This window comes from Mustela putorius, unplaced genomic scaffold (assembly GCF_011764305.1).
Source record: "Mustela putorius furo isolate JIRA1106 unplaced genomic scaffold, ASM1176430v1.1 tig00000095_pilon_pilon_pilon, whole genome shotgun sequence".
NCBI classification, from domain to species: domain Eukaryota; kingdom Metazoa; phylum Chordata; class Mammalia; order Carnivora; family Mustelidae; genus Mustela; species Mustela putorius.
In genome coordinates, this window is record NW_025421280.1 from 26631090 (window position 1) to 26769652 (window position 138563).

Sequence of the window (138563 nt, forward strand, 5' to 3'; positions counted from 1 at the left end):
ATGGGATGGTATGAGAAGGTGAGGGCTTCAGGAGGTGATGAGGTCATGAGGAAGGGCCCCAAAGTGGGCTTATAAAAGAGCCCCCAGAGGACTCTCTTGCCCTCTTTCTGCCATATGAGTATATAAAGACAGTCCAGAAGAAGGTTGTCACCAGCACCTGACCATGCTGGCACCCTGATCTCAGAATTCCAACCTCCAGAACCGTGAGAAATAAATTCCTGTGTTTTTTTTAATTATTTTTAAAAACATTTTATTTATTTATTTGACAGACAGAGATCACAAGTAGGCAGAGAAGCAGGCAGAGAGAGAGGAGGAAGCAGGCTCCCTGCTGAGTAGAGAGCCCAATGCGGGGCTTGATCCCAAGACCCTAGGATCATGACCTGAGCCAAAGGCAGAGGTTTTAACCCACTGAGCCACCCAGGTGCCCTAAATTCCTGGTTTTTATAAGCCACCTAGTCTCAGCTACTTTGCCACAGCAGCCTGAACAGACTAAGACACTTATCCTGTTCCCGATCTCAGATGACAAGCTTTCTGTGTTAAATCACGATGTATGATGTGACCTGTGAGTTTTGCTTTGTAGCGTTATCATACTGAGGAAGTCCCCTTCTCTTACTGGTTGAGTGGGTTTTTTTTTTTTTTTTTAACCTGAATGGGCGCTGGATCTTGTTGGGCACTTTTTCTGCATCAGTTGGGATGACCATGCCATGTTTATCTTTCCTTCTGTTCAGGTGCTATATGACTGACTGTTGTACATGGATCTGTTTGGTGAGAATTGTTAGAATCTCACATAAGTGGGAGCAGCTTTGCAGCATAATGACTGTGAGGTTCTTCCACGTGACTGTGGGCTGGCTGCCAACTCTTTTCGTAGTCTATAGGATCTCGCAGACGCCTCAAGCACAGGGTCTCCACCTTCCCATGGAGGGCTATTTTGGGGGGTTTTCCATTTGGGGTGACTAGCAGTGGTACTTGGGGCACACTGGTGTTGCATTTCTGGAGGGCACTTCTCAGCAGTGGGGTTGCCGGTGTGGGCGTGGTCTTCTATGGGTGAGGACTCTTTTGATTTCCACTCTCTCCTGGCTGCATCACTGTCATTGACACTCACTTAACCAGGCCCTTTAGACTGGGGCTGTGGGCTGCTCCCAATTGCCCTCAGTCCTAGAAATTTTCCAAGCTGGGCCACCCTGAGCCAGAGCCCCTCAGCTGCCTCTCACAGAAGGACAGCATCTGGGATATTTGATGCCCCCCCCAATCTGGCCTTTCCTGCTTGCTCCGCCCGCCCCCCTCCCCCCCGCCTGTCTCTGCCTACTTGTGATCTCTGTCTGTCAAATAAATAAATAAAATCTTTTTAAAAATTTAAAATTAAAATTAAAATAAATAAAAAATAAAATGAAAGGTAGCTCCAGAAACTGGTGCCACTATGCTCATGTTCATATCTTTTGGTTACAAATTTTATGGATGGCTCCGCTCTGTGCAGGGCGCCAGGGCCCAGTGATTCTGGACCCATGACATACCTCAGTCCTGAAGAGCCCCCCTGCCAGAAGAGCAGACCCAAACCCAGATACTCCCAGGCCCACAGGGTCAGGGCTAGGCTAGAGGGAAGAACTGAGGTTGGGTGACCCCCAGAGTAGGGGGCTGGGCCCTGCCGGGGGGTTGGACAAGACTTCCTTGGAAAAAGATACTGGGTATTGAGAGATGAATAGGAGTTCGGCAGGTGGCAAGGTAGTGGTGTAAACCTGACAGAGGGAATCTGCAAGAACATGAAGACAGGAACATTGAGCAAACATGGGGAACCGTGAACAGGTGCACACACCAAGGTCAGGGACACTGCTCAGGGATCCCTGTTTGCAGAGCAACCTCAGGGAAAAGTGTCTCCTGCAGAAACAGCGGCCATGTCTTCCTCAAGGTCTGCCTCCTCTGCTCTATCCTGAGACCAGCTCCCACTTCAATGTCCTGCAAGAGAGAAACTTGCTCTTACCAGAATCATTATGCTGCCGTGGTAAATGGACATCAGTTCTGTGCCTCTTTTTTTTTTTTTTTTTTTAAACAAATGTGATCTTTTTAAAGATTTTTAAAAAGATTTTATTTATTTATTTGACAGAGAGAAATCACAAGTAGGCAGAGAGGTAGACAGAGAGAGAGGAGGAAGCAGGCTCCCCACCAAGCAGAGAGCCTTATGGGGGACTCCATCCCAGGACTTCGAGATCATGACCCGAGCCGAAGGCAGAGGCTTAACCCACTGAGCCACCCAGATGCCCAGTTCTGAGCCTTTCGAGAGCAATAATATGACACCCACTGCATGCTGGCCTCATGTCAGCTTCTTGTTGTCAGAGGCTAAAACAACCACTCAGGGTTGGATTTGAACCCCAGTCTGCAGGGAGGCGTGACCAGGTGGAGATAGCCCCCTCCTGGATCCTGCATCGCTTCATCCCATCGTCACCCCAACACAGGGAGGGTGTGGCAACAGAGAGAGTCTGAGACCCACGTACTGAGCCTCCAAGAGAGCTTTCCTTCTCCAGGATCCACAATGCAAATTCCAAGGAATTGTAGAACCTGTGACCCCTGCCTGCACCCATAAGCTCTTAGAAGCTCAAACCGGGCAAGGGGCCGAGACCCACCCTCAAGACCGGTCCCTGCAAGGAGGTGTTGCACCCAGGGTAACTAACCCACCCCAGTGACCATTTTCCCCTGATTATAAAAAACGTTGGGCAATTTCCTGATGAAGAATCAAAGAAGCAGAAAAGAAAACAAATGAAAAAAGTCATAACCTCTCCCATAATCGCCCAGCATGGAGATAATCTCTGTTGGTATTTTCAGGCACTGCCTTCCAGCATCTAAAAAATGGTCTCATTATTTTGTTGTCGTTGTTATCCGAGTAATGTGACTCTACTGGAGAAAAAGCAACCAACGAGATAAGCAGAAAGAAATAATAAACAGAAGTTACGTATCATTTTCCAGACAAGAACTGTTAATACTTTAAAGTATTTATTTTTCTTTGCACGCAACCCTTCACGTCTACTGCAGACAATTTGGAAAATTCAGAAGAGCAAAAGCAGAATGGTTGCTTTTTCGTTCCTTCACCCAGAGACATGCCTGGTTTTCTCTGTGCTTTTCCACACTACGAATGCTCATCAGATAAAGGATAGCAAGTGGGTATGAGCAAAGGTTCTGGACCTGGACGCAGAGAGCTCAGGTTCAGATCCCAGCTCCTCCCACTGGCTGTGTGTCTTTGGAGAAGAAACTTCACCTCTCTGAGCCCCAGTTTCCTTGTCTGTACACTGGGAAGGATGATCATCATTCTGACATCCTCCAAGGATGCAGTGAAAATGGAGATCATGCAGTTGCATTACCTAAGACTTTATTTTTTCTTTTAAAGATTTTATTTATTTATTTATTTGACAGAGAGAGAGAGATCACAAGTAGGCAGAGAGGCAGGCAGAGAGAGAGAGAGGAGGAAGCAGGCTCCCTGCTGAGCAGAGAGCCCGATTCGGGACTCGATCCCAGGACCCTGGGATCATGACCTGAGCTGAAGGCAGCGGCTTAACCCACTGAGCCACCCAGGCGCACCCTACCTAAGACATTTTTAAAAGCTTAATTTTTATACTTCTTTCCTCTACTTACAAAAATAAGACATACATACTTCACCCACAATATCCGGTGTAGGAAGGGCAAGGCTGGCCGTCCCCCTCACTGAGCAGGGAGCCCAGTGCAGGACTTGATCCCAGGACCCCAGGATCATGACCTGAGCTGAAGGTAGGTGCTTAACCCACCCAGGCACCCCTAAAGGTAATTCTTTAAGCGAGATTTCCTTTTGTTATTTTATTTTAAATACAAAAGGGGGGGGACAACGTGGGTGAAGGTAGTCAAAAAGTATAAACTTCCTGAGATTATAAATAAATCCTAGATGGAATGTCCAGCGTGGTGGCTAGGGTTAATAATACCATATTGTATACTTGAAAGTTGCTGAGAGAGTAGATCTTCTCATCACAAGAAAAAATACTTTGTAACTGTGTGGTCATGGATGTTAACTGTTAAAGAGTGATCGTTTAGTTATTACACAAATATTAAATTGTGTACATCTGAAACTACTGTAATGTTACATGTCAATTGTATCTCAATAAAAAGGATGTCTGGGTGGTTCAGTCATCAGGGTCTGCTCAGTAGGGAGCCTGCTTCCCCCTCCCCCTCTGCCTGACCCTTTGTCAAATAAATTTTTAAAACTTAAAAAAAAAAAAAGGAGTCTCATGTTCCACGGACTAAGTCAGCCAGGCACCCCTGCAAATCTCCCTCCCCAACTTCATTAAACTTTTTATTTGGAAATAATTCTAGATTCATGTGCAGTTGTCAAAAGTAAGACGGAGAACCGAAAGCATGTATTCATACAAAGCTTATAGTTGAATATTCACAGCAGTGTTATTTAGAGTAGTCAAAAGTAGAAACCAGGGGTGCCTGGGTGGCTCAGTCTTTAAGCATTTGCCTTCCACTCAGGTCATGATCCCAGGATACTGGGATGGAGCCTGGCATCGGGCTCCTTGCTCGGCGTGAAGCCTGCTTCTCCCTCTCCCACTCTCCCTGCTTCTGTTCCCTCTCTTTCAGTGTCTCTCTGTGTCAAATAAATAATAAAACCTTAAAAAAAAAAAAGTAGAAACCATCCAAATGTCCACTGACCGATGAATGGACACATAAAATGTGAAGTAGCTACACAGTGGGATATTACTCAGCCACCAAAAGGAATGAAATACTGAAACGTGCTAATCTTAAAAACCTGATGCCCGGGATGCCTGGGTGGCTCAGTGGGTTAAGCCTCTGCCTTTGGCCAGGGTCATGATCCCAGGGTCCTGGGATCGAGCCCCACATCGGGCTCTCTGCTCAGCGGGGAGCCTGCTTCCTCCTCTCTCTCTGCCTGTCTCTGCCTACTTGTGATCTCTGTCTGTCAAATAAATAAATAAAATCTTTAAAAACAAAAACAAAAACATGATGCTGAGTGAAAGGAGCCAGACATAAAAGACCGCATATTATATGAGTCTATTTCTATGAAAGGTCCAAAATAGACAAGTCCACAGAGACAGAAGAAAGTAGATTAGTGGCTAGCACGAGGTGGGGGAAGAGGAAAATGAGAAGTGACAGCTAATGGGCATGGAGTTTCTGTGGGTGATGAGAATATTCTGGAATTAGAAAGTGATGATGGTTGTATAACTTCGTGAATATACTAAAAACCACTGAATTGAACCCTTTAAACGAGTGAATTTTATGGTATGTGAGTCATATCTCAATGAAGCTGTTGGTTTTTTTTTTTTTTTTTTTTTTTTTTAAAGGAAGAAAGAATACAGAGAGGTCTGGGTTACCTTTCGCATCACTTCCCCTGATGCTGACCTCCTGCGTGATTTATACATTATCACAACCAGGAAGTTGATTTTCAGACAACCAAGAGAGAAAGGGCTTTGCCTAGAGTTGAGATTTTGTATATGGCATGAGGTAAGGATCGGGGTCCGATTTACCCCACATGGATATCTGGTTGCCCCAGAACAGTTATTTGAAAAAGCCATCGTGTCTAAGCTTCACACAGGTAACCAGGGAAGGAACAGGGATTCCAAGCCGGGTCCATCTGACTCCACGCTCAACTCGGGAACAGTCTTCATGTTCCCTGGGGGCCTGTCCTAAGGCCAGCCAGCTAAGCAAGCTTTGTGCTGTCAGCAAAATGCAATGACTTTCTCCGGCATTGCCAAGGGACGCAGGGTGGGGAGGCACAGGCCAGCTCTAACTCGCTTCCTTCCTGCAGGGATGATGAAACATCTCACGCTGCCTCCTGCCTGGTCTGACCCCACCTATTTTTATTTTTTCCCTTTTCCTGCCTTCTTTCAAGGGGAAATGTGGATGTCTTGGCTGTAGGTCCATTCCAGGAGATGCAGCACGTCTTCAGCAAGGGGACATTCAAGATCACGCCCATGTCCAGCACTTCCCTTCGTCCCTTGGGATTTGTGGATGTGAAGCTCCCAGGCCACCCTCAAACCTGCCCAGTGCCCCCCAAGTCTCCCCAGATCAAGGAGAGTCCTCATCAAACATTCCCTACCCTGGCCAACTTCTCAGGATCGCACCCCGATACCCCCTCGGGCAGGCTGTCTCTCCCCAAGAGACTGCTCCAGCTCATCTTTGGTCTGGGGATGATCAGGGAGCCCCGTTAGGTTGGTGCCTAATTAATGCTGAACTTAGTAATAGTTACACTTATGATTCCTTCTCCCTACATCAGCCACAGGGGGCTTTTTCAGAATTTGAAAAATACACCAAGTTACCCTTTAAAAATTGCCTGTGGCTCCCATCATCCTAGAAGGGAACCTCCCTCCTCTGTGCAGCCCTGCCAGAAGGCCCAGCTCCTTTCCTCAAATATGCCCAACTCCTTTCCCACCTCAGGACCTTTGCATGTGCTATGCCCTCCAGCTGGGATGCCCTTCCTCCCCCATCTCAAAGTGCCTGACTCTTTCCCTCTTTCAGATCTCAGCTCAAAGGTCACTTCCTCAGAACAGCCGCCCCCACCCCCACCATGCTCTCCAGGCCATCCCCCATTTCCTGTTTGGTTCCCTTCTCAGTGCATATTGCCATGTGACCTCTCCATGTTTATATATTTGCCTTTTCTGTTGATCATATCCTCCACATCCAGCCCAGAACCTGTGATGTAAAGATGCCTTGATATATATTTGCAGAATGGATAAGAGAATGGTGGGATAGATCCAGTTAAGGGGCTGGAAATGATAAGAACCCCCTTCTGAGGCCCAGCTACAGGGTGGACTGCTTGTAGCTTTCCCAATTTGGAGGTGGGCACCTCTGGAAGCAGCCAGTAGGGGTGGAGGTGAGGGTGCAGCCCAGACTCCCCCTCTCCCCCCAGCCACTGGATTTAGCCCTGGGGCAAAGCCAGCACTCTGAGCCTGTTTCCTTCTTGGAAAAACAGGCAGAGTAATCATTGTGACCTCTCTAGCCCACCTCCCTCCACCTGGTTTGGGCGGGCTCGGGGTCCAGACACAACATCTGCTGGGATGGTGGGGGCGCCAGGAGGCCTGGGAGCCACAGCTGGTGCTTAATCAATGCCTAAGGGAGTCATAGTTACACTCCATGCCTCCTTTTGGGTCTTTTTTTTTTTTTTTTTTTTTAAGATTTTATTTATTTATTTGACAGACAGAGATCACAAGTAGGCAGAGAGGCAGGCAGAGAGAGAGGAGGAGGCAGGTTCCCTGCCGAGCAGAGAGCCCGATGCGGGGCTCGATGCGGGGCTCAATCCCAGGACCCTGGGATCATGACCTGAGCCAAAGGCAGAGGCCTTAACCCACTGAGCCACCCAGGCGCCCCTTCCTTTTGGGTCTTAATGTGGGGAGCTCTTAGTACTTCCCTCTGCCTCTCCTCCCCCAGGGTGGGAATGCTTCATCTCTCTGGATCTCTCTGAACCCCTGGATTTGGAAGAAGATGGGACCTTGGGGCCTTGGGGGTCCCCACCCCCATGTCACCCCAATGAGGGAACATCCCCAGTACCCTGAGTTTCATGGCAGCCAAGATGGGGAAACTGAGGCTCGGAGATGCTTCCCTACCTGTCCAGCCCTTCTCAAGCAACCAGGCTGGCTGTCCATGCTGCAGGATGACAGCAAAAGCAACCAAACACGCCTGCTTCCGAACGCCCATGAGTGCCAGGCATGCACGGAGCCAGGCTGTAGAAGTGTGAGATGATTCCGAGCACCTCCCATCCGACACCCAGGAAACCCCTCCTTCCCTCCCTGTCTGGTTCCCTCCCTCCCTCCCTCTTTCCCTTGAGCATCCACACGAACTCATGGATTTTTAACACTCATGCTTCAACCCCTCGGGTCCTTACTCTAATTCTTGCTTACTCATCCCATAGTTACCTGCAGGCGCCCCTCGGTGTTTGTTCCTTTCACAGGATTTCAAGATCTGTAGAAGCTTCCTTGCTTTCTGGTCTCACGATAGACTCCTGGCTCTTCCGGCCTGTCTCCTGCCCAGATATGGAAACAGTGCTTCCTCCAGGAAGGAGCCCTGGCTTCTTTTGTGGGAAGTGAGACCAGAGGGGTCATGAGGGGGCTCCTAGCTACAGGTCTGGTTACTGTTTCTAGGCCTTTTCAGTGGACTGAGCCAAAGCACGCTTTTTCTTTTTAGAAGATAATACATTCTGTGTTCGGACTGATTTTCCCATTCAGTTATTTAGGATTGCAAAATTTTAACTGTCATGCTTTTATACTGGTCCATCTTTCCTTTAACATTGAAAACCTTGGTTGCTAACATTCACAAAATCACTAATTGACTTTATCAAAAAATATAATAGTTTCAGAATAGCAATATCAACACTAACACTATGATTGTCAAAAACAGTTTAAGATGTCTTAGTGATTCTGTTTGTCCTCGGGGTAAAGCCCACCAGGGAACGTACTGTGTTCAGATGACTGCATCTTAAAGTCATCTGAAGTAATTTCTGTCTGTAGCATTAAACCACCAGCTCAAAAACAGTTAGTTTCATTTGTCTCATTTTGATTTCAAGGTTTTATTTTGTTGGGCTTTTTTTTTTTTGGTCTTTCTCTCATATAATTTTTTTTCAAAGATTTTATTTATTTGACACAGACACAGAGAGAGGGAATGAGTACCCAAGCAGGCAGAGGGAGAAGCAGAATCCCCACTGAGCAGGGAGCCCGATGCAGGGCTCAATCCCAGGACCCTGGGATCATGACCAGAACCGAAGGCAAACGCTGAACTGACTGAGTCACCCAGGCGCCCTTAATTTTATTTTATAACCATACAAAACATTGACATGATCCCAAAATTGCATTTAGAAAACAAGAAACCAGCTTTTATTTATTTTTCTTTAAGATTTTATTTATTTATTTGACAGATAGAGATCACAAGTAGGCAGAGAAGCAGGCAGAGAAGGGGAGGAAGCAGCTCCCTGCTGAGCAGAGAGCTGGATGTGGGGCTCTATCCCAGGACTCTGGGGTCATGACCTGAACTGAACTGAAGGCAGAGGCTTTAACCCACTGAGCCACCCAGGTACCCTAAGAAACCATCTTTTAGATGGTCCCTTTCATCCTGTTTCTTACTCTTAAATTTTGAGGATTATTTTTCCATATATTTTTTAAAGATTTTGTTTATTTATTTATTTGACAGACAGAGATCACAAGTAGGCAGAGAGGCAGGCAGAGAGAGAGAGGAGGAAGCAGACTCCCTGCTGAGCAGAGAGCCCAATGCGGGGCTCCATCCCAGGACCCTGGGATCATGACCTGAGCCCAAGGCAGAGGCTTTAACCCACTGAGCCACCCAGGCGCCCCAAGGATTATTTTTCCATTTCAAATATAAGCAATAAATGATAGCATACTCTGTGTTCTTTTCCCTGCTTTGCTCTTTGTACTTTGTAACATACAGAAAGATTACTCTGGTTGCTTCTTACAGTCGTGTGCATCACTGGGTGGATGTATGGGTCATTCACCTCCACCATCCCCTCTAGGCTGCTTACAGAAGTTCACTCACATCTCTTTGGGAAAGATCCCTAGAAGTAAAAAGGCTAGTTCAAAGGGTAAATGAACATGTAGATTTGTTACATATGTTCTCCTTTCCCCTCTTTCATGCCATTATACTATTTTACATTCCTACGAGCAATGAATACCTGTTTCTCTGCAGCCTCACCAAGGAAGTAGGATCACACTTCTATCTCCATGTATTTTTTTTCCCCAAACAAAATGGAAATTTAATTTTTTTCTTGTAAGAGTTCAGAGGTAGATGGTTCAGGGCAGGCCTGGTGACTCCTCCACAGAGTCCTCTGAGATTCAGGATCCTTCCATCTTGACCTCCATGCCCATTGCCTCTTGGCTCAAGGTGGCTGCTTCAGCTCCAGCCGTCATTTGCATCCCAGGTAGTAGGAAGGAGGAATGGGATAGAGACGGTCCAAAGAGATGCCCTCCATGGAATTTTAATTTGCATTTCTCATTAGAACATGTTTTCAAGGCATCACATTTATTTACTGTCATTTCTTGCCCCCCCCCTTTTTGGACATAGGATAGTTAATTTTCTTATTTGTTTTGGGAAACTATATATTAGGTTAACTCTTCTCAAAATAACTTGCAATATAACTTTTTCCTACTTCATCATCTACCATATTACATTGATAATGTTGTGTGGTGACATACAAAACTTCTGTTCTGTTTTACATATTCACTGACTTACATCCTTTCCCTTCTTCTGGGCTCTGAATTACCATTAGGAAAGCTCTCTTCCTTCCCAAACAGTAAAGGAGTGTGAACACATTGTCTTTTAGGGTTTGTAGGTGTCTGTTTACAAATACATCTCTGATCCATTAGGGATTATCCTACTATACCTGGTGAGGTATAGACCCAATTCTATATGTTTTTGTATTACTCTCCAATTGTCCCAACAACATTTTTCCCTCTCATAAATTTGAAACTGAGGGGAGGGAGCTACTTTGGCCAGGTGGCAGCACTTGAGCTGAGTGACCTGAAGGAACAGCCAATCAGGAGGAAGAGCTGAGGGAAGGAGCTGTAGGCAGAGGGACCAGCATGTGCAAAGGTCCTGAGGTGGGAATGTTGTTGCCCTGAGCGAGGACCAAGAGGAATGCTTGTGGCTGGAGTGAGCAGATGAGGGAGAGTGGAGGGAAGAGAAGGTGGAGAGGAGAGCAGTCTGACTTTATTCTGAAGCCTCCGGAGTGCAGAGAAGTTTCCAGCTCTGGTGTACAAAAGGTCCTGTCTGGCTCACGTAAGGCCTGGCCTGCCATTTGTCAGATGTGTTAACAGACATAGGAAACGGCCGGGTGGAACCGAGCGCAGACAGGGGGTGAGGATCGCGACTTCATTTCCCTGAAGAGGACCTTAGGCCAGCGGCTTCCTCCCCTCGCCTAGTGCGTGGACGGCCGGCAGCCTCGTTTACACCCGCTCCCTGGAGTTGCCAGAGGGGACACCGCAATCTCCAAAAACCCCGCTTGCCTCATCTGGCCGACAGTTTCTTCTCAACCCCGTAAACTTTCTCAGCCCCGCCCAGGCCACGCCCACCAGGTACTACTCCACATAGTCCGCCCCAAGGGGGTAACCCCGCCCCAAGGGGTAACCCCGCCCCCAGCGCTGTGGCTCCGCCCACCCAAGTCGAGTAGCCTTGCACCCCCAGGTGCAACCTTGCCACTCGTCCCCTGGAAATCCAGACTCCAAGCTGCACACGGCCTCAGCATAGAGGTGCCGCGTCCATCCCCACCAGAACCCGCCAGGCACGTCTGGGTTCAAGTTCACTCCTCACTGCCCACAGCTGTGTGGTTCCGGCACCCTGCTGATCTCTGTGCCTCCCCTCCCCTCTATGCAGTGAACACGGGACTAACCTTGCCGCCAATATCTGTCTCTGCGCGTTCTTGCTTGTGACCTCAGGGGTGTCACTTCACCTCTCCGAACCTCAGCTTACCATTCTGTACAATGGGTGTGGGTCGCACTCCCTCTTGAAAACCCTGCCCCTTGTTCCCCAGCCGTGTTCGCTTTGGCAAGCACTTAACTGCGTTTTGCCTGCTTACTCACCTTCAGTGGGGCTGCCGGGAGGGCGAACTTTGGGCCTGCAGGTTGGTCGCTCCGTGTAAAACATGTACTCAATAAACATTTAAGGTTGTTCGCTCAGTTGGTCCAGGAGAGGAGATGCAGAAACAGACTTGGTTGGAGGGGGCTGGCTGAGGGAGAAGCCCGCAGACCAAGGTCCCAGGGCAGCACTGAACCTCAGTTTCTTTATCTGCAAAATGGGCCTGTGAGGTTGTGGTGAGGTCAAAGGGAATTCCCCCGCGGGAGCTTGGTGACAGCACAGAACAGGTGCTTTAGACATGAGGGGTTGCCCTCTGGTGGTGTCAGGAACAGCCATCCCCAGGTGGTCCACCCTTATTCTAGAAATATTTCTCGTCGGCCCCTGCCTCAAGCAGACCTCAGGTGCTCCAAGGGCCTGGAGGCTGGCATGTGCTTGGCACTTTTAAGGACAAGATTTCTGATTCTGGCTGGAGTGGGGAGGAGCGAAGAGGGGCAGGCACTGGGCATCTGAGACCTAGGAGGATCCCTCCCCACCAGGGCTCGAACTGAGAGGTAGGGGAGAGTGTGACTGGCCTGCGGTTCTGTGGGGCCTGTGGCAGAGGGGCTGAGAAGCCAACTCCAGTACTGAGTCCTGGCCTGGAGTCCGCCTGGTTCTGCTCACGTCTGCCCCTGCAAAGACACCTCAACCCCCAACTCATATTCCAAGCCCCACACAACCTGAGGCTTTGGAAGGAGTTGGGAGAACACAGAGAGTCCAGAGTCAGGCCTGTGTCCACCCCCGGTGCTGCCCCCGCTCCTCCTCCCCCATGGCCACCCCCGGGGCCTGTGGCCATGGCTGTGGCCATCACAGTCCTTGGGCTCAGTTTCTGTATCTGTGACGTGGGGATGAAGATGTGAGCCTGGGAGGTAGAAATGCCCTGGAGATGGGGGCGGGGAAGGGTCTGGCCAAGAGTGTGTGTGTGTGTGTGTGTGTGTGTGTGTGCAGGGACTGGGGAGGGGTCCTCTTTAAAGGGTTGTAGAGAAAACAAGCAAACCCAGAACATATGACATTCAATTTGGTCACCGTTGCTTTGGTTGGGACCTGCAGAAGCTGACCCCCGGAAGCTGTGGTCCAGGGTGGGGACATAAGATGGGGAGGGAGGGAGGGTTGCAGGTGATGGGGAGATGGGGAGCCTTGCAGGTGACACTGGGCAACAGGGGCACAGTCCCACTGAGGACCTGGGGGATGTGGCAGAAGGGTCACAGGGATGACTTGGCACTTCCGGCCAGCCCCACAGGTGGGCAAAGTGGGCTGACACCAGAGCAACGGCCGGGCAGGTCCTAGGGGGACAGAAGAAACTGCTCCAGCGCTCGCTCTTTGCTCATCATCCCAGTGAATCCTCCCCTGCCCCTCGAGCCTGGCCTCAGTGTCCTCTTGAGTAGCTAAAGTAACTGAGGCCCAGAGAGGGTGTACACATGCCCCGGTCACACAACCAGGACAGGGCAGACCCAAGATGCCCCCAGGGTCTGTGTGGGACAGGCAAAGCCTGGAGCTCTAGTCCTACCCCCAGACAACAGGTACCTGCCCAAGACCCATGGTGACTGCCGTGATGGTCAGCAGGGAAGAGGCCCCAGGATTCCCAGGCCATGGGTTTCATGGAGCTGACTTTAAAGAAGGGATGACCACCACCTCCTGGGTCATCAGCCTGACCCATGAAGAGTCTGTCCCTCTATACAGCTTATCCCTTCAGCCCCGAAGACATCCTGAGTCTACGAACTTTTACCTGGTGCTGGCCCGGTCTCCTCCCAGAAGCCCTCAGCCCTGCTTCCAACTCTCTCATGCCTCCCTCATTCTGCCAAAGAGGGCTTCTCCAAATCCTTCTAAGGATCTTCCAGCCTGGTGGGAATAGAACTCAAACTCCTCACCAAGGCCTTGCCCCATCTGGACCCTCCCACTACCTCCACCTGCAAGTGAGCTCAGGCTACATTTTGTCTCCCTCTGTTCACCCTGTCACGTACATCATTCTTACTGCTGGGCGTTTGCACATGCAATGCCCTCTACAGGAACTCCTTCTCCTGTATCTGCCCCTTTCACTGAGTTCCTCTGTCCCTTAGGTCTAGCTACCCCCCTCCCTGGGGAGCCTTATCCCAATCCCCCAGTCCAGGTCTGGCTCCTTGGTATAATCTCTCATTGAACAAATTCTTTTCCTTCCAAATAGCTCTGTTCATACTTAGACATTCATTTCTCTGACTATAACTTCTACACCGGATCATTGCTCAATGGGGACAGGCCCAGATCTCTACTTGTTCCCAGTAGCATCCCAGGACCTGCACACAGTAGGACTCAATGAGTGCCCAATAAACCTCTTCCATCACCTCATCCTCCCAGGCTAGGACTTCCCTTTGCTCTTCTTTCCTCCAGCAAACAGTTATTGACTGTGTGCCCCCATGTGATCCCTCAGGATGGCAGGTGGAAAAAGGACCCAGCATCTCAGCCCTGAAGTCCCCTCTATGTCCCTCTTTCAGTGCCACATGTCCCCAAATTATCCCTGGTCTCCTCCATCCTCCTCCCTTACTCCAGGCCCCTGAGCCTAAAACCAGGGGAGCCCCTGATGCCTCTCATGCCCAAACCCACATGCACTTGGGTCCCTGGTCCTCAGCTCTTTGGCTGACCGTTTGCTATCCTCTTGGCTCTCAGGTTCCCACCCAGACCCCACCTGGACTCCTCCCTAGACCCCACGTATGGCTCACCCCAGAGAGTCATGCCTGGCCCACCTCCCTTGTTCATACACCTTCATGGCTCCCCAGCGCTCTGAGGTGCTAGAGGGAGGGCCCCATTGCTGCCCTGCTGGCCTGGAGGCCCTGTCCTGGTGTGCAGGGCCCACTGGAGGCCAGGAAGCCTGGGAGGAAGCCGGAGAAGAGGCTTCAGATCCCGGTACTTAGCCCTTGCCCACTCCATCCAAAGGCTGCTGGGCCATAGGGAGAGCCTGTTTTTGAAGGTCAGAGGCAGCCTGCCACTCACTAGCTCCTCAGCCCGGCAGGGCCCACAACGCCTCTTACTTGTAGCCTTCCAGAAAAGTGCAGCTTCTGCTAATGGCCTGAGGCCACCACCAGCTCTGCTTTAACCAAGCTCTGGCCTGAGACCCCGCCCGACTGTTCCTGAGTCCCGCCTCTCACCTGTGGCCTCCCACAGGCCCAGCCCCCTGGCCTGGCCCCTGGGGGACACACAGCCCCACTGAAGCAGTTGCCAGCCCACAGAGGCCCAGATCGAGGCCATCTCTCACTGCCATTTCACAGGAGGGAACCACTCTCTTAGAAACCCACGATGGGGGGCATCTGGGTGGCTCAGTGGGTTAAAGCCTCTGCCTTCAGCTCAGGTCATGATCCAAGGGTCCTGGAATCGAGTCCTGCATCGGGCTCTCTGCTCAGCAGGGGGCCTGCTTCCTCCTCTCTCTCTGCCTGCCTCTCTGCCTTCTTATGATCTCTGTCTGTCAAATAAATAAATAAAATCTTTAAAAAAGAAAAAAAAGAAACCCACGATGGTAATGATAATTGATGTGTCAATTAGCCTTAAAGCAGGGAACCTCCTGTCTGTTTCAAGAGCAGGTACCGAGTTGCCTTAAAGACTGAGCAGTTTAGCAAGAGGGGAAGGAAAAAGGGCATTCCAAGTCTGGAGGGCACTGCTCGGACAAAGGTGTGGTGGCCGAAGGGGTTGGAGGGGAATTGGAGGTCTGCGCTTGACCTGGTGTCACTGCACTGTGGGGAACAGTGGGAGAGAAGGCTGAGCTGGGTCACAGGGGGCTTGGATGCCTATAAGAACCATAACCGGTTCCAGCATTTATTGAGCACCTACTGTATGCAAGCTGTCCGGCACTAAGTCCTGTTTATTTATGATGACTCCTCACACTGCCATTGGAAGACCGTGCTCACGAGGGTAGGATGGAGACAGAACTAGGCCTTCAGGTGGTTTCCTCCCTGTTTGGGGGCAATTAATTCAGAGCGTCCAACAGGGAAGCATGTCGACTGTTCCCCAGATGTTTAGTAGACACAGAACTGGGAGGCCCCTCTGTTACCTCTATACAGGTTCCCCCAGACACTTAGGTTGGGCTGTTTTGTTTTGTTTTTTTTCCTCTGTCCAGAGAGTGTTTATGCTGACCAGGAACCAGGAACTGCAGCCAATGGGACCCCAGGGCTCGTGTTTTATGTTTGGAGACAATTATAGGTGTCAGCTCAAGCCGGGAGAGGGCAACCCTTCTCTCTGCCATCCCCAACCCCCTAGGTCCAACTCCACAGCCACTCAAGGCCCGGAGGCCCCTCCCTAGGGCCAGAGCCCCTAGCCTGTCACCTCCTGGGACACCTTCTTACCCTTACCTTGGGGAGTCACTCTTTGGAAAAGTTTCTGTTCACCTCCCACGCTCTGTGTGGCTAAAGGCACACCATTCATTTGCCCTCCGGCTGTTCATAAAACTAGACATCAAGGGAAATGCTCACAAGCCAAGAGAGGCCAGGAACTGTGTGACTGTCTCTGCCCCCCACCTCACCTTGCCAGAATGCCTTTTCCAGGGGGTGGATTTTGCTTTTTCTCGCTGGGCCCTGATCCCACTCTCGTGGTATATCGTGCCCAGCCTTTTTGAGGGACATGACAGCGATCCCTGGATTCTGATGGTTGTTTCAGGAACATTCATGTATTCAACAAATTTTTACTGAGGACCTACTGTGCGCCCAGCAAGGTTAGTGGATGAGTGAACCAATACGTGAATGAAACAAAGTCAGGGAGAGATGGGAGTTATGAAGACACTTAGAGGACCCATGAAAAGTGCTAGAAGATGTATGGGGGGAGGTGGTTGGGTGTGGCAAGGGGAAGCTTCTGGAAGAGGTGGCATTTGAGCAGAGTTTTCGGGACTTTCTGGAAACCAGAGATGTCAGGTTGGGGGTCTCTGATTTTAATCCACATCACATCTTGCAAATCAACTGTCTCTAATATTTATTTGCAAATGTCAGATGTCCAAGGAAATGGACACATTCAGCTGCTGGCAACAAATTGAGACATGGGGTACCAATATGGAAAGTAGCGTGGCCCTAGGTACCCATCAAAAGCCTTGAAAATATAATTCCACTTTAAAAAATTTTTTTTAAGATTTTATTCATTTATTCAACAGAGAGAGAAATCACAAGTAGGCAGAGAGGCAGGGAGAAGCAGTTTCCCTGCTGAGCAGAGAGTCCAATGCAGGACTTGATCCCAGGACCCTGAGACTATGACTTGAGCAGAAAGCAGAAGTTCAATCAACTGAGCCACCCAGGTGCCCCTCCACTTTTTTTTTTTAAGATTTTATTTATTTATTTGACAGAGAGAGATCACAAGTAGGCAGAGAAGCAGGCAGAGAGAGAGGGGGAAGCAGCTCTCCCCACTGAGCAGAGAGCCCAATGCAGGGCTCGATCCCAGGACCTGGGATCATGACCTAAGCCGAAGGCAGAGGTTTTAACCCATTGAGCCACCCAGGCGCACCCCCCTTTTTTTAAAAGGATTTTATTTATTTATTTGAGGGGGAGTGTGTGTGTGCACACACCAGTGAGTGGGAAGAGAGGAAGAAGGGGAGGAAGGGGGAGAGATTCCAATGCAGATGCCCCTCTGAGAGCGGAGCCCTACTTGGGGGCTCAATCTCATGACCCCAAGATCCATCATAACCTGAGCTGAAAACAAGAGTTGGGTGCTTCACTGACGGTGCCACCTACATGCCCCAATTCCACTTTTTTTTTTTTTTAAAGATTTTATTTATTTGACAGAGAGAAATCACAAGTAGGCAGAGAGGCAGGCAGAGAGAGAGAGAGGGGAGGAAGCAGGCTCCCCGCGGAGCAGAGAGCCTGACGCGGGGCTCGATCTCAGGACCCTGGAATCATGACCTGAGCTGAAGGCAGAGGCCTTAACCCACTGAGCCACCCAGGCGCCACCCCCCCCCCATTCTACTTTTAAAGCTGTCCTCAAAAGTCATCCCTGCAGGAAACGACCTAGATGCCCAACCATAGGGGATCCATTTAAGAAATCACAAAGAGCCCCAGATGGAGCACAGTAAAGTCCATCAACACAAGAGGGTAGATGGGTGTCCCTCCATGCAGAACGTGGTGCTTGACTGGTATGGTAAATCATGTGTACACAGGACGCCTGGGTGGCTCAGTCCATTAAGCATCTACCTTAGGCTCAGGTCATGATCCCAGGGTCCCGCATGGAGCTGCCTGCATCAGTGGGGGGTCTGCTTCTTCCTCTCCCTCCACCCTGTCCTCTGCTTGTGCTCTTTCTTTTTCTCTCTGACAAATAAATCAATCAAATATTTAAAATTAAATAAATAAATAAATCATGTATAGCAGGAGACAGTTGTGGCTGGAAAATGTAAAAAAGAAAAAAATCTAGAATGAAATTAGCCATTCAGTTCATAACAAGGATTTCTGGGTGTTGATTTTATTGTAAAAATTTCACGTACTAAACGGATATTTTGGGAGCACGTGGTGCGTGCCAGCCCATGCGCAGGTCAGAGACCACGTCTGGGTTGAGTTTCTTTTGCCAGTGGTTTGCAAACTTACCAGTGAGCCCCAAGCACGTCATCAGTGTATCGTAAAGATTCATTCAGGAAATTAAATGCAATGACAAGGGAGCTATTTTGGTTATTTACATTACATTTGTGTTTTCTGAAGCTGTTTTTACACTGAGTCCATATTGCTTTGGCAATCAGAAAAGAAAACATGTAAAGATGCTTCTGCTAGAAGATGTACGTGTGTTACAAGCGGGACGTGTTAGAAAATGTACGATTCCCGTGCCCTCCCTGCCCGCCCCCCAACAGTCCTCTGCCTTCGCAGCCACCCCTCTTTTTCTCTAGCCTGGCTCCTCCTGGCTTCTCATCAAGAGTGGGGGCCTGGGGCAGGTCTGGGCTCCTGGAACAATTAAGGAGCAATTAAGATGAGACGGAGAGATTTCCAGATGGAGGAACTGAGGCTCAGAGAGGTAAAGTAAGCTCTCTAATGTCACACAGTCTCCTCCCAGAACTCCTTACTGTTCCTTAAATTGGACACAGGTCAAGCCCAGTTTCCTTTCTTCCCTGTGGCCTTTTTATTGGGCTTCTATGACAGTGGTTTTATTGCTGAGGGGGGAGATGGCACCCTCCTCCATGGAAGCCTAGCTGATTCTTCCATGAACTTTGGGCAGAGATCACTGGGTTTCTCCTCAGTACCCACCTCCTACTGGCGTTGCTGGGCCCCCGAGGAGCCTCAGCCCCAGGACCTCAAAGAGCCCCCAGTCTGGGGAGGCCAAGTCAGACACCTTCATTCTCAGCTCCCTTGGGTCAGGTTTGAGCCAGGTGCTCTGTCTGAAGAGCCTGGAGGGCTGCGTGGAGGAGGGGACACAGAACTGGGGCTTGAAGAAGGAGAGTGTTAGACTGAGAAGAGCTGCATAGATGCACGGATAGGGAATCATGAATGATGCCTGCATCTGTGGGACGGTGGGCAGATGGGGGGGGTGTTGCTGGGTGAATGGGTGGGTGGTGAATGGGTGAATGGGTGGGTGGGTGGGTGGATAAAGAGGTATGGGAGTGGAGAGGAGGCACTTGGCCTTGGGCCTCTACACTCTGTAAGCACCGCCCCCACCCACCTCCCAGCAACCCCAATGTAGAATGTCACAGTGGTGGCGCCCCACAGCACTGCCTGCCTTGTGGCCCCTTCTCCCACCTGCCCCTGACAGGGGGTTCTTGAAGGGCCAGCTCCTTCACTCATCTGACTCCTGGACACCTGACCTTGAACCTGTCTGATGTTGTTCAATACCACAGAGACCCAGGCTGGGCGCTGTGACTGCCGGCTGGTGGAGAGCGCTGGCTGGTGTCCCCTGCAGGTCCATTGGCCACCCTGTCTTGGACGCAGGCCCCATGATGCAGTTTCTAGCTGGGCTCAGAGGCACCCCTAGGAGATGGGTCAGCCTGCTGGGGAAATCCCTGGGAGTGGCCACTCTCCCAGGTCTGTAGTGCACATTTGCCTTCCTGTCTCTCACCCTCCTCACCTGGATCCTCACAGCAGTGGTGGTGGGGGGTGTCATGTGTGCCCAGGCACCCCAGAACCTTGAGGAAGGGGTGCCTGGGAAGGCTGCCAATTGCAGCCTGGACATAGGGTCTCCCCCGTGTATGTAGTTGGTGCCCAGTGTGTGATCTTTTCTCTTCCCCACAGTGGCCTCCCTCCCCCAGCCCAGGGGACAGCAGGCTCCTCTGTGACCTCCTTTGGGGCTGCTTAGGGAAGCAGGTGCTTCCGTCCAGTCGGAGGCCTGGGATCTCCGCGATAAGTCCAGGGCCAAGATCAGGGCTAATGTGTGGGAGAGAAAGGAAGGCTGGACAAGGCAGAAAGAGGGTTGCTGAGATGGACTTCCTCCCTGAGGCCCTGGGAGGGATATAAACTCACAGCCTGTGGACATCCCCAAAGAAATAATGATAGTGCTCACAACAATGTCATTTGTTTGTCAAGCACAGCCCCAGGATACCTTCTGCATCGTGACAATGGAGGAGGACAGTATTAAAATCAGCCCATCTGTCAAAAGCCTCCCATGGCTCTCCAGTGCTCAGAGTATAAAGCCCATACTCTTTCCTGGAGACTATGGGGCCCCTTGTGACCCAGCCTATGGGTCTGCCCACCCCTAGTCCTTCCCCACAACTGCCCCTGTTCTGGCCACACCCACCTCCTTGATGCTGCTGCTCCAAGGAGCTGAGCACATTCCCACCCCAGGACCTTTGCACATACTGTCCACTGAATCACAACCTCATCAGAGCAGCCTTCACTGAACACCCATCTTTGCTTATTGCTTTGCCTGGTTTTCTTTTCTTGGTAAATTGCTGTCAGAATCATTCTACCTCGTGGTCCACTTGTCTTGCTCACCAGGTAGCTGAAGCGCCCTGAGGTCAGAGCCTTCTGCCGTGCTGACACATAGTAGGTGCTCAATAAACATGCATTAACGGATTAACCCCCACCTTACAGAGAAGGAAGCCTCCTGAAAGGCCCCCACTGCATCCATGGAGACAGGCTGTCAGACCCCTGGAAGCTGAGCCTGGATTGTACCTAATCCGCCCACAGGAAAGTGAATGCTCCCTTCTCCCTCCTATGGGTAAATAAGCCTCCAAAAGCTGCAAAGAACAGGGTCTGGTCTCTCAGACCTGGGTTTAAGGCCAAGCTTTTCCACTTAGCCAGCTTTTAAATTGGGAAATTGGCTTGAGCCTCTGGAGCCTCAGTTTCCTTTTTTATAAAAATGGGAGTTGGGGGCGCCTGGGTGGCTCAACCGGTTAAGTGTTGTCTCTAATTTTGGCTCAGGTCAATCTCAGGGTCCTAAGATTGAGTCCCGCCTCAGGCGCTGCGCTGGGCGTGGAGCCCTATTAAGATTTTCCCTCTCGGCTCGCCCTCTGCCCCTCCCCCATTCTCTCTCTCTTAAGAAGGAAGGAATTAAAGATAGGGCCAAGGAGATTCCTCCTCCTCTAGGGTCCCTTTGCTCCTACCCATGCTGGGCAACAATAGGACCCCTGAGAGGCCTTTCCCTGAGCTGGGACTCCAAGGAGCGCCCTCCTACCCCCTTATACCCCATCTGCAGGGGTTGCGGCGGTGGAGGGAGTCTGAGAAGGCTTCCTGGAGGAGACCAGTGTCAGAGCTGGCATTTCAGGCCATTGGTGGGGCTGAGTACAAAGGCTCAGTGGTGGGGCGAAGGGCAAGCATTCAGAGCTGGGCTTCAGTTGCTAGAACAATAGCAACAAGGAGCCAGATTCTCCCTCTGAAGTCTCCAGCAGAGCCATGGAAGCTACCAGAGCAGGAAAGTGAGCAATGCATCCAGTTACAGGGATCCACGGAGCTGGTTTGGGGGCCACGCAGAGGGGCACATGCTGATTCTCGCCTGTGCCTCGAGACCGGGATTGGCCTCCCCTGGCAGACCGAGGGAGGAGGCTGCAGCATCTGAGTCACCCGGTTCCTGTAAGAACATTCGGCACCCAGCGGCCCCATGTGGGCTGTCACCAAGCGGGAACACGGCCCCCGGAGCCCCTCCGTGTTGCTTTCCCCACGGCTTCCCGCTCTCTGTTCCCACAGCTGTTCCTCAAGGCCACAGAAGGAGAGTAGGAGGAGAGGGCAGGCAGAGAGGAGGCCATGTAGGAATTTGGGAGCGTGGGGGGAAGGGAGCTTCCCTGGCTCAGGGTCCAGTGTGTCCTGGGGCTGTCTGGGCCTCAGGATCTGTCTCAGATGGGAAAATGGAGGCTCGAATAGAGGGAGGGTCTGCCCCCATTCTGCACATGTACAGATACCTGATTCTCTCTCAAGAGCTGCCCCGGAAGTTGCGATGTAAATCTGATGATGTCCCTCTCTGTCTCCAAACTCTCCCATGGCTCCCCAGTACCCTTGGGACAAAACTCATACATTACACCACCACTTATCTCACAGAGATCTCACCTGTGACCTTCTTAGCCCTCAGTGATCTCTACTCTCTTCACATTCACTCCTCTCTGGCTATCCTGGGCCCCCACTGTTCCTCCAACACACTTAGTCCATCCCACCTCAGGGCCTTTGCATATGCAGTGCCCTCTGCCCAGAGTACTCTTTGTGAATTGTTATCCCCATATGATCCCTCAGGAAAGGTGCAAAGAGAGGAGCTCACATGTTCAGTAACATTCATCAAACTGGTGGGAGTCGGGACTTGCACCCAGGCCCATCCAACCAGCTGCCCCAGCCTTCTCCCCACAGTGGTGTCACATTTAAAACAGGCCTCCAGAGCCACGTACCTTAGAGCTGGATGATTCTCATTCCCTCCAGATCTTGCAACCTCCAGCTGGGTGCCAAAGACCCTGAGGCCTGGGGCCCAAACCACCCCCCCCCACCGCTCAGGGAACTTCTGGGCCAACCTGACCCCTAAATTTCCCACTGTCCCTCCTGATGTGGCCGCAATTATCCCGCCCCACTTTCTGCCCTTCATGCAGAAGGATGGTGGAGCCTTCAAGGACGATACAGCCAAAAATAATCGGGCCCCGACCTACCTCCCAAAAGTGGGGCAGCCCCGCCCAGCCACCTGGCACCGCAGAGGTAATTAGTGCATGTGGCAAATGAGGGTAATTAGGTCTGTGGGAATCAAGCCACAGATCCAGGTTCGGAGTTCAGAGGGGGCTCAAGTGCTACTTACCCCCACCCCTCACCCAATCCTGCTCCTGGGAGCTTAAGTCCATAACCCAGTGTCAGATGTCCTCCCCCACGCAAGCCCATTCATGCCTTCCTGGGGGCTAGTTATTTAATGAATTAACCTTGGCCTTGTGCAGAAGTTGAATTGGATTTGAATTTAAGGGGGGGTCTCTTTCTAGTGATGAAGAATCATCAATATCAAGTCACCAAATTCACCTGTGCTAGGACCCCCATTCAACCACTCCATGCTGGGAGATATCAAGCCCAAGAGTGGCCTCAGCTCAGACCTGAGAGGCCTTCAGGCTCAGGAAGTGACAGCTAGTCACAGATGCCCCTAGTACCTAAGATCAGGGTTGGGTTGGAAGGAGGGAGGATGTTGGGGAAGGTCTAGAGGGAGACATAGGAGGGCTTCTCAAAGAAGAGGGCATTGGAGGTGGGACTTTGAGGGATGAATAGGAGCTTCTCAGGATGCTAAGGTCTGGTGAATGGCCCTATTGCCCATGTTCAGGGGAACGTGGAGAAAGAAGAGGAATGTGGCTAGAAGAGCACATAAGGTCCCCCTAGCTAAAGATTTAGAGGTTATCATGCCAAGTTGGACCTATTTCTGCCCTTGAAAGCTCATGCCTAGTTGGGATCCTTCAACCCATAAAAGAAAATCTGAAGACTTTGGCTCAGGATCAAAACTGTATGTCCAGACAGCCAAGAGTAAGTGTAATGCTACGAAAACCAGCATTTATTAAGCTCTCAGGGTCATGCCCTTTTCACACAAGGACTTGTTGGATCCTTAAAGGAAACTTCAGAAATGGGCACCATTATTATGTCCATTTTATAGATGGGGTAACTAAGGCACAGAAAGGGAAAATGGCTTCTTTAAGGTCACACTGCTAGTAAGAGGCAGGGCTGGAAGTCAGTCCCGGAAGTCAGTCCCTGGGCATGTGATTCTGGAGACTACCAAGGACCAAGACCAGGGATTAGAGATCCTCTCCTTCTTGAAGCATTTAAAGAGTTCCCGCTGCAAGTCAGGCTTGTTCTAGGTGCAGACCCATAGAAGAGGTGGACAGTAACCAAATCGTATCATTAACAGATCTAAGTGGCCACTGTCATCCACACCTGGCCATGTGGCTTTGAGAAAAAGTGATAAACTCCCTTTGATCTGGTGTGATAGGAACCCTCTAGGTAAGAGAGACAATTTAGCTCAGTCCACAGGTGGGTCAGCTTTAACTAGGCGGAGGCCAGAGTCTAACCCACAAGAGCTACTCTGCAAATGCAGCATCCCTAGAGCCAGATAAACTGTTCAAGTCTCTGCTTGGTCCCTCCTGTGACAGGAAGTTCATTTTCTTATATCTTCTCTCAGGCCCAAAGGAAAGCTATCACTTCTTATCAGCCACCCTGGGGTGGTGGCCTCTGCCCAGTCTGTAAGGACATCCCCAGGCAGAAGAGGGCTCAGGCTGGGGTGGAGGTGGTAGCTTAGGGCAGCCCCCTCCCTACCTGTCTACCAGAGGAAGGTGAGGAGCTGCTTGTGTTACCTGGATTCTCCTGCCTCCTCCCTGTACCCCCAGGCCTGTAAGCATCAGCCCATTCTCCAGGTGAAAAAAGTGAGGTCCACACTGACAAAGTCACTCCCTCAATTTGTACTTGAGTAACACAACTTCAGGTCAGGGCTGCTCAAGGCAAGCCCCATCCTAACTCCTCCCGGAGGCCTTTGAGTGGGGCCCAGGGAAAGAATTCAACTCCCCACTCTCTCTCATGTTGTTGCCTTCTGCCTGAACAAGGAGTAAAGTCTGCCTGGGCCCCTTTCTTGGCTGCCCCCACAGAATGGCCACCTGGCCCTGGGTCTGCCACCGGCCAGCACTCAGCACACCCTGAGTGGCTTCCAGAAGCCTAAGCCCTGTCGGCACCTTTCCCAGTTAATTTTTTTTTTAATCATTTTTTTGGTAATAAGGAAAAGTCACTCTTTGCACAGAACAGACGGTATTTTCTTTGTTCCCCACAATGTTCAAAGCGTTTTGTGGCTTCAGGCCTGAAAGCCAAGCCAAAACCTTTCCTTGTGCAGATGCCTGGCGCAGTTGAAAGCAGTTGGGGAAACTGAGGCTCAGGCTCAGGCTAGCAGGGGTGAGCAGTTCTTCTCATACTGGGTGAGGCTGGGGCTCCAGGATGGGCTAGCCCTCCAAAGAGTGCCCAGACTTGGCTGCAACGGAAGTGATCACAGATAATACAGATCAAGGATCCTAGAGAAAGTGATGGGGGCCCAGTGCAAAACATGGCAGGATCCCTTCCAAGCCCCAGAGAGTCAGAAAAGCTTCCAAGAGGAGAGGGGCCAGTGGAGCTGAGCCTGGAAGGACAAGGCAGAATATACACCTGCAGGAAAGGCTTTCCAGGTGGAGGGAAGAGCTTGGGCAAAGATAATTCCATCTTGGCCCAGAGATAAGGCTCCAGAAACCACGTGACCTAGAATTCGCCTAAAGGTAACTTGAAGATAGCTACTAGCCCAGATGTATGATTCTTGTCAGCGGGGGGGAAGCGGAAAGAAAAGAACAGGGAAAGGAGACAGGACAGAGAAGACGAAAAGCAAAATCTCCGAGGTCATCAGAAAGTTCAAACATGAAGTTTGGGGGTCTGTGGGCCTTGGTTTGGGGGAACTGCAGCCCCTCTATCCATGATTCCGATGGCCCTGCATGACTTTGGAAGAGCCCAGAGAAAGGGCAGCCACAGGATAGACAAGTGGGTCCCACAGGTAGACTCAGGTCTGGTGAAGATGATCCTGGCGGCTCATCTTGAGAAGGACCCCTCTTGGCAACTGTACAAAAGGCTCCCTCTGATCAGAGATGGCAAACCCAGACCTGAGGACCTCCAGGGGATTCACTCATTTAGTGGGAACGGGGTCTCAACATTCCATCTGCCCTAAGTTCGTGGGGCCCTGCAACACAGCAATACTGATAATTCCACCATGGTTGGTATCCATTCCTTCCTCTCCTGGGAGACACGGTGGGCAGAAGCCCCTCCCCAACCGGGGATCAGAGCTAGGTAGAAGTCAGGCAGGAAGGACTCTGATGGGACATCCCTGATCAAGCCTCATGAAGTGCCTACTGTTTGCCTCTCTAACCTCTCTCCCAGCCTGTCTCTTTTATTTCCTGGTAACACCCACAGAGCACCTACTGTGTGCAGACACCGCCCTCTGTGCTGTAGAGGTGCCCTGCCCCAAATCCCTGTCCCGTGGAGAAGGATTCCCATGAAAAGCAGAAGGTGATGACCTCAGGCAGCTAGAGAATGGGCAGCAGTGACCTGGAGGGTCAGGGCCACCCCTGATAGGACGATGAAGTCACGTTCTCCACCCGTCTGTCTCCAGTGTCTCTCTCTGATATCTCTGCTTCTGGGTCTGGGTCTCTGTCCCCATCCTCACCCCCAGTCCCTCTTCCCTGGGACTCCTTCCCAAGGCCGGTCCTGTCCCGCCTTCCTCCGGGCTTCCGCCCCTCCCTCTCCCCCTCCCCCCCACTGCGGAGGGCCGGCAGGGGGCGCTGCGGGGCGGCCTCGGCAGCCCGGGGAGGCGGGGCGGGCGGCGGCCGCGTCGGGACCGGCCGCGATGGGACCGGAGGCGGCGCGGGCGGCGGCGGAGGCGCAGACAAAGGCGCGGGCGGTGCGGAGGGCGGCGCGGAGGGCGCGGGCCCCGGAGCCAGCAAGCGAGCGGGGCGCCCGGCTGCGGGGAGTCGGCGGCGCGGGGCAGCACCCGACTCGCGCCCGGACACTCGCGGGGCGCCGAGCCCGCAGGGTGAGCCCAGCTGTCCGAGCCTGCGCCGGGGACGCGGGGGGCCCGAGGTTCCAGGACCGGGGGAGGGCGCGGCGGGTCCCTGAAGTTCCGCACAGGGAGGCTGGGGGCGGCTCGGGGAGCCCCGAAATTCCGGGGCTTGAGAGGGCGCGGGGGCCTCGAAGTTCCGGAGTCGGGGTCGGAGAGGGCATAGGGCGAGGGGTTCCCAAAGTTCCGGACCGGTCGTTGGAAGAGGCTGCGGTGTCCCCGACGTTCCCGGCCTGGGGTAGGGAGGCGGCGCGAGGAGATCCCGAAATTCCGGACCCGGGGTTGGAGAGGTGGCAGGGAGTCCCCGAAATTTAGGAGTCGGAGGTGGCGCGAGGGATCCCCGAAGTTCTGGACCTGGGGTTGGAGGAGGCAGAGAATGTGTCCCTGAAGTTCTGGGCCCGGAGTTGGGGGGCGTCGCGCGGATCTCGGAAGTTCCCGGGTCGAGGGTGGCACTTCCCGAAGTCGGGGCGCGTATTGGGCGCCCCGCTTCTGACGCGGATGGGAACTCCTTCCTTACTGAATATCAGGCCCCCCGGACTGGGGCGCATGGGGTGGGGCTTCGCCCCCACACGCAATTGGGGATCCTGGGCACCGGGCGGGGTCGGGGCCTCCTCCGGGAGCCCCGCGGGCCGGCCGCATCCGAGGCACATGACTAGTTGGTGAGTAACTTTCCCCAAAGCTGCAAGTCGCGGCAGGACCTTCAGGGCCGGAAGGGCCTGTGTTTCTGGGACCCCTGCACCCTGGAACCCTGCTTCGCTCCAGGACCTGCTCCCAACCCAGGCCAGAGCTGCCGCCCCTCCCCCACACAGGGACTCCGGTTTCAGACCCTGTGACCGGGGCAGCAGCTGCCCAGGACAGGGTGGGGGGGCATCCCTCCTCTGACCCGAGGAGGCCGCTCCGCGGGGTCCTCCCTTCCCCCACTTTGCCACCTCCCTTCCCCCTGGCCCCTGCTGGTCCTCTACAGATGCCCCAAGTGCAGGTTTTGGGGGCACAGAGGTGAGGGTCAAGAATTCTCTAGGACAGCCATTCCTGGTTTCTGTGGGGTTGTGACTAAAGGCACCAAGAGAGCTGGGGGGCCTCTTCTCCTAATTCTTGATGCCACCCAGCCCAGCCCTATTGGGATTGAGTGGGTATGGGTGACCAGGAACTGGGCACCAAGATAAACTTGTTTGGCTACATCTTATCTTTTTAACTAGGCTGGGAGCTCCCTGGGGATTTGGACTCTGACTCCACAAGGTGTGCTTCTGCCCTACAGTGGAAGTTGAGGGGTCCCCCTGTGGATTCTGGGGGTGGGGGACTAGTCTCCCAGTAGGCGCCTAGTCCTGCCCCACATTTGGATGAAAATCCTAGTTTAGGGAGTGATGAGTGAATGTGGCAGAAAATACCAAGCAGGAGTTCACCTTTGCCTTTCTCTACCTACCCCAAGATTGAGGGGGTGTCACCGGGGGTTCAGTAAACAGCATGCGGAGAAGTTTAGCTGGAATAATGAGGGCCACCTGTCTCCTCTCAGAGAGCCATCTCCTGCTCGGCATATGTGGGGGCTTCCTCGATGGAGAGGGACAGGGTCTTTTTGCTCTGAGTGATCTGCTGATGCCCTTACCTTTTTGACTGACGTTCTATGAATGGTGTACCTTGGCAGTGGATCCTGAGGTTGGACCCGCTTGGTTTCCTTAAGCCTGTCCTGGAGAGACACTCACAAGCCCCCTCTCCCCCCACCCCCGCCAGAGACTGAGCCCGCAGCTCCTGCCATCCCTCTGGCTGCTTCTTGGAGCCCACCCAGCCCAGCCTGACCAATGTCCACAGCCAGGTGAGCCCCCACCTCCCCAGCTTGGCCCCGAGTCCCCTGGGTGCTGCCCAGCCCCTCTGAGAATGCTCTCCCCCTACAGGGAGCAGCCCATCTTCAGCACACGGGCGCATGTGTTCCAGATTGACCCAGCCACCAAGCGGAACTGGATCCCCGCGGGCAAGCACGCACTCACTGTCTCCTACTTCTACGATGCCACCCGCAATGTCTACCGAATCATCAGCATTGGGGGTGCCAAGGTCCTGGCAGGGCCTGGGTGGGGTGGCAGGCTCCTGGAGTTTCAGGCACAGGCCTGGATCTGGTCATTGCCTTGCTGTGTGCCTGGGGGATTGGGGTTGGGAAGAGCCCAGAATCAGTCTCCCTCCTGCAATGGCTCACACCAAGGATCTCCCAGGAGCTAATATAAAATAATACCCTGGGGGGTTTCACGTTCATTATCAGTCTCATCAACCTTGAATTTTGTGTGTCCCCCCCACCCAGGCCATCATCAACAGCACTGTCACCCCCAACATGACCTTTACCAAAACCTCCCAGAAGTTCGGGCAGTGGGCAGACAGTCGCGCCAACACTGTTTATGGCCTTGGCTTTGCTTCTGAGCAGCATCTGACCCAGGTGGGCTTGCAGGGTTCCGTGGTGGGACGGACAGGGCTGGGCCTGGGTCTGCTCCCAGGTACACTGGGGCCCCTGGGCAGGTGTTGCAGGATGGGCCTCCGAGTTAGACAGCCCTTCCTGGTTCCCTGGATCATGTCTCGGCGGGCCACCTACTCCAATTTTGGACACACCCTGACCTTTTCTGGGTGCCTGGGACGGGCTGAGAGTTCCCTCACACACCCTAGCACTCACTCCCTTCATCATCGCCTCCCTCCACCCTCTGCTGTCTCCAGACTTCAGTATTGTCTCATCCCATTTTTTCCCTGGATGGATAGTGCTTTCTGATTCCTAATGAGATCGTGAGGATTCTCTCGCTTCTAGAAGCTTTCATTTTCCTTTCAAATTTAGGTCTCGAATTAATTTCTGTGGGTGGTATAAGGCAGGAGTATTTTTTTTTTCCCACTGAGTATTCAGTGGCTGTTGGACTGTTTTGGGAAATGACTTCCTCCCTCCCCCCCCCACCCGCCCCACCAGTGAATGGCACTGACTCCTTTGCCCCAATCAAGTGACTGTTTTTCTTTAAATTTTTCTTTAAAATTTCTTTTAAAAAATTTCTTAAAAAAATTATTATTCAATGAAAGAAATTTATTTTAAAATGAAAAACAGCGTATCCTACCCACCCTAATTGGAAAACTGGTAGTGTGGTAAAGGTAATACAGTAGGAGAACAGGGCAATTTACATTCTCCCTGGGCACAGGTGCTCTTTCGGAGGCTCTGAGCCCAAGACTTGCTTTTTCTTTGTTATAAAACGATATATTCACAAGTGTCCCGGGCACTAAAGAGAGCACCTACCTGAGGCTCTCCTTGCTGAAATAAGCCAGACTGAGAGAAAAGGGGAGCCCTTTCTCAAGGTGGCTCGGTGTACTCCGCTTCCGTGAACATCCCACCCCCGCCACCATACTCAGTCTGCTCGCTGGGAAATGTCCCAAGTCTTCTTCCAGTTCATGAGATGAGAGGATATGCGCGGCTCCTAAAGTCCCTTCCAGAGTGACAGGGCTGGCGCTGGGTGGGGGTGACCAAGTGGGGCCCTGGGAGAGGGGGCTGGGCTTTCTTTGATTGTTTGTTCTGCTTCTCCGCTACCACCACCACCACCACCCCGCCCCGCCCCAGTTTGCTGAGAAGTTCCAGGAAGTAAAGGAAGCAGCGAGGCTCGCCAGGGAGAAATCTCAGGATGGGGGGGAGCTCACCAGTCCAGCCCTGGGGCTCGCTGCCCACCAGGTCAGTACTCCCTGTCCCATGCCTCCTAGTCACTCAGCTGCTACTGAGCGCCCCGGTGCTGTGCAGGTGCCCAAGACCAGTGCTCACAGATCGGGTCCAACTAGACCTACAGCAGGAGCCTTGGAGGGAAAGTGTCAGGAGCACGAACGACCTGGGGGTCTGGCTAGGCTTGGATCCCTGAAGGCCTGGAAACCAGCTCAGATGGCAGAGTAGAAACCTGGAGGTTGAAATAGCTAAGTAGCAGCAAGGTGGCAGAGTGAAAAACTGTCCTGGGAGCCTTCCCCCATTGATTTATTCAGCAGAATTTACCGACCACCAACTGTGTGCCAGGTCCAGGGCTGGGAAAGAGGGTTACAGAGATGAAAAAGCAGGCTCCTGGTCCAGGCAGTGAATTCAGCCTGGAAAGAGAGCTTCCCGTCTGAATCTTAAACTCCTGCTGAAATTTGGCCCCAGGGAAGGGTAGTGCCATCAGAGGATAGCACGGAGGTTTCACTTCACTCCCCCGACCTTTGCAGATTTTGAATATCTCAGTGGGTTTATTTAGACTAGCCTGCCTCAGGTGTGCTCCTGGGACTTGATGAGAGCCTAGGCAGGCAAGGTGGGGGTACAGCTCGAGGAGCTCTGGCCCAGGGGTCATGGGGAGCCATAGAGGGGGGATGAGGAGAGGAAGGGCTTACTTGCATCCCAGCGCTTCAGAAAGGACTCCTGTCTTCCGTCACAACCCCAGTAACATCAGCCCTGATCCCAGCCATGACCTAACCAACCTGTCCTTTACCGAAGCCGGACCCCAGTGTGACCTCGCTTCTGCCCATACCCTTAGGTGCCCCCAAGTCCCCTCGTCAGCGCCAACGGCCCCGGTGATGAGAAACTGTTCCGTAGCCAGAGCGCGGACGTCCCCGGCCCCGCGGAGCGCGAGCGGCTCAAGAAGATGCTGTCGGAGGGGTGAGGCGGGTGGGGCGGGCATAGTGCGTGGCGGGACGGAAGGCGCGGAGAGGAGCTTCCTTGAAGCCGGGGGGCGCGACCGGCCGCGGGATCTCACTGTGTACCCAAGGCCCGGGGAGGGGAGGGGGCTGACTCCGGTCCTGCGGCTTCTGGAGCGGACCGCGCCCCGCGAACGCGCTCCTCCTTTGACCACGCCTTTTCGGGGCTGACCCTATCCCTACCTCGTCAGCCCCTGGGAACTAACCCTGCCTCAGCCACGCCTCCCCGACCCGCACCCGGTTCTGAGCTCGCTCGGATGGACTGACCCCGCCCCCGACTAGACCGCGCTCCCCCGGGACGTCCCCACCTGTGGCCCCGCCCCCAGCACGGCCCCATCCCTCGCGCCGCCCCGCCCTGTTCCCCCCTCCCCCAGCACCCCCCCCCGCCCCCTACCTGTGCGGCCTGGCCTCGCCCCCGCCAACCCTTGCGTCCCTGCAGCTCGGTGGGCGAGGTGCAGTGGGAGGCCGAGTTCTTCGCGCTGCAGGACAGCAACAACAAGTTGGCGGGCGCCTTGCGAGAAGCCAACGCCGCGGCCGCCCAGTGGAGGCAGCAGCTGGAGGCCCAGCGCGCGGAGGCCGAGAGGCTGCGGCAGCGGGTGAGGGGACCCCTTGGAGAGACCCCAGGTGGCTCAGGTAGCTGGGGAGCCCCTGCCTCCGCATGTCCTATCCGTCCTGGGTTCATTGCCTGGCCGTGTGATCTCTGCAGGTCCTTTCCCTGAGCCTCAGTTTCTTGTTCTGTATTATGGGTCTGAGAGAATGCCAACTTTTGCCAAACCCACTAAAGTCCTCCCTGCTTGGAGGTGGTACCCCCAATCAGAGGGGGCTGAGTGTCTGGGGTGTGATTGAGCAAAGGACAGATTCCCCAGGGGTCAGGAGAATGCAGGCTGGGGTGTCAGGGTCTGACTTTCCTGTCCACACAGGTAGCTGAGCTGGAGGCCCAGGCAGCCACCGAGCAACCCTCAGCCAGCGAGAAGGAAGGGAGCCAGGCACTGGAGCAGCTGGAGGCATTAGTGCAGACAAAGGACCAGGTGAGCAGAGGGAGTGTCCCTGGGCTTCATCTTCCCTGACCTCCTACAGGGGAGCCAGGACCCCCAGAATAGACCCTGGGAACTCTTCTCTAGGAGATCCAGACACTGAAGAACCAGACCGGTGGACCACGTGAGGCCGTGGATGCCACGGAGCGGGAGGAGACGCAGCATAAAGTGCAGGTGTGTGTTGCTATCACGGGACAGGGTGTCCCAGCCCGCCCCCTCTGTGGGACAGATCTGGGGTCTTTCCTTCCTGATGGGTCCTGGGCTGCTGTATGCCTCTCCAAGCCTCAGTTTCTTCACCTGTAAGTGGGGTCAGGAAGAGATTTACCCAAGGTTGTAAAGGATTAGGAGGACCCTACGTTGCAGCCAGTGTTTTGTGATAGTTATTAGTACAATGGTTCATTCTTTGACTAGGCAAGAAATTTTTAAAGAGTTTATTCATTTTTTTGACATAGAGTATGGCAGTGGGGGGAGGAGGGCAGAGGGGGTTGGGAGAAGCATGCTCCCTGCTGAGCAGGGAGCCCAACATGGGGCTTAATCCCAGGACCCTGAGATCACGACCCAAGCGGAAGGCACATGCTTAACCAATTGAGCTACAACAAGCAATTTTTGAGTCCCTGCTGAATTGCCGTGCTTGACCCCATCAAGCCCTCAGGGTCAGCAGCCTGCATTTGAAGCCAGGTCTGACTGGTCTGGCTTTCACTGAAGACTTTTTCTGAGAAATGTTCATGGGGAATGTCCCAAGTCCAGCAGGTGAAGATGTTAAAGGATCTGGGGACCCAGAAGAGACAAGTTGGGGAAATGCTCCCTCTTGTCTTCTGGGCAGAGTACTCAGCCTGTGCAAAGGCCCTGGGGTGGGGAGAAACTCAACATGTTCAAGGAACCACAAGGAAGCCAGAAAGTCTGAGCTGGAATGAGCAAGGAGGGAGGGATGTGGATTTTGTTCCTAGCCTGATGTGTCACAGAAGGGTCTTGAGCAGAAGAGGGATGTGATCAGTTCTATGACCTTTATGAGCCAAGGGCTCAGGGAGTGTCTTGGGAGAAGCTGCAGGGAGGGTAAGAGACGGAGGGGGCATGGCAGTCCAAAGTGGGGTCTGATGGGATAGCACTCAGATGCTGGATGCCCCAAGCACGGCTGGTGACCCTAGACTTGTTGGGCCCTAAATCTTGTCTACCGTGTCCCTGCAGGACCTGGAGACCCGCAATGCTGAGCTGGAACACCAGCTGCGGGCAACTGAGCGCAGCCTGGAGGAGGCACGGGCCGAGCGGGAACGAGCACGGGCTGAGGTGGGCCGGGCCGCACAGCTGCTGGACGTCAGGCTGTTTGAGCTGAGCGAGCTGCGAGAGGGCCTTGCCCGCCTGGCTGAGGGCACCCCCTGAGCCTGGCTGCAGGGTCTGCGTGGGAGCCGTGGGAGCTGGGGGCCTGCGGGAGCTGGTTTCAGAAGCATGATTCCCGCCTGGAGCACGAGGCGGGCCGCGGGCGGCACAGTGGGCCATTCACCCTGGCAGGGACCGGGGGGCCCAACTCGGCCTGGGGAGGACCCGGCCACAGTGCCCCAGCTGGCCCTGGCCACTCACAGCTCAGGGGCTGTTTAGGGGGCTTTTCATTGTGTAGAATTTCTAGAATCCCCAGGGCGTGCGCTGGCACCCAGATTACATTTCTAAGAGCGGCGGTGCGTGTGTGTGTGTTGTGTGGACACCCGGGCATCTAACCGCCGTCACTGCACCCTCTACCTGCTTCCTCTTGGAGGCACCTCAGCTGCTCTGTTGGGCTTAGCAACCCACTTGCCCGTGAGAAGAGTAAGTTTCAGAGTCTGAGAAGCACATCATGCCACAGGGTCAGGAGTCCAGCTCTGCCCAGCACAGCTGTCCCCACTCCCTTGGGCTCAAATCCTCTTGTCTGGACCGGTTTGCCTTTAGGTGTCCCCTGGTTAAGTACCCCTCCCTTTATTCTGGCTACAAACCCCAGATTCTGGTGGGCAGGTTGGGAAGCTTCTAGAACATGGTAGTGTTCACTACACACAGGCGTCATGTCACTGAACCTGATAGCCACATTTGGAGAATGGTGTCCTTGCAGTGCCCATTTTCTAGATGAGGAAACTGAGGTCTACAGGGGGCTTCTCAAACCCAAGGTCACCTGGCCAGAATGGCCAGCACTGTAGTTGAAACCTTTGGCTTGGCCTGATGGGAATGGAGGACTGGGGTGGGGTGGGGGGTGACATGATATTCTGGGGGCCTTGGGAAGCACCAGCAGCTGAACCCTCCTCTCCTGCCCCCACTCCCGCAGAGTTCGATGGGAAAAAGTCAAGAGACCCATTTATTAGGTGACTCCTGCAAGCAACACACCTTTGCTCTGGGGCCCTGCAGCATCCACCCCCCAGGGTCACTGTGTGTGGAGCTGGGCCCAACCTCGTAGCCAGTGCTCCTTCTCATCTGCAGGCAGGGGCTCCAAGAAGGGGCCAGCCAGGGGCGGCAAGGTGGAAAGCTGTGTGAAGCACAACATGGGTGTCCCTGGGTCCCACTGACAGGGACTGAGTAGGTCTGGGGGGAGGGGAGGAGCCGTCTGACCGTTGGTTCCAGGAAGGAATCCCAGGCAGGGCCGGTGGGGGCCACAGTGGTGCTCAGGACGGGCCCTGGCTGGGTGCCGGGGCCGATTGTGCTCCAGGGGGGGCCCTGGGTGGACGCCCCCTGCGGCCAGCCCCCCTGGCCTTCTGCCGCTGGAGCACCTGCTCCACCTTGTCCTTGAAGCGCCGGTTCTTCTGCTTGATCTTGGCCAGCTCAGCCTTGCGCTTGGCCTCCAGGTCGGGATCCTGGCATGGGAGGACCCGCAGGTGACCAAGCTGCCAGTCTGCCTCCTGTAAGCCCTCCCTGCCATCCACGTGCCCCTCACCCCTCACCTTCCCCTCCAGGATCAGCTGCTTCCGCTTATTGATCTCCTTCTTTTCGTCAAAGTTGGCCGCCTCCAGTTTCTGGGGAGGGAAGGAAAGGCTGTCACGGGGGCCCTCATCTCCAAGGGGGCACCGGCGGTCTCACGGCTTCTAATACTCACAATTTCACACTCCCTCCGCACCACGTTGACCTGCGTGAGGATCTGCAGCACACTGGCCTCCTCCACAGAGAACTCCTCCAGCTTCTTCTCTGCAGGGGCAGGGGTCCCAGTGGGTGGGAGAGAGCAGACAAGGGAGAGATTCTGGCTTGGGAATGAGCTTCCCATGCAGTAGGGCATGCAAGACTGGCGTCAGAGCAGATTAGGGTCAGATAAGCAAGATCTGGGATCGCAGACCTGAAGAGGCTGTCCTTTTATTTGTCACTGTTAGCAATACTATGAATTTGACAGGAAATATTTTTTTTAAACACTGTCCTTTAGGGGTGCCTGGATGGCTCCGTCAGAACAGGGTGCGACTCTTGATCTTGGGATCATGAGTTTGAGCCTCACGCTGGGTGTAAGGATTACTCAAACACTGCCCTTTGCAGTCCAGAGATTTCTGAATTTTAGGGCAATCTGTGCAGTGATTACAGATTTTCCAATGCTGGTTGGTCTGGGCTGCACATTAAAACACCCAAGGGGGTTGTTAAACACACCCAGACACTGGCCCTGGGGCTCTGACTCATCCACAGGGACCACCGATACATCCCAGGCTGAGAAACTGAAGTCTCTTCCCACCGGATGTAGCTTTCAGCGGCTGAGGGCCACTGTGGGAAGCTGGTTTTGATAACCGGGCTAAAAGCCATCACTTGGGGTTGCACAGAGCGGGAAGTGCAGTCCAAGCTCTGCTCCGCGAGCAGCCTGGCAGGTATCTCACCCAGATGCACCCGTCTCCCCCCGGCCCCTCTCCTGTCCCTCCACTCACTGATCTGCTCCTCGATGGCATGGACAAGGTGGATGTCGTACTGCGTCACCAGTGTGATGGCCTGTCCTTGCCGCCCTGCGAGGACATGCCACAGTTACCTGCTGTGAGCTAGGGGCCAACAGAGACAGGCTGCGACCACCAGGCAGCTCTCTTGGTGGGAACGGAGTGAGGGCAGGTCCCTCCCAGAGGAGACACAGGGCCCTGGGAGAGGCGGCTCTCCTGGCAGGCCAGCCGTCCACAGGGGCTGGGGACGTGGCTGATTTCCCTCCAGGGCACGGCTGTCAGGGAGTTTTGTCAGTGAGAAGCCTTGACATGCCTCAGTGCAGAGCTGTGCCCACTAGTCTCTCTGTCCCCCATTTCTGTGAGGGTGACGGTGTCTCCCTCAGCACTCAAAGCTGGTGAGGTTCACAACCCTTGGAGCAGCACAAACATGCATCATTCCTGCTACCTGTCCTTTGATGACGAGACGGACCTAGAGAGCTGATATGCCCTGCCCCAGGACTACAGGACAGGGGAGAAGCACCAGGCCTCGGCTGGCCACCCCAGAAACCCTGTCTCTGCCCACCCCGGGCTGAGAATCTCAGAAACCAAAACATTCCCTGCCTTTGCTTTCGAAAGGATGATTCCCCCAACTTTTGACCCTGCTTCTTGCCTGCGGGCTCCACCCCGTTTTCTCCCACTGGCTCCTGACTTGGGCTCCTCGAGGGGTGGGCAGGGTGGAGGGAAACAGGTCCGAAGGCCACCCGGCCCTGTCTGCTTACCTGCCCGAGCTGTCCGGCCGACTCGGTGTATGTAGATCTTGGGGAGCCCGGGGGTGTTGTGGTTGATGACCACCTGCACTGTGGGAATGTCCAGGCCCCTGGAGGCAGAGGCCAGTCAATGGTGCCATCCACATGCAGAAACCAAGGCGGGGACCCACCCCAGGTCACTCAGCCAGAAGTTGGGGCAGCCCCACCCCTCTCCAGGGTGAGCCCTTTGATCCCTCTGTGGGGGTGCCACTGGCCAGCCCACAGGAGGGAGTACGGTGGGGCTGCTCACCGGGAAGCTACATCTGTGGCAATCAGGATCCTGTAGATGCTGGACTTGAATTTGGCCAGGGCAGCAAAGCGTTCTTTCTGTTGCCAGGTCAGGAAGAGAATTGGGAAGACTGGGGGTCAGGGTTAGCAAATGTTTGAGCATTTACCGTGTGAGGCCTGGGAACATGGGAGTCCAGGCTTCCCACCCTCACGGGCGCCCCCATGAGGACAGACCAAGGTTAACGCATGGAGGAAGTGTTTCAGGCAGAGGGAAGAGGAGTGGGCAAAGGCCCTGAGGCTGGGAGGAGCAGAGAGGCCAAGGCTAGGGATGGGGAGGGGTGTCTCTCTGGGGCAGCCTGACCCCACACCTGTTTCATCATGGAATGCAGAGCCACAGTGGGGAAGTTGAATTTCCGCAGCATCATGCACAGAATCTGGCAGGTCCTGGGGGGGAAGGACACGCTGGCAGCCTCTCCAGGGCCCCGGTCAGGGAAGGCACTCCCACCCCGGCACACCCCAAGATGGCAAGTAGGGAGCTCTGCACAGCTGGTGAAGGAGAAGCAGGGGTGCAGGGTATCCTGCCTGCCGACCCTGGCCTAAGCCAATGAAAGTCAGCCCTAAACCCAGACTTTCCTCTTCTGGTAGCTGATACATTCTTAGGGGGCAGCAGCCACTCAGGAGGTCTCCTCCATGTGACGTAGGCTGCGTTTCCACTCCAGATCATGCTACAGCTTCCTAAGGACCTCCCCAAGAGCTTCAAAGGATTCTGAAGGCCTCCAGGACTGCAGAGAGGAGGGCCTGGCTGTGGGAGCCAATGTGCTGGGCCTTAGCGACAGCCCGAGACACAGTAAAAAGCTGCTGCTTCGAGGCCTTCCTGGCTGCAGCAGGGCATTTCTGGGGGACACCCAGAGGCCCCCATGCCTTCTGGTTAAGAGCGGGTCTTGGGGAGCCTGGGTGGTTGAGTCGGTTAAGTGTCTGTCTGCCTTCGGCTCAGGTCATGGTAGCAGGGTCCTGGGATCGAGCCCTACATCAGGCTCCCTGCTCAGTGAGAAGCCTGCTTCTTCCTCTGCCTGCTGCCCCCCTACCCCCGGCTTGTATGCACACACATGGGCCGCATGCTCTCTCTCTCTGACAAATAAAGAAAAATCTTAAAAAAGAAAAAAGAAAGAAAAAGAAAAAAAAGGGGAGTCTGAGGAACCCCAAGTCCTGGCTCCCTCTTCAGGAGGTGTGGCCTCAGCAAACTGCTTGATCTGAGCTTCCCTGAGTGAATCCTCTGAAATCTCTGGTCTCAGCAGAGGCCCCAGAGTGCCAACACTGGCCATGTGCCTCGCACCTCAGGCCTCATAAAGGCTACGGGAAGGGGTCTGAGGAGAAGAGAGGCAGCCCGTGCTCACTTGCACGTGTTGGTAAAGATGATGATGGACCAGTCCTCATGCTCGTCCTGGAAGTTCTGAATCAGATGGACCAGATAGGCATCTTTGACCTTCTCAGGCACCAACAGGTAGCGCTGGTCCAGCTGTTCCACTGTACGTACCCTGGGGATAGGGAGGTGGGGGACCGGACTCAGTTTCCCCTACTGCTGAAGGGAGCCAATGCCCTGCACGGTCCATGGGCAAGAACCTCTGTTGGGTGTGGCCCCCCCACCCGACCCCTTGCCTGCCCTGCCCTGCCCCTCGGGACCTGGCTATGGACTCACGGGGCCTGAGCCTCCCAGAAGAAGGGCTGGTTCGTGGCTAGGCCCTGAAGCTCTCTGAGTGTGTCAGTCAGTGTGGCGCTGAAGAGGAGGGTCTGCCGGCGAGCAGGCACGGCCGCCAGGATGGCCTCCAGGTCCACGGTGAAGTCGGTGCAGCCCTGCTCCAACAGCCGGTCTGCCTCGTCCATCACCTGAGAACCAGTAGCCAGGGGTAGGGGATCTGGAGTGATAGCGCTGTCCAGGGCCCGCTCACGTGCCCAGCCTGCTTCTCCCCCACCCATGCCTCCTTCCCAGCCCTGGAGATGGGCCCTGGAGTGTTCTCCCTCAAGGTCTCAGACATCTTCTCCCTCAACTATCTCAGCGCTTCAGAGAGGCCCTGCCCCCGACCACCCTGGCTAGTCTGGGCTACCTCATATTGCTTCTCTGCTGTCCTTGTCACCCCTCCTACAGCTCTACTGGATGGCCTATGGGACACGTGTCCCAAATGGATGAATCCGGGCCTTGGGCCGACTCACCAGGAAACGGATCTTCTTTATGCTAAAAGTGTTGGAGCTACGTAGGTGGTCAGCCAGGCGCCCTGGTGTGGCGATGACCACGTGTGGTTTCCGGGAGAGCTCCAGGGCCTGGGCCACCATATCTGCAGGTGGAGAGCGAGAAGTGGGTCTGGGTAGGTGGCCTGAGGCCGAGGGGGTTCCCTACCCAGAGCCTCCCCAGGCCCCTTGTACCCATGCCGCCAACAATGATGCAGTCTTTCAGGCCCAGAGGCTTCCCCAGCACCCGGAATTGCTCTGCAATCTGGTAGGCCAGCTCCCTGTGGGTGTAAAGGGGTCAGGCTGGGTTAGATAGGGGTTCTGTGCCTGCCTCCCATTCCCATATCCAACCCTCAGACTTCCTGACTGTCCCTCTCCTACTTACACACGCATCACAGCTCCCAGTTCCCTCTGGATAAAGGCTCTGATATGGAGCGCTGGAGCCCCTCTGACCACATCCCATGGCCCCTTTCCCACCAGTTCCACCCAACCTGGCCTCTCTTCCTCGGCAGTGGCCTTGACACCACAGTCACCAAAGCCCGAAACCTAAGCATCAGTCCCCTCTCCCCTGAGGCTGGTCAGTGTCCAAGTCCCTTCTTCCCTACCCCTCAGCCCCAGCTCTGCCCAGGCCTGCCCTTGGCTCATGTGCCCACTTACTGTCCTCTGTCTTGCCCTCCCCTGCTCAGATGCCCACAGAATTGGTTCTAATTCTCTTCCTGGCATTCTAGGCTTTTCTCCAGTTGGCTCTAACCCCAAGTACCTAATCTGTTCCCTGCATTTCTCCCACCTCTACTCGAATGCACTAGCAGCTTCCTCTGCCTAGCGTATCCTTCTCCAAACTTGTCCCTTTGAGACATACTTGTCACCCTTTAAGGAATATCTGGAATGACGTGTTCCTCGACTTCCCCTCCCCAGGCCACACTCTTACAACATACAGTGCCTACCTCTCCTACTGCTGTTAGAGGACTTACCACGTCAACTGCCATATTTATATCTGCCCAAGAACAAGAAATGTGTCTCTGTCTTGGGCTACAAGACAATTGACAGCTTACCACGAGACAAGACCTATGCTCAGCACTTCTCACACACTATCCCGGTAAATTCTGTGCTTCCCTTAAGAGGCAGGAATGACTTCCATCCCCGTTTTAAACATAGGGAAAGGGCACTCAGAGAGGTAAAGGTGCTTGCCCAAGAAAACACAGATGGTTAACTCACCCAGAAGGCCTATGGGGGGCTCACCTGGTGGGTGTCAGGACGAGGCAGAAGATGCCATAGGGATCCTCAGACAGCTTCTGCAAGATGGGCAGGACAAATGCTGCTGTCTTGCCACTGCCTGTCTTGGCACAGCCCAAGCAGTCCCGACCTGGGCAGAGGGCAAAGAGGCATCAACACACACCAGGTGCAGACAAGGTTCTACTGGGCAGTTCACAATAGCTAACGTTTGATGAGCGGTTACCATGTGTCCAATGTGTCCTATGTCATTTGTGTTCTGGGCATATGGACAAATTCTAGGAGAGTGTGACCATTATTATCTCCATTGAACAGAAAGGGAAACAGAGTCTCAGAGACGTGCTCAGCACACACAGCCAGTGAGTAGCAGGCTGGACTGGAACCCACATCCATCTGACCCAAGATGCCACTACTATCTTTTTTCTTTTTTCAAGACTTTATTTATTCATTTGACAGAGAGAGAGAGAGAGCAAGCTTGTGTGCGAGAGAGCACAAGCAGGTCGAGTGGCAGAGGGAGAGGATGGAGAAGCAGGCTCCCTGCTTGAGCCAGACACGGGGCTCGATCCCAGGACCCTGGCTGGAATCATGACCTAAGCTGAAGGCAGATGCTTAACCAACTGAGCTACCCAGGTGCCCCACTACAACTCACTATCTCATCTGACTCCCTCACAGAGCATCCCAGCTTGGGGAAACCTGAAAACCTTCCCCCAATCTTATATTCTAGGCTGGCTATCAATTTTTCCATCTTTGTCTATTTAATACCTCAACTCTCAGCTTATTATATCCTAGGCTGGCTTTCTTTCTCTCTTTCTACAGAGAAAGAAAGAGAAAACGTGGGGAAGGGAGAGAAGCGCGGGAGAGAGGGAGAGAGAGAATCCCAAGCAGGCTCTACGTCCAGCATGGAGCCAGCCTTGATCTCCACCCTGAAATCATGACCTGAGTGGAAATCAAGAGTGGGACGCTCAATCAACTAAGCCACCCAGGTGCCCCTAACAGCATCTCTTTAATGGCAAACGGGATTGCACTACCAGAGTGGGGAGTGGGGAGTATTCACGGGACCAGAGTCCTGCATTTACTAGTAATCTCGACAAACTCAGTTTCCGTTTGTAAAATTAAGATGGTAGTGCAAACTACCAAAGTTTCTCAGTAGTGGCCATTAGTCATTCATCCCTGTGCTCTGAGGTCCCAAGTTTCCGGGATTACATCACTTGTGTGCGGACACACAGGAAATCAACTGTGCGTTGCAAACGCCAACAATGCCCAGTCTACCTCTGGGACCCAGGCTCGCCAATAACGCCCAAGCATATTCCCTCGCCTCGCAGAAGTGGGGTGCGCAAAAGCTGCGGAAGGAAAGGGAGCCGATAAGAGGACGCAAAAGCTGCGGAAGGAAAGGGAGCCGATAAGAGGAGGTAGGCTTCCTGGGGAAGAGGCCGAGACACACTTACCCTCTAGGATGGCAGGGATGCAGCCGAGCTGTACAGGCGTAGGCTGCTTCAAACCCAGCTGCCGACATTGTTCCACAAGCCACGATGACAGTCCGAGCTCCGCGAAACCGGCCATCCCCCTCACCAGCTTCGTGCGAGCACTCGTGTGAGCCGTGCTTTCCGGCGCGTACAGATGACGTCACGAACCGCTCCCGTTTACTGGATCGCTAGCTGCGTGGTCCCACCCACCTCTAGCTCACTCGACCATTCCCAGCCTCGACCACATGCTTACCATCTTTTCCCGATTTCCATTGGCTCGCGCGATAAAATCAAACTACAGTTCCCGAATGCCCTGCGGAGTCGTCCTTGCGACTCCCGTCCTTTAACTCCCTTTGGTTCATCATCAGGTAGAAACGAGTAAACTACAATTCCCAGCGTGCCTTGCGGTGACTCTCTGCTTCCGGTCGACGTGTCCCTCCGGAAGAGGAGCGACGGGGACCACAGCGGTATGGCGCCTCCGGCTCCCAGCCCGGCCAGTGGCGGCTCCGGAGAAGTGGACGAGCTGTTCGACGTGAAGAATGCCTTCTACATTGGCAGCTACCAGCAGTGCATTAACGAGGCGCAGCGGGTGAAGGTGCGGCCGTTCGGGGGCGAGGGGATGGTGGTGGAGAAAGACGCTTCCAGGCGGCCACGGGTCGCTCTCTTATTTTTAAAATCTTCTTCTTCTCGCGGCGTCTGCCCACCAGTGTACCTTTTCAGAGCACTGTGAGGAGTTAGTTACCCTGACCTTTGACAAAACTCAAAGCTGTGACATATTTTGATATTTCTCACTCAGAGCTCGTTCTGCCCCGTGGAAGGTATTTGAGTAAGGAAGGTGTTTATACCTCTGTAGTAATAATAGTAGTATTTGTCACTTGGGGAGAGCCCGCTTATGCCACCATACCCTCAATCCCCGTGAAGTAGGAACTGTTGTTCGTTCTCATTTTATGATGCTGACACTGCTGTTTGGGAGAGAAATGGCTTCCTCGACATTACCCTGCGCCACGAGCCAGGTTGTTTCTCCTCGAATTTTCCCATTCGTTTCTTTCTTTCTTTCCTTCCTTCATTCGTTCATTGAGCTTCTTTGTGGACCAGGCAGTGTATTTGTGCTGGGTCAAAGCAGTGATAAAATAGATAAAACTCTGAGGTCTCTTGGAAACCTTAAGCTCCTCAGGGAGACAGTAAACAAGTACATAAACAAGAAGTCAGGGGGGTGGTGTGATGGACAGTGATGGGAATGAGGTTGGTCATTTGAGAGCTAGAAAATAGCCCTGCTAGGCAGGACCCAGCTAATGGATGACAAGAGGGGACAGCAGGTCCTTCTGCAGGAACTTTTAGGGAGGGACATGGGTGTTACTGACACTTTGAGAGTGAACTACTGGCCGTGCATTAGAGCTGTGAAATTGACAGGATCTTGCTCGCCCTCCTTGTTAACCTTAAAAAGAAAAGTCAGTTATTTTATTAGGAAAATGGGTTCATTGGGGATTAACGGATAATTGCATCTTGGGATGTGTAACCTATGGCAAAACCATGGGCAAGTCCAGAGAACAGAGAGGACTCCTCTTTCACAGGGGAAAGGAAATCGAGAGGAGTTGTTATAGACAAAAACCCATTGGAGTAAACTGGGAGCTCAGAGTCCGGTGGCTTCTCATTGCCTGAGTTGTGACAGTCTCCTTGGCTAGCCAGTTGCCAGGCAAGGAGAAAATCTCATCCTCCTGTGGGGAATTCATGGTACCCCTCTTCTGTTGGGGTCTGTCATGGACTTGGAGTGTGTCGTGGCTTGAGAGCTCCCCCTTCTGGCCGCCTGATTCTATTTTCAACGAGTTTTTTGTTTTGTTTGGGTTTTGGTTTTTTTGGTTCTTTTTTTTTAAGATTTTTATTGATTTATTTGACAGACAGAGATTACAAGTAGGCGGAGAAGCAGGCAGAGAGAGAGGTAGGGAAGTAGGTTCCCTGATGAGCAGAGAGCCTGATGCGGGGCTCCATCCCAGGACCCTGGGATCATGACCTGAGCCAAAGGCAGAGGCCTCAATCCACTGAGCCACCCAGGTGCCCAAACGAGTTTTGTTTTTATTAATTTTCACATAGCCTTGTGTTCTGGGGATATCAGATGAGAAAAGAAGTGAGTGAATGTGTAATAGCTTGAGTGCTTAAGGGAGCAAGTCTTCTGTCGTATTTTTCAGACTTTCCGTCACTGCTGAAAGGGAGAACCAGTGTGCCCTGCTGTACTCAGGGACTGGAAGCAGTCACAGAAACCAGATTGGCAGTTGCCGTGGGTGGAGGCACACTGCAACCCAGCCTCTGAGCTGGGGAACTGCTCCCTCTTTGGTGATGTAGGAAACATGCACTGCTGCAAAACCATGTCATTGACCCTGATGCATCCAGAATGAGCATACTGTCCCCACTGAGCCATTCAGTGTGATTTAATTTTGGTCCATGGTCCACAAACCCTCTTGGGCAGCCTGTACTGGGTTTAACGGTGTCCCCTGAAAGATATGTTCACTGGGAACCTGGGAACATGACTTATTTGGCAAGAGGATGATTGCAGATAGAATTCAGTAAAGGCTATTTGGATGCAATCAGCCAGGATTTCAGATAGGCCCTAAATCCAATGAGAAATGCCTTCTAAGTGGGGCGCCTGGCTGGCTCAATGGGTTAAGCCTCTGGGTTCGGTTCAGGTCATGATCTCAGGGTCCTGGGATTGAGCCCTGCATCGTGCTCTCTGCTCAGGGGGGAGCCTGCTTCCCCCTCTCTGCCTGCTGCTCTGCCTAGTTGTGATCTCTCACTCTTTCTGACAAATAAATAAATAAAATCTTTAAAAAGAAAAATGCCTTCTAAGAGAAAGGCAAAGAGAGGTTTGAGGCAGACAGAGAAGATGGAGGTAGAGATTGGGGGGAGGGGACTACAACCCAATGAATACTTGGAGCCCCCAGAAGCTGGAAGAGGCCAGAAAGGATCCTCCATGGAGCCTTTGGTGGGAGTGTGGTCCTGCTGACACCTTGATTCGAACTGCTAGCTTCCGGGACTGTGAGAGGATAATTTTCTGTTCTTTCCCACCACCCAGTTGATGGTAGTTGATTACGGTGGCCCCAGCAATCTCTGACAGACTCGAGCTGAGGTGACCCCACGTGGGACACCTGGGGAGTCATTGCCCTTGATCGGATGTAGTGCTGTGTCACCATCGTGACATATCCTCATTTGTCAGACATTTCTTAAGTGCCCACAAGATCGTAGGTGCTGCCTGGCGTTGGGGACGAAGCAGTGCAGGAAGCCTCAAGGCGCTGCAGGTCTAGTGGGGCCATCCTGACGGCGGTCCTCATCCCATCACTACCCAACCCCACCATGGTACTTACTGTCCTCAGGACTGGCTGCACCTTGGAGCCGTCTGAGGTCAGTCGGGGGCCACTCAGGGGTCTGCCGGCTTTGGTGGGTGTGGGCCTCCTGGCTTTGTTCTCAGGTAATTCTGGTGAGCTCTCCTCCCCAAGCCACACATGGCAGGAAAACGTTTGCTCAGAAAGATGCCATCCCTGTTTTCTCGGATCTGGAGATCAGCCCAGCACTCACCACGCAACTTCTGCCCAAGTTTTTACGAGCCTTCCTCTTTTCCTGGCTCTGGTCCGTATCCCCCATAGCCTCATGGCCTGGCCAAGGCTCAGGGGGCTTCTTCCCCCAGGCCCCGAGTGAGAGGATAATTTTCTCTTCTTTCCCCAAGTGAAATCCCCTCTGCAGGGCTTCCCGGCTTCAAGGCACCGGGGCTGAGCAGTGTGGCCTAGGCTGGATGCAGATGTCATTGTTCCCGGGCAGCCCCGCTGAGCTCTCCTCTGAGTGAGGCAGACCTTTGTCTCTTCTGTTTTCCATGATTAAAACGTGTTTTGGAACAAAACCAGGACAATAACAGGTTACATGGAAGTATTTGTTACCACAAGTAAAGTCCCTTTTGCAGGTCTCCCGGGTCCCATCGGTTCTTCAGAATCAACCATTGGCCTCTGGATGGGAATCCTCCCAGCCTCTTTTTTCTACCTTTTTTCTTGAAGATTTTGTTCATTTCGGCTGGGGGGAGCATGAGCCAAGGGGAGGGGCAGAGGGAGATTGGGGCTACCCACTGAGCAGGGACTGCCAATGCAGGGCTCAATCCCAGGTCCCTGGGATCACAACCTGAGCTGAAGGCAGACACTTAACTGATTGAGCCACCCAGGTGCCCCAGTTTTCTCTACTTTTACAAACTCAGGCACTGAGGCATTTCCCCACCAACCTCCTGGACCACCCACATCATTAAGCAGCTTCTGTTTTGACCCATCGCACTCTGGGGGCACCTGTCAGTACTTGTGGCCACATGTCCAGTGGTTAAAGGCATGGGCTCCAGCCTGGCCCGTGGCCATGCAGCGGGAGTGGGTGCCCCACTTTCTTCACTTGGGTGGATGCGGGTAAGGATCGAACCCCCTTCCTGGGGTGGTGATGGTCTGGGACAAGATCAGGGCTGTGATGTAGGCCCGGCAGCCACTAGGGAAGCTACCTGGCCTCCCCTGAGGACAGGTCTGACACACAGCTCGAGGCATCCTGACCGGTCTCCCTGTCTCTCTGCAGCCCTCAAGCCCAGAGAGAGATATAGAAAGGGACGTCTTCCTCTACAGAGCATACCTTGCACAGGTGAGTGTGGGCCTGTGACCTCCAAGGCCCCGGGGACAGGAGAGTAAAGAACAGAGTGCTGGGCGGCGACTGGGGTGGGGACAACAGACAAAGGAGGCCAGAGTCCAGGACCTTGAGCAGCGAGTGTGGCCTCCACAAGTAGGTGGCTGTGTTCCCGAGGTTGTGGACTCATGAGGCCCAATGACCATTATAGGGATTTCTTCCCCCTTTTTTTCTTTATTTATGTAATCAGTAGGTTCTCTTTGCTTAGTATAGCTTTAGGTTTTTGGAATAAGCAAGTAGATAGTAAAGAGAATCCTGTGTAACCCCCTGTAGTCCACAGGCAGCTTTTCTTCTTGCACTGGCCATGCAGGCAGTCCAGATGGTGTAGACCGAGCTGTGCCCTGCCCTGGCCTCCCCCGCCAAGGCCCACTGGCAGCTGGCCTCCCACCTGCCTCTCCTCCCCAGCTTCAGCCTTGGACCGTGATCTGTCCTGGGCACATGGCTCCGCGGCTGCCTCCACCTCACATCAGGCCCTGGGTGGCTTCCTGGATTCTGTTCACATCTTTCCCTCTGTGGAGTGTTCTGAAGCCTGCTGGGACCCCAGCCCTCCCATTGACCCATCCTCCTCACCCTGCCCTTACCTGAACAGTATATGCGGCCCCCAGCAGAGGGGATGCTCTGGTGTACCTGGCGGATGTATGCGTGTGAATGTATACATACAAAAGGACACCTGCTGGTGGCAGCAAAAACATCAAAACCACCTGAGAAGGAATGTGGTGAAAGTGGGCCCCTGACTCCAGTTCCCCTCCCAGCAGTGAGCACCACCACTGGTTCTGAGCATCAGCGGGAGGGGGTGTGTGTCCTGATGCCTAGACCCCCGGCCCCTGGGAGATGCCTTCCACCCGGAGCTGGCAGGGCCCTCGCCCTTCACTTCAGCCCTGGGGTCTCCTGCTAGAGTGGTGGGCATTGTGGCCTGACAGGTGGCAGGTGATGCCGTGCTGGCTCACAGCAGGTCCTGTGGCAGGGCTGGCCCTGGCAGGCCGAGGGACCCCTGCAGGCAGTGGGTTCTGGGGGAAGCCACTGGTTCCAGGCGTCAGGGCTCTGCCAGAGTGCTCCTAGAGCCCCCAAAAGCTCTCGTGTTCCTGAGGGCTGAGGTGTGAGCCCCACAGGGGAGAGCAGGTCCAGCTGACAGCATGCTTCTCTTGACTGCAGAGGAAGTATGGTGTGGTCCTGGATGAGATCAAGCCCTCCTCCGCCCCTGAGCTCCAGGCTGTCCGTATGTTTGCTGAGTACCTGGCCAACGACAGCCAGAGGTGAGGATGAGAGGGCGGGGTTTGCATCTCTCCCCACCTTCTTGGCTCCCTGAGCCTCAGGGCATTCCTACCCTGCCGGGGCAGTTGTGTGAGCCGTTCATTGTGTTGCTGGCTGGGATACTTGCCCGGTGCTTATGGGCTCTGCCTCTGCCCAGGCCTGGAGCACCAGCATGACCCAGCAGGCTCGGTGGTCCTCTGTGCTGCCTCCCCAGCCCAGGAATGGCTGGTCCTGAGGCCCCCTGGGGTTAGGAAGTTTTACATTCAAATATCCTCCCCAGGGTGCCTGGGGTAGGGCAACAGCCTAGCCCAGGACAGGAAGACGCTCCACCCTGTGGGTCTTCCCCCGCCCACCTGCCCACCCCCACCTGCCCAGCCCTGAGACCCCACCACCACCCTGAAGCATCCCTCTTAGTAGCAAGGAGCCTCACAGAAAGGCCGAGTGGAACTTCTTAGATACCAGGACTTGATCATGACCTTGTTGACACTATGCTACTCTCATGGGCCACCGAGGCTGCCGTTGGGTCCCAGGTGTGGGTGAGACCGCCTGCTGTGACCCCTGGCCGCTGCCCTAATGAAGGGCAGCATTCTGTGCCCTGTCTCCTGATTGGGGTCCTTGGCCCTCGAAGCTTGAGGTTGGGGGGAGTTTACTTGTCAGCAGTGACAGCTGAATGGGGGCCCCCAGGTTCTGATCCCCAGAACCCATAAACGCAGCATCATTGGAGATAAGGTCTTTGCAAATATAATTAGGTAAGGATCTTGAGATCATCTTGGATGTAGGGTGGACCCTGAATCCGGGACTGGTGTCCTGACTAGAGACAGATGAGAAGACAGAGAAGGTGCAGAGGGGAGGCATGCGTGAAGACGGAGGCATCATCGGGATGACACAGAAGCCAATGCGTGCCAAGGACTGTGGGCGGCTGGTTGAAGCCAGGAGAGAGGCTTGGGATGGATTCATCTTCGGGGGCCTCAGAAGGAACCTTCCCTGCCCACACTTGGATATCGGACTTCTACCTTCTAGAATTCTCTGTGAGAGAGTCTGTCCCCGTTGTTTGCATCTTCCAGGGCTGCGGGGCTTTGTGACAGCAGCCCCAGGACGCCAAGGCAGGCAGGCTCCTGAGGCTGTCCTTTCTCCCTCACCACACTTCATGAGCCAAGAAGACAAGCCCTGTTCTCCCTTTGGAAGAGGAGGGGACCCAGGGACCTTGTAGGAGCAGGGGCTGCCGTGGGGCAGGAGCTCAGGAAGGCGGAGGGATTCAGGGTGCGTCTGTCCTGGCATCCCCACAGCCAGCGCAGCAAGCAGGCTGTGGAGAAAGTCCCAGAACCTGCAGGTGACCCGTGTCATGTTAAAGTAACACCGTATGATGCTCCCATCACATCAACAACAGCAGGTGGCGTGTCTAGTCCTGGTGCCACAAACCAGGCAGGGAACGTCGTGGGGTGGCCGCAAGGGCTCCTGTGCCAACCCTGTGTCACACCCTGCACGCGCTCCGGGTGTGCGGAGTGGGAGATAGTCTCGGGTTTGAAGTCATTTGTCCTTCCAGCACCTTGGTGGTCACAAGGACAGTGACAGGCGTGTCTCCATCCTCCAGGGCCTTAGATGCAGATTCTGGCCAGTGGCCCCCGAGCAGCCCACGTGACATTCACACCTTTCTGGGGATCCTGTGGACCCTGAACAGCAGTTTTGGTCCGGTGGCGTCTTGGGGCCGGGCTCTTCCCTTCTGTCAACTGCTCAGAAGCCTTTTGAAATAAGGGGTTTGGGCTCTGTTTTCTAGTTAAGCAGATCATGGTTCGGGTATCCTATGGTCTGTGGGGGACCCGGCTGATTGTTGGGGGAGACCTGGCTCCAGCCCGGTCACCAGCCCGCACGCGGCCCGCCTGCCCAGAGCAGCTGGCCATCGCAGCTGCCCACTGCAGAAGGCGGCGATGTCACCAGAGTGAGAGTTATCTGTGTGGCTTCCTGTCCCCAGAGAGGCGACCCTGGCAAGTCAGTCTGTCCCTCCACATCTAGGGTGATGTGGACACTACAGCCTCCTGTCTCTGAGGGCCAGGAGGTCTGTAGGCCTAGCAGTCGTCTGTGCTGCTCTGTGGACATGTCCCCTCCTGCCCCCCACCTCCCATGGGGCCTGAAAGCACCCAGCCTCAGTGTCTCTGTGGAAGGGCAAGAAGTACCATGTGGAAGGGCGGTGAAGTTGGTGCCCAGGGGGCTCGATGGCAACAGCTGGGCCTGTTCTTTTTTTTTTTTTTTTAAGATTTTATTTATTCATTTGAGAGAGAGAAGACAAGCAGGGGGAGAAGCAGACTCCTGCTGAGCTGGGAGCACAACACGGGGCTCAATCCCAGGACCTGGAGATCATGACCAGAGCCGAAGGCATATACTTAACCAACTGAGCCACCCAGGCATCCCACGAGGGGCCCGTTCTGCCTGCAGCTGCTGTGTTCCCCTGGGGGCCTGGCCTACCCTCTCTGGACCTGTCTGCTCCCACAGGGGCAAGGCTGCCGCCCACCTCTGGCTGCAGGCTTTCAGCAGCCTTGTCTCGCAGGGACTCCATTGTGGCCGAGCTGGACCGAGAGATGAGTCGGAGTGTGGACGTGACCAACACCACCTTCCTGCTGATGGCTGCCTCCATCTACTTCCACGACCAGAACCCAGATGCGGCCCTGCGTGCCCTGCACCAGGGGGACAGCCTGGAGTGGTGAGTGTCCTCCCTGTTCTGGCGGGAAGGCCTGGAGGCCTGAGCGGCCCCTCTGGTCTCCAGGCTGCTCAAGGCCTCATTGGCCGTTGTCATGGGAACAGTGGGGGGCTGTAGGGAGAGACCGGTGGGGCCCAGGCTTCCCATTCAGGCTGCAGCTCCCATTCTTGGTCCAGGAGACACTCCTTTCTGCACGGCTGGGCTGCTGTTCCCAAGGACACGGCTCCCAGGGCTGGAAACCCTCTGTTCCCGATGGCAGAGGAGAAAGCACCTTTGTTCTGCCCGTGGTTTCTGTACCCCCGCCCCCACTATGGAGCCTTGTGTTCCTGGGCCCTGGCCTTTCTGTGTCCTCCCCGCGTCCCCCCAGGCCCTCCCCTGATGCCAGCCCCCATTCAGCGCACTCCAGACCTGGCAGCGTGCCACGGGTGCCACCCCCGCCCTAGGAGGTGACTCTGGGCCAGTGCTTCATCTAGGGCGCCGTGTCCAGGCTCCGGCCTGGAGGGTGCGACTGCCCTCCCCTATGAACTCTCTGGGTACCTGTTGTCCCTTGGTTAGTTGGTCCCCACAGGTTCATTTTTGTATCTGTTTCTGGCCCCCCCCATCCAGAAAGGGATTTGTGGCAGCTTAGAAATAGGTCTCGTGGGGTGCCTGGGTGGCTCAGTGGGTTAAGCCGCTGCCTTCGGCTCAGGTCATGATCTCAGGGTCCTGGGATCGAGTCCCGCATTGGGCTCTCTGCTCAGCAGGGAGTCTGCTTCCTCCTCTCTCTCTCTCTGCCTGCCTCTCTGCCTACTTGTGATCTCTCTCTGTCAAATAAATAAATAAAATCTTTAAAAAAAAAAAAAAAGAAATAGGTCTCGCACGCAGCTTACAAAGCAGCAGACTCTGTAACTGTTTCTCAGACTCCTACCCCGTTGCTCTGGGCGGGGAGACAAGGGAGCGAGTGACTCATACATGAGCAGTGGCCACAGCTCTCAGGCAGAGAGGGAAGCCATAGGTATGGGCCCTGGAGGGCGTGAGCACGTGCCCCTCGCAGCCACGCTGTGACTGGACCCACAGCATTCCCTGGGGGCTGACCCTGGGTCTGGCTGCTCAGCTCACTTCCTGGGCTCCTGCCACTGGGTGGTGGCCAGTGTCCCCCTCGCACCAGGATTGGGGCACAGATATGGTGTCCAGTCTCAGGGTAGTCAGAGTGGGACGACATGGGACTTGGTGAAAACTCTGGCCCCACGCGTGCTCAGTGGTGAAATGGGGAAGCCAGGGCCCCAGGAAGCTGTGGGAGGCTTGGCCCAGCCTGTAGAGCCGGGGTCAGTCCAGTGTGGCTCAGCATCGCCCCCGGCCAGGCAGGGCTGGCAGCCGAGGGACCCCTAGGAATGTTCCGGAGGTGGTGCCCACACAGAGTGAACCCTGATGAGCCGCAGAGTGGTGAGGCTGACTGCCTGTCTGTCCCACAGCATGGCCATGACCGTGCAGATCCTGCTGAAGTTGGACCGCCTGGACCTTGCCCGGTACGTCTCTCCCACGCGTCCCCAGCTGCAGCTCCCAGGCTGGGGCCCCCCAGCGTCAGGACTGTCAGAGCAGCGGCTGTCAGTGCAGCAGGACGCCATGCTCCCCAGAAGCCAGGCCTCTGGCCGCTAGGGGGCACTCAGCTTGGGGGCCCTCCCTGGGCCCTTTCTGAAGGCCCAGAGCATCAGGAGTGCAATTGCTTGTCCATTCACTTCATTCAAGCCCATGGGGGTGACACACTGTTGGTTTGCCTGCCCCTCCCTGCAGGGTGTTGCCTGGGGCAGGGTGTTGCCTGGGATGAGGGATGGTGCTGTCCTTGTCTCCCTGCAGAGTTGGGGTGGGCTTCCCAAGTGTGCAGTGGGGGCAGCTGGGTCAGGGCCCAGCTGGGTCAGAGCCGGCACCAGTATGTGTCCCATGAGCAGAATGCGGGGGGCTCCCTCCTACCCTTCTCCTCTGTCTCCAGGAAGGAGCTGAAGAAAATGCAGGACCAGGATGAGGACGCTACCCTCACCCAGCTGGCCACCGCCTGGGTCAATCTGGCTGTGGTGAGCCCCTGGGCCTTGCTGGGGGAATGAGGGAACATCAGAGGCCTGGGAGGTGCCCCCTGGATCCAGCGCTGGCCGCTGTCTGGGGGAGAGTGCTGATACAGGCTTCTATGGACGCACTGGACCTGCTCCTTCGTTTGGGTCAAGGGCCCGTCCCCTAGGGGAACCCCCAGCGCAGTGCGCCCTGGCACATTTCGCACCTTGATCAGCTGCAGCCCCATTCCCGGCTCCTCATAGCCGAGCATCTTGACCAGAGCCAGAGCAGATGAGCTGGGGGGCTCTGGGACCAGACTTGATGGACCGAGTGAGCCTGCCTGGTGGGGCAGCCTCCCAGGCCTGACCCTGGGCTTGGCTCCCACTCAGCTCACTGCCTGGGCTCCTGACACTGGGTAGTGGCCAGTGTCTCCCGTGCACCTTCCCTTGCGCCCAGCCCCTATCTCCTCCATGCCTTGCCCCTCCTGCCCGCCGGCAGTGGCCCCTTTTCTGGCTTCTGGCACTGGGTTTTCTCTAAGCTTTTCTTTTTCTTGTCTTTTTTTTTTTTTTTTTTTTTTTCATGGCTGCTTAAAATGTGTGCCCCATCCGCATGCGCCTGCACTGGCCTTTGGGGCTGAGGCCTCACCCAAACTGTTTTCTAGTCCCTGCAACTTAGGGGGGGAGCCCTGCCCACTGTTCACCAGCTCTGTGTTTTTTCCCAAGCCCATCTTGGTCTCAGGCTCCCCTGTAAGTGATGCTGCATCTCTAGCACGCAGACAGAGCCTTTCATTCTGAACCCGGACTTTCGGCGACAGAAGAGAGGGGTCCAGGGACGGCCTGCCGCAGCGCTGGCCACGCTGGCATCACTTCCGCGGAGTGCCAGCTGGCGTCACCCTGCCGTGTGCGGGAGCAGGCGGTGGCAGGGCTGGGGAGTAGGGTGACAAACCGGTGATGTTGAAACTCTGCCCGCAGGGTGGTGAGAAGCTGCAGGATGCCTACTACATCTTTCAGGAGATGGCTGACAAGTGCTCGTCCACCCTGCTGCTGCTCAATGGGCAGGCGGCCTGCCACATGGCCCAGGGCCGATGGGAGGCTGCTGAAGGCGTGCTGCAGGAGGCTCTGGACAAGGTACGGCAGGCCCAGCCCACACGGCGGCTCCCGGTGGGGGCGGCAGGGGACGCAGGGCTTGCTGCAGAGGCATACCGACCGGGCAGAGGGAGACCCCACGGGCCTGGCACGTGATGTGGGAATTTATTTTGATAGCAAATCAGCTAAGATTCGGACTGTAAATAGAAGTGTTGATTGTGGCCTTTCTCGGAAATGGGAGGCTCCTATCGGCTTGGACTTCAGCAGGGCTGAGCTGAGCAAAAAGGTCTTGGCTGCCTGGTCTGGCGGCCTCTTGATGATGTGACTTCTCCCCTGAGCCAGTACTTGGAAGAGATGCCTGCCGTTCGTTACCAAGGGGAGAGCAGGCTGCCGATGGGAGGCGTTGCCTGGGCCTTTCGGGTCTAGGAGAGGAACCGCTAGTGAGGCCCTGGCAGGGCACCCCCGCTGCCTTCTCCCAAATGACGCATGAGGTCTTGTGTGTTACTTTTATAATCAGAGGAAATGTCAAAGTTTTTTCCGTTTTTGGAAAACGTTTTTTGATGTAACGAGAAAAGGACACCAGTAGGAAGCTTTCTCCCCCATACCTGTGCAGGGGGTTGAGTTACCATCAGGAGATTGTTTGCAGATCACGAACAGGCCAGGGGCCATCCGTCGGGTGCTCCTTGGGCTGCCTGCGTGGAGCTGCTTTGGCCTGCCAGGGCGCCTGTGTCTGTGCTGGCTGCTGTGCCTCCCTGACAGGCTTGGACCTTAACTGGACTGCTGGGTGCAGTCAGGAACGTCTGGCCTGGTGGGATGTTTGTGCCCCGGAAGGAGAAGGCAGTGGGGTCCCCAGTGAAATGACACCCATCTGTCCTCATTCTCTGAGATCCCACCTGGGGCAGGGTGCTGCCAGTGGCCCTGACCCCCTCCTCTCCCTGCCATGCCACGGCCTCTCTTGTCCCGGTGCCTTGGGCCACCCCCTGCTTTCCACTGTCCTTTCCATTCCTCTGGCGTTCCCCTCGTTTTGCTTCCATGGGCACGTGCCATTGTCCCTCTTGACAACCTCCGCGAGGAGACTAAGGTGGGGGGGAGTTGAGTCGCCCTGGAGAGGGGCAGCAGTGGAGCAGAGCCGGGTCCATGCAGGAGGCTGGGGTCTATGCAGTCCCTCGAACCTATGACACCTCGCATCCAGGTTGCTGTGTCTTTGTTCGAGTGCGCGGTCAGGGCCCCCTGCAGCGGTCTTGCCTTCCTGCTCCAGGGGGTCTGGGGCCAGTTCCCTGCATTCCCTGTGCCTCAACGCCTCATGTGGGTGGGCGGGGTGAGGTCACCCGCTTGGATGTTCTGGTAGTTTCCCAGCAGCTTCTTGCTAAGGCCCCTAGAGAGCCGGAAGGGTGGGTAGGGTCTGCCCTGTGGTCTCAGATCTCATTTTTGCAGGGAGGGGGACCCCTTGTCTGTGATGGTGTTCAGGCCACCTGGGGCTGGGCTCTATTCCTTTGCCATTGGTGTGATAAATTACTCCTCAAAGACTGCCACCAGCAAGGAGGCTTGGTCTCATCCTGGCCCACAGATGAGACATCGGGCTGAGGGGAAGCTGCTGCTGTGAGGAGGCGGGAAGACGGGTGAGGGCCGGGGCTCCCCCCTTGCCACCACGCTGCCTCCCAGGCAGAAGGGGGGCCCTGAGGTCATGGCCTTGTGGAGTGGCCAGTGGACATGCTTTGGGTCCCCTAGCCCTGCCCCCTGCCCCAGCTCTGAGGGTATGACTTTGAGTGGGTCCTGTCTTTACCCTGGGTCAACAGGAGCCGGTTTCCCACCAGAGATGGGGGTGGACAGGCCAAGTTGGGGGCCTGGGGGAGCTGACCCTGCTCGCCTGGTGTCTCCTGTGTTTCCAGGACAGTGGCCACCCGGAGACACTGATCAACCTCGTCGTCCTGTCGCAGCACCTGGGCAAGCCCCCCGAGGTAGGGCCCCCTGGCTCAGGGAGGTTTTCTGGCCTTCTTGCTTTGGGCAGGTCTCTGCGGTGTGGCCCCAGCCCTGGACGAAGCTCAGGGTCTCAAAGAAAGCCACTTCTTTGGCAGGGAGGCAGGTGCGGTTGCCATCAGCACAAGGGTCGCTATGAAGTTGGTGTTGCGGGCGCTGAGGCTGTAGGTCGGCTGCTCCCGTGGGCTGTGTGAACTAGTGGGCCGTGTCTCAGAGCGTGCCCAAGCCAGGGCCAGCTGAGCCAGGTCCCCCACCTGTGCCACCTCTGGGAGGTCACTGGGCAGAAGAACAGAGGAGAGGGGCCCAGGGGAGCCATCCCTGTGAGCCCCTGTTGTGTGAGGGCAGGGAGGGAGGGAGAACTCTGGGGCCCGGCTGTTTAGGTGGCTGACTGGCCCACTTGACCAGGGACCCACCCTAGGGCTTCCTGGCCGTCTGGTACCCATCCCTATAGCAGGACCCCCGGGTGGCCTCAGGGCTAGCGTAGTATAGCAGATAGAGCAACTCTCCCACTCACCCCAGAGATGGCACTGGACCCTTGGGCTTGGGGAGACAGCTGCCCCCGCCCCATATAGTCAGTGTGGGCCTGAGGAGGAGGGGCGAGGCTGGCAGCAAGGGCTCTGTCTGGGGTCCAGGTTCTAGCACCAGGATCCCTGGGGATTCTCTGCACAGTGTGCCCAGAACAAACCCCCCTCCCCTCCCAGCCCTGTTCCCCCTGACCTGCGCTCCGCCCTCTCCTTGGGCCTGGGTCCTTCCCAACCCACTCACTGAGCCCCTCGGCACATCCTTCCACTGTGCGCTGAGCAGAGGTTCTGTGCCACCTGTCCCCTCTTTCTGCCCCAACCCTGAGGGTCCCACCCAGCATCAGCCAGATTTCCGGATGGAGTAATGGAGGTGATGGGAGATGGAAGCTCTTGCTTGGGGTCAGTGGGAAGCTGGGAAGCTACCCCATCCCCCCACCCCTCCCCTTGCCCTGTATGTGAGCAGCACCTGGCTCCCCTCGCCCCCTTTCAGCTCACCTGGCCTCCTGTCCCCTGCAGGTGACAAACCGCTACCTGTCCCAGCTGAAGGATGCACATCGGTCCCACCCTTTCATCAAGGAGTACCAGGCCAAGGTGAGCCCAGGCGGACTGTCTGTCCCTGGTCCCAAGACACCCCGGGCAGGGCCAGGGAAGGAGGGTGACTGGGGTCCTGACTCATGTTCTCTCTGTGTCTCCCCCTTCCCCCACCACGTTGAAGGAGAACGACTTTGACCGGCTGGTGCTACAGTACGCTCCCAGTGCATAAGACCGGTTCCCGAGCCAGGGGACAGCAAGGTGTGCCGCCTTCCCTGCTGGGCACCCCTCCTCAAGCTCTCTCACCTGTTCTGGCCAGAGGCAGAGGCTGGAAGCCCAGCCCAGCCCCACTCTTGTCAATAAATGTATCCACCATGGGAGCCACCTCCCCCCGCATCTGTGTCTGCTGTGGCCACTTTGGGAGGGACATGTGGGAACCAAGGCTCAGAAGGGAGGGTTCTAGGCACTGTCCTCCCAGGGCTTTTGCTGGGAGGGGGTCCCCTGGAGACCAGGGCCTGTGAGCAGCAGAGGTGCAGACTCCCGCCCCTCAGACACCACCATACGGTGGTCTGGGCAGCACAGCCGTGTCTCCCAAGCCCCCATGGCACCCAGGGAAACTGAGGTGGCAGCCTTCACCAGGGCATCAGAGCTCAAAGGCAGTATCCCAGGGAGGCCTGTAGGGGGCCAGGGAGGTAGGAAGTACTCAGGCTTCAGTTTAGTCGCATGCGCAGTGTATGTGCGCTGGGTGCAAATGCTCTCCATCCCCCATCCCTCCAGATTGTCCCCGCTCCTCGCTGCTGTCCTGTGGGCGGTCCATGGCCCAGATGGAGACCTGCTGCTGTCGGGCTGTGGGCGCAGGAGGGCCACAGTGCTGTGCTGTCTACCTGGAGGGAGAAACCCATGGCGAGCACCCTTCCATAAGAGAAAGCCAGGGTTGGGGCGCATGTGTGGCTCAGTGGGTTAAGCCTCTGCCTTCAGCTCGGGTCATGATCTCAGGGTCCCGGGATTGAGCCTCGTATCGGACTTTGTGCTCAGCAGGGAGACTGCTTCCCCTTCTCTGCCTGCTTGGGATCTCTCTCTCTGTCAAATAAATAAATAAAATCTTAAAAAAAGAGAGAGAAAGAGAAAGCCAGGGCACCAGCTGGCGTCTCTTGTCAAGAGATGGTGGTAGGCGAGCAAGGGAGAGCTGTTGGTTGGGCCTCTTAGATGAGGTCACCACCCAAACAACTAGAAGGATCTGCGAAGGCCAGGTTCAAGGGATGGGGGTGACCAGCATTCATTCAAAGCAGCATGAACAGCCCATGCAAAGCCCCTGTGGCTGTGCTGGGCTCCGCGAGTGGGATAGCGCTTTGTGCCCTTTGTCCCTAGGTCAGTGTCTGCCTGATACCTGGTGCTTGGTGGCCAGGACAGGATGCAGAGCTCAGGATTCCCAGGGGCAGGACCCACCCAGCCCTCCCTGCCTGTTGAGGAGCTCAGGGAGAGAGAGGAGAGAGGTGACAGAGGCATCCGGCAGGGGTGGGGATGGGGGGCCTGGAGATGAGCTTTCCGGAGAGAAGAGGCCTGCCCTCAGGTGGAACAGGGAAGGGGCGCCAGCCTTGGGACCTTAGCAGCCCCTTGTCAGGTCCCAGCTGCCGGCATGGGGAGCCACCTTCCATTTCTGCTCTGCACCCACGGGCTGGTGGCCTCCCAGCTGGCCGCCCCAGGATGAAACTCAAGGCGCTGGGGCTGGGCTGGTGGGTGGGAGCTCCTCTCGAATTACTGATGGCTGCCATGGTGACCAGATAGGGACAGATAGTGCTGGGTGGGAGGGCGGGGGAGGTGGGGGAGCTGGAAGGCCCAGGTCTGCACCACAGGCCCAGTCAGACCTCTGGGGGTGCAGGTAGTTAGCTAATTGAGGATTCCCGAGGCCCCTTCTGCCTGCTGGGCAAGCTGCAGCTTTAGTGAGGTCTCTGGCCTCTGGCTGAGCCTTAATGCTTGACCAGGTCAGGCAGGCCTCATACCGCAATATGCTGGGCTTCTCACTTCCTGGTCTGATGGGCCAGATGGACCCCAGCCCACACAGAGTGCACATTCAAGGAGGAGGGGGAGGTACCATGCGCAGATGGTGAAAATGGTCAAGAAGACTGATGGGAGGGGCGCCTGGGTGGCTCAGTGGGTTAGGCCGCTGCCTTTGGCTCAGGTCATGATCTCAGGGTCCTGGGATCGAGTTCCGCATCGGGCTCTCTGCTCGGCAGGGAGCCTGCTTCCCCCCTCTCTCTGCCTGTTTCTCTGCCTACTTGTAATCTCTCTCTCTCTCTGTCAAATAAATAAATAAAATCTTAAAAAAAAAAAAAAGAAGACTGATGGGAAAGTCGGGTGCACTGAGCAGCTGACATTCGTACGTAAAGTGTGAAGGAAGTGAGGGAGGGTCCCTACTTGTACCTGGGGGACCTGCATTCCAGGCAGAGGGAACAGCCAGTGCAAAGGCCCTGAGGCAGGACTGTGCCAGAGAACAGTGAGGTGGCCAGTGTGGCATGTGGGGAGCAAGGTGGAGAGAAGAGCATCACAGTAGGTCATGAGTTAGTGAGGAGTTGGCCTTTCACTATGCACAATGGGAGCCGTGGGTGCTGTGAACAGCGGAAGGGTCGCAAGCAGTCTCCCTCCAGCCTCTGCACAGGCTGAGGAGGAAGCCAGGATACCAGGCAAGAGGCACTAGGGGAGCCCAGGGCCACAGGAGGCTGTGCAGGTGCAGAGAAGTGGAGGAATTCGTGAACTTTTGAAGTAGGGCCAACACTGTGTTGCCGGACTGGATGAAGGTTGAGGGGGAAGAGGAGAGATGATGCCTCCTCCATCCTCTTGGCTGTTTTCCTCCATGTACCTGAAAGTTAGGTCAAGACTCCTGCGGGGCCCATACTGATTTTTACTCTGCATCTTAAAGGCTTTAGGATGAGGACCTTGTTGGGAGGGGAGGAGGAACACAGGAATGTGGGAGTCCTGGGGGGCTGTCTGTGAGGGAAGGTGATATTCCCAACAGGTGACTGGTGTCCTCGGTCATGGCAGTTGAGGGCTTCAGGCACAGGGCCTGGTTGCTGTTTAGTTGAGTATCACCAGGGGTGGTCCCAATGGAGCCAGGGGTCTTGATCCAGCCTCTAAGTCCCATCGGGTGGGTGTCCACTCCCTCTGCCTCTCCCGCAGGCCTGTGTTAACCTGCTGCCGGGGAGGGAGGCCTCCCAGGTCCTCAGGGTCACGGAGAGCAGCAGGTGGTCCTGAGGGCAGGGAGAGGTGGAGGGCCAGAGACGGAGTTACCGCTGGAGGGCACTGCCTGTTGGTGCTCACCGTGTCCCAGAGCGGTGGCGTGGGGGAGCCCCGGGTGGGCAAGGGAGCGGGGACGGAGGCTGTGGACACGGTGTCCAGGCCAGGCGTGCACCTGGCAGACCCCCTCCCCCGCCGCTCCGCGCCTTGGTTTTCTCCTGGAAAATGGGCAGGAACGCGGGCCCGTCTCCAGGACACGTCGCGATAGCGCCACGTCTTAATCGCCCGTGCTCGCCGCTACTGCCTCCCGGAAACCAAGCGCCCACGCGCCCTCAGGGTCTCAGACGTCGCACCCAGGCCCCAAGTCCCCGCCGCCCGCGCCCCCACAGGGGCGGAGCTTGTGCCGGCTCCGCCCCTCCCCGTCCCCAGCTCAGGCCGGCGCGCCCCCGGCCCAGCCGCGGCGCGTGACGCGGGGCGCGCGGCTCCGGCGGCCACCGCAGGCGGGCGCAAGCGGCGGCGGCGGCGGCGGCGGCCAGCGAGCGGGAGGCATGGCGGCGGCGGGGACAGCGGCGGGGCCGGCGGGGCCCGAGCCCATGCCGAGCTACGCGCAGCTGGTGCAGCGCAGCTGGGGCAGCGCGCTGGCGGCGGCGCGGGGCTGCGCGGACTGCGGCTGGGGGCTGGCGCGCCGCGGCCTGGCCGAGCACGCGCACCTGGCGCCGCCCGAGCTGCTGCTGCTGGCGCTCGGCGCACTCGGCTGGACGGCGCTGCGCTCCGCGGCCACCGCGCGCCTCTTTCGGGTCAGTGCCGCCGGGGGCCGGGCAGCGGGGTCGCGGGCTGGGGGGCCGGGCTGTTATGTGGGGCGTGGGACGCGGATCCCGGGCCCTCGCGGACCCCTTTCTGCCTCTCCAGGCGGGGTCACTGGAACGCGGGGGGCCTCGGGCTGGAGCTTTCGGGCTGAGGGCGGTGGGGGTGGGGTGGATGCGGGGGTGTGGCCGAGCTGGAGGAGGGCCGGAACGTGGGGACCCCTGCACGGATGGGGCTTTCGAGATGTGGGGGAACCGGGGCCGACTTACGCCGGGCGGTGCGGGACAAGGGGGCCCCGGCCGGTGGGAGGGCCCGGGCCGCCGCGCGCCCTTTCGGGCAGGGCCGAACCGAGGGCGGAGGAGCGGAGGACGCGGGGCGGGGTGGTCTCGGGGCACAGAAGCCGCCGGCGCCTAGCGCCTTGGGGCCATGCGGGGCGCGTCCGGAACCGGAGCGGGGCACGAGGTCCACGGGGCCGCAGAGCGGACTTGTCCGCTGCTCCCGGGAAGAGGCAGGAGCTACCCGGTTGCTGTCTCGCGCATGTCTGGAGTCAGCGCCACCCTCCGACCTGGGGAGGCAGAGGCCTGGACTCCCCAGCCACGCGGGTGGTCGCAATCTTAGGAGGTGGTGCGGCCCGGGTCTTCAGAGCTGGACCCAGCTGCCTTTAAGGAGCTGCGTCCGAATTGCCCAGTTTCTAGCAAGTCTGGGGAGGCTACGGCCCCAACTGGAGTGACCCTGTGGGTGACATTGGCGCCTGGCCTCCCTCCCATCCTTAGGGAGGCGTCACTGCTATGGTAGCTGGTGGGAAGGCGTTTGGGTCCCTAGCTTGGCTGCGACTCCCTCCTGGAATGACTGGGGTCACCCCGCCCCAATCTGGCTGGAGGTGGCAGGGGCTGCGGGGACAGAGAGCCCGGCGCCAACAAAGGGGCCTTTCTCTGCTGGCTGGGAAGAGGCTAGCCCTTGTTAAGTCAAGGATAGGGTGTTGTCCGGCCGCCACTGTCCCCACCATCATCCCCATCACCCGCATGGGGAGGGGACCCCGGCCACCACCCTTCTTCAGGTAGGAGGAGGCAGGCACGAGGGCCCCTGCACAGGTCAGCCTTCGTTCCCACCTGGCGTTGTTGGTCCCCTTGCTTTCCCAGTTTCCAGCTGGTAAGTGGGAGGTCCAGGAGGTTGAGGGTCAGAGCCTCTAGGAGGGGGATGTGGTCGCTCTGGGACAACCAGAGTGGAGTGGGCTCTCCCCCTGAGGAGGAGGCTTCACAATGAGGGAGCCTGGTGGAGGGTGTGGGGGACAGCAACAGCGCGTGCACCCTCCCTTTTGGAGTCCCCACAGCTGTGGCCAGTCCCGCCAGTCCGGGTGGGGCAGAGCAGTTCGAGGCTCGCCCTTCCCAAGAAAGGGGTGGAGGGGCTGCCCTTTCCTCCAAAGCTCATCTTCTTGGCAGCCGCCTGGTTGCCAGGGGTGACTGGAACCGGCTCTGCCTGTCTCCATGGCAACTGTTGGTGCTCCGGCCCCCTCGAGCCTCTCCTCCGGGGAAGGGGGCGGGGAAGGGGGCGGGCTTGACCCAGCAGCTCTGGAGCCCCGCCCCTAGGGAGCGGGAGGCGGGGCGGGGGGCGGGGGGCTCCTGGACTCGGTGTGGGGGGGGAGTTGCGCCCCTCAGACTCCTCCATACCTCACTGCTGCATGACCTTTCTTCCTTCCAGGCCTCCCTGGTTGTCCTTAGGTGGCTCAGTTCATGTCCCCTGTCTCATTGTACATCCTTTCCCTGCCTGCCCTCTCTTTCTCTGCCCCATTCTCTCCTCTTTGCCCCCCCACTTCTCTCTCCCCCAACTACCCACCCCATCTTCCCCAACCTCTTTCGTTCTCTAGCCTACCCCCAGATTCTCCCTCCGAGGTACCCCTTCCCTCAGGTTTCTCTCCCATGGGAGTCCCTTGAGGTTCCATCCTCCCCACTTTCTCCCAGATGCCCCCATACTCACCTCCATGCTCTCTTCACAGCTTCACCCCTACAGGCCCCTCCATATCTTCTCTTTAATCTCCCCTCCTCCCTGGCGTAGCTCCAGCTCCCTCTGGGACCCCCAGGTCCCCCAGCTCCCCTGGGCTGGCCCCATTGGTCTTCCTTGCACCATACTCACGTGTCCCCCTTCTCCCCGCCACAGCCTTCCCTACGTTTCCTCAGCCCCCCCCACTCCCCTCCCCACACTGTGTCGGACAGCTGGGCACTAAGTTTAGCCTTTGGCTGGCACATGTGGGCTCTGGTTACGCTCCCGGCCCTCCCCAACACTGCCCAGCCTGGAGAGCCCCTGAGCCTGGCTTTCTCCGCCCTGGAGGTGTGGTCCCCGGCCCTTGGCCCCCAGCACTGATGGCCACCCACCTTCTCACCCGTAGCCCCTGGCCAAGCGGTGTCGCCTCCAGCCTAGAGATGCCGCCAAGATGCCTGAGAGCGCCTGGAAGTTTCTCTTCTATCTGGGCGCCTGGAGCTACAGCGCCTACCTGCTCTTCGGCACCGACTACCCCTTCTTTCACGACCCACCCTCTGTCTTCTACGGTAGGGGCCCTGCCGGACAGAGCAGGGTGGGGGAAGGTTCTCCACATGGGGGAGCTGGACACTCATCATATGTCTCATGCTGGATGTCTGCCTTAAGACAATCCCCGCCTCCGCAAGGTAGCTCAAAGACAAGGGTGCCTGAAAGGCTCCAGGGACAGGAAAGGGTCCTGTTTAGGACCTGGTACTGTTAGGGCTCAGGGAGGTGTCCTGAATGAGGTGACCCCTTGTATGGACCCAGGTGGGCATTCCAGGTGTCTGGAACCACGTGTGCAAAGGCCCTGGGGCCAGCACGAGCTTGGTGTGTGAGGATGAGAGGAGGATAGGAGGAGTTTGAACTTCATTCTAAATGGGATGGGTTTGTGGCTCATAAAAAGCTTCCTCTGGCTGCCATGTGGAGGCAGGAGAGTCTTGGATAAGGAAGAAAGTGGCCCAGTGGGGAGGTGAGGGACTACTGTGGCTTGGACCGGCTTGGTGAAGAGATAAAGATGACGAGAAATGGCCGCATCCATCAATTGGATTAGGTGTGGGGGTGGTCAAGGCCTGAGCTTGGTGGGATAGGCAGGAAGGTGACTGCATTGTCCTTTATCACCGTCAGGCAGGCCTTTCTAGAAAACCCGATCTGTGATGGGGGCGTCCAGATTTCTCTATTCCTATGTTGACCACGTGGATGTGTTTCCTGCCATGGGACGTAAACAGTTTCTGAAGCCGCCTGGTGGCACCAAGCCCCACGCCCCCATCTGAGGGCTTGGCACACAACTTTGGTGTTTCAGTATCCTAGTGGCGAGCACCGCATTTGCTGGGCACCTGTCTGTCTCAGTGGGACTGCGTCACCCACATGGCCACTCGCCCACATGTATTGCCCTTGTTATAAATCCCTGGAGGCAGGTTTTAGCTGTCATTCAATTTCCCTTTGTGTGAATGAACCATCGTGGGTCCTTGTCAGTTTCAGGCATGGCGTTGCCTCTGGCTTTTTCTTTTAAATTATGCAGTGATAACATGCTTGCAAGTGAGCTGCTGCTTTGCATGTGCACTTACTGTGTACCAGGCACCATGCAGACACAGCTTTGAGTGCTCCAAAGAAAGCCCCCCACCTTGATGGCTTGTGGTGACAGTGAAGTACGAAATCTGTTAACAGCTGATGAGAAAATTCCAGGCAAGGCCCGGGAATATTCTAGAGATGGGGATGGCCCCACCAAAAGTGACCTTTCCGTGGGGGACCTGGAGGAGCCCGAAGCAGAGAGGATATGCAAAGGCCACTATGGGACAGGCCCACTCCTGGCAGATGCTCAGAGGCAGAGAGCAACCCCCCAGGACGGGGTGTCTCCCGGAGGACTGTGAGGTAGGGGGGCAGATACTGACAGGCCCAGTTGAATAGGACGCTGAGGGCGCAAGCGGGCGCTGCCCAGGATGGGGCCCAGAATGGGAGAGAAGTGGTTGGTTTGAGAAATGTTTTGAAGGCAGGCTGGGGTTCCGTGGCCCATGAGTGCAGGGAGGCACAGACAGAGTCTAGATGGGGGATCCCCTGGGGGCTGCACTCTCCCTACCCCGCCCCACATCCGGGGCTCGAGGCTGGAAGGGGGCGCTGGCCCAGTGGTGAAAGTCTTGCCACTGCGATGGGTGGAAAATTCGGTGTCCTGTTTCCACAGCAGGCTGGCTCTGTACGCTGAGGCGCCTCTGTGTCCCTTCCTTCTCAAGGGGGACAGAAGTGCACGGCAGGTGTGTGTGTGTAGGAGCCTCCCCCGGCCGCGGCCAGTCCCGCAGAGCTCAGAGGGAGGGCCCTCCCGGAAGTGTGCATTTTGTTGTCAAACTTGGAGGAGCCCCTGGACCTGATAAAGTGGTAGGAGGAGAGCTAGAGCTAATCCATTGGTCGGGGGGGGGGTAGCATTTTTTTAAATTAGGTGGAATATACCTGCCGTAAAGTCAACCATAATTTGCCAGTCGTCAGTTCTGCCTGCTTGTCTGAGGTCCTTGGAGTAGGCAGCTGCGTGGATCTGGGAGACAGGTCTGGGGTGCACCCAGGTAGCTGGTGTTTCATGGGCGCAGAGGTTCGAGTGTGCACCTTGAGGAGTGTTCTGGAGATCGCCGTGCCACGGTACAAGCACAGTGGTGCCGCCAAACATAAACATGGCTGGGGGTCAGCGTATCATAGTTTTTAACTATTCGCCATGTTCAAGTGGACGGTTCAGGGGCACGTAGCCCATTCCCCGTGTTGTGCCTCCATCCTCCCAGAAGGAGACCCTGTCTCCCTCCCCCTGGCCACCACGGATCTGCTTTCTGTCTCTGGATTTGCCAGTTCTGGACATTTCCTAGACATGGGATCAGGCAGCATGTGACCTTTTGTGTCTGGCTTCTCTCACTCAGCATCTGGTTTTTGAGGCTCATAGTGGGAGTCAGTGCCTCGCCACTTTGCACGGCCGGGCAGCCTTCCATTGTGTGGGGGCCCGCGTTCTGCTCACCCAACTCACGCATTGGCGGGCGCTTGGGTTGCTGCCACCATTTGGTGGCGGCCAGCAGTGCTGCTGTGCACGCATGTGTGCAAGGAGCCCTGGCTTCAGCTCCCTCGGGCACCTCGCTAGGAGTGGACTTGCCAGAGCTTGGGGCTTGTGTGTTCATGGCGGCCACAGGGAAGGTGGACAGTCGGGGACAGGCTCTGGAAGGCTGGCAGGGCAGGGGGAGCTGGGGCCGAGCTGAGCAGGAGACAGTGGTGTCGGGAACAGGGGCAGGGTGGCGAGGGCAGGGGAAGCAAGCAGAGGCCTGGACCCACATGGGGTCAAGGCATGAGGTCAAGGCACAGATGAAGAACTGTTGCTGAGATGAGGCACTGGTGGGCGGGGGGCGTGGTTTAGGGCATGGCCAGCCTCCAGGGGGCTCCCAGTCTCTGAGGCTGGAGGTGGGAGGCCCCAGAGGGAGCCCAGGGTGGCTGTTTTTGGGGAGTGGCCAGGGAAGTCTGGGTGGATGTAGCCAGAGTCCTCTTGGTAATGGTCCTGAGACAGGAAATGGGGAGAGCTGGAAGTCAGGGTCACCAGAAGGGGGTGAAGCCTGAGTAGGTGGGGACAGGTGCCAGGAGAAGCCAGGGGCAGGAGCAGCGGCGGTGGGGGCGGGGGAGCAGCCACACCCCACGAGGTGGGCCAGCCCATCCCAAACGGCACTGGCCGGGGAAACCAAGCCAGAGTTGGAAATCCTGCAAAGGACAGATTTCAGGGGTAGGAGCACCTTTTCCTATAAATCTAGAACCATTCCCCCCAAAAGAACACTCATTTGTTAAAAAATCATGGGTAGAGGGTCGCCTGGGTTAAAGCCTCTGTCTTTGGCTCAGGTCATGATCTCAGGGTCCTGGGATCGAGGCCCACATCAGGCTCTCTGCTCAGCGGGGAAGCCTGCTCTCTCCTTTCTCTCTGCCTGCCTCTCTGCCTACTTGTGATCTCTGTCTGTCAAATAAATAAATAAAATCTTAAAAAAAAAAAATCAGGGGTAGAGACTGGGAGCAGAAAAGCAGTAGCCAGGGCGCCTGTGGAAGGGGGTGGCACACCCCAGCCGGAGGGGGTCCTGGAGGCCCCTAACCACATACGCCTGCTCTCCCCAGACTGGACGCCAGGCATGGCGGTGCCCCGGGACATCGCAGCTGCCTACCTGCTGCAAGGAAGCTTTTACGGCCACTCCATCTATGCCACACTGTACATGGACGCCTGGCGCAAGGACTCGGTGGTCATGCTTATCCACCACGTGGTCACCCTGGTCCTCATCGTCTCCTCCTATGCTTTCCGGTGAGTCCGGCAGCGGGCAGGAGGGCAAAGGGCCCAGCATGAGCAGAGAGGGGAGGCTGGTGGGGGCCAGTGGGTATCCACAGGGCTAGGTTCTGGAAAGAGACTGCTAGAGGGATGGTGCGGGGGGTGGGGTATCAGGTGCAGGAAACCCCCAGCCCGTTCGTACACTGCCCATCTCCCTCCGGCCCCTCCAACCTGTGGCAACCTCGGGCGGGACACTTAGAAGTGTTTCCTGGGGGGGCGCCTGGGTGGCTCAGTGGGTTAAAGCCTCTGCTTTTGGCTCAGGTCATGATCCCAGGGTCCTGGGATCGAGCCCCGAATCGGGCTCTCTGCTCGGCAGGGAGCCTGCTTCCTCCTCTCTCTCTACCTGTCTCTCTGCCTACTTGTGATTCCTGTCTGTCAAATGAATAAATAAAATCTTAAAAACAAAACAAAAACAAAAACGAAGTGTTTCCTGGGCCGCCTGCTGTGCCTGGCTGCCGCGGGGGGTGTGGCTAGGAGCGCAGCAGACCCACCTTGGCGGCATTCTGGGGCCCGCTGCAGCCACCACGTGTGGTCCCTGAGGGCCTCCGGCACAGCCCATCTGCACCTCAACCTGTCCTACATGTAAGATCTCCCCTTTGTTTCAAAGGCAGTGGAGAGTGAATCTCTCTTGCCAATCCTTTCGTTGTATCAGTTGCACTTGCACGTGAAGATGACAATGTTCCGGACTTATTGAGTTAGTTAGAATGTAGCATTAGGATTAATTGTACCTCTTCTTTACGTCTTGTTTTAAATGAGGCTAATAGGGGCCTGGATGGCTTGGTTGCTTTCGGCTTGGGTAGTGGTCTCAGGGTCCTGGAATCGAGCCCCACATCAGGCTCTCCACTCGGCGGGGAGCCTGCTTCCCCCTCTATTTCTGCCTACCTCTCTGTCTACTTGTGATCTCTGTCAAATAAATAAATAAAATCTTAAAAAAAAATGTGGCTGATAGGGAATCTGAAATAACATTCATGGCTCATGTGCTGACCCTCTTAGACGGGCTGCCCCATGAGTCTGGTGCGGCAGCTGCTGACCACCCATGCCCATGTCAGCTGGAATTAAACTGAAATAAAGTTGCATACTTCATTCTGTAAGCCACACTAGCTACATGGCAGCTGCTCAGTGGACCCATGTGGCTGCTGGCTCTCATACAGGATAATGCAGGTTTAGAACATTCCTATCATTCTAGAAAGTTCTATGAGATAGCATTGCTCTAGAGTAGAATCAGGTGATAAAACCCAAACAAACAAACAGACAAGAAGAGAACTAACAGTTTGTTTGAAGGTGATAACTATGGGGGAAAATCGGAGATGAAGACCTGGGGGTGGTGAGGTGTGGGTGGTTGGGTGACAGGTGAGCAAAGTCTGAAAGGTGAAGAAAGACTCCATGAACACTGGGAGGTGCGTGTTAGGTGTTGGGATCAGCATGTGCAAAGGGTCTGTGGCACATGAGCTGTCGGAAGGGTGGAGTGAGAGATGATGCCCAGCCATGTCCAGGCTGAATTCAGGTCCAGTGGCCCAAGCAGCTGTCAGGTGGAATGCTGAGGTGGGACTGGGGGGACGGCCTTCAGGCTTCTTTAGAGCCTGCTGGGGACTCAGTCTTCCCTAGACAGGTCTCCAGATTGCAGCAATGTTCAGGTTAAATGAACAGATCTAGGAGGGTCAGCGTGGCAATGATGTTGGAGGTGAGGGACAAACTTGCGGAGGATCTGGATGCAAAATGGCCCTGGCCACCAAGGGTCAGGGGTCACAGAGGCGAGATGGGGCAGACAAGGAGCCTCCAGGGAGGATGAGGGTGCGGGTGGGGCCAGCAAGGGGCAGGCACAGCTTGGGTGCTGCCCCTGATCTGGCCCTGTGGGGAAATGGGCGGGTCACGTGGTCACAGCTTTGAACGGCCCTCCAGGAGGCTTGGGGTGCAGACTTGGTGCAGGGTAACGGTCCCCGTGTGACCTACCCTCTCTCCTCTCCTATCCCACCTCCTCCCCAGGTTCCACAACGTGGGCATCCTCGTGCTCTTCCTGCATGACATTAGTGACGTGCAGCTGGAATTCACCAAGCTTAATGTCTACTTCAAGTCCCGGGGAGGCTCCCACCACCGGCTCCACGCCCTGGCGGCTGACCTGGGCTGCCTCAGCTTCAGCCTCAGCTGGTGAGGGGGCTGGTGAGAAGGAGTGGGACCAAGCCGGAAGTGGGTGGGGCCTGGTGAAGTGGGCAGGGTAGGGGGTGGGGCTGGTGAGAAGGGGCGGAGCATTCAGGGAGGGAGGAAGGGCTTGAGGGAATGGGTGGGGCCAGGCAGGAAGCGGGTGGGGCCTGATGAAGTGGGCAGGGCCTGGCAGACAGGCTCGCAAGAGGTGGGGCAGAAGGCAGGCAGAAAGCAGGATTAGGCGGGAAAGGATAGAGCTGGGATGGAGACAGATGGGCAGGGGTGGGCAAGGAAGGGGACAGAGGGACTGGGATGGGTGAGGCTATGCAGGGACAGATGGATGAGTCCAGATGGAATAGCATAGGGCCTGGGTGGGGGGCAAGCCACCCCGCCAACAGCTTCCCCAAGCCCCCCTCCCCTCTGCAGGTTCTGGTTCCGCCTCTACTGGTTCCCGCTCAAGGTTCTGTACGCCACGTGCCACAGCAGCCTGCGCTCGGTGCCTGACATCCCCTTTTACTTCTTCTTCAACGCACTCCTTCTGTTGCTCACTCTCATGAACCTCTACTGGTTCCTGGTGAGTTGGCAGCCCACAGCTCCTTGCCCACCCAGCAGGCAGTCCCCAGGCAGTGGTCTAGGCGCAGGCCCTTCTCAGTCACGCCCAGGAGGGGCATATTTGGTCCCCAGGACAGCACATGCAAAGGGCCAGTGGCAGAAGCACAAGGCCGGCCATTGGGAGGGTAGCAGAGGGAGGGAAGTGCCTTTTTCTCACCCGTGCTCCCTCCCCCCACCCAGTACATCGTGGCCTTTGCTGCCAAGGTGCTGACGGGCCAGGTACGTGAACTGAAGGACGTGCGGGAATACGACGCGGCAGAGGCCCAGAGCCCCAAGCCCAGCAAAGCTGAGTGAGTGTGGAGGGGCTGCCGCCCCGGTTCATTCCTTTAGCCACGTCTGTCCGGCCGCGTGTGCTCTGGGGGCCTGCCCTGGAGACGAGGCAGTGAATGATGCCACCATGGACGCTGCCCCCGGAGCCTACGTCCCACAGAGACTGCAATAAAGGCATGGAAGCTTAGCGACAGTTAGACGCCATCAGGCCAGACAGGAAGTGGGTAGAGTAGCCTGGGGCTGGGGCAGGTTGGCAGGAGCAGAGAATTGGGGTGTTGGTGGTAGGAGCATGAGGGCCAGACTGGGTCGCTGGCCCAGTGGGTGAGCAGCCGTGATCCAGGCCACAGGGGAGCCTCTAAGCAGGTGGCAGTGGAGGTGGGGAAGAAGGGGGGCTAGTTGTGGCCCGGAGACCCCATGCTCGGTCCATGCTGACGCTCCCTGGCCTTGAGGTCCGGCGGGGCAGCCCGCTGGTGAGTCAGGCAGGAGAGGGGGCTTGGGACTCAGACCCAGTCCGACCCAGGTGGGAGTCCTAGGGAAGGAGGGGAAACAGGCCTCATCGAGCATCACAGAGGTAGGACCCCCAGGACTCGCCAGCCCCGGGGTGTAAGCCAGATAGTGTCCAATGCTCTCAGCCTAGAGGGGGCGCCAAGAGTGACTGGAGACAGGTTTGGGTGACCAGCAGAGTCTAGGGAGTATGACACCCAGAGGGAAAACGGGGAGCGAGCCGCAGCAAGGTAGGGGGGCTGCTTACCGCTCACAACGTACTGAGTCAGTCGACCCTGTGATTTGACCTCTGGGGGTGCTCATCAGTGACCATCTGGGAGAGGGGATTTCAAGGAAGCAGGTGGGTCAGAATGGGCCAGGAGGAGGATGAGAGAAGCAGAGATCTTAAAAATCTTATTGGGATACATAAGAAGGGGAGGAGAGAACTGGGGGTTCCAGAGTGGAGAGCTCTGTGGCCAATTCACATATATGAAAGCACTTTGCACCCCCCAAGCGTGGCACTACAGGTGGGGGGTGCTAAGGCCAAGAAGCCAGCGCCCAAGCCAGAGAGGGACCAGACAGGATGAGCAGGGATCAGAGACACGAGAGGGCTGGGCAACAGGTGAGGTCTCCCCAGGGGGCTGATGTGCAGGGCCCTGTCAGCCCAGGTGACTGATCACCATGAGGCCATCTCTGTCATCGGGGCATGTGGGCACAGGGGCCGTAGCCAGGATGGGCGTGGTCAGATCCCAACTCTGCTGTAGAACCCACCAGACTTGTTTCAGGTGAAAGAGAAATAAAAGAAACAAGGACAATCCACGGCTTCCTGCTCGAGCTGCCATTTCCCGAGATGGAAGTTGGGGCTGAGCTGGGGGAGGGCTGTGTGCACCGGGCTGAGAGGGGGGAAGGGGGAGGGCTGTGTGCACATGCCAGGAGTGGGGAGGGGCAATCAGGCATCTAGTCTGGGGGCTGTTCGATTGTCCGATGTCCAGTGAGCGTGAGTTGAGAATTCCACGAAGACATTGGTGAGGTGTCACCAAGGGGTCTGACCAGCCCTCAGAAGTTTCCAGAAAGAGCAACGGCTAAAGCAGTGGGTGGGAGAAGGGGGCACCTGCTTGTCCCAAACTGAACACTGGAAAGATATCTCTGTTGGAGACCCGTGAGCTCCCGGTGGAGATGTCCAGACCAAACAGTCCCGCCGGGTGCGGCTCCCTAATCTCTCTGCCCTGAGAAGGCACGTCCAGAACGTGGGGTGGGGGCTGGCGCAGGGGGACTGGCACCTAGCCAGCATGTCCAGTAGGGTGACAGCGTGAACTCTGCCCAGAAAGGACAGGGCAGACCAAGGAATGCACTGCCGTGGTCCCCCCAACCCTGGCAGTCACCTGCAGAACTCAGTTCCCTGAGGCTGGCCAGGGTTCGCACAGTCAGGTGTAACGTGTAACGTGGGGTAAGAAGCAAGGAGAGTGTGGAGCGTGTTGCCGGAGTGGTCAGGACCGCCCCCCCAGACCTTCAGGTCATGGAAAGCAAGGCCACTGAGGCACGTCCCCAGTCGGAGGAGACGAGGACACAGTGACTAAATGCGGCATGGGCTGGCAGGCCAAAACAAAAGGATGTCCGCAGAAAAACTCGTGAAATCAAATAAGGTCTACGTTTCGTTCATAGCTGGCCTCAGTGCCCTAGTTGTGACGGATACACGGTGGAGGTGTGAGACGGTGACATTCAGGGAAACCAGGCGAGGGCTACCCCATGGCTATCCGGCCTGCCTTCACGACATCTCTGCCCACTGACGATTACCCTAGAATAAACGTTTTATTAAAAAAACAAACAAAAGCACGAAAGACCGTCAGAGATGACATCAGGTGTCATAGAGCGTTGCCGGTTCTGTCCTAACAAAGTACCAGGAGTTGGAGGGGGCTTTAGAACACCAGAAATGTGTCTCTCACAGTTCTGGAGACTGGAAGTCTAACATTGTCAGCGGGGCCGTGCGCGCTCTGACGTCTCCAGCAGAGAGCACGTCCTCGTCTCTTTCAGCGTCCAGGGGCCCCACGTGTCCCTTAGCTTCTGGCCGTGACGCTCCAGTGCCCATTCTGTCTTTACATGACCTTCTCTCAGAGCTCTTCTCTCTTACAAGGACCCTTGTCTTCTGATTTTGGGCCCACCCTAAGTCCAGTCTGATCCCAGCCCATATTCCTACACTTAATCACATCTGCAGAGAGCCTTTTTTCCTCATCAAGTCACCTGCCCAGGTTCCAGAGATGAGGATGTGGGATAGACCATTTTGGGGACCGCCCTTCAACCCACTGCGGATGTTAAGGCTCATACAATTAGATGCTGCTAGAGAGAGAGTCAGGAAGTTGAAAGCTGCAAAGTGACCCAGATTGCAGTGGCCGTAGTGGAAGCGATGACGGCTGGAATTGTGAGAATAACCCGGCCTCACCGAGTTTGATAGGAAGCGGAGACAACACAAGAAGATGCAGGGCTGAGAATTTTCCAACGTAAAAGACACAAATCAGAAAGAGGATGAATAAGAAGGCATCTGTGCCCCAAACATGTCGCAGCAAGAAGTGCAAAACAGCCACAGGAAAGGGGCTACGTGACAATGACACAGCAGCGAGGGACACTGGTCAAGTGTGGAGGGAACTATCCTGTCCAGTGTCAAAAAGAAGGAACCAGCAACTGGGAATCTCATACACAATTTTGAAAACATTTACCTGAGGGCTCCTGGCTGTCTCTGTAAGTGGAACACAGGCCTCTTGAGCTTAGGGTCCTATGTTCAAGCCCCATGTTGGGTGTAGACAAAATCTTTAAAAATAAACAAACAAGGGCGCCTGGGTGGCTCAGTGGGTTAAGCTGCTGCCTTCGGCTCAGGTCATGATCTCAGGGTCCTGGGATTGAGTCCCGCATCGGGCTCTCTGCTCGGCAGGGAGCCTGCTTCCTCCTCTCTCTCTCTGCCTGCCTCTCTGCCTACTTGTAATCTCTCTCTGTCAAATAAATAAATAAAATCTTTAAAAAAATAAAAAAATAAACAAAAACAATGAAGAGACAGGACACCCACAGGAACAAAAACTAGGAAAGTTTACCGCCCGCAGATCTCATTGGGTATGTTTCAGAACACAGGAAAGCTATCCCAAGAGGGAGACCAGCAGGAGAAATGACACATGTCTGGGTAAAAAAAATTTAAATGCCTGATTGGAGCTTTTAAAAAATGAGAACTGAAGTAGTAAATGCTGAAATGGGATTGGGGCCTTTGCCCTTTGCAAGTGGGCGGGGATTACCTTTAGGCTATATTAAGGACTTCCGGGAATGCTAGTAGGGTGTAGAGAGGAACTCAGGACAGGCACCCCCCCAAAAGAATAAATAAATAAATGCAAAAAGGGAAGGTTAGTAAACGTAGGATAAGAAATGCACAACAAAGAGGGTAGACTCTCGAACATTACACAACCAAACAAGGAGACATGGAATAATCGTGACAGTACAGGACTGGTTTTTTTCTTTTTTAAGATTTTATTTATTCACTTGACAGAGATCACACGTAGGCAGAGAGGCAGGCAGAGAGAGCGGAGGAAGCAGGCTCCCTGCCGAGCAGAGAGCCCGATGTGGGACTTGATCCCAGGACCTTGAGATCATGACCTGAGCCAAAGGCAGAGGCTTAACCCACTGAGCCACCCAGGCGCCCCAAATTGTTTTTTTTTTTTTTTTTAAGATTTTTTTTTTTTTAAATTCTATTTATTTATCAGAGAGAGAGAGGGGGAGAGAGCAAGCACAGGCAGACAGAATGGCAGCAGAAGCAGAGGGAGAAGCAGGCTCCCTGCTGAGCAAGGAGCCTGATGTGGGACTTTTTGGGATCATGACCTTTTTTTTTAACCAACTGAGCCACCCAGGCGTCCCAAGATTTTTTATTTATTTGTTAGAGATACAGAGCGCAAGCACAGGCAGACAGAGTGGCAGGCTAGAGGCAGAGGGAGAAGCAGGCTCCCTGCCGAGCAAGGAGCCCGATGTGGGACTCGATCCCAGGATGCTGGGATCATGACCTGAGCCGAAGGCAGCCGCTTAACCAACTGAGCCAGCCAGGCGTCCCCCAAATTGGGTTTTTATTTATTTTGTTTTAAAGAAATTTTTTTTTATTTATTTATTTATTTATTTAGAGAGCATGCAAGGGGGAGGGGCAGAGGGAGAGAAACTCATGTAGACTCCCTGCTGTGGACTGCCCCCCCCACACACACGGGACGGGGCTCAATCCCACAACCCTGAGATCATGACCTGAGCCAAAACCAAGAGTCAGATGCTCAACCCACTGAGCCACCAGGCACCCCACAAGATTTTTTTTTTTTTTTTTAATTCACCTCTCCACTGGTTAAAAGACTTCAAGTCCAGGGTGTGTGAACATTGCAAGTAAAAGGACAGGACAAGAAATTCAGATGCAATCCTTGATCTGGAACATTCCACGGGATACAGTCCTAAATCTCTGCGTGACAGGACCACGGGAGGTAGTCCTCACTCGTCATCGAGCAGCTCAGAAGCAGGGCGAACAGACGTTCCTTTCGAGCACAGGCTGTCTCAGACTTGACCACACCCAGCCACAGAAGACATCTCCCGGACCTAGAACCAGGATCCTGCAGGCTGTGAGGACGAAAATTCAACAAGGTTTGAGAACAGTAAGGAGATGACAATGGAGAGCGCAGTGGAGTAACTCAGGACCTGGCCAGTGAGTAGAACTGCCCCCTTCCTTGGGGCACCCAGCTCCATTCATTCCAGCTGCTTCTTTCTTCTCACTCCCTCTGCCTCCCAGAGCGCCTGCTCCTCTGGCTGACCACCCTCAGGGACCATCACCACCCCCCACGCCCCCCACCTCCGCCATCAGCCCTCTGGAGGGGGCCCTGTGCCCAGCTCCTGACCCAGGTACTGACCCAGCTCCTTGGTCTGAAGTCCACACTGTCGCCTCAGGGGCTGCTGGTCTCCACAGCCATCAAGGGCTGTCACCTGGCTCTGCCCTGCGGCCCCCACCACTTCCCCGTGGCCTCCCGCTCCTGCAGTCCCTTCATTTAATTCACCTGACTTCCAGGGTGCTCCCCTAGCTCTCGGTGCTCCTCTACTCGCCATTCTCTATCTCCTGGTCTGCTTGACGTTCCCAGCATCTGTGGAACTATCTGGAATCAGCCCCCCCCTTCCCTCCCCAAACCACCCGTCCGGAACACTGGCCCATTGCAGTGGAGAGAAATCATGCCAAACCACTGGCAGTAGCCAGTGCCATGACCAGTCCCCTCACTCCCTGTCCTCCTTAGCTCTGAGGAAATAGCCAGAGTCCTCCCAAGATGCTGCCTGCCTTCATCTCCGTCTGGTCTCCGCCCTTGTTCTGATTCTCTTGCCCCCACAATGGTGCGATGAAACCAAAAAGCGCAAATCTGACATCATAGAGAAGCCACACACACCCCCACCCCGCGCCAAATGCTAACACGAACACTGGTTTTGAGCAGGGAGAGGTGCTTGGAAGCTTGTACAGGAAAATAAACCAGCATCATCGGGAAAGTTCTGATAGAATGTCACATGGTGTGGTGCAGATCCTTGAATGTATTAAACCTACTATGAAAGTATAGGAACGAAAACAGTGCGGAACAGAGCTGAGTCCATGAATAGAAATAGGCTCCAGTCCTAAATATCAGTGGGAGGGAAGAGCCGTCAGAATAACCATCTGGAGAAAAGCGCAGACTCGTGTATCTCGAATCAGCCTGAGGCAGGAGCAGAAGCTGCGAAATGAAACCAGAGCTGTAAAGGGAGATTGTGGCATCTAGCGATGGAACTAGGAGACGAGCCCCCACCTCTGCTCCATCTGGAGAACCAGCAAGCAGAAACAGACAACACAGGACAGACCTGAGCGCTTATCTCTAGGGGCTTATCTCAAACCTCACAGATCAACGGCTCCTGCCAGGGGCAGCAGCAAGAGAAAGGGCAGCAAGGCCGCGGGAAAGTGGGCAGAGGACGGGATGCATGCTCCCAGGAAGGGACACCCAGTGGCTCCAGACCAAGGGAAGAATGAATTAAAGTGACTGGGGTCATCTAGTTTCTTATACGGAAGGGTCTCCGAGTTAGAGTGCTCTTCGGGATGAGGGGATGCAGGGGACGGTAACAACCTCGTGTGCTAGGATCGGTGTGAGATACCAGCGAGATGTGTGTGAAATGCTACACACAGCCAGGAAGACCTGGTTGATTTCCAGGAGCGGTCCAGGCAAACTGTGAGTTCTCTGTGCTTTCTGATTCTAGATCGTGAGAATATAGTACCAGCTCAGAAAACTTAATACATATGTACGTCATAAGCCGGACCGTAGAACCCACTTCTGCAAAGACACAGACCAATGTGCAAAGGCATGAGGGGCTCCCCAAAGTGGGAACAGCAGTAGCCAGTGCCATGACCAGTAAGCCGCAGCAAGATGCTGTTTCAGCATCAGCAGATGCTGACAAAGGCACCAAGGAGCAGGGGCGGAAACCCTCGTTGAATCTGGTAAGGTGGTCCTGGGCAGACCCCGAGTTGGAACCCAGACCTGCCACTAATTCAGGTAGGGAAAATGGATTTGATGGAGAACAGTGGTGCGCACAGCAGCAATCTCAGTGTCGACTTTTTGGAACATTGGGGTGAAGAAGACTTTTTTTTTTTTTTTTTTTTAATTTGAGAGGGATGGGGGAGGGAGAAGCAGACTCCCTGCTGAGCAGGGAGCCCAATGTGGGACTCCATCCCAGGACCCTCAGATCATGACCTGCGCGGAAGGCAGACGCTTAACCGACTGGGCTACCCAGGCGCCCCCAGAGGACATCTTTATAGTTTGAAATATGCAAGCTATATGTGATTTAGAAATTAGGGGCCTTTCTCTGGTGAACACTTACCATATTGATTGAGTTTTTTTTTAAACGCTGCATAATCTTTTCAGAATGTGGAAGGAAGGTAGGGGCTGTGGCAGATGTAGACAGAGGCCAGTGGATGGAGAATCATAGGGGCTGTGAAGACTTGCTTTTGTCCTACTCTGGGTGGATGTGAAAGGGGATGAGTATAAAGTGTAGGGTTTATCCAGACCCAAGTGGTGGGGTTAAATCGGGGCAAAAGCCATCCGGCGGGCGGCGGTGGGTAGCTCAGGAGGGAGGAGAGAGGAGGGTTTAATTGGGAGGATCTGGGACGCCCTGGCCACTAGGCGGAAGGGGCCGTGTGGGCAGGGAGGAGGGACCCCGGTGGGCTGCAGCCTGGCCGGAAGAAGGGATGTGGAGGGCGATGCAGGCGAGACAGGGCAGTATGCGGGGACATGGGTCCCGGGGCTAACCTGGGCCCGGTTCTGGCCCCCCCAGGAAGCCGCTGAGGAACGGCCTGGTGAAAGACAAGCGCTTCTGAATTCCTTGATCACCGTCCCTCCCCTTAGGACCCAGCCCCGCCCGACGACGCTCCACAGGGACCGACCACGCCCCTCCCCGGGACTCTGGCTGGGTCCAGCTCCGCCCCACCTGGGCCCTGGCCACTCCGGGTCACCTCCCTCTGGACCCCTGCCCCTCATCCCCCGAGACCCCGCCCCCGGGGTCTATCCCCGTCCGGCTTCAGGACCGCGGCCACTTCCCTCGGGACCCTGACCCCGCCCAGTCCCAGACCTCCGTCCGGGCCCCTCCGGGGACCTCGGCCCCGCCCCCAGCCTGCAAGTCGAGGGTGCCCGGCGGCTCCTGAGCACTCGTCCGGCTGCTGCCAGCGAGGAAAATGTCACCGCCGCGCTACCGTCCTGGCCGCCGCGTCCTTTTCCTCCTCCTGGCCATGCTGCTCCCCTCACTGCCCCCAACCCGCGCCCCAGCGCCCCCGGGCCCCGCCGCCGCCCTGCTCCAGGCTCTCGGGCTGCCGGACGTGCATCGGGGCGCCCCCACGCCTCGGCCCGTACCCCCCGTCATGTGGCGCCTCTTCCGCCACCGGGACCCCCAGGAGGCCAGGGTGGGCCCGCGGCGGATGCCCCAGGAGACCACCCTGAGACCGTGCCACGTGGAGGAGCTGGGGGTCGCCGGAAACATCGTGCGCCACATCCCGGACCGCGGTGAGTAGGGCCCGTGCTGGCGGGGCGTGTGCCGGGGAGGCGGAGACCCCGCTGTGCGCCCCGCCACGAGCCTCCAGCGCCGCGTGGGGGAATCCAGAGCACCTCCGAATGTCCGCACCCACCCCGTCCAGCCCATGAGAAATCTGGACCCGCCCGCACTCCATGGCCTCTTCCCCGTGGGCATCTGCGGGGACCGGTTGGAATGGTCCCAAGGCCAGGCTCCCTTGCACTGGGCAAGGCTCCTAGCTTGCAGCTGAAGCCCTGCCCCCACTCTCCTCTCCTTCCCCCCGCTGTTTCACACCATTTGATGCCTTTCCTGCAGATACCACCTCTCCAGCATCGCTTCCCCAGGGGCCCCAGGCATCCGTTCATCTCTTGCCCTGCCTGGGTTCCGCGGGCAGGCCGCCCTGCACCCGGGCCGGGCCTCCTCTTGCTTGCAATGGATGCCCTGCCCCCCACTCCCCGCCCCCTCACCCGCGCGCCACTTCACACCATTTGACGCCTTCTAACAGTTGGCGCCCCCAGCCCCGGGGGCTCACCTTTTCCCGGGTCCGCAGCAGAAACCCCCTCGCGGGCAGGCAAGGCAGGGCGCGGGGGCGCAGCGCGAGCCCAGCCCTCTCCCTGCCTCCCCAGGTGCGCCCACCCGGCTCCCGGAGCCCACCTGGGCCGCGGGGCAGTGCCCTGAGTGGACCGTCGTCTTCGATCTGTCCGCCGTGGAACCTGCAGAGCGCCCGAGCCGAGCCCGCCTGGAGCTGCGCTTTGTGGCGGCTGAGGCGCCGGCCAGCTGGGAGCTGAGTATAAGGCAGGCGGCGGAGGGCCAGGGCGCGGGCGCCGGGCCGGTGCTGCTCCGTCAGGCGGTGCCCACCCTGAGAACGCCCGTGCGCGCCGAGCTGCTGGGCGCCGCCTGGCCCCGCAACACGTCGGCGCCGCGCAGCGTTCGCCTGGCGCTGGCGCTGCGTCCCCGGGCCCCCCCGCCGCTGCGCGCACCTGGCCGAGGCCTCGCTGCTGCTGGTGACCCTCGACCCGCGCCTGTGCCACCCACTGGCCCGGCCGCGGCGCCAAGCTGAGCCCGCAGTGGGCGGCAGCCCCGGGGGCGCGTGTCGCACGAGGCGGCTCTATGTGAGCTTCCGCGAGGTGGGCTGGCACCGCTGGGTCATTGCGCCGCGCGGCTTCCTGGCCAACTACTGCCAGGGCCATTGCGCACTGCCCGCCACGCTGACGGGCCCCGGCGGGTCGCCCCCGCTCAACCACGCCGTGCTGCGCGCACTCATGCACGCGGCTGCCCCCAGCGCCGGCGGTCTGCCCTGCTGCGTGCCTGCGCGCCTGTCGCCCATCTCCGTGCTCTTCTTCGACAACAGCGACAACGTGGTACTGCGGCACTACGAGGACATGGTGGTGGATGAGTGTGGCTGCCGCTGACGGAGCCAGAGGGGGGCCCAAACAATAAATACTGCGTGGTCCGCTCCCCAGTCTCGTCTGGTCACGTAAGGGTGGGAGAGGAAGCAGCCACCTCCACCATCACCCATTGCCAAGGTGGTGGGACAGTGACCCCAGTGACCCCACCTGCCCATCTTTGCCAGGGCTGGGGTCCCAGATCCCCATCCCCAGGCAGCCCATCAACTAACCCACCCAAGAGCCCAGGAGCTGCCCACTGCAGGCCCAGCTGCTGCCAGTTGCAGGGGCCAAGGTCACCCCCGCCCAACAGCCTTGCCGCACAGATCTGGTCATTCTCAGCTTTGCTGTCCAGGTGACCCCAAGGCTCCCAACCAGCCAGGTCCCCAGGCCAAGTGCTCTGCTATCTCCCTGCAGTTCATCTGCCCCGGTGTGAACACAAGAGCTGTTTATTAAGATTTTATTGGTGACAATAGAGCTTAAAACAAATCGACCAGAAATCAAAAGTTACATTGCCTTGGTACAGATGCTCCTCAATCTGGAAAACGGAACTGCTGCTATGAAGGTGGAGAACAAAGCAAACAGCACAAAGCGGAGGCAAAGCATGCCAAGGACAGACAGGGCAGGTGGGCGGGCGCAGGTGTTGCCCACGGGGTGTGTCGCACAAGGGGTCATAGCGGAAACCTATCCAAACTCTATGCCTCTATGTGGCCTATCAAAAGAAGGGGGAAACCGAAAGCCCTACAGCAATGGTAATAAATAAGAGGCCTTGCCAGAAGGAAGGTGGCTTGTGTGTCCCCGTCTCCCAAGTACAAGCTGGAATCTGGAGGCTTCGATAAGGGCCAGTGTCGGCCTCACAGGGATGGGGAAGCTGGAAGGGGGGCGGTGTAGGGTCACCAGGGCCTAGGTAGGCAGGGGATGGTCCCCAAAGAGGTGGTTGTCAGGGAGACTACTATCCCACCACGGGGTGCAAGGAGCTGGGGGTGGCTCTCCCCGCTACAGCAGTTCCTTGAGTCCTGGCCCAGACCCCACAGAGGCCCCCTCTACCAGCTAAGGTGACAAACTGCTCCAAGCCCCTTCGGCATAGAACCCATTTTTTTCTGAAACTCCTTTTCCCAAAAAAAGCAGAAATCACCCCACCCCATCACAGCTGTACCCACAGGCAGAAGATCTCCCAACTTGGAGGGTGGGGTAGAGAACAAGGTAGGTGGGGCGCTCAGCGTGTCCGACCAGCCACAGGGACTGTGGGTGCCTCCTGGGGGGACGGGTCCTCTTGGCTGCTGTCTTCCACCAAATCCTCAGGAAGGACCCCGGGGAAGAAGCCTCTGGTCAGGGAACCGCCACCTCCCCACCCTCTGGCCTCCCGGCCAGTCCTGCCCAAGGCCCGGCCCAGGGTGGGTGGGGCACGAGTCCGCGGCGTGTGGGAAGCACGTTGCTTCTCAGAGTCCAGCGGAGACTGGGGCTGCCTGGCCCGGGACGAGACTGTGCTCTCTCACCGCCCTGACGTGCAGGGAGAAGCCGCTGGAAGCTAAATCTGAAAACAAAAATTCTCCTCGCGATCCCGTCAAAGGTGTTGATCCTAATCTTGAGATGTGTTGCCTTGTTTAAACTTCGTTTCTGGAAGCTTCTCGAATCTCCCAGGTCCACCACTAAGATTTGAGAGACAAACTCAGGAAAGTATATTTTTCAGTACTCCTTTGAAAGAATCTTTAAAAAACAAACAGAAAAACCCCAAAACACCGTGTTTTCTTTAAATGAAACCCTCTTAGAACACAGGCAGCGTGACCAGGGCAGTTTCAGAGCTGGCGGGGACAGAACCCACACCTCCGCGGGGATCTCCCGGCACGGCCGCCCCGGCAAGGAGCCTGCTCGGCACAGAAATGCGAAGTTTTTCCTGCTAAAACGTAGTCCCCTTTCAATAAAAGAGAAACAGAAAGAAAAGAACAGAGGAAAGGGCTACTCTGAGATGAGGGTCTTCCTCCCTCCGCCCTGGTCGCAGACCCAGGTGTGGACGCGGCGAGCGCTGGGCCTCCTTGGCGAGCGGGGCTGGCAGGGCTCGCTGGCGGGCGGTCCTCCGCGGCCGCCTGCCTCCCGTTCTCCCTTCTCCTTCTCCTCGCCGCCGCGGGCCAGCAGTGGGCGCTCGCTCTGTCTCGGGCTCCTCTCTCCCTCGGGTGCTCCTCTCCCTCTCCTGTTGCTCACAGTGGTGCTTCAGTTTTAGCAGTGGAAAACAGGTATCCATTTATTTTTATTTTTTATTACCCAGAATAAGATGCTGATGGACTAAGCCACATAGCTTAGCTCTTCCGCTGCCACCTGCAGAGAGGGAGGAGGGCAAGGGGCCATCAGAGCAGCTCAGGGTGGGGGGGCCCCGCAGGTGCAGGGCTCCTCCCCCCACTCCACTGTGTGCCTGTGAAACGGGACCTCGGAGGCTGGCTGGGCACCCAGACTAGTGACTCCCCACCCAAAGAGAAGGAAGCCAACCACCCCACTCACCCGGCACACACACGGGTAGAGGACCCGGGCCCAGGTTTACCCAGCTCTGGTCACACCACATTCAGGGGAATCCTATGTCAAGGTCTTAATGGCACCGTGAAGCCCCTCGTGCAGAGGTGCCCCATGTAGCTGCGGCCAGGACTCCCACATCCACCCCTTCCTCACGGAGCTCCAGGACTCAGCAAAGGACTACCATGTAGGGAGCTGGGATGAAGCCCCTATTCCCCGGCCACCACAAGCAGATGCACAGGACAAGCTGGCCTCCTGGGGACCTGAGACCCCTACCACACATTTCCCTGATTTCCCATCATGTCCAGATCCCGATAAAGACCTCCTGCAGGGGTCAGCTTGCCTTCTAGTACTGGGACAGCCCTGTCACTCCGCCGTGCTGGTATGCCCGCTCCCCTTGGTAGGTGGAGTCTTGCGACAGTGCCACATCAATCTGTGACTTAAACTCATCACCAAGGTAACTGTCCTGGAAAACAAAATTGGGGAGATAAGCATCCCCTTGGAGGATGTGCTGACATCCTTCCAGCCTCAAGAACCTACCCCAGAGAAGGATCTGAAAACCCGGTTCCGAAATCTAAGTGGCAGGAAACCCATATGGGTCACATCACCATCCGACACAGGTCATCCAGCTCCGCTAAGACCCTGTCGTCCCCCTGCCGAGGGCGGCCAGACAGAGCGGTGCTCAGGTCTGCAGGGGTGAATGTGTGGGCTCAGTCCCAGCAGCCCTGCCCTCCCTGCTCACCTGGGACAGCTCGGGCTGGGAGAGGCCGGGCTGGCTCATCTGGGAGGGCTGGCTCATGGAGATGTAGCCCTGGGTCAGGGCGCCCTGGGAGAATGGCTGCGACGCCACGTCTTGGCTGGCCTGGCTGTTGGGGAGATTCGTCTGGCTGGGTCCAGGGAGCCCAAAGCGGTTCTTCTGACGCCCCCCACGACCAGTCTTGCCTTTTGGGGTACCCCGGCCTGAAAGACAGCAGTCCAGGTTCCTTGAAGGAGGTCTGCACCCAGCCGACAAGCCCGGCTGCCCGAAGCCCAGACGTGAAAAAATTTTGGTGCCAGCGTGCTTTTCACGACGAACAGCCACCCGGCGGCTCACCTGCGGCCGGCCCGTTTGCTTGTCCGAAGTACCCTGGCGGTGGCATGGGGGGCATGACCAGATTGAAGGGGATGGGAATGTTCATGGCAGCCACGTGGCTGGGGCCCGCGCTGATCATGCCAATCTGGTCGTGGGTCTGGAAGTACATGTTTGAGGGCCGGCCTGCAAGACACAAGGTAGACGGCGGGTGTCACCGCCACATCCCACTGCGCCCACGCCTGGGCCACGAATGAATGCTGAGGAGCTGGAATGTCACTCTCATTCTGCCGCTGCTGTCACAGGGTTTCTTGGTGCAGCCTGACAGCAAAGCCACTGCAGTGATACAGAATCTCACGACTCGACCCCCACTCTGGACAGCCTCCCAGGGGTGGCTCCTGGGAACAGGACTTTTCTCCCAGGGGACTGGAGAATCCCTGGCCTGTAAGCATCCAAAAGACTGAAGCTGTGATGCATTTCCAACTGAAAAAAAAAGTTCTTTAAGCTCACATTACCTGCACACACACACCCACCATAACCACCAAAAGCAAGAAAACACCTAAGTGGACAGACCAGTGGATCCCACTGAAAATGCAGGCCCCCAGGCACCCCCGGGCTAGGCTAGACTTGGTCTTTGTCAGTGTCTAGAGCTGCCCAAGGGCTGGGAAGTCAAAGGGAGCCAAGGCAGGACAGCATAGCCTTCTGGTCCGCCCCCCGGGGCCGAGAACCTTAGCTGGATCCACAGGGAGCTCAAGGATGAAAGACGGGCCCAGTGTTCCTACACGGCAACTCCCTGGATGTGGCAACATCTGTCACTTGAGCCCAGCAACCAGAATACAAGGGAAGCAGGGAAAGGTGGCTTGCCTACTTCACAAGTGAGAGGAACTGCTGGGCTGCCCTGGCCCCAGGATGGCCACTGAACCCACAAGACGACAAAGCTCAGTGTAAAATGCAGGCTTGTGGCACCAAGCACCCAGGTGAGCAAGTCACCCTCTGTAGAGGCTGGTGCAAGGAAGGGTCCCAGGGGACAGGGACCTGGGGGATGAATGGGAACCATCTAGACACCGGCTCAGGCAAGAGGAGGTGCTGCACACAGCAGGGGTAAGGCTCAGCCCCAGGACAGAGACCCCATACAGGAGAGCAAGCGGAAATGGGAAGGCCGGTGAAACGGGAACCGAGTCTGTGGGCGGCCTGGAGAGCTACAGGGGGGCCCCCCTAACTGAGTAGGTGAACCAAGTGTAGGGTGGGTAGGGAGCACTGCGCCCTGGGGCCCGGGAGCAAACAGACAGAACTACAGTATTTGCTTGCAAACCTCCACAAGCAAAGCTCTGATAGTTAAGAAACAAAAACAAAATACAAAAAACCACAACGTATGTAGACACTGACAAAGACCAAGTCTTTGATTTCAGACAAGAGAAGGTGAGAAGGTGCTCTGTCAGGCAGTTTCTGTGGACGGAGGCTTGGGAGGTCACCCCAGGAGTGACAGGGCCAAAAGCTGCAGGCGTGGGAACAATCAACACCCACAGGGCCAGTGCACTCCCCCGGAGAGCAGACTCACCCTGGCTGCTGCGATCGTAGACCGATCCGGGGATGATGGCCTCCCGAGCATCATACATGGCTGTTGTCATGAAGCGGGCTCCCTGCAAGGGTTCGCACAGGTGAGGAATTTACCACCTTGACACAAGAACTCTCTCAAGCTCTGGGGGCCAGGCCACGCCAAGGCCGAACTCCAGGCCGACCCCAGGCTTGCTGACTGCTGGGCTCTGGGCCTCGCCCACCCCTCCTCCACTGGCCTAGCCTTTGACACTGAACGGATCTGTCTTCGGGCTTCACCTCAAACAGCACCAGCTCCTAGGTCCCCCAGAGCACCCTGGGTTCACAGGGTTTCTCACTGCCCAGTCCACCTCCTAACTGCCACCCAGGACTTTACAACCCAAAAGGCCAAGTTGGAAAGCTTCGGAGACACGGGACGAGAGAGATCCGTGACAACAGGCCACACGGACACGTGTGACTGCCCTCAGCTCACACTTGCGGGGAACAGCAGCCCGGCTGGGCCCCCGACCCCGCCCGCGGCCGCTCACCGGATTGATGGTGTTGACGAGCTTCCTGGGCTTGCTGAACTGCATGAGGCTCTCGCGCAGGTTGTTCAGCGGCCCCTCCACCAGCACCTTCTGCTCCTTGTAGTAGTTCAGCAGGTGGTTCCAGAGCGGCTGCTTGGACAGGGCCTTCGGGTTGCCCACGATAATGACCCCGTACCTGCAAGGTGTGGCCACAAAAACAAGGCATCTGAGGCTCTGCATGGTATGCAGACCACCACCTAACACAGTGAAGCAAGACAAAACAAAAGCCCAAAATCCATACCCAAGGTCACAGGATGCGCTCCTCGCGCCCCATCTGCCTCCCTGCCCGGGCGCCCAGCCTGCCTCCGACAGCGCCATGAGCGCTGGGCCCAGACGAGCACACTGCTGTCACAGTGACCTGGTGCTGGAGCCCACCAGGCAAGCTGTCCCTAGCGCACCGGGCGTATCTGCAGACAACTTGGGAGGTGCCCAGACATCAAAACCCCTCCATGAGCAGAGGAGCTCAGACGAGCCTCCTTGTTTGAGCCACGGGTTGGCCTTCTGGGAAGTCAGCCGCAGCCCCCAGCAGGCTCTGTGGCCTCGGGAAGCCCGACAGGCCAGGGCACAGACCTCAGTGACCAAGCCGGGGACTGGCTTCTCTGGTGGACGCTCACCCCACCCAGCTGTTTCAGGACCCCCATACCCCAGGGCTGGCCACCAAACAAGACAGCAGCCTAGAAGGGGGAGGCGGTGACAAATAACCACCAATGTGCCCTGACAGGGAAAGGAACCAATGGAAGAAGCGAGCCTGACTTCAGGCTGGTGTGGTGGTAGCTGTGGTCTGGTTTTACTCAAAGGTGACGAAGAGCCACCTTATTCTCTCTAGGCCCCCTCTGCTATCATCATCATTTCAAAACATATTACATTCTAGGGCTAAAAACATAGACAAGACCAAAAGATAAGATTCAGGGATTAACTGTCTTCACAGAGATACAAACTGCACTAGTGGGTTTTGAGCTTAGGACAAAAGGGCCTAGATGACCCTGCCCACAAAACTGAGGCCACACAAGCCCACCAGGACAGGAAACAAAGGCACCTCATCGGGACGACTTCTCCCTAAACTACCTCTTGGGAGCACTCTGAGCTCTGGCACTGGCAAAGCCCAGTGACACCCACGTGGGGCCTGAAGTTCAGCTGTGGTGGGAGGAGAACTGGAGGAGGCAGCGAACCAGGCCAGCAGCAGCCCTTGGGCAGACCCTCCCAGCTTCAGGGAAGTCAATCTGGAACTCCCGTGGCAGGAGGGAGGCACCTGCCACCAGCAAGGCCCAACAGGACACAGTCCTCCATACCTCGCTCTGGTCAGGGCCACATTAAGCCGCCTGGGGTCATTTAAAAACCCGATGCCTTGGTGCTCGTTGGCTCGCACACAGGAAAGGATGATGAAGTCCTTCTCTCGCCCCTGGAATGCGTCCACACTGGCGATCTCCACCTCCTACAAGGGACCCATGGTCGCAGTCAGCCAGCTGGCTGCCTTTAAGAACCCTCAGACTGTGGGAATGTTGTTGGGATGAACTGTCCAGTCCCATCAAGGAGCCTGGGACCTGAAGCCTACAGAGACCCCAGCGCCAGCCTCCGGCAGCAAGGAGGGAGCCCCTCTGACTGGACCTACTCCCCCTGGGCTTTCCCGGTCCCCAGCCCCTCTCTCCTGGCCTTCCCATGCTCTGGTTGTTTTCTTAACTGTGGCAATTTGTTTCCCAATAATAAAAGCACACATCCTTGCCGCAAAAGCCCTTAGACGGCACCCAAGTTAAAAAACAGAGACCACCTGACATGGTCGCTTGGGCACTACTTCGTGTTTTGGTTCATCTCTGCAGAGAAAGAGAATCCTGTGGTCCCGCACCCTTCCAGCACACAAACCCTGGATGCTTCACCCAGACAATGGTGCAAGAGGGAACGGCATTTCATGACCACGTAACATCCACCATAAGGCCAGAGGGTAATCATACTATACGGTTCAACTTGGAAGTATTTTCAGTTTTGCTCTGAAAACCATCCTGAGAAAAATCCAAAGGGAACACATGCCCTCCCAGGACGGCGGCAAGGGCCGCAGGCACAGCTGGGCGTGCGCACCTGGTAGAGCTTGGTGTGCAGGGAGCCGCTGAACTGCATGTACTGCACCAGGTAGGAGCGCTGGCCCTCGTACGGGGTGATAATGCCGATCTGGTCGGGCTTGGCCCCTGCCTTCAGCAACTTCGTGGTGATCTTCTCCACGTTGGCAGCTTCCGTCCTAGGAAAACCCACCTTTCGGTTCCTCGGCTGCCCCCGCGGGCCTGGAGACCGAGGCTGGAAGCCACGGGAGGTGTAGGGCAGTTCCATGTCCAGGGCAGCCCTGAGAAGGCTTTGCCCGCTGCGCCCAGAGCCGGGCTCCCCACCATTTACCAAGGGAGTCAAAGGGGATGGGGGAGGCTCACACGTGGGCTTAGCAGTATCTGCTCAATAGAACACACATTGAAGATGCAAAGTGGAAACAGCTGCTGGTTTAAGTGTCTACACACAGCAGGGACAAGGAGGGCTAGGAGAAGCTTCAGAACCATGGCAGAAAACGAACACATGGGCAGCGGCCAGCGGCTACTCGCCAAGCTCGCCAAGCTGCCACTGAAGCCGGCAGACACCAAGGGCGAGTCTCCGCTTACCTGTTCAGGTAGGAGGTGCCTGAGCTGGCGATCTCCTCTTGGCCCTGGGTCACGTAGAAGAACATTGGCTTATCAGGCTGGGGCCACTGGAAGTCAAACCCCTTCTTCACTCGGTCCGCTATCACCAGGGAGGGAAAAGAGGCAACACTTCTCATTAGAGAAGAAAGCCACTGCCCATTCTGACTGCATACAAAGGGAACAGTGCAGAAACCCGTGCTACAGCAGTCAGCAGCAGGCTTCAGGCAAGAGACCCTGGTCAGTGGGGCCCTGAGGGGGCCACCCAAGCTGGTCCAACTGGCCCGAAATGCCCCGGAGGGAGTGAAGCTGTGCATACCAACACCCAGCTGCGTACTGCACAAAGCCGGCTCACTCCCTGAACGTTACCTCCCCGTCTGGTGCTTTCTGTGGCCTGTTTAAGAAATCTCCACCTACCCCAGGGTCATGAATACATTTTTTCTTCTAGAAGCTTTACTGCGGTGCCTTAAAGGACCCATAAATCCCTCCAACTGGCTTTTGTGGATGACACTGCTGAGTCCATCTCTTCCTGTCACAGACCAAAGTCTTCGAACAGGTGGTTCTGCCCCTGGATTCTACCTTGGGCACTGTGCCCACACTACCTGAGCAACGGCAGCTCTGTAGTAACTCGGGACATCTGGACGTGTAAGCCACCACCTCCACAGAGCTCTTCATGTGCACCCTGGCTATTCTGGGCCCTGTGTATTTCCTTATAATTTCAAAAATTAGCTTGTCCATTCACTTGCCCCACTGACCTCTTTGGGAATTGTGGAGCTGCATCTAATCTATAGATCAGCATGAGAAAAATGGCGTTTTTGCATCAAAACAGCCTAACACCAATGATCCACTTTATGTCAAGCTGAGAAAGAGTCCACATCCATCTCTATCCTTCTAGCGAGGGCAGTAGCCAACAGGCTAGCTCAGTGGCACATTAGCCGAGGGGTTGCTGGAGAATGTTTGACCACTGGGGGTAGTGGGGACAGGGCTGGTCTATTACAGCCTTCAATTTCTTTCCTTTTTTTTTTTTTTTTAAAGATTTTATCCATTTATTTGACAGAGAGAGACACAGTGAGAGAGGGAACAGAAGCAGGGGGAGAGTGGGAGAGGGAGAAGCAGGCTTCTCACTGAGCAGGGAGCCTGATGTGGGGCTTGATCCCAGGACCCTGGAATCATGACCCGAGCCGAAGGCAGACGCCTAGTGACTGAGTCACCCAGGTGCCCCATGGCCTCCAATTTCTGTAGTGCAAATCCTCCCGCCACAGCTGATGTCACGCTACCCCAAGAAGGGGTCTGGGTGGGTGCCAGCACTGCCTTGGGCAGGGGCCACCTTGGACCTCAAGGGTACTTCTGGGAATTAGGCTGTACTCTGGGTTCAGATTCTAGTTATTCAGATGTGTTCACTTAGAGAAGACTCACTAAGCTGAACACTTAGGACTTGGGCACTTCTTTATACTTTAATGAAGAATTTAAAAATGTGTACTCAGGGTGCCTAGGCAACACAGTCAATTAAGCTTCCAACTCCTGGTGTCCGCTCAGGTTATGATCTCAGGATCGTGAGATCAAGCCCCGAGTTGGGCTCTGAGCTCAGCATGGGATCTGCTTCAGATTCTCTCTCCCCTCTCCCTGTCCCTCCTGCTCATGCTCAGTCACTCTAAAATAAAAAAACTTCGTTATTGTTTTTTTTATTTTTTTAATTTCTTTTCGTTTTTAAAAAATTTTTATTTATTTATTTGACAGAAAAATAGCACAAGTAAGCAGATCAACAGGCAGAGGGAGAGAAAGAAGTGGGCTCTCTGCTGAGCAGGGAGCCTGATGCGGAACTCGATCCCAGGACCCCGGAATCATGACCTGAACCGAAGGCAGCAGCTTAACCAACTGAGCCACCCAGGTGCCCCTGTTATTGTTTTTTGAGGATTTTATTTATGTATTTGGCAAAAAGAGAGTGAGAGAGGGAACACAAGAAGGAGAAGCAGGAGAGGGAAAGCAGGCTTCCCGCCAAGCAGAAAGCCTGATGTGGAGCTTGATTCCAGGACCCTGGGATCATGATCTGAGTTGAGTAAGACACTTAACAACTGAGCCATCCAGGTGCCCCTGAAATAAATAAATCTTAAAAAAAAATATATATACATGTATGTACTTAGCAGGTGCTGACCATGTGCTGGGCACAGAGGACACCACAGGGAGAAGCCACCACCACCCCTGCTCCCTGCCCCTCAGATCTGCCACCATGGAGGCAGGCAGAGCAGGGCCAGCAAGGGTCAGAATCCGTGCTGAGCGTGGCTTTCCCAACTTGTGTCAAATTGCAAACAAGTTCCTTGTAGCCTGGCCTTTCCTAGCACCACCACCATGGACCAGCAATGCTGTAAGCGTCATCGTGATGGGAACACTCATAGTGCCATCAACTCCCAGGACCGCATGGCACCATGGCTGCACAGCTTGGCCAGGCGCACACGCTCAGCCTCCATCTCACCTAGGTGGTAGGCCAGAGAAGGCCAACATGGCAGGCTACTGGCATTAACCAGACATTAAGAACGCCAGTCTCGGGGCGGCTGGGTGGCTAGGTGGGTTAAAACCTCTGCCTTTGGCTCAGGTCATGATCCCAGGGCCCTGGGATCCAGACCTACATGGGGCTCTCTACTTGGTGGGGTGCCTGCTTTCTCCTCTCCCTCTCTGCCTACTTGTGATCTCTGTCAAATAAATAAATAAATAATCTTTTTTAAAAAATGAAGAAAAAAAGCAAGCCAGTCTCGGGGCACCTGGATGGCTCAGTTAAATGTCTGCCTTCGATTCAGGTCACGATCCCAGGGTCCTGTGATCAACCCCCGAATCAGGCTCCCTGCTCGGCAGTGCCCCCTCCCTACTCCCATTCCTCCTGCTTCTATTCCCGCTCTCTGTCAAATAAATAAATAAAAATCTTAAAAAAAAAAAATAAATAAAAAATAAAAAGGAATGCCAGTCTCAGGATCCCTTATATGCCCTAAAAAGTTGAGGAATCCAAGCAGCTACCATTTCCATAGTTTACATCTAGTGACATTTACTACATTTTAAACCCAGAAACATAAAATACTTATGAATTCCTTTAAAAATAAACATATCAGCAAAAATTTTTAATGAAAAGTAGTATTTCCCATGAAAATATACATCTCGAGTTTCTACAACTCAGCTGTGGCTGACTGCTTCTGTGCACAGTCTCGCATCAGCCCCCGCAGTAGGACAATCGGACCTCACAGATGGGACGGAATTGGAAAAGGGAAGAATGTTTTCTAACTTTCTCCACAATCGTGGGATTCTGCCTGAATCCACACCAAAGCTGCATAGGAGGTCACCCTGCAGGTTGGTGATGGCTTTTCTCCTCTGCCTGCCCTTGGGATGGCCTCTGACTTAGTAACATCCTTGTGGGCCATCAGAATGGAAAGTACTTGTTCACCAAGTCAGAGCTCCCAAAGACTCACACACTTCATAGACACTTGTCACTACCACAGATCTCATCAGAAAAGCCACTCGACATTGGAGAGACTTGGTTGGCCCAGATCAGGAACATGAGTTTTCCAAAATTCTGCTTTTCATTTTGAGTCCTTAGGTTTTATCACTGGAGATAAGTATTGTCAATTGTTTTCCTTGAAGCCACAGGCTGACTCACTTTGATCATTTCTGGGAAAGAACCTGCTGAACACCTCAGTTTGAATGACTGACCATACTGTGTCCCTGAGTCCTTTTAAAAACACCTACCATACTTGCCAAGTGTCTTAGAAGAGCTCCCTACCTCAACACGCACAGGGTCATATGGATGTGCACAAAGTGAGTACGCGTCACTGAGGCATTCAGGGTCTTGCCTGCTGCAAGCATGTGGCGGTGACGACACATGGCAGTCTGGCAGCACTGTCCCCACTGATGCCAAGGCACCAGCCAGCAGCCCTCCAGGGTTGCCTCTGCACCCTCAGCACGAGCGTCCTCATGGCAAAAGGGCATACAATGCCTCAGTATTATCACGAGGGTAGTTCTAACCTCCGTCCTGTGAAGCCCCAGGGCCCGGGTTTCAAGAACAACAGGGTAAGGAGTGGGAGGAACAGTCGGCTCTGCCACCTCCCGTTCTGTCCGCTGTGTGATAAGCCCAAGGTGTGAGTTCTCAGGTAGTGACTCTGCATTTCACCAGGTCAAGCTCCCCCACGGCCACATGCCAAGGATGTTCCACACTCCAGGGGGGACACGCCATCCCGCAGACCACTGTACCTCTCTGAGGTGCCCCTTACACATGAGATCACCACATAAGACAACTTAGGCAGTGACAACAGGTGTCATCTCGCCAGGCTCAGTTCCCTCTGGCCCCCCACTGCGGGTTGAGCGCTACCTGCAGTGACGCCGTTCTGGAGGGAGCCCTCGTAGAAGATGTTGGAAGGGAAGGCGCTGAGTGCGGGATGCATCCGGTACTGGACCTGCAGGCGGATGGGGCGGATGCCCAGCACCACCAGGCGCTCGAAGAGCGACTGAGACAGTCCCGCTTTGGCCGCTTTCTTGCACATCACCACAGGGCCCAGCTGGCAGTGATCCCCCACGAGGATGAGCTGTGGTGAGAGGCCCACACAGGTGAGGATCTCAAGTATGAAACAGGAGACGTCTGCGTAGGGGGGCACGAAAGGGCCCTGGTGTTCTACGACCACCCAGTCATGTAGGACTCAAGCAGTAAGAGCCAACCAGCACGGGAAACCGCCCCCACATCCAGGTATCCAGCTTTCCCAAACAAGCTTGGTCACATCACTTCTCTTTTATGAAAGACCTCCGTTAGCATGGCAACAGCGTTTGTCGTAAAAGCAAAAATCTTATCATTTCTTTTGGTTGTCAGAAACAGATACTACCGGAGGTCTTCTGTAAAAGCAAAGCAGTGTAATATGAATTTTCAGAAAGCAGGGATATTCTTCACTTTATCCCATTTTGGCTTGTGAGAGGTTTCAAGGCAGAGCTTTACTGTTGGATAGCAGGGGAAACCTAAACATGGAACAACAGACTTGCACTCAGGACCCACAAGAGGTGGGGAAACCCATCCTTCCAAGAACCCTCAGTAAGCCCACTGGGCACCCCTCTGCTCTGCCAAGACATCACACAGCACTACAAAGCATTACAAAAAACAACCCCCCAGCGCTGAGAATGACACGGAACTGGAAAGAGAGAACACACACTGGTTTTCAAACAGGACGACGGTGAATGGCCCACCTGCTTGGCGCCAAGGACCACAGGGACCATGCACTCTGGTTCAGTGGCCTGGGTGCTCTCGTCAATTAAAATGGAGCGGAACTGCATCTTGGCAAGCCTCGGGTCCCCTGCACCCACACACGTGCAGCAGATGACATCTGCGTTCTGAAGACGAGAGCAGGCAAAACATCAGGGAACCTGCATGGTAAATGCTATCAGGTCCCCAAGGGCAGGTGGCGCAGGGCACTGGTTTGCGCCCTCCCTGACACCTATGGAAACAGGCCGCTGTCCCACCTGGACAATATCTACATCCAGACTGTAGTGGCACTACCTTCTGAGATCCTAACTGATCTAGCTTCATCAAGAAAACCTCTCAGCACAGATGTGGTTCTGTGCCTCAAGAGAGCCTCCGAGAGGCAGTGCAGAGCTGGGGAAACCTTGCTTGGTTTGCTATAGAAGAGCAGAGAGTGTTCCAGACCCACCTACAGGCCAAGATGTGCAACCACTGAGAAGGCAAACGTGGGAGGTATCAACGTTTTCTCAAACGCAAAATAAACTGCCCGGCACACTGAAACAGGTCCCACAGCCAAACAGAACCGAGCAGCCCAGTGGTTAAGAGCTCACCATGAGCAGCTCCCTCTCGGCGGTGCGCTTCAGGGCCCGGTACCGCTTCTCGTCAGCAGAGGACAGCTCCCCCGTCTCGTCCTTCAGCTGCTGCAGCTTCTGCAGCTCTGGCATGCTGGAAGCACCGTGACACGTCAGCAGGCAGGGGAGCCAGGTGTTGCCAGGGACCGCGCCCAGGACACGTGCCACGCTCGAGGCAGGCTACCCCACACCCACCTATCCATGTTCCTGATCTGGTTGTGCAGGGCCAGGAAGGACACTGGGGAGTCAATGGCCTCACGGCTCTTGGCACAGAGCCGCACGACCTTCAGCCCAGTCTGGTGGATCTTCTCAGTCAGCTGGTCCACAGCTATGTTACTTGGAGCACAGACGAGCACAGGCCTTCAACACAAGGTGAACAAATGTCTCAGAGCTCAGCCAGAGGAAATTCAGGAAATGCTAACTGTTAAGACTGTTTTTCTGACTCCCAGAGAGTGGAGTCCCCCAACTTGTGACCTAAGACTAAAGCCAGGAGTGAACAAAGCTGGAGAAGCAAAAAACCCCACTGGTCTGGAGCTTCCAGCTCCCACCTGGTTGACACGCTTCTCATGTGCAGCTACGCTACTAACGGAATCCTGCATCTCTATCCCTGTCAGCACCGTAAAGACTCTCAAAGTCCGTGATGCGTACGGGCCCGACACCTGCTGCCCCACCACGGCCCTTACTGGAGCAGCAGGCTTGCTTGGGAAGAGCAACCACAGAGGCCAGATCTCATACAAATAATGTTCTCATACAAATAATGTAAAACCCAGCGTGCCAGGTAACAGGGGCCCCCAGACGTCCTGGCAGACAGGTCTCTCTCTTCCCACCTTGGGCTACCCCGAGTCCTACCCATTGCCCTGCCGCGCGAGATGGTAGACGATGGTGGCAGAGGTCACTGTCTTCCCTGTGCCTGGTGGTCCCTGGATCAAACTCAGCGGTCTCTGCAGCACAGTCTTGACAGCATAAACCTTCAGATAACAGGTAGTCGTGAGGTGGCAGCCAGACCCGGGGAGTGGTGGGAACGCCCGCCCCAGCAGGCCCTGCCAGCTGGGCCCACACTGCGCCGCGCCCCGCCCCGGGGCAGGTGGGCACCTGGGAGTGGTTGAGGTCGGGGAGCCCCTGTGCCGTGAAGCGTTTGGGCAGCTGGCACTTGATGATCACGTCCTCCACCTCATGCCCGAGCAGCTTATGGTAGATGTAGCCCGAGACAGACGTCTCATCCACAGCGAACGTTTTCAATGCACTCTGCATCCTGGAAGGAGAACTCGAGGTCGGCGATGCGCACAACACAGCCCCCGCAGACGAGGATGATCACTGAGACGCTGGAGGCAGAAGCCGCGCCCTGGGCCAGGCACGGAAGCAGAGCCAGCAGAGCCTGCAGGGCCAAGGCACACGTACCTATCAAATGAGGTGGACTTCCACACGAAATCCACCTGGAAGTTATGCGTCACCTCCACAGGCGCACCCACACTGCTCCGAAGCTCAATGGCGATCTCATCACCATAATCTGTGCCGCTGAGTTAAGTTTCGTCGTTGTCAAAAGCTGGGTTTACCTTTCTGAGGAGCCTTCACTGGGTTACCGGGGAGAAAGAGCCTCCTCTGTGCCAAACATTAGCAGACACCGCCCACCTGGCCCACCCTCATCAGCAGATGCCGCCGTGGGGTCCAGGCCCCCCACTGCCAGCTCCCACATCCTCCCTGTGAGCGCGAGGGCAGCGCCCAGCATGAAGCAGTCGCATCCCGGCCGGGATTCCAACTGAGCCTCCAGAGCCCTGGGGCGCAGAGCTGGACACATCCGCACAGCACAACTGAAGCAAGGACTCAGTGGCAAATGCCAGTCAGAGGGGCCCCCTGAGCCAAGGCCGCCTACGATGCCCTTTCCTCCACCTGCGGTGACCCCATGCAGGCCACCTGTGCTCAGGACAAGCTCACCCATCTGTACGCAAAGGATACTATCAGGGACCTTGATGACGTGGCCGATCCCTTTCCACAGGGGTGCCAGATCCCCTTTGTACCTCAGACATATCTCATCCCCCTGCATGAGCCGCATATCTTACAGAGAAAACACAGCAAGAAAGTTAGCGTTTTCAACACGTGCCGAGGCTGCCATCATGAAGAGTTCAAATTAAGGGAGACTTTACAAGGGAGAAACTAGGAATTTTATGCTACTTATGGTCACAAATATTTTAAAACTTAAAATCACCTCTTAACCAAATTATGACTAAATCCTCATTACCAGAGTCAGTCTTGGGCAAAGTGAAGTAGGCGATTCTCTTCTTGTTAAGGCCCAGGTCCCACCTGACCGTGATGTTATCTTGAGTCTGAGCACATGAAAAATAAGAGCCCTGTTAGCCTGAGACACAGACACGGGCCTGGACTCCTCGTGTCTGGGTTTCCACAGCTGCGCGCCCTATGGCGCCCTCACGAGCCACGATGTCAGTGTGCTGCGTGCAGCAGCCAACCGCCTGCAACACCAGCAAGGGCACATCCAGGACAGAAGCCATGAGGACCCCCAGAACCCGCTCCAGACGACCAGGAGACCCCCACTCGACGGCTGCTCTCGGAGGCGGCTTCTCTGTGAACTGCGGAGGGAGAAGCAGCTGGCGGCCGATCCTCGGAGCTCCCGCTTCCTACATGTGCTCTTCATGAGACCGGTGCCAGAAGTGCCCTCGGTGTGCCACAGGCTCCTCGGCCCGGGCTCTCACAGCCGTGGGCAAAGGACGCAACCCTGACTGTGAGAGATTTTGGCTGGATTTTAAATCAGAAAACACTCAGGCCGGTGTTTAGCTCTGAGCAACCAGGCATCAGCCCAAGGGTCGCTCCCTCGCCTGCCCTCAATCCACCGTCCGTCTCCGGGCACTGCGCCTCGGCCCACGTCAGCATCCGCCGTTTGCAGAGGAAACCGCCCTCCCCAGACCTTAGGAGAGATGCTGTGTTAAATGACCGAAACCCTCCTGCACACACCACATCACCTGGGACTCTTTCAGTTTCTTATCGTAGTCAGCCTCCAGCTTGACCAGAGGCCCGAATATGTTCTGGTACTGGTAGGCGTCCTCATACCGCAGGAGCACGTGCTGCGGCTCCTCGTCCACACCTGGCTTCTCCAGGTCCTCCAAGGTGGCAGAAGGATTTTCCTAGAAGACAAGCACCGCGCCTGTTCTTCCCCATTTTCGCCTATATACGAAAGGAACTACAAGCAGGCTCACTAGTCCCTAGAAGAGCAAGGCCTATCCGTCACCTGTCAGAACAAGCATCGTACAGAGGGCACCGCTGCCGGTGGCATCCACCCCAGGAGGAGAGTCCTCGTATGGGGAAGTGTACGGGGCACAGGGACACAGACACTGGCTGGGTCTCTGCACACCCTTCAGTCCTTGCCATTGCCGTTACCCCTGCCCCTGCCCAGGGCTACACCAGCAGGGTAAATACTGGTGATGTCACGCCAGGGACATAGCCTGACATGCCTAGACCATCAAATTGGCTACGTTCCCCAACAAATGCCTAGCCCCTGAACCAGGAGAGAGAATACCGCTTTGGGGCTGCCAGAAGACCACCAGTTCTCTGTGTAAACAAAAGGGAAGGCCCTTCTTCTTCCCCCAGCCCCCCAGTTTCCTCCTCACCCTGTACTGCACCAATAGGGGTGACACACTCTTCTCTGGCAGGGACAGAACAGTATTTGGTATTAGCTATAAACAGGAAAAGTCAAAGAGTTCTGGGGAGCCTGGGTGGCTCAGTCAGTTAAGCATCTGCCTTCGACTCGGGTCATGATCCTGGGGTCCTGGGATTGAGTCCCGCATCAGGCTCGCCGCTTAGCAGGGAGTGTACTTCTCCCTCTTCCCCTCCCCTCTGCTTGTGATCTCTCTAATAAAATATTTTAAAAGAGGGGGCGCCTGGGTGGCTCAGTGGTTAAAGCCTCTGCCTTCAGCTTGGGTCATGATCTTGGGGTCCTGGGATCGAGCTCCGCATCGGGCTCTCTGCTCAGCAGGGAGCCTGCTTCCCCCACCCCCACCGCCTGCCTCTTTGCCTACTTGTGATCTCTGCCTGTCAAATAAATAAATAAAATCTTAAAAAAAAAAAAGTTCTGGCCATCCAAAAATCGAAGCAGAAAGGTACCTTGCTAGAGACACTTGAGAAATATTTTGACTTGCACTCAAAGTGAAAATAAATTTACATTTAAGATTTTGGATTATGGGGGGGCACCTGGGTGGCTCAGTGGGTTAAGCCTCTGCCTTCGGCTCAGGTCATGATCCCAGGGTCCCGGGACTGAGCCCCGCATCGGGCTCTCTGCTCAGCGGCAAGCCCGCTTCCCCTTCTCTCTCTGCCTGCCTCTCTGCCTACTTGTGATCTCTCTCTCTGTCAAATAAATGAATAAAATCTTAAAAAAAGGGAAAAAAAAGATTTTGGATTACACAGGCAATTAAAATTTATAGCCCAATTACTAAAACTTTATCATAAAAGCTGAACAGCCAGAACCAGAGAAGGGCTTCCCTAGAGAACTGGGTCTGTTGGGCAGGGCAGACACCCCACCACCCAACCAGGAAGCCCCTCCCCTCTGCTCATCCAGCCGTTGTGGGCCCTGCCTCTCTGACTTTTGTGACCCGGACTCCTTTTCCCCTGAACATTCACCCCTGGCCTGGAGTCACCCTGGCTCAGACACGTTACAGGCCCAACAAGGTCTCCCAGCACCCTCACAGTCCTGTCTCCCCAGGCCCGGCTCCCCCTGACATATGCACCCACAGCCACCCAGGGCCAGTTCTGCTCTCCCTCCTCCTCTGCAATAAGAGAAAAAATTCCAACAACCAGAGCTGTCCTTTCCCAGAGGCCCAGCAGAAGGTGCCTGTGGGATTCCACCAAAGGGCCATTCCAGGTAGAGACTGCAGTCTCTCCCTCAAGTTGCTTCTGGAATCTCCTGTTCCAGAAACACTCTCAGCAGCTCTCCCTGGACAAGAACCACGCTGAGGCAATTTTGCATTCTCGGCAGGCCCTCACCTTCCAGAGCTCCTCCAGCTTGTTGATCTGCTGGGCAGTGATCTGCCGGGCCCGCAGCTGCTCCTGCTCAGAAGGGATCTTGACCAGCCAAGAGAGGAAGCAGCGGTCCTGGATCAGGGGCTGCCACTGGGAGCTGTCCCAGTTGATGTCCTTGAGGCTGCTCTGACTGGCGCAGGGCTGCCTACAGAGACACCGAGGGCGGGAAGAGCCCAGGTGAGGATAACCTCCACCCACAAGGCTTACCTTTCATCCCAAAGTGACGTTCCCTACATCTTACTATGTGATCGTATTACCTTTAAATTGTTAGTAATACGTTGCCTCTCCCCATGCACTTGAGCTCTGAACTCTCAAAACTCTTAACACTGTTGTTACAGAATTCTTTTTATGATTTAACCAGAACACACCCCAGAAGAGTTACTCAGCATTCCCAGTTCTCTAACTAGTCCCAGCCCCCAAATATCCTCACACCTCTCCGCCCACTGGGGCTGAATGCACCCGCCCCTCACCTGCACAGCAGCACCACTACTGAGTCGGCCTTGGCAGGGATGAAGCCGAGGAGGAAGACATTGCGGCAGCCGCAGTTGTAACACTCCAGAACTGTCTCCCCCAGGGGCCCATCCTTGTGCAGAGTCACCTCTTTGCATTTTGCCCTCACGAGGTGATTTACAATGTGGCTGAAACCAGGAAATGATAAATAGTTAACACCCAAAGTTTGGCTTTTCACCACTTCCAATTTTCGAGCCCCCCGTTAAAAGTTCCGGTACCGTTCACAGTCCATTAGCAGGGGCGGTCACACCTCATCCATCTGGCGTCCCAGGGGACCAGCCCGCCCCTGAACTGGTTCCCCACTGAGCGCAAAAATCAATCTGACTTGAACAGCCTTTAAGGAAAACTTTCCTAACATGTTTCACATAGTTCCTGCTCCTTTTTTTTAGTTCCTGCTTTCTGAAATCCTCCATACAGGGCGTGAATGAACTTATGGCTAAGGCCAAAGCTGCTGTCCCAGAGAGGCAAGAGGCCTGCCCCTTCCATGGCTCCTCTCGGCTTGCTGAGGCTTCTCGGCTGCTGCTGCTTTCCATTGCTTCTCCGGGTCCCTGTGCCTGCTTCCAGGAGCAACAGCCCCTCCTACCTTGCTGCAGGCCAGGAAACTTGAGGGCAGTAAAAAATATAGAGCAGCGGGGCTCAGGGCTACTCTCAGGAAGCACAGGGCCGGCTCTAAACCTTCTGAAACCACGCTGTCCCGGCTCCTTCCTTGCTGCCGCGTGGCCAGGATTCTGCTGTCCCTCCCATTTCCGGGACACAGCTCACCGACACCCAGGGCTTATGAACTCCACCTAAGACAAGCTGGCCTCGCCTGGGGTCCACGCATGGTGCATGGCTCTGCCTTAGTCTCCCCCAGCTACCTACAGCCATGCTGCGGGTCTGTCAGATACCGCCTGGCCGTACCTCGGGGAAACCCCTGCTGTTGCAAGCTTCGGCTCAGGCTCCACATTCCAACCCTCTCTGGCCTGTTCTAGCCCAGGAAGCCAGTCAGATTATCTAACCAGCTGTCACCACTCTCTGTACCCACAGAGCACCCTCTCTTCTGAAACTGTCACAACTGGGCATTTTACCAGACTGACTTCCTCCCGTCTTTTCTACACCCACCTCACCCCATTATACTGGAAGCTCCCTGAAGGCAAGTGGCTGTCCCATCATTTCTACCATCTGGCCTCATGCAAACACTCAGTGCTGGCTGATGGAGTCTATTTTCTCTTAGAGGCCTTTCACTAACTTCCCTGATCTTGGCTCTGCTGACCGGAAGATGGGGTTGCCAGCTAAGAAGTTTTATTTAATTGCTTTTCCTGAAGGAGAGGAACTAATGCAACCACAGTAATGATGAAATTACCCAGAACATTCTGAAAATGGGACATGAATCTGGTTACCCTGAAGACACTTTTTCTTTCAAATCTGTAGAATTAAACATCAGCCCATTTTGCCTCATCTAGAATCCCACAGTTTGCATTGCTAACTCTAAGATGACTCGAGATCTGACCACTGTGTCCTCAGGCAGCACAAGATGGTGAGCCCTGGCATGCAGCTGTGGAAGACACAGGAAGGGTGGGGACTCTGTGCAAATAAACCTGCCTATGGGCTTTTGTCACTGTATGTCTCCAAAACACGAACCCCAGAAGATGCTGCTTTCTTGTTAGCAGCCTGGAGCCCTACAAGACTCTGCTCTGCTTCTCTGTGACAGTAGTGTGAGCTGTCACACAACACGGCAGCTCTGGAGGGACACAGGACTGGATTCTGTGCTGAAATCCAAGCACCAGCACAAAACTGGTCTCACCCCAAACACAAAACACAAAACAAGAGACCTAGTCACAGCTGCTGCTGATCAACAGCAGGAAGGGAAGCCCAGAGACGATAGTCAAGTGAACTTAATTTAATCCGATGATTCAGGATCTGGCCCGTATTAGCCTCAGGACTGCTCCGATGAGCTAAGGCCAGAGGGAGCCTTCTCAGGAAGCGGCTCCCATGGATGCCCATTACTGTCCTGGGAACATCCTCCCCAGGCACCCAGTAATGAAGATGAATGGGTGTGCCAGGAGCTCATCTTGCAGAAAAATATAAATAAAAACTGGGAATGAGAATTAAGCCAACCCTACTTGCATAATAAAAGAACCACAGAGAATAAATCAAGGGTAAATACATTAAGGCATTCACACACCACCATCTGTTTCAAGTTAAACCAGTCACAGAGGAGGGAAAAAACCAGGTTTGTTAGCGTGATTTTATATTGTGCTTTTGCTTCAACATTTCCATAATTTACACACAAATCTGAGCACAGCACTGATTAAAGACACATGCGCGGTCTGATTATCTACCTGCCAGAAGTATTTCCACGCCCGTTACAGAACCACTTCTTGCTGGTGTTACAGTAAACCACGCAAGCAGGATCGTGTATTCCGCAGTAACTAAAAAAGTCAAAACATCAACAGTTAAAGCTGGAAGATCTCTCTCTGGTTTTAATTTGGCAGGATGTAAAATTCTTTCCTCTTACAACATTTTAAAATTTTTCATTAAACACATACTCAAACCCAACGATCCCACTAGCAAAATCCAATCAGTTAACTGCAGAGGCGTCCTGATCTTGCAAATGCAGGGAAGGGGTACAGGGTGCTGTGAGGCTTCCCGAGAGAATGGCCCTAGGAAACAGCAAAGCCTCTGCCAGGTGGGGGATGAGAGCTGTGGAAGGTGCCAGGGGAACCCAACAGCAGAAGTCTGACACCCCAAAGCAATTCCTAGCTACCCCACCTTGGACTTAAGTTTCAGGAGCCCTGATTTAAGCAGGGAAATCAGCATCCTTGGCTTGGGGCACACAGAGTTAAGCTGGGACCACGCTGTGTTCAAAAGACGCTCCACTTCCCGGCAGAGGGCGCCATGCTCCTGGGAACGCTCAGCTCAGACCCAGCAGCAAAGGGTCGCCCGGTGCGGGTTGCAGCCTGAGCTCAAGCTTGCAAGGAGCCCCCAGCCTCATTCTTCTGAAAACCAACAAACACATCAAAAACAAAAACCAGCTCACCACAGAATTCTGTATGTGTATGAAGCCAAGCCTCAGTCTCAAACTATAATGTGCTCCAGCCAAGAACCTTCCCTCCAACCCCCCACATCATGGGGACAGCCGGGTGGGTAAGGGCATATGCAAACTAAGCACCTGCAGCTTTACCAGAACCACTTCTTCGGCAAATGTGTAGATAACAGGAACACGAAAACATCATTAACACATACGTAAAAACATTTGTAAACAAGTAAGAAAAGAGCCAAAATAAAGTTAAAAACAAAAACCCAAAATAAAGTTAAAAAAAAAAAAAAAGTCTCCCGACAAAGCAGGGAACAGAGCAGCACTCTGTCCTGTGGTGGGTACAACCTTCCAAGGAGCAGTGGCCTGGGAGGTCGGCAAGACAGTGACATGGCTCAGGCCCAGAGTGGCCTGACTGGCCAAGTGCCCTGAACAAGATCAATTCATCTCTTTTGGTTTCAATTTCCTTGTGTATGTGTAACAAAAAACTAAACACAAGTCTCATCTTATGGGTCCAGATACAAGGGATGGGTCCTGCTCTAGGTGAGAATTCCAAATTTGGTCAACAAGCAGTTCTAGCCACTGGCTATTTAATACCAACTTTTGGGGAATTTTGAACTCATCAGAGAGGCAGATATTTTAAAGTATCCTACAATCATCTATTTGTAAAAGAAATCTTAGCTGTTGTTTTTACTCTCTAAACCCAAGTCCTCACCAAATGTAATTCATTTCAAATGAGTGAGTGGGACAGGTACTGGGACCCACCAGGACCTGAGAGAAGGCCTCTGGGTGAATCGGGTATGAGAGGGCTGATTCCACCCTCCTGCCCAGTAACAAGGACTATGTATACACTGGCCTGAAGAACCTTCTTATTTTGGACTAACAAATGTCACAATCCATCAACTTACATGGGCTTCCAAAGCCAGCAAACCCACTCAGAATGCAAGAGCTCTAGGACATAAGTCCATGCCTCTGCCATCAGTACTTACCTGCAGGCATGTACAGGGAGATCCTTAGTGTAATAGGTATCCTCCTCATCTTCTTCGAAGTTCAACTCAGCCAACAACTGGCTGGTCTTGGCCACGCTGTCATCCACAGCCCCATTCTGCAGAATGCCCTCTGGTCCACCGACCTACAGCAGAACAGCAGCATCACCATGCAAGGCTGCAGCTCTCCGCCCCTTAGACCAGACCCACAGCTTCCCCCCGAATGAGCAGCCATGACGACCTTCCCATGAAGCGCTGGCCTGCTCTCCACCTTGAGAGAGTTCAGCTTCTTCTGAATGGACTTTTCACACTCTCCCACCTCCCTATTAAACCTACCTGGCCAAAAACAGGGTGCTGGTGGCCTAGGTCATCCACCCTGCCTCCTGCATATCCAGGTCCAACCCCACCTGGTCACAGAGCCATGACCAAACTGGGATGCTGAAGATGATGCTTTGTTCCCATGACGGGGAGCCGCAAGGAGCAAGATGACTTTATACAAAGCAGCTGCAATCCCCTCTGGGGACAGTTGCACAATGTCAGGCCACAAGGCCTGGAATCCCACCAGAGTGAAGGTTCCCGCCAAAGCCTAAGCCAGAAGAAAAGGCTGTGTCCACTGAAGATGTGAGAGAGCAGGTACCCCGTTAGTCAACATACTTCCTCTGCTGCCAGTTTCCCTTTCCAGAGAGCAGACCATCTTCATTATGAATTAGAAGTTCAATGTTTAGGATTACCTTCTGAACTCAGGCTATATCCTTACTACACATATTACCTTTTATATGTTACAATAGCAAAAACGTACTGAACAGGCAACTTTAACAACAAGCCATGAATCTCACAGGCACTTCTGCTGAGCTCACATGTCCATTCAGAGGCACACAGACTCAGTTCGCCAGAGTAACAGGCATCCTAAAGCCATCTCCAGGAACCCTGGGTGGCAGTCAACAGTCCTTGTTATCTTCCCCCTCCTGTGGGGATGACACATCTCCCACATGAGGCTGGGTCAGGCGGCAAGGGTGTGGAGTGGTGACAAGGACAGGGAGGAATAACAGGAGCCCCAGGGCAGGTGCCAGGTTTCTCTGAACTGTGGGAGAGGATCAGACACCAGCCCCCCTCCCTCCAAGAGCCCCTGCCACCTAGAGCCATGCCGTGTGGGGCCAGCTCAGGCCAGTGCAGCTCAGTCCAGCAGTGCCCACAGGGCCTTTCCCTCTCCACTGCTCCAGCCAAGTCACCTCTAAGATTCTAAAGACAGCAGTCGGGGACACCTAAGGGGCTCAGTCAGTTGAGCCTTGGATTCTTGAGCCTTGGATTCTTGGATTCAGATCATGATCTCAAGGTCATGGGATCAAGCCTGTGCTTCTGGGCTCCATGCTGCTAAGTCTTCTTGGGATTCCTTCCCTCCTCCTCTCCCTCCCCCTTTGCCCCCTGCCACTCACAAACTTGCACTCTAATAAATAAGAAAATAAAATCTTAACAACAACAACAAAAAAGACAGCAGTTCATTTAGGGATGGAGGGGGACAGGTGGGAATGGAGAATGCCCTAGGGGGCATTCTGGAAATTGCAGTGGTGAATTTGGGTTAAGTAGGGGGTCAACATCTTTGTCTATTATGGTCTCAGCCCAGACCCGAACCCCATTTCACAGCTTCTGCCACTACTTTAACATGCTTTTTTCATGTAGGCAACAACTAGGTTAAATGGAAGAAAACTAGACTTTGTTTGAAAAAAGAAAAATCAAAATCAACTTTTGAATTTTAATGCAAAGATGGTGCTGTAACATAATTACAAGCACTTCTTTGGGAATCCCTGATCTCTTTTTAAAACTGTGTACAAACCACTGTAACCACTTTTTTTTTTTTTAAGATTTTATTTATTTATTTCTCAGAGTGAGCACAGGCAGACAGAGTGGCAGGGAGAAGCAGAGGGAGAAGCAGGCTCCCCGCTGAGCAAGGAACCTGATGCAGGACTCGATCCCAGGACCCTGGGATCACGACCTGAGCCAAAAGGCAGCCGCTTAACCAACTGAGCCACCCAGGCATCCCAACTGTAACCACTTTTAAGTGCACAGCTCAGTGGCATTAAGTACATTCATATTATTCTGCAACCATCATCACCATCCTTCTCCAGCACTTTTCCATCTGCCCAATTTTCATCTGTCCCCATTAAACACCAGCTCCTCATTCCCCTCCCCTAGCCCCCAGAGCTCACCATTCTAACTTCTGTCTCTGTGAATGTGACTACCCTAGAGACACCATATAAATGTCTCATAGTTTGTCTTTTGTGACTGGCTTGTTTCAAATAGCACAATGTCCTCAACACTCATCCATGTTTTATGTAGCAGGTGTCAGAATTTCCTTTTTTAAGGCTGGGGCACCTGGGTGGCTCTGTCAGTTAAGCATCTGACTCTTGATTTCAGCTCAGGTCATGATCTTAGGGGTGTGAGATCAAGCCCCATGTCAGGCTCCAAGCTGGGTGTGCAGCCTGCTTGAGATTCTCTCTCTCTACCTTTCCATCTTCTCCCCCCACTGCTGCACATATGTGCTCTCTCTCAAAAAAAAAATAAATTAAATTTAAAAATTTTTTTTTCCTTTTTTAAGGCTGAGTAACATTTCACTAAATAGACACACATTTTGTTTATCCATTTATTCTTCAGTGGGCTCTTGGGTTTCTTCCACCTTTTGGCTGCTCTGAACATGGTATACAAAGACCAAGTCCCCACTTTCAATTTTGGGGATATGCCCAGAAGTGGGCTTGCCAGATCTTATGGTAATTCTCTGTGTAACTTTTTAAAAGAAACTGCCATAGTATTTTCCACAGAAGCTACATTATTCTCCATTCCCACCCACGGTGCACAAGGATTACAAATTTCTCCACAGCCTCTTCAATACCCATTATCATTTTTGTTTGTTCTTAAATAGCCATCCTAGTGAATGCGAGGTGATGTCTCTCAGCGGTTTTGATCTGCATTTCTCTGATAAAGAATGAAACTGAGCATCTCTTCATCTGTTTGTTGGCCACCTGTGTATCTCCTTTGGAAAAAAGAAGTCCTTTGCCCATTTTTAATCGACTGTTTGATTTTTTGAGTTGTGCTCTGAAATTCTGATAGTTGGCCATCACTTCAAAAAAAGTCACCTCTCTGTTTCACAACACTTCTCCTGACACATGCAGTGGAAACGCTAGTGTGAGGCCACCCGCAGGGGTCACTCCTGGTGTGACTGTGCCCAGGCACACTCACTGGTTGGTTTTCCGAAACTCTGTAGCCAAGTTATGGCAGCTGGATTTCACCTTAACAGCAGTGAAGGAAGTACACATATCACAATACAGAAGGCAGCAATTAGAAACCGACATTTGTGACCCCTTAAACCCAATAAACTGGTTTATCAAGTATTTGAGGTAACAGAGTTTTTAAGAATATTATGAAACTTGAACTTCTTTTTACTTGATCTGAAACTATTCTTTCCATAGCTCTGGTAACCTGAGCTTGGATAAATGGGTATTGACACCTTCTATGACTTAACTTTGATCAGCTTTCACCTTTCCAAAGAGAAATGTGCTACTTTTCCAATCTAATCTCAGCAGAAAAACTCCGTAAAACCTAGGATCAACAGAGGGCTAAGGTAGTCCAGTAAGGAATTAGCATGCAGGACCCCCCCCCCCCTCTCAAGCTCAAAATGGTACTTACATTTTTAAATGGTTGGATTAAATAACTAATAATATCCTCAATTTTGCCTCTTGTCCCACAAAGTCTAGAATATTTACTATTTAGTCCTTTAAGAAAATGTTAACAGATTCCTTGTCTAAAACAACTCATAAAATTTTTTACCAGGCTGCATAAGCTTTTACATATAAATAAATGCCCTTGGTGATATCTGAATACTTACCTCCCTGAAATAACAGAATTAGTACCTAGAGTAATATAGAAAAGTGCACACCACCCAGGGGCCCTTTTTCAATCCACTCCTGCCCCATTTGGGCCTCAGCTCCTAGTTCACCTCCCCTCCTCAGGGGGAAGCATGAACCAGCAGAGAACACATCCTGACCAGCCACGTGAGGGGGCTCCCTGTACAACACCACACCCCTTCCGATTAATAAGGGGCAGGAAATTTGGGTCTGCTCTCAGAACTCTTGGGAGACAACATGATACAGATATAAGGTCAGGTAGACTTTCCACACCTCTCTAAAGCTGGAGAGGCTGGAGAGAAGAGTCCAGATTTCCCAAGGCCCAGTAGCCCTGTAGCCTCCTGGTTGGGAAACGTGTACATGCGCCCCCCCCCCCACACACACCCCCACTTCCAGCTCCCACTCAGCCCCACTCCTCCCCAGCTATGATCTGGCCACAATACAAACTGACTTCTACAGCTGGCTTGTTAGTTTCTCCCTCTACTCTTTGGAAAGTTTTAAGATAAACATTAACTTCTAAAATACATTTGACCTTAGAAACTATAATTAAATTAGTTAAAACAAAGCACTAGAGAGTGCCCAGCACAGAGAAGGTCCACAACCCATGCCAGGTGACATGATGGGAGGACAGAAGGGACCTTGTCCTCTGAGGTTATCAACCTTGCACTTCTAGCCAGGACCCCAGTGCCTGCTAAACTGAAGGACAGGACCGTCCCCATCCCACCAAAGGCAAAGCCTGCCTCCAGGCACCACATCACTGGGAAAAGGAGTCCCTCTTCACCTCTGCTCTGCGTACTATTTGAAGTAATGAGCTGATCAAGGCCTGCAGACACTCTCTGCCAGGGACTGTTTCATACAACTGACTACAGAACTCAGACTGTGCACAGCAGAGTAATAGGAAGAGAAGTCACATCAGACCCACAGAGGAAAAGCATGTAAATTCAAAAATTACTCCTAAATGTGCTGGTAAGAACTTTTAGGCTACAGATTTTTACGCCAAAAGTACTGTACCACTCAGAAATAAATGGATCTTTCATAGTCCCTCAGTCCCAGAGTCTGCCAGTGCCACAGGGTCTTTGCACTCACTGTCCCTTGACTTCTGCATGGCTGGCTCTCAGTTCTTTGGATCTCAGTGCACAAGGCATCTCCTAGGGAGGCCTCCCCTGACCCATGTGGGGCCCCATAGCAAGTGTCCCTGCTATCACCCCAGCACCCACACCCCAGGAGGCCCTCATAGTGTAGGCTGTATCTTCACATCCAAAAGCCTAAAGGCTGGAATATAAAATAATTAATCAAGTATTCTTTTATCCCAAGGTTTAAATAAAGAATGGGAAATCACCTTTCCCTCAGCGTGGCCCAAGGTAGGGGGGCAGTGGCAGAACCCCTGAGCCTCCCCTCAGGAAAAGGCTAATAACAGAAGTTTTGGCCTCCCCCTAGCTTCTGAGAAAGTTTCAAAACTACAGAGAATGAACACCTCACACACCTATCACCTGGATCCACCAGTCACTCATATTTTGCCATACTTGCTTTACACACACACGTTTATCTTCCCAATGCATTTCAGAGTCACAGGCCCCAAGACAAGCACTTTCTCCACACAATCACAAGCCTCCCACTCAGGAATAATACTGATGAAACCGACAGAATACTGCTATCTAATAAGCATAGTCACAATTCCCCGATGTCCACAAGTCCTAATGTCCTTTATAGTTTTTTACATTCAAGACCTGTTATGTCTCTTTAGCCTTCAATTCATTAGTTTTAACCACACGTAATGGCTGAGAGTCAACCATTTCTGACCCACAAAGATGACGTCACATGGTCCCACTTGAGAGAGTGGTCCCCAGGTTCTAGATGAAAAGGATCTTCAGGGACACCTGGGTGGCTCAGTCAGTTAAGCGTTTGCCTTCGGCTCAGGTCATCACCCAGCATGGGCGGGGGGGAGTTCCCTGCTTGGGCAGGGGGAGCCTGCTTCTCTCTCCCCCTTTGCCACCCCCCCAGCTTGTGCTCAGTCGCTGACAAATAAATAAAATCTTAAGAAAGAAAGAAGGTGGGCACCTGGGTGGCTCAGTGGGTTAAAGCCACTGCTTTCGGCCAGGTCATGTGGGATGGAGCCGCATCAGGCTCTGCTCAGCAGGGAACCTGCTTCCCTTCCTCTCTCTCTGCCTGCCTCTCTGCCTACTTGTGATCTCTGTCAAATAAATAAATAAAATCTTTAAAAAAAAAAAAAAAAGAAAAGAAACAAAGAGGAAAGGAAAGGGAAAAGGATCTTCACTGGCCTCTCCCTTTATAGTGGACCCTTTCTCTGGTCAGCATGCTGAGTTCAGTCCTATAGCTCATTTCAATGCTCCAAGTATCCTTGACATGTCCAAAGTATCTCTAGCTCATCCTGGGCTGCCCCTGCCTGCCCAGCCCTGGGGATCACCACTCTCAAAGGAGCCCACTCCACACCTGCAGGGAGCAGCCAGGGTTTGATGGGGGTTCAGTCCAAAAACCAGGATACTTCACAGGACAATGACCCAGACTGAACCCCACCTCAGGGGTGTTAAAGGAAGAGGAAGGGGCTGCCCTGGAGAGCGGGACCAGGAGACAAGACAATCACATTAATACTGGACCTCACAAAGAACCAGACCAAGCCAAGCCATTTTCTGACTAGTGAGAATGTGACTGTGGAGTCAGGGAAACCCCATGTATTAGATGATCCCAGAAAAACTACTGTCGTGCTGTTCCTCTGACAACAGCAGTGCTGTGAGAGAAAGATGCTTTTTTTTTTTTTAATTTTTAAGATTTTATTTATTTATTTAACATAGACACAGTGAGAGAGGGAGGGGGAGTGGGAGAGGCAGAAGCAGGCTCCCTGCTGAGCAGAGAGCCCAACAGGGTGCTCAAATCCCAGGACCCTGGGATCATGACCTGAGCTGAAGGCAGACACTTAACCGACTGAACCACACAGGTGCTCTGAAAGATGCCTTTCGTTTCTAGAATTGCATGCTAAATACAATAGGTCACAGTGACTGGATATCACTAACTCATACGGCTCAACCTCAGAAGGAAGGGTGAAATGGCGAGATGGATTTGCTTTAGAAGAGAAATGGGGAGAGGCAAATCTTCACAACCGCTGAACTGAGGAAATGGGTATCAGGGTTTGTTTTACTTACGGAGAATTCATAATCAACATTTTTACACAATACGGCTGGGCAAGGTGGCCTCCTAGAATCCAGGTTAACTCCATGGAGCCACACACTCAAAAAAAGAGTAACGGAAAACAAGCACAGCTCTGACGAAACACCTTCCAGTCTAGGATACGGAAAGCCACCTCCACAGATTCACTGTCATCCCGGCAGCTGAGCTCTGCAAAGAGCTAAGCAGAGGGGAAGGTGCCGTCCTCAGTTGTGACAAAGGGCTGCGCACAGAGCTCAACAAGCCTCCTATGTCTAGAAGCCATCCTGGCAACAGTCTGCAGGGATCCTTAGAAGCCTGGCTTGCCTCGGTAGTCCAGCTCACAAGCTGCTACCAGAATGACACATATCAATGGCACAATGACCCTTTCCCAGCCATGGGGTCCCAGGACTTAGGACCTCGGTATTTATCAGAGGTAGCAGGGGTTCTCAACAACAGCTCCTCTGGCAAGAAGAGTTCAAAGCACCCCCCTCCAAGAGGGGGACTCTGAGACCTGGAAAGGAACACCAAAGACTCAGCCAGACTCGCTGCCCTTCTGCACCTTCTAGGCTACATTCTGTTCTGGGTCCCACTGAGCAGAGCTGGGTGTCAGGACCCTTCTCTGTAGTCAGGACTACTGCCCACCACCAAAAGACCACCCTGCCACGGTGACCACCCCAACTGCCCCCCCAGCTGAGAGCCACAGCCCAGAATCTGCCCCCTCCAGCCTCTGTACGTGCTGCCCTTGGTGGGGTCTCTTGCCCTTCCTCTCAGGGCAGTGCCTCCAAAGCCTCCGCTAACCAGAAGCACCGCTCCACACCTCCCATCAGAGGAGAGCCCTGCCTCACCCTTAGGGGGGCCTGATGAAAACCACACACAGAAACTCATGTCTGCTCTAGCTATAATTCCTTCTGAGGACTCAGGGCCAACAGGGTATCCAGTATAGTGAACCCGTCCCAGGAGGAGTGGCCACTCTGGCCACCTGGCAGAGTGGTAGCTCATGCACACACACTAGCGCACATGGGCAAACATCTGAGCACCATGCCACTCTGCCTGCACTCCCCTCTGGCCTTACCCACACTCTGCTGTGACAACCCACCATCTAAGGGCCCTTTCTCCAGAAGTGAGGTCCCAGCACTTCCACAGCTCCATGAGGCCCCACGATTCAGCCCAAACCCCTTGGCATGGCATCCCTGCCTGTGTCTGCACCCACTCTCCCTCTACACCAAGCCAAGTGTAGGGCCCCATGCTCACCCCTCTTCCTAGGAGGCATGCCTTCCTGAACAACTCAAGGACCACTACTTATAAAAGCTTTCCCTGTGCAGTGCAAACCACTCTCTTTTCTGGGTCCTCATGATCCCTAAGGTCAACTGCAGTCTGGCCAGCACCTGTCATCTCTAACAAAATAACTACAGATGGCAAAGGATTCACTTTGACCTCCAGCCCTCACAGAGCTCAGCAAGGCAAGGAGGTAAGAACTGCTGAGAGTGGCAAGAGCCAAGGACCATGCCAAAGAGGCTGACCTGACAGCCTGTACAGTGGGGACAAGAGTAAACATGAACAGGTATATGAGGGCACCCAGGTTCACCCTGAAAGTAGTGTGGCCAGGCTCAAGTGGAGGGCCCAGCACACAGGGCGGTGAATCTCCCCAACATCTGGCTGGGAATGGCAGAGCACAGGATCACTCCATTTCCCTACCTTAGAGCCACTGAGAATACACTACAAAGATTAACAGGAGCAAAAATGAAGGAGAAGGAAAGAAAAAGAGAAGTGAAGGAGAATCAAAGACAATGAACAACTGTGGGATGATCAAACTCCCCAAATTTACTAGGAAACACTGAGCTGCACACATACAAACAAGAGACTCTACAGTATGTGATCATGCCTCAATAAAGCTATTAGAAAGATGTCTCCTTTTTGTTGTTGTTGTTGTGGGAGCCAGAAAGAGAACGTTTTTGGTTAATACTGATATTGTAGGGATGCCTAGGTGGCTCAGTGGGTTAAGCCTCTGCCTTCAATTCATGCCATAATCCCAGGGTCCTGGGACTGAGTCCCATATCAGGCTCTCTGCTCAGCAGGGAGCCTGCTCCCCACCCCCGCCACCTACTTGTGACCTCTCTGTCATAAACAAATAAAATCTTTAAAAAATATATTGATATTGTACTAGTGTTAATTTTGCCTTCCATCATACTGAATCTGGGTTAAGAAATTGGGGTAAATAAAGAAAGAAGTCATTTTGCTTATGTGACTGACACAGAAGCCCTTCCTCTCCCCTAATCGCCCATAGAGTTCTAACCATCTGGAAACAAACCCAGGAAATCCAATAAGGGGAAAGTGCCGGACGAACACTTGCCAGAGCTCCTGCAAGGTTATCAGCCTTTTATCTCCAATTTTCTCAAGGTGTGCTTATATCACAGCTGAACTGAGTGTTCATGAAACCTGATGGAAAAAGTCACTCAAATTTTTAACTCACCACTTTCAGGAACCCCTGGACTGTATCAAACTCATTCCTCCTCTTCATAAGCTACATGCCAGTAAGCAGAAGATGATCTGTTTACCTAGCCGGTCATGAATATGTTAGCACAGTACCTTCCACGATGAATTCTGAAGGCAGTCACAACTATGGTTCTGAAGACCAAGTAGCAACTCTTTAGCCAAGTATCTCACTGCTTAAATAGGAAAAAGAAGCCCAAGTGTATGTACTCAAGACTACAACCGATAGGGACTGGCTCAGTTCGTAGAGCGAGCAATGCTTCACCTCAGGGTCATGAGTTCAAGCCCCAAGCTGGGCACGGAGTCTACTTAGAAAAGACTACAAATAATGAGGAGCCTCTGCTGATCTGTTTACCTGCGGATGGCCGCTGAGGCTGTCTCCCATCTGGGGCTCTCACGAACCAAGCAGCTATAAACACTCAGAGCAGCTCCACGTGTGGACAACTGCCTTTGCTTCTCTGTTGGACCACAGAGGTGGGTATGAACCATTCTACCAGCAAGGTATGAAAGTTCCAAGTGGTTTTCCATCCAGCCTTTTAAAAAATTTGAGCCACTCTTATGAGTGGGTAGTGGTATCTCTGGGTGGTCTTCAAGTTTCACTGGGGTATAACTGACATACAATAAACAGCGCAGGCTTAAAGTGTACATTTTATAAACTGACATACATCAATGTATGTAAACACCCACAATCGAGATAATGAACACATCTACCACCAAGTCTCCTTATGCCCTTTGTCATCCCTTCCTCCCACCCCCCCACCACTGATCTGCTTTCTATTACTACTAGTTAGCTAGCACTTTCTAGAGCTTTTTATGAACAGAATCACAGAGTATACACTTTTTTGGTCACAATACTTTTACTCCGTGTAATTATTCTGAGATGCAGCCACATTACTGTGTGTATCAATAGTTTGTTCGTTCTTTCTTTTTCTTTCTTTCTTTTAAAGTCAGGTAGTATTCCCAACTCAGATTTTTACTGTAATTTCCATATTTGAAAAAAACATGACAGTAGTGACCATCAAAAGGAGATATAACAACTAGACACGGCAAAAGGTTTGTAATACCAGCTATTACGCAAAGCACTTCTGAAATTACCTTTCCTGCCCTTTGAGGGGTAGGGAAATGGCCCAGGAGAGACTTAGATAAGCAAAAGAAAATGGTCCCTGTATCTTAAGACACTTGGCAGGATTATGTCATCCCAGGATCTCAAGGGCTTTAAGAAATACCAGTTTTACTTCCTAAACAAGAATACAAATGTTCCCTGAAACAAATAATACATATATTAATAAAAAAAAAAAAAAAAGAAAGAAAAGAAAAGAAAACAAGTGTTATTTGAATGGACTAAGAGCTAAGAGCTCAGCAGGAGTCACCCAGGCCTGCCATTCTCCTACTCTGGCAGGGACACACATTCCGCCTCTAAACAAACTTTCAGGTAAAACCAACTAAGCAAAACTGGTATCAAATGTGGCTGCATGCTGGGAAATAGTCTGGCAGCTCCTGGAAGGGTAACACACAGAGGTACCACACAACCCAGCAAACTCACCTACCGCCGCACTGAAACTTGCACATGAATGTCCACGGCAGCATTACCTATAACAACTAAAGGCAGAAACAACCCAAATGTTCACCATCAGGTAAGCGGATCAACAGAATGTAGTCTGTCTGTACTATGAAATACTATTCAGTCCCAGCAAGAAATGGGAGTAGATTCGTGTTACACCACAGATGAACCTTGAAACATGTTCAGTGAAAAGAAGCCAGACACAGAAGACCACACATTATCATTTATAGCAAATGTCCACAGTAGGTAAACCCGAGACATTAAGATTAGTGCTTGCTTCGCATTGGAGAAGGCAGGACGAACAGGCTAAGAAGTGTGGGTTTCTTTTCAGGGTGATGAAAATGTCCAAAAATTGATTATGGAGATGGCTGCACACCTGTGAAGTACTAAAAGGTACTGAACTGTACACTCTAAATGGGCAATTACTCCCATGGTCTATGAATTCTATCTCAAGAAAGCTGTGAAACAAAAGGGGATGCACAGCATTTGATAAGTCACAGCCACTCACCCAGTAAGATAAAATCAAAAGGCATTCAGAATGGGTTTTTTGAGTCTTTCTGAAAGCCCCACCATACCATTAGCTACACAGCCAACTCCTGAGGACAAATAAGGAAAATCCCAGATGTTGTAGGCAGCCAATGCCACCAACTGGCACAGGAGATACTCAACTTTTTTCCATTTTCCAATTCTATTCAGACTTTTCTGTCCCCAAATTCAGGGCCTTCTCTTGTGATTACAAATGTAATTACTCCCATTTCCCAAAGACAAGAGGTAGGCTATAGGTGAGTGGGTCATCAGAGTTAACTAAAGGTAAGGAAGGATAAAGCCTTCTAATGTCATCAGAACTCAAGTGAGCTCAACTCAACATCTACCTACAGTGGAGAGTTTTAAGGTCTTACTTTACACAGCTCAGTGTCCAGGTGCAGAAAAACAGATCATTTCAACTTAAAGAGAAGGACACACCCTGCAATTAATGCACACAGAATGCAAGGAACAAAACTTGAAGTCAGAGCTGCTGTATTACATTAGTTACAGTTTAAAAAGAATTTCCAATAGAACAATTACCTTTCCCATTCCTGAGCTGCTATGAATCATGGCACACTGCTCAACTGAGAGCTCTTTCTCTTCAGCCTTCTAGACAAGTTATAGACAGCGCTATCTGGTCCACCTAAACATGAGTCCAGATTTCGTGTATGTTTAAAAACAACAAAAATGAAACTCCTATACCCCCTTTTCACAGCTGTGGAAACAAGAGAGGTCTACAGAGTAAGAAACTACAGGTGTTGTTATGAGCCTCCAACAGCTCATTGATTTCTCCAGGCAAACTCTCCCGACTCTACCTTCCTCTACCATATGTAAACCAAACTGAAAAAACATACATACTTGCACACCTGTCTCCCTGATGCTCCGCCCATCAGGCATCTATTTTTAAGGAATCTGGGGTTAGAATGAGTCAAATGTTTTCTGCTTCTATTAGGGGCTAAAAGAAAATCTAAGTGGGTGGTCTACCCACGGGAGTGACTCAATCAACTAGAATGCAAGCCCTCCCAGAGTCTGAGCTCACTGTGGCTGAGATGGGGTGGCTCCCCCAGCCGTGACAGTGGGTCCTCCTGCCAAGGGACTCCTGTGACAAGGGATCCCAGCCGAAGACACCAGTCAGTTCCCTCTGCATCTTCAGGGCAGGGGCCTAGGTTCAAGAAGACTGAGCGTGATACTTCCCATAACACATACCCAAACTTAAAATACTTAAGTAGCTTTCCCTAAACATTCACATCACTGAAAACAAACTGTCCAACGTGGCAGTACCATTTATGTAAAACCCACTATCACTGCCCCACTGGAGGAAAAAACTCAAGCCTAACTTTTCCAAGGCAGGGCTGTAGAGTTACATAACAGGTCGGTTTCAGCAACAGGCAATGCAAGGAGGAAAAACAAAACGCAACCTGTCTCTCGAATAATCTCAGTAGTTATCGCGTATGAGCTTCTCCACTGGAGGAAAAAATTCCGTTTCTGCTCTGGGAGCTTCGACCCTCCCCTCTCCAGCGTCCCCGAGCCCGGGTAAATTTGAACCCGTGGCTCAACCGGCATGATTAGGGGGGTGGGGGAACCACAGGTGGGGGGTGGGGCAGGGAGGACGAATCCGCCACAAGGGGAACGGGGCAGATCACCACCCCGGGAGCCGGCATGAGCAAGGCACGAACCCAGCAGGAGGGAAACCCGGAGAGAGATCACCTCCGACCTGGCCAGGGACAGACCGAGGGCAGGTCACCTCGGACACGCCCGGAAGGGACTTCGGGCTGGTGACCTAAGACGCGGCCTGAGATAGTCTTGAGCAAATCACCCGGACCGAACCAGAGCCGGACTCTAAACAGATCTACCTGGGCCCGGCTGAAGACCGAGAACCTAGGCAGGTTACTCCGGACCCGGCTGGAATGGGGGGACCCGGGGAAGGTCAGCCCGGGCCTGAGTGGAAGACCAGGGATAGGTTACTCCGGACCCAGCCAGAGTGTGGGACCCGGGGAAAGTTCCCGGGCGCCGAGGCCCGGCCCGGGCTTCCGGCGCCGCCATGTGCAGCTCACCTGCGCGTCCAGCTGTCCGGCCGCAGCTCCCGCGCCCGCGCCAACCGGGCCGCCCGCGCCACCTCCTCCGGGGCCGCCGGGGCCACCCGGGGGCGTCTGCGTCTGGCTAGGGAGAGTGAAGTCGGTGAACTCGAACTCTGAGCCCTGTGTGTCGGCGCCAAGCAGCTCGGCTTCCTCGGTGTCCAGGAAGGTGAGCGTCTGAGAACTGGGCCCGTACGCCTCCACGCTCATGGTGCCGCCGAGTAGGGCCCTCAGACCGGCTCCCCGCCGCACTCGAGCCCGCCGCCGCGCTGAGGCCTAGGCCGCAGGCTTCGAGCTGCTGCCGCCGCCGCGCCCACGCTCCTAAACCGGACTGAAACGCCTGCCGCGGCGCGAGCCGGGACAAAAGCCACGCGTGCCAAGGCGCCGCTGCCGCCGAGCCCCTCAGAGCCGCTTCTCCCCTCGGAGCCGCCCGCCGCTCGCAGCCCCCGGCAGGAAACCGCCGCCGCCGCCGCCGCCGCCGCCGCCACCGTCGTGCGCGTGCGCGAGCCCGACGCCGGCGAAGGTGCGCGTGTGCGAGCCCGACGCCGGCGCAGGCGCGCGCGCTCCTCGCGGACGCCTCCAACCGCGCCCGTACGCCCGCAGCCGAGTAGGCCGGCGGAACACCTAGCACGCACGCGCGGGGGGCGGGGCTTTTAACCGCCGTCTCGCCGGCCGCACGAGGACGTGGTCCCGCCCCAACCGCTGCTCAGTGGCGCCCGGCGGCGTGGCTGCGGTGGTTGCTTCCGTAGGGGCGGTGACTGTGCCTCGGCGTAATTGAGCACTATCTGGTTGATTTACAAAGGTGGTGTCGGAACACCCAGTTGAGGAGGCTTGGCAGGGACAATGTACCTCCATCTCTGAGAGAAGCTCCCTGCCTCAATTTCCCCATCTGTAAAATGGGGTTGCCTGGCACAGAACCAGTGCTCAGTATTTATTGCTTGAATAAAAGGAATGGGGATAGTCCTTAGTACGGAGCCTGGCTCAGGGTAATGGTGATTGCTGCTGCTTCCAACAATAATCATAATAATAATGTTAACTATTAATATAATAATTATATTAGCTATAATAACATGACATATTGTAATTATTAATTATAACTACATAACTTTTAATCTTACTATTCAGAGGCAGTATATAACAAAGTGATTGGGAGCACTTGTGCGGTGAAATTCAGACCTGGACACTTGCCAGCTGTGTGACTTTGTACACGTGACTTGTCCTCTCTGGCCTAGAATTTCCTTTAAGGAAATACTGTCCATTAAGATGGGATGAAGGGGGCATCTGGGTGGCTCAGTCGGTTAGGCAGTATGATTTCCACCCCAGGTCCTGATCCCTGGGACCTGGGATCCAGCCCAGTCTCCGGCTCTCTATTCAGTGGGGAGTCTGCTTCTCCCTCTCCATCTGCCATTCCTGGCTCCTGGTGTTCTTTCCCACTCACTCACTCTCTCAAATGGGTAAAATCTTTAAAAAAAAAAAAAAAAAAAGTGGGATGAAGAGGGGCACCTGACTGGCTCAGTGAATGTCGCTTGTCACTCCATCTCCAGACTGTGAGTTCGAGCCCCATGTTGGGTGTAGAGATTGCTTAAAAATAGAATCTTAAAAAAATAATATTTTAAAAAATGGGATGTAGAATACATGAATTTATTCACTACCTTAAGTATTTATAAAGGAAAATTCCACATGGACAGAGGTTGGCTTTGTTCACATCACACACAGTCTTCCCCAAGGAGAGAATAATGCCACTGCACAGTAAGTGTTCAGTAAAAGTTTGTCCAAGTTCAGCTACTGATTTATGAACTTAACTCGAGGACTCAACTTCCTTTTTTATATAGCGACTCAGAGAACCTCCCCACCTCCGCTTCCCTTTTTGTAGCAAGATTCTGGGGCCCTCTAAATGCTTGAAGTCAGTTCACAGGGCTCCTGGGTTTGCACAGCTACACTAAAATTTCCTGACCCTATTTGGTTCCTCATTTTCCAATATTCCTGTCACTACATGATAAGCGGTTCCTTTTTCTTTCTTTACATCTTCTTCTGGCCTCTTACCATGCATTAAAATGTGGTAATATAGTAATTGAATAATTAGGTCCCCAGGAAGTCACAGTTTAAGAAGAAATTCCAACAAACCAATGGATGGTTTCAATAAAACACAAAGCCCTCTTTGGAAAATATTCAATTAGATTGATAGAAGCATTTAAACCCCACCTACTAACACCTATCAGTTTAAATGCCTCCTCCTCCCGTCCTTTGACCTAGCAATTCCACTTCTAGGAATTTCCTCCTTAATTTCTACATACAGTCACATTTGCAAAATGAAATTTTGGATAATACACTGAAACATTATTTAACATTTAAAAAGTTGATAATGGAGAAATTGTTGGCGGGGAAGACATAGACATATAAAAAACAAATAGCAACAGGACAGCAATAAGCTCTTATCAGTAATTTCTTAAATGTAAATGGATTAAACTCTTCACATCAAAGGCAGTGATTGTCAGACGGCTTTTAAAAAAATGATCCAGGGGTGCCTGGGTGGCTCAGTGGGTTTAGCCTCTGCCTTCGGCTCAGGTCATGGTCTCAGGCCCGGATCGAGCCCCATGTTGGGCTCTCTGCTCTGCAGGGAGCCTGCTTCCCCTTCTCTCTCTGCCTACTTCTGATCTCTCTCTCTCTCTCAAATAAATAAATAAAATCTTAAAAAAAATGATCCAACTAGGGGTGCCTAGGTAGTTCAGTCAGTTAAGTGTTTGCCTTTGGCTTAGGTCATGATCTCAGGGTCCCTGCTTCTCCCTCTCCCTTTGCCCCTCCCCCTGCTCATGCTCTCTCTCTCAAATAAATAAAGTCTTTTTTTTTTTAAGATTTTATTATTTATTTATCAGAGAGAGAGAGAGAGAGCGCACAGGCAGACAGAATGGCAGGCAGAGGCAGAGGGAGAAGCAGGTCTCCCTGCTGAGCAACAAGCCCGATGCGGGACTCGATCCCAGGACGCTGGTATCATGACCCGAGCCGAAGTCAGCTGCTTAACCAACTGAGCCACCCAGGCGTCCCAATAAGGTCTTTTAAAAAAATGGTCCAACTAGATGCTGTCTACAAGAGAGTCACTTTAGACTCAAAAACACAAATAGCTTGGGGCACCTGGGTGGCTGCCTTCAGTTCAGGTCATGATCCCGGGGTCCTGGGATCAAGTCCTGCATCAGGCTCTCTGCTCAGCAGGGAGCCTGCTTCCCCCTCTCTCTCTGCCTGTCTCTCTACCTACTTGTGATCTCTGTCTGTCAAATAAATAAATAAAATCTGAATATAAAAAAAAACACAAATAGCTTGAAAGTAGAGGGATAGAAAGAGATAGTCCATGCAAACAAAAACTAAAATAGAGCTGAATTGGCTATACTAATATCAGAAAAAATAAATGCAAGACAAAAATTGTTAAGACAGGGGCACCTGGGTGGCTCAGTGGGTTAAAGCCTCTGCTTTCAGCTCAGGTCATGATTCCAGGGTCCTGGGATCGAGCCCCGCATCGGGCTCTCTGCTCGGCGGGGAGCCTGCTTCCTCCTCTCTCTCTGCCTGCCTCTCTGCCTACTTGTGATCTCTCTCTGTCGAATAAATAAAATCTTTAAAAAAAAATTGTTAAGACAAAGAACATTATATAACAATAAATGTTTCAATGTATGGGATAAATAAATAAATGGGATAAAATCTAAAGGAGAAATAAACAATTTAACGTTAATTATAGTTTACAATAGAGAAAAGAAGTCAAAAACTTACCAGAGATCGGAATGTTAGAGTGGATTGCTGTTTAAGACCACCTTTAGAGGTTCCAGAGGACACAATTTTCTCTATGACTGTGAGAGGTGAATTTGTGGGAGCAGGGGTTGGGGAGAGCCCCAGCATCCTTGAGATGAGCTCTCTTATCACTCGTCTCTGTAGGCCAGAACTTAGAGTGGCAACTGTGGCCCCTGACTTGGGGAACCTAAATGTAAAGAGAGTAATTGGACTTTGGGGTGGTAGGGACCCGGTGGTGGCCCTCAATTACCAAAGACAAGGTAGGTGTGGTTACCATAACGGATAGCAGAGTCAAAGGAGCAATCAGAAAAGTCTGACCCACAGAATAGTGTGTGGTTTGGTCTAGTTGATCATGGTACTCTCACAGGTGAAATAGATGGGAAACTTACTAAATTCTTATTTGTTCTGTATAAGCAGAGGAACTCTAGATCCAGTGAACAAAAGTCTAACTTGAATCATAAAAACAGAGAGTCATAGCCCCTCAATCAACTTCTAGACGGACTTGAGTCAGTTCACAAACCTAAGTCCCTTGAATAAAAGGGAGGCAGGGTCACCTTGAGGAAAGACCCCAGTATACTACTGAAAATTTATACTATCAATCTTTTTCTCAGCCTCCCCCATGGGACCTATGGCCAGCCCTTTACCAGGGTTACTGTGCATTAGGGAAAAGGGAATAATCAGACTTCTCAGGGATTACTGGATGCTGGCTCTATTTATTTACTTACTTACTTACTTATTTTAAGATTTTATTTATTTGTCAGAGAGGGAGAGCACAAGCAGGGGGAGTGGCAGGCAGAGCAGGGAGGGGGAGAAGCAGGCTCCCCGCTGAGCAAGGAGTTCCATATGGGACTTGATCCCAGGACTCTGGGATCATGACCTGAGCCGAAGGCAGATGCTTAACCAACTGAGCCACCTAGGGATCCCTGGACACTGGTTCTAAACTGACACTAATTCCAGGAGACCCAAAACATCACTATTATCCGCCAGTCAGAGTCAGGCCTTCTGGAGGTGGGTCCAGGGGTCCCCAAACCCATCCTGTGGTTATTTCCCCAGTTCTGGAATACGGTTGGAATAAGTACACTTGGCAGAATCTTTCTATTGGTTCCCCGACCTGTGGAGTAAGGGTTATTATGGGGGGAGGGGGTATAGCAAAGGGAAAGCCACTAGAAATTCTTCCACCTAAGAAAATGGTAAACTGAAGAGACACTCTTGGAATTCCAGAGATCAGTGCTACAAGCAAAGACTTAAAAGATGCAGGGGTGGGGATTCTCACTCTATTTCCATTCAACGCTTCTGTGAGGCTTGTGCAGAGCACGGATGGAGCTGGGGGCATGCTGATGGATTACTGCAAGCTCAACCAGGTGGTAACGCTAATTGCAACCGCTCTACCAATGTGGCTTCACTGCTGAAGCAAATGAACACACCCCTTGGTACCTGGTGGGCAGCTCTTGGGCAGGCAAATGTCTTTTTCTCCTATCCTATCCCTAAGGCCCACCAGAAGTAGTTTGCTTCCAGCTGGCAAAGCCAGCAGCAAACCTTCCTGGTCCTATCTCAGGGCTGTACCCACTCTCCAGCCTTTATGTCACAATTCAGGTATCAGGCATCCTTCCACGAGATACCACGCGGGGCCATGACATAAGTAGCCTTATGTTGATTGAGCCTAGCAAGGAAGGAGAAAATCCTCTAGGCTTATTGGCAAGACATTCACATACAGGAAGATGGGAAGTCAATCTGACAAAATTTCAGGGACCCTCTATCTCAGTGGAATGTCTTTTTTTTTTAAGATTTTATTTATTCATCTGACAGACAGAGATCACAAGTAGGCAGAGAGGAAGGCGGGGGTGGAGGGGGAAAAGCAGGCTCCCCGCTGAGCAGAGAGCCCGATGCGGGGCTCGATCCCAGGACCCTGGGATCATGACCTGAGCCGAAGGCAGAGGCTTCAACCCACTGAGCCACTGAGGCACCCCTCTAAGTGGAATTTCTAGAGACCCGGCAGTGTGGGGAAATGCCAAGATACCCCTTCTAAGGCGAAGGTTAAGTTGTTGCATCTGTCCCCTACCACAACCGAAAAGGAAGCACAATGCTTAACGGGCCCTTTGATTTTGGAGACAACAGATCCCTCATTTGGGTGTGCTCCTCTGGCTTGTTTACTAGGTGACTCAAACAACCTAGCTCAAGTTTTGCCACTTGAGCCACGAGGCCGAGCAGTTACGATGGCGCTCAAAGTGGCCGTGGCTGGATGGAGAGCTGTAAGAGAATCACAGCACAGGCCCTTAGGATTTCGGTGCAAAGCCTGGCCCTCCTCTGCAGATAAGTCCCCTCCTTTCATGAAACAGCTCTAGGCCTGCTACTGGGCCTTAGTGATGACTGAATACTACACCACGAGCCACGAAGTTACCACGTGAACCAAGCTACCCACCATGAAAACGATATCGTCTGACACGGCAACCCAGAAAGGTGGATAGGTTTCACAGTAGCCCTCTACCATCAAAGGGACGTGGTGTATATACAAGATCTGGCCCAAGCAGATCCCAGAGGCTCAGGTAAGCCACATGAAGAAGTAAGCCACATGGGGAACCCCATGGTCCCCACGTGTCCTCTGCTGCCTTCTCTCTTCTGTATCTGTGGCCTCCTGTGAAGGTCATTATGACGGGCTCACAGAGGAAGCCATCTGAGGCCGGGATTCTATAATAGGCAGTCACCCTCGGAAGGGGACAACTGCAACACTACCATCCCTCTGGGGACATCCCAGAAGGGCAAGGGTGAAGGGAAGTGCTCCCAGCCAGCGGTGTTTCAAGCAATGCACTTAGTTGTTCATTTGCTTGGAAGGAGAAATGGCCAAACAGGGAACTTTATACTGATTTATGGGCTGTTGCGGATGGTTTGTTTGGACAGTCAGAGAATTGGAAGGAAGGCGATTGGAAAATTCATGACAAAGAAATCTGGGAAAGCGGTATGTGCATGGACCTCCCGGAATGGGGGTGTGTGTGTGAAGATATTTATGTCCTGAGTGAATGCTTACCAAAGAATGACCTCAGCAGAGGAGGGTTTTCAGTCAAGCGGACAGGATAATGGGTTCCATGGATTCCAGGCAGCCCCTCTCCCCAGCCACCCCTGCTATTGCCCAGTGGGCTCGTGAAACACGTGGCCATGCGGCAGGAATGGAGGTTACGCGTGCGCTCAGCAATATGGACTTCCACTCACCAAGGCTAGTCTGGCTGCAGCCATGGCTGGCTGCCGTGTAGCCGAGACCCACATTGAGCCCCCAGTATGGCCCCATTCCCGGACATCATCAGCCAGCCACCTAGTGGTAGGTTGATTAAGGTGGTTCCATTATGGGAAGGATCCACCATCATAGTGTTCCCCACAGCGTTCCTTCAGGCCAAGGAACTTGCTTCTCTGCAAAGAAAGTGTAGCAAGGGACCCATGCATATGGAATTCACTGGTTTTCCTATGTTCCCCACCGCCCTGAAGCAGCTGGTTCAGTAGAGCAGTAGAAGAGCCATAGGAAGACTCAGGTACGGGTGGCACTACACTGTAGGACTGGGGCACGTTTTCTGGGAGGCTGCTTGGGCTCAGAATCAGCGTTCAGTATCTGGGGCTGATTTCCCCCCCAGGTTCAAGGATCCAGGAATCAAGGATCTAGGAACTATTACCCCTAGTGACCCACTAGTGAAGTTTCTGCTTCCTGTCCCTGTGACTTCATGCTCTCCCAGCCTAAAGGTCTTCATTCCAAAGGGAGGAATGCGTAGATCAGGAGAAACAATGATCCCACTGAACTGGAAGTTAAGAGGGTCACCTGGCCACCCCAGATTCCTCATGCCTTGAAATTAACAGGCAAAGAAGGGAGTTATTGTGCCTGGAAGGGGTGACTGATCCTGGCCACCAAGGGGAAATGGCCAGCAACTAGCAATGCAGGTAAGAAGGAGCACGTCTGCTCTGGAATATGGGAGGTCCATGAAGTTATCTCTTCGAATTACCATACCCTTAGCATGACCATTAAGGTCAATAGAAAATTGCAACGCAATTCAGCCAGGACCGCTCATGGCCCAGACACTTCAGGAATCAAGATTTGGCTCACCCCATGAAGTGAAAAAACTATGACCCCTCAGGAGCTTGCTGAGGGCAACGGGAATATGGAATGGGTGGTGGGAGAAGACAGTTAAAACCAGCTATGCCCATGAGACCAGTCTCAGAGAGGAGGACTAGAATGGGCATGAGTATTTCTTCCTTCTTTCGTTACGAAGGTGTGTGGATAATGTAAATAGCAAATAGCTTTGTTTCCTTCCTTCTTTGCTCCTCTTCTCATGTGACGTGATTGATGTATTGACGTTATATCATAGCATTTAAGTGTTGTCAGTTTCACATCATAGTATTTAACCTACAGGATATCAAGGTCAAGAATAAACATCACCCAAGTTCCCTTGCCTTCTTTCTGGAGAAAGGATTAGTGCATTTCTGGTTGTACTCAGAAGATTTGTATCATGTTAGGTGAAATTATGACCTTGTTAGTGTCTTTATTTGAAGATTAAATATGATTTAGGACATGTGTATGATTGCCCAGCTGAGAAGAGGTGGACTTATGATAGTTAATTTTCTGTGTCAACTTCATTAGGTCACAGTACCCACGTGTTTGCTCAAACATTGTTTTAGATGTCTCCATGAAGGTATTTTTTAGATGAGATGAACTTAAATCAGCAGACTTTGAGAAAAGCAGATTCGTCTCCATAGTATGGGTGGGCCTTATCCAATCAGTTGAAGGAGTTAATAGAAAAAGATTGACCTCAAGAAAAAAGGAATTTTGCCAGGAAACTGCCTTTGGACTCAAAGTGCAACCTTCCCTGAGTCTCTAGCCTGGTGGTCTACCCAGAAGATATTGAATTGGCCAAGTTTCTATAATCATGTGAGCCAGCTGTCTGAAATAAATTCTCAATCTCCCTCCTTTCTCCCTTGTTCCTTCTCCCTCTCCTGCTTCTCCTATCTCTCACTTTCTGTTCTGTTGGTTCTATTTTTCTGGAGAATCTTGACTTTTGTACTATGATATGGGGGAAAATATTCTTTTCAGTAAATGATGCTGGGACGACTGGATATCCACAGGTAAAAGAGAGAGAGAGAGAATTCAGAGCACCACCTCACATCATACACAAAAATTCATTCAGAATAGATCCAAGATTGAAATGGAAGAGCTAAAAACATTTAACTCTTATAAGAAAACACAGGGGCTAATCTGTGTGATCTTGAAATAGACAAAGGTTTCTTAGACATTGACAGTAAAAGCATCAGCAGCCAAAGGAAAACTAGACCACTGGACTTGATGAAAAGTGCCAATTTTTCTGTATCAAAGGACATATGAAGAAAGGGGAAAGATCATGAACAGCATGGGTTGAACCCCGAACCTCCAATGCAATGGTATTGGAGGTGGGGCCTTTGGGAGGTAGTGAGGGGTAGACAAGATCATGAGGGTGGGGCCCTTATGACAGGATTCGTGCCCTTATAAGAAGAGACACCAGAGCGTGTCGTCCCCCCTCCTGCCAGGCAAGGGCACAGCAAGAAGGTGGCCATCTATAAGCCACAAAGAGCTCTCACCAGGAACCGCATTGTCTGGCACCTTGGACTTGGACATCCAGCCCCCAGAACAGAGAGAAATGGATGTCTGGTGTTTAATCCCACCCCCTCAAAGTCTATAGGATTATAGCAGCTCAAGCAGATTAAGATAGGGCCCTTCTTGAAAATCAACGGATTGTGAATGTCAGGCTTGACTTCTTGATTCCCAATTCCATTTGTCTATGCTCATGCTAGTATCACTCCATCGTAATTACTGTGAGTGGGAGTGATTTCCAAAATCAGGAAGTATGAGTCCTCTGATTTTGTTCCTTTTTTTTTTTTTTTTAAGGTTGTTTTCTGGAGGAAAACTGCCTGTTTGAGTCCTTTGTCCCTTTTAAATTGTCTTTTTATTATTGCCCAGAAGGAGTTCTTTCTATCTTCTGGATACAAGTCCCTATCAGATGTATGATTCGCGAATGTTTTCTCCCGTGGGTTGTCTTTTTCAGTTTCTGGAGGGTGTTATTTGCAGAACCAAAGTTTTAAATTGTGATCAAGTCCACCTTATCTGTTTTTCCTGTTATCACCTGGTGCTTTCAGGGTCATTTCTAAGCGAATGTTGCCTAATCCAAGGTCGCAGAGATTTGTTCCTGTGTACAGTGGGGGTCCAACTTCATTTTTTTGTGTGAGGATGTCCAGATGCCCCAGGACCATTTGTCAAAAAAATTGTTCTTCTGCATTGAATTGCGTTGGCACTCTTGTCAGTGTTTTTGCCATACAGTATTTGGAATGTACTCAGGCTAAAAAATTACTCCGTCTATCTGAAATTCAAAGTTACTCCAGGCACCCTGAGTTTGTATGTGCTGAATCTGGCAGCTCTATATGGGCATCCAGCGGGTAGAGGCAATGGATGCTGCTAGAAGTCCTACAACACACAGGGCAGTCTCCTCCCCTCTCCCACCCCAGGGAAATCTGGCCCCAAACGTCGAAAGCGCTGAGGTTGAGAGACCCCTCCCATGAAACAAACACGGGGATAGCATCACCTGACAACTGTCACCATGGGAAGTCTGAGAGTAGGTGGTATTGGCCCATTTTCCAAGACCGGAGACTGAGGCTCAGAGCAGTGAAACACACTACATTGAATCCAACACTGGGAGAGAAGAGGGTGGGATTCACCTGGATACTCTTTTTTTTTTTTTAACATTTTTATTCATTTATTTGACAGAGGGAGAGAGAGCATGCGCACAAGCAAGGGGAGAGGCAGGCAGAGGGAGAGGGAGAAGCAGGCTCCCTGCTGAGCACGGAACCAATTTAGGGCTCAATCCCAGGACCCTGGGATCATGACCTGAGCCAAAGGCAGACACTTAACAGACTGATCCACCCAGGCACCCCCATAAGAGCTTTCTAAGGATATCACATGGAAAGGATGAGAAAGAAAATAATGCTAGGTCTGGCCAAATTCTCATCACTAGAGGTTCTATGACCACTTTTGTTTACTTGGTTACTAGTCATTTTTTAAAAACCTAACAAGCCGTAATTACCATTTGCCTCCTATACTAGGTCGATTGGTGGTCCTCCAATCTGGAGGTTCAAGTCCTGACCCCTAGAACCTCCAGATGTGTCCTCATTTGGGAAAAGGGTCCTTGCAAATGTACTTAAGTGAAGGACCTCAAGAGGAGATCATCCTGGTGGGCTCTGAATCCCACGCCAGGTGTCCATGTAAGAGACAGAAGAGGAGACACACACACAGGGAGAAGGCCATGTGGACATAGGGAGAAGGCTGTGTGGACACAGAGGCAGAGTTTGGAGTGATACGGCTGCAAGTCAGAGAATGCCTGGAGCCCCCCCAGGCTGTAAGAGGCCAGTAAGCACCAGACAGAGTTTTTGCTGGGAACATTGTCCCTCTGATGCCTTATTCCAGGCTCCAGAACTGTGAGAGAATAAATTCCTGGTGTGAAAGCCACCCAGTCCGTGGTGACGTGTTTCAGCAGCCCCAGCGAACTAAGACCCCTACCAAGTAGTGCTCACCTCGAACCCCCTGTTCAGCCCTTATGCTCTAATTTTTTTGTACCCCTATTTGATACTAAAGAGGCAAATAGAGGCACCTGAGTGGCTCAACCAGTTAAGCTTCTGACTTTTTTTTTTTTTTAAGATTTTTTGTATTTATTTGTCAGAGAGAGAGAGCACAAGCAGGGTAGTGACAGGCAGAGGAAGAAGCAGGCTCCTCGCTGAGCAGGAAGCCCAATGGGAGGCTCGATCCCAGGACCCCGGATTCATGACCTGAGCTGAAGGCAGACGCTCAGCTGACTGAGCCACAGAGGCGTCCCAAGTGTCTGACTCTTGATCTTAGCTCAGGTCTTGATCTGAGTCGTGAATTCAAGTCCCATATTGGGCTCCACACTGGGCATGAAGCCTGCTTAGAAAAAGAAATGCGTATACATTTTTAGTTGGATTGTGTTTCACTTTATAAAGGTGCTCATGCTAGCCTGATCTTAGGGAGCTTTACTCCTCTTCACATGGTGGTTCTGTGTCTGAGCTGTGGCCGCTTTGGTGCCTGGCCCTCGGGGTGCACTTCCGGATGGCTCTCTGACCTCCTTTCGGCTAGAGGTAGATTTCAGGTTTGCCCGGCTGCGGACACCTCCAACACAGCCAGCAACTCCTCTTGGGCAAATTGCAGGGCGTGTGAATATTCCACTCCAGGAGGAAGAACCAGCTGGCTTTCACAGGGCCAGCGCCGTAACACACACCAGCAATGCGTCCCCCACCATCGGTGAGACTCTCTCTGGGGAACCCCATTCCCACCACTCTGGGTGTTGTCTCCCTTGGTCAATTTTCCCAAACAACTGGAGGCAAAGTGATATCTCGTGGAGATACCAGGTTATTCTGATGCACCTTTCGAGAAAAATTGAATTTATTTATTTTAAAAAAATTTTTTTTAAGATTTTATTTTATTTTATTTGACACAGAGAGAGAGAGATCACAAGCAGGCAGAGAGGCAGGCGGGGGGTGGGGGGGTGGGGAAGCAGGCTCCCTGCTGAGCAGAGAGCCCGATGCAGGACTCGATCCCAAGACCCTGAGATCATGACCTGAGCCGAAGGCAGAGGCTTTAACCCACTGAGCCACCCAGGTGACCCGAAAAATTGAATTTAAAAAAATTGAATTAAAAAAAAATTCTCATGACATAAAATGTAAGACATTGGCTAAAGTTAGGCAATTCAGCGGTATTTAGTACATTCACAATGTTGTGCAACCATCAGCTCTCTCTAGTTCCAGAACATTTTCATCACCTTAAAAGGAAACTTTCTACCTTTAATGCGACTTCTGAGCAAAACTAAGCCGCTGTCTTATGAGCATTTAATGTTTGTGTGTTTCTCCTATTTGGGAAACACCCAGAAGGTTTGTGTGCAGGAAATGGAGTTGTCCACAACTATAAAAGTAACTTATTCTTGATGTTGGGAAAGAAAAAAAAAAAATCGGACAAAACAGAAAAGTAGAATATAAAACCTCACACCCCAGAACACTGTGTCAACCGCTGTGAACTCCTACCTCCAGGATAACAGGAAAAAGCTGACATGAACAAGTGCTGGTGAGGACGGGGAGGGACCCGGACTCTCGTCCAGGCTGCTGGAAATGTAGAAGGGCCCAGCCGCTTGGAAGGGCAGCTTGGCAGTTTCTGCCCATGTTCATGGGGGACCTACCATGGAGCCAGGCTTTCCCCACCTTGGTGTTTCCTGGAGAGAAATGAAAGCAGGTGCCCATTGAGGGCCGGGTACAGGACTGCTCACAGCAGCTGTGTCTGTAATCGTTCCCTGCTGGAACAACCTGAGTGTCTATCATCAGGATGATGGATGAATCCATGGATGAAATACTTCTCAACATTGAAAAGGCGGAAGCTGGCAACTCCCTCGGGGATGTACCTCCAGGGCATTATGCTGAGTGAGAGAAGCCGGACCATCACTCAAGATTCCATTCATCTGCCGTGGTAGAAAGTGTATTGTAAGTGCAGAGTATTGCAAATGGACAGAAAACGGATCACAAGTTGTCCTAGGGGAGGTAAGAGGGAGGGATGAGAAAGGGCAGGAGGGAACATTCGGGAGTGATGACTGTGCTCACTATCTTTTTTTTTTTTTTTTTAAGATTTTATTTATTTATTTGACAGACAGAGATCACAAGTAGGCAGAGAGGCAGGCAGAGAGAGAGAGAGAGGAGGAAGCAGGCTCCCTGCCGAGCAGAGAGCCCGATGCGGGGCTCGATCCCAGGACCCTGGGATCATGACTTGAGCTGAAGGCAGAGGCTTTAACCCACTGAGCCAACCAGGTGCCCCTGTGCTCACTATCTTAATCCTGGTGACAATTTCATAGGTATAGATGTAAGTCAAATGTATAAATTATATACGTTAGGGGCACCTGGGTGGCTCAGTCGGTTAAGCCTGATTTCAGGGTCCCAGGATTGAGCCCAGCACGGAGCTCCCTGCTCAGTGGAGAGTCTGCATCTCCCTCTCCTTCTGCCCCTCTCCCAGCTCATGCTCACTTGCTCGTTCCTGCTCTCTGTGTCAAATAAATAAACAAAATCTTTTTAAAAAATTGTACACTTTAGCCACAGAGGAGAGCCTATTGATGAGTTTAGGTTAAGTAGAACAGGCCTGGATTCACATCCTTGCCCTGCCATTGGCTTGCTGTGTGACCTCTCTCAGATGTCTTGACCTCTCTGTGCCTCAACCGTGAAATGGGATTCGATGGTCCCCAACGACCCACAGTGTGTGACTTAGGGCAGTGTCTGGCTCACAGCCATCAAGCACTGGCTTATACAAATGCTCAGCTCTGCTTTGTTTTGTCTGTATTTTAACAATTCATCATTGAAACTAAAAAAAAAAAAAAAAAAAATCATTTCAGACCATACCAAAGTCCCACGGGGTTTCCACCACAGGAGTGTGTGTGTGTGTGTGAGCCCAGGCTGGATCCCAGATACTTCTTGGCCAATCCCAGGCCCATCCCACTTGGTGACTTTCACCCAGCTCAGGTTGCACTTCGGAATCCACCCACCAGTCCCGAATTCACAGCTTCGGCCCACATCCTGGTCCAGCCCCTCCTGAGTTTCCCTGCCAGCCTCCAAGTCCAGGAAACTGGAATTCTTCTCTTGTACCAAGAGAGGTCCCTCAAGGGTAAGCAGCGGCTGTGGCTGCTGCAGGAAAGTTTCACGACTTTGGAGAAAGGAGATTTAGGATCGGGAAGGTGCTTTCTCCCAGACCTGCCACCAGCCTTTTTGAAACCCCCTCTCTTGGGGTCCTGGCTCCCACAGAGGTGGCCCTCTCTCCCTGCCCTTGCTGAAATGAAGCTAGTTCCTGCAAACCTAGATCCCATGTAGGGTCCCCCCGCAAGAACAGTGGGCTCTTGTAGGTTTTTGTGGGCACCCCACTGTGGCCCCATTCTTGCTTCAAAGGAGCCCTTTGTGGAACATGACTGTGTGGCCGAGTCCCCGGCGACACTGGTGGGGAACAGAAAAAGAGGCATGTGTGTATGTTTCATAGTCCATCTCCTCTCTCTGAACGGCCCCTTTGAAGGTGATGATGGGTCACAGCAGGTCTTGCGTGGGAGGACAGTGTGTGGTCACCTTAATTCTAATTTGACCATACGTTGCTCTTTTGGGGGATGCACTGGGGTGTCTGGAGAGGTGGGTTTTGGTGTGGCCTCAAAGCTCTGGTTCCCACAGAGACTCAAGGCTCCTATTGTGGGTGGCAGGGCTCTGAGGAGGAAGGCAGCCCCGGGGGATCCCCTTCTATTCCCACAGCGGGCTGCATGCCGGGATGTATTTTGGGTGAAATTCCACCATGGCTATTTTTGAAGGTGCTAGGGTGGGAAACTGAGTAACGCCTTCTTAGAGGCCCCGAGCCCATGTCACTGTCCCCCATTCACAGAGAGCTGTGTGGCCTCTTCCAGCAGTGGGACAGACGAAAAGCAAAGTCCTTGGAAACCAGTAACCAGCATAGTGTGTCAGGAGGTGAAGAAAAGAATCAAAAAGAAAAACAGACCATGTCACACCCACTAGGAGGACCGTTGTCCAAAATGGAAAATAACAAGTGTTGTCAAGGATATGGGGATGCTGGAACCCTCGCGCACCGCCAGCCGGAGTGTAGAATGGGGCCAGCCGCTGTGGAAAGAAGTTTGGCGGTTCCTTAAATAGTTAAACATAGAATTATTTTACAACCCAGAAATCCCACTTCTGGGTGTGTACCCAAAATAAGTGAAAATAGGGGGCACCTGAGTGGCTCAGTGGGTTAAAGCCCCTGCTCTCGGCTCAGGTCATGATCCCTGGGTTCTGGGATCAAGCCCCACGTCCGGCTCTCTGCTCAGCGGGGAGCCTGCTTCCTCCTCTCTCTCTGCCTGCCTCTCTGCCTACTTGTGATCTCTGTCTGTCAAGTAAATTAAAAAAAAAAATAAGTGAAAATAGGGTCTTAATGAGATTCTTGTACATGTACGATAGCAGCAGCATCACCCAAAGGTTGAGAGAACCCAAGTTTCCATGAACAAAGGAGTGGATAAACAATGTGGTCCATGTGCATTTGGAATATTACTGAGCCATGAAAAAGAACAGAGCCCGGATACACATCACATCACAGATGAACCTAGAAAACATCCTGTGGAGGGAAAGAAGCCAGACACAAAAGGCCACATCGTGTGCGATTCCATGTATATGAAATGTCCAATACAGGCAAATCCATGGAGACAGAAAGCAGATACTGTGGGTCCCAAGGACTGGGGGAGGGGGATGGCAAGTGACAGCTAATGGGGCTGGGGCCTTTGTGTGGGACTGATCAAAATTACTCGAGGTGGCTCCATTGGTGGAGTGGTCAACTCTTGATTTTAGCTCAAGTCGTGATCTCAGGGTCATGAGATCAAGCCCGGTGTCCGCTTGAGATTCTCTCTCTCTCTGTCCCTGAGCCCCTCCCCTGCTTCTGTGCTCTCTTTCTCTCTCTCTAAAGTAAATAAATATGTCTTTTAAAAAATGATTTGAAAGCGGAGAGGTGATGGTTGCCACATCATTGCAATTGTACTAAATGCCCCTGAATCGTCTGTTTTCAAATGGTGAATTTCAGGTCATGTAAATGTCACCCCGATGAAAAGAGGACAAACAGTGCTGGGAGAATTGATGAGCCATTACCTGCAGGATATGCTGTCAGTGGGAAAATCAGCACACGCTGGGGCATGGGAAGTGTACCCTCAGGACCCTCACACGTACAATGATGGGAGACTCGGTAGACATGCATCTTTCCAGACATGGATGATGTCTGTGGAAGGAGCTTACATCCAGGCACCCCTAGAAGGGAGTAGATGTGCTAAGGGGTTTGGGGGGAGCGCTGCTGATGGAGGCTGGCCAGGCCATCAGACCATGCAAGTACCACCCCGAGAAGGAGGGGAGGAAGGGGGATGGGGAGAGGCTTGGGAGTGGGAGCCATGAGAAGGTCCAGGCCTGGTGGAAGGAGTCCTCCGATTGGGCCCTGCCAGATTTCAGTGTTGCTGTCTGTGGCTGGTGCGCTGGACACCTCCAGAGCAGTGGTAGCTGGATCACCGTTGTAAGTGGGGTGCCTGCTGCTGGCTTATGTGTCGCCCCTTTTCAACCTCATGACTGCTCTGTTCGTGAGCCTGTCACGTGACAAATGACCAAGACAGCCAACGTCACCCGGCCACGTCGTGTGGTCTGTGTGGTGCTTCCAAGTCCCTTCATGGCGGGTGCCTTCTGGAGGACATCGCTGCTGAGATAAGAATCCTCATGCTTAGTCCAGCCCCGTTGGCCCACAGGTGCCTCTACCCCTGATCTCCTTGTCCGTGTCCTTTTCCTTGCGGCCTTGGACCAGGCATCCCTGCGCACTCTCATTCAAGGTCACATCCCCTCCCGACAAAGTGGGGGGCCACAGTCTCCCTCATAGCTCTGCTTGTGGGGAAGGATGTCCGTCCACTGCCCTTCAGCCTCCCTTCCGACGACCCCCCACCGAGCCACGCAGGAGGGACAACGTGCCCTGAGTGTCGGGGTGCCAGATTTATCGGCACAGACAAACACACACCCCGATAACACACCAAGCTTTTTAAAAAGCACACCCAGAATTTGAATTTGAATGTCACAGAAGCAGCAACAAATTTCACTTACGGTTTTTAAAAAATGTGGTAAAATATACACAACAGAAAGTTTGCCATTTTAACCTTTTTTTTTTTTTTTAAGATTATTTATTTATTTGACAGAGAGAGATCACAAGTAGGCAGAGAGGCAGGCAGAGAGAGGAGGAAGCAGGCTCCCCGCTGAGCAGAGAGCCCGATGCGGGGCTCGATCCCAGGACCCTGGGACCATGACCTGAGCCGAAGGCAGAGGCTTTAACCCACCGAGCCACCCAGGCGCCCCCATTTTAACCATTTTTAAAGGTGCATTTAGTAGTGGGGTTTTTTAAAGATTTTTTTTTTTTTTTAATTTATGAGAGAAAGAGAGAGAGGGGGCAAGCATGAGCCGGGGAAGAGGCAGATGGAGAGGGAGAGGCTGAGCAGGGAGCCCGTCACGGAGCTCCATCCCTGGAGTCAGGGATCATAACCTGAGCCGAAGGCAGACACTTAACCGACTGAGCTATCTGGGTGCCTCTGCCTTTGGTGTTCCTGATGGCAGCCCCTGGATGGGGATGTAGATAGCTCATTGTAGTTTGGGTTTGCATTTCCCTAATGATTAGTCCTGTTGAGCAACAGACACATTTGGGATATAGTTATCCTTAAAAAATTCATTGTTGATCTGAATTCAAATTCAGATTGAGCGTCCTGTATTTTTGTTTCTTTTTTTTTTTTTTTTTTTTTTTTTTTTTTTTTTTTTAAAGATTTTATTTATTTATTTGACAGAGAGAAATCACAAGTACACTGAGAGGCAGGCAGAGAGAAATAGAGAGAAGGAAACAGGCTCCCTGCCGAGCAGAGAGCCCGATGCGGGACTTGATCCCAGGACCCTGAGATCATGACCTGAGCCGAAGGCAGCGGCTTAACCCACTGAGCCACCCAGGCGCCCCTTGTTTCTTTTTTCATGGCGGTAAAGAACACACAATATAAACTTTGCCATTTTAACTATTTTTAGGCGGACAAATCCTTTGGCTTTTAGTACATTTACGATGTTACATAAACACCACTGCTATCTAGTTCCAGAACTTCCCCCTACCCCCAAACAGAATAGGCATCTGTATCTTATCTGGTGATCCTAGCTCCGGGGCAAAAACTATAAATGCATATTCTTGTCCATCTCATGGGAATGTGAACTATTTCTCATCCCTTTTCCTTTCTTTCCTTTTTCCCGCCATCCTTCTTTCTCACAGGAATGAACGAGAAAAGAATGTGTTCACCCAGCCAGCAGCCATGAGCCCCGGGCACAGGCCACGTAACAGGGATGAGCTCTGGCAAGGCTCCCCACAATGGCCCAGCAGCCAGATGCCGGCAGCTACTCGCTCGGGCCTGTGGGGGTTCACGGTCATTCTCAGGGGCCCAGCTAGTGTCTGCAGACGCTGACTGGAGGAGTCACTTAAGAGGTACAGGGAATCACGCCTCCATTCTTTAGGCCTTTGATGGTGGCCTCTTGGCCAGTGCCATAGCAGTTATCTTTTACTGCTCTGGCAGGAGTTGGGGGGCAGTTTCAGAGACCTCCTCCAGCCTTCCCCACTCTCATGCCCCAGGCCAGGAGCTCCATGGTCAGTGGAAGTTCCGCCAGCTCTCATCAGCTCTAATCGCACACTGGGAGCCCTGTGAGCCGGTCCGCTGTGAGCCCAACCTTCTCCAGGACTCTGTCCATTACCCGGACCCCCAGCTCTCCGTCTGCAGATGGCTATAGGGACTTGTTGGTCTCTGGGGATCCATGTCAACTCAGCCTCTGCATCTGACCGTCCTTGAAATGTCTGGGCACCCCCTTCTGTGGTGAATGGTGACTCGAGATCAGTACTGCACACAGGTCATCGTGGGGAAGGACCTGGGGATGTCATGACCACCTCTTTTGTTTGGCCCAGGCCTAAGAAACAGGCTCTTTATTGGAGCACCCGGCAGCAACGCCCTACTCCTCTCTTCTTCCTTTCTCAGATTCTGGATGTCGATTAAGAGACACCTTCAGGGCGCCTGGGTGGCTCAGTGGGTTAAAGCCTCAGGTCGTATCTCAGAGACCTGGGATTGAGCCCTGCATTGGGCTCTCTGCTCAGCGGGGAGCATGCTTCCCTCTCTCTCTGCCTGCCTCTCTGCCTACGGTGATGTCTCTCTGTCAAATAAATAAATAAAATCGTTGAGAAAACAACAACAACAACAACAAAAAAAAGAGACACCTTCAGTGGCCGCCTGTCCATCTCATCTGGAGAGACATTTGTTAACCCTGTTCACCATCCCCATGACTCAGTGGGGACTTGACCACCTTGCCTGGCATGGCAACCAGGTTCTCCCAGAGAGGGAACCACCAGGATTTGCGTATATCAAGAGACTTAGTGCAAGGAGCTGGCTCGTGCAGTCTCGGGGGCTCACCAGTCCGAAATTCGCAGGGCTGGCAGGCAGCCCAGAGACCCAGATAGAAGCTGCTGCTGTCGTCACAGGCTGGCAGAGACTCTCCAGAACCAAACTCAAGCCCAGCTCCTCTGAACCCACTTCTCAGCTAGGCCTGAACCTTGGCTTCTAAAGACTCGGACAGAAATTAACATGGTGTCTCAAGGCTCAAGGCCACATCCCTAGGATGGCCCTAGCCCCTCTTAGAGTACCTGCCTGAGGAAACTCAAAGCTGCTCAAAGAACTGCCCGTTTGAGGGCCCCGTTTTCCAGCCTCGGGGGCCAAACTTTAAGAAGCACCTGTTAGCGAACCCGGATGGGATCCACAAGGACCAAGCCCTCCTTCCTTCCAGATTTTTTGGTATTTGTTCACGTTCCCTGACTCTGAAGTCCCCCTTACCCACCTCCCCGTTCCCCCACTCTCCCTGTAAAACGCCCAACTGAGGGCGCCTGGGTGGCTCAGTGGGTTAAGCCGCTGCCTTCGGCTCAGGTCATGATCTCAAGGTCCTGAGATCGAGTCCCACATCGGGCTCTCTGCTCAGCAGGGAGCCTGCTTCCCCCTCTGTCTCTCTCTCTGCCTGCCTCTCTGCCTAACTGTGATCTCTCTCTGTCAAATAAATAAATAAAATTAAAAAAAAAAAAAAAAAACGCCCAACTGAGGTGGAGTTCACTACCCCCACCCGGGCCCTTTGCCTAATGCAATAGTCCATTACTGACTCAAGTCTGTCCCGACATCAGCGAGGGTCTGGCTTTATCTTGGACGAGCTGGACCTTGTTCCTCCTGAGGAAAACCTCAGTTTTGCTCTCAAGGCCTTTCAGCTGACTGGAGGAGGCCCCCCCAATTACTGAGGGCCCAATGGCGTAGATGTTAATCACGTGCACAAAAAGAACTCCACGGCAACACCTGGGCTGGTGTTTAATAGTTGACCGGGCGTTAGGGCTCAGCCGCGTTGACATATAGAACTCTCCACCGCACTGTCTTAGGACAATCAAGAGCTCTGGCAGGACGGGTCCCCTCTTGTCCCCACTGGGTCCCCAGCGCCCGACAGGGACGGGTGCACAGTGGGAGAATAGCAGGTGTTTGTTGAGTGAACACACGATGGAAAATACATTAGCCCCTGGCTGTAGCCCAAGCCTCTGGGGACTTCACCCCAGTCTGGGGGACAGGCATGAAGGGGATTTTGCTCAGGTAAAGACACTCTGCAGAGCCCAGACCTCCAAGGAGGGCAGAAGAGGGCGGGTGGGGTCCGAGCCCCTCTGTAGAAGAAAGAACAGCA

At 53.8% G+C, this 138563-nt stretch overlaps 6 protein-coding genes across 9 annotated transcripts; 4 read left to right on the forward strand and 2 right to left on the reverse strand.

Moving 5' to 3' along the window:
• The first annotated feature begins 26326 nt into the window (after positions 1-26326).
• Positions 26327-33832, forward strand: HOMER3 (homer scaffold protein 3). Of its 2 annotated transcripts, none has more exons than XM_004760904.2 (10): positions 26327-26454; positions 28204-28285; positions 28365-28521; positions 28763-28894; positions 30044-30151; positions 30972-31093; positions 31571-31727; positions 32052-32159; positions 32253-32339; positions 33351-33832. In XM_004760904.2, the coding sequence occupies exons 2-10, from the start codon at positions 28272-28274 to the stop codon at positions 33540-33542; spliced, it is 1077 nt and encodes a 358-aa protein (XP_004760961.1). In that variant the 5' UTR covers positions 26327-26454; positions 28204-28271; the 3' UTR covers positions 33543-33832. The 2 variants fall into 2 exon arrangements, with proteins under 2 accessions (XP_004760961.1, XP_004760960.1); XM_004760903.3 differs by lacking the exon at positions 26327-26454 and adding an exon at positions 26983-27137.
• A 629-nt stretch (positions 33833-34461) lies between these two features.
• Positions 34462-42099, reverse strand: DDX49 (DEAD-box helicase 49). Of its 2 annotated transcripts, none has more exons than XM_013060610.2 (13): positions 41928-42099; positions 40492-40615; positions 39448-39533; positions 39238-39359; positions 38726-38913; positions 38424-38564; positions 37398-37473; positions 37052-37128; positions 36775-36872; positions 36014-36088; positions 35212-35318; positions 35060-35131; positions 34462-34972 (listed from the first exon to the last, which is right to left on the reverse strand). In XM_013060610.2, the coding sequence occupies exons 1-13, from the start codon at positions 42040-42042 to the stop codon at positions 34784-34786; spliced, it is 1470 nt and encodes a 489-aa protein (XP_012916064.1). In that variant the 5' UTR covers positions 42043-42099; the 3' UTR covers positions 34462-34783. The 2 variants fall into 2 exon arrangements, with proteins under 2 accessions (XP_012916064.1, XP_004760970.1); XM_004760913.3 differs by having other exon boundaries at positions 35212-35300; positions 41928-42098.
• Positions 42100-42350: 251 nt separating this feature from the next.
• Positions 42351-57109, forward strand: COPE (COPI coat complex subunit epsilon). The gene is made up of 10 exons (XM_004760908.3): positions 42351-42540; positions 46530-46592; positions 47787-47887; positions 50428-50580; positions 52029-52082; positions 52544-52625; positions 53571-53726; positions 55574-55642; positions 56699-56773; positions 56898-57109. Exons 1-10 carry the CDS (start codon positions 42415-42417, stop codon positions 56943-56945), a joined length of 927 nt encoding a protein of 308 aa, XP_004760965.1. The 5' UTR covers positions 42351-42414; the 3' UTR covers positions 56946-57109.
• A 3362-nt stretch (positions 57110-60471) lies between these two features.
• CERS1 (ceramide synthase 1) lies at positions 60472-78039 on the forward strand. The gene is made up of 7 exons (XM_045081356.1): positions 60472-60741; positions 63132-63291; positions 66875-67055; positions 69063-69224; positions 69645-69792; positions 70011-70120; positions 77913-78039. Exons 1-7 carry the CDS (start codon positions 60493-60495, stop codon positions 77953-77955), a joined length of 1053 nt encoding a protein of 350 aa, XP_044937291.1. The 5' UTR covers positions 60472-60492; the 3' UTR covers positions 77956-78039.
• A 270-nt stretch (positions 78040-78309) lies between these two features.
• GDF1 (growth differentiation factor 1) lies at positions 78310-80098 on the forward strand. Its single transcript, XM_004760917.3, is given in 3 exon segments — positions 78310-78634; positions 79268-79602; positions 79604-80098. Coding segments are annotated over 3 exon segments (1110 nt in total). The 3' UTR covers positions 80054-80098.
• Positions 80099-80472: 374 nt separating this feature from the next.
• On the reverse strand, positions 80473-117916 carry UPF1 (UPF1 RNA helicase and ATPase). Of its 2 annotated transcripts, none has more exons than XM_013060573.2 (24): positions 117420-117916; positions 103735-103877; positions 102051-102140; positions 99690-99857; positions 99184-99364; positions 97170-97331; positions 96434-96518; positions 96151-96249; positions 95596-95704; positions 95290-95449; positions 95047-95165; positions 94393-94557; positions 94177-94291; positions 93574-93717; positions 92714-92927; positions 88351-88468; positions 87788-87944; positions 87007-87149; positions 85679-85853; positions 85156-85237; positions 83622-83783; positions 83271-83488; positions 82872-82994; positions 80473-82339 (listed from the first exon to the last, which is right to left on the reverse strand). In XM_013060573.2, exons 1-23 carry the CDS (start codon positions 117648-117650, stop codon positions 82875-82877), a joined length of 3360 nt encoding a protein of 1119 aa, XP_012916027.1. In that variant the 5' UTR covers positions 117651-117916; the 3' UTR covers positions 80473-82339; positions 82872-82874. The 2 variants fall into 2 exon arrangements, with proteins under 2 accessions (XP_012916027.1, XP_004760972.1); XM_004760915.3 differs by having other exon boundaries at positions 96401-96518.
• Positions 117917-138563: the final 20647 nt, after the last annotated feature.

Coding starts and splice junctions, on each gene's coding strand:
- HOMER3 (XM_004760904.2), top strand. Junction 28,895..30,043: donor CTGAGCAGCATCTGACCCAG/GTGGGCTTGCAG, acceptor GCCCCGCCCCAG/TTTGCTGAGAAGTTCCAGGA. Junction 30,152..30,971: donor TGGGGCTCGCTGCCCACCAG/GTCAGTACTCCC, acceptor CCATACCCTTAG/GTGCCCCCAAGTCCCCTCGT.
- DDX49 (XM_013060610.2), bottom strand. CDS start 42,042: ATGGCCGGTTTCGCGGAGCTCGGACTGTCATCGTGGCTTGTGGAACAA. Junction 38,914..39,237: donor TAAAGAAGATCCGTTTCCTG/GTGAGTCGGCCC, acceptor ACTGGTTCTCAG/GTGATGGACGAGGCAGACCG. Junction 36,873..37,051: donor GCCACAGATGTAGCTTCCCG/GTGAGCAGCCCC, acceptor CTCTGCCTCCAG/GGGCCTGGACATTCCCACAG.
- COPE (XM_004760908.3), top strand. CDS start 42,415: ATGGCGCCTCCGGCTCCCAGCCCGGCCAGTGGCGGCTCCGGAGAAGTG. Junction 55,643..56,698: donor ACCTGGGCAAGCCCCCCGAG/GTAGGGCCCCCT, acceptor TGTCCCCTGCAG/GTGACAAACCGCTACCTGTC. Junction 56,774..56,897: donor TCAAGGAGTACCAGGCCAAG/GTGAGCCCAGGC, acceptor ACCACGTTGAAG/GAGAACGACTTTGACCGGCT.
- CERS1 (XM_045081356.1), top strand. CDS start 60,493: ATGGCGGCGGCGGGGACAGCGGCGGGGCCGGCGGGGCCCGAGCCCATG. Junction 60,742..63,131: donor CCACCGCGCGCCTCTTTCGG/GTCAGTGCCGCC, acceptor TCTCACCCGTAG/CCCCTGGCCAAGCGGTGTCG. Junction 69,793..70,010: donor TGAACCTCTACTGGTTCCTG/GTGAGTTGGCAG, acceptor CCCCCCACCCAG/TACATCGTGGCCTTTGCTGC.
- UPF1 (XM_004760915.3), bottom strand. CDS start 117,650: ATGAGCGTGGAGGCGTACGGGCCCAGTTCTCAGACGCTCACCTTCCTG. Junction 92,928..93,573: donor TGGTCCTTGGCGCCAAGCAG/GTGGGCCATTCA, acceptor CTCTCACCACAG/CTCATCCTCGTGGGGGATCA. Junction 82,995..83,270: donor CCCAGCCCGAGCTGTCCCAG/GTGAGCAGGGAG, acceptor TTTGTTTTCCAG/GACAGTTACCTTGGTGATGA.